The sequence below is a fragment of the Lycium ferocissimum genome, unplaced genomic scaffold (genome assembly GCF_029784015.1).
Source record: "Lycium ferocissimum isolate CSIRO_LF1 unplaced genomic scaffold, AGI_CSIRO_Lferr_CH_V1 ctg258, whole genome shotgun sequence".
Taxonomy (NCBI): Eukaryota; Viridiplantae; Streptophyta; class Magnoliopsida; order Solanales; family Solanaceae; genus Lycium; species Lycium ferocissimum.
Window position 1 is genome coordinate 104491 of NW_026722498.1, and position 109247 is coordinate 213737.

Consider the following 109247-nt stretch of genomic DNA (forward strand, 5'->3'; position numbering starts at 1 on the left):
TAGTGCCTTTGGAGGATAATCGTGAAATTAACCCTACCACTTTTTGCAACAACCTTGATGGCAACGTTACAAAAGAAGCTGGGCCGTGGGCCTCTGGTTGTTAAATGTCGAAGTTAACACGCGTCCACATCTTATAGATTTCCAATGAATTGTAAAATACTAAAATTGACGCAGGGATGACTTCCAATTCTTATGGGCAATTTGCACAGTTGTCCTTATTTGGGGTGCGGTGCGCGTGTGGGGGGGGGGGGGGGGTCTTTAATTTTTTTCCTCTCGAATTGTTGGTCTCTAATTTTTTACCCGTCGCCTAAAATGCCTCGAGATTACAAGTTCGAATCCCATCTCAATAAAAAATCGCAAGGCAGAGTTTCGTAATAAAATTATGCTTATTCAGATAAAAGTTAGACTTTTAACTTTTGTAGAATTCCAGCAGAATAAAAAAAAAATTGCCTTGCAAATTCTGTCATATTAGGTAGACTTTTCACGAAGCTTTGCCTTGAGAAATTGTATTCTTTTACTAAGCGGAGTTCGAACTCAGAACCTCGGGATATTTTCTATTACTTTTTTAAGCGAATGACAAAAATTAAAGACCAGCTATTTGGGGGCAAAAGTTAAAAGACCAGCGCCTTTGAGGGGCAAGTGTAAAAAACTGATTTCTTATGGTGTTAATGAAAGGAAATTTTGCATATTTTATTTCTTTCTCTTTTTCACACAATCGATTTGAGGTTAAAATATTATTACAGACTATGGTAATTTTGGCTCTAAAAGTTTAGACTATATTGGAGCTTTTTAATTTTTGAAAGAGCAAAGGTGTAAATATATCCCTCAATTTTGCGATTTAGAGCAGATATACCCCTCGTTACAAAAGTGGCGTATATATACCCCTGTTGTTACAAAATGGTGCAAATATACCCCTGGCGTTACAAAATGGTGCAAATATACCCTTTTCGCTGACCGTTTTTTTAAAAAAAAAATCATTTAGGTTATTTTTAAATTTTAAAAAATGCCACTTGAGTTTCAAAAAAAGTCTACCCATTTTTTTTAGTAGACATATTTTTCTAAAATCACATAGTAATTTTTTTTTGATGAGTCGGGGGTAGACTTACTTTTTTTTTAAATCACAGAGATATTTTTTTAAATGAACCATACCCGACCCATAAAAAAAAATTACTATGTGGCTTTAGAAAAATATTTCTACTAAAAAAAATGGGTATATTTTTTTTAAAGTAATGTGATATTTTTTAATTAAAAAATAACCTAAATAATTTTTAAAAAAAGCTCTCGTCAGCGAAAAGGGTATATTTGCACCATTTTGTAATGACAGGGGTATATTTGCACCATTTTATAATGACAGAGATATATACACATTACTTTTATAATGAGAGATATATCTGCTCTAAATCTCAAAGTTAAGGATATATTTGCACCTTTGACCTTTTTGAAATTATAACAGCAAGTCCGCGACTGTCACACTCTCTCACGCTTACTCGTTGACTTCGTAGTCTAGAAATTTGTTATATTTAACAGTGAATGGAATATGTTTTTATATTACAACAAGGTTTAATAAAGTTCATTACTCCGGCCCATAATAAGTGGTGTTACCTCAATAAAAAACACGCATATTAAGAAATCAGTAATGCAATATTAAGTTTACTAAATTGCCCCATATAATACAAATAAATTACTTTTTCTCTTGATTAGAGCATGCACAAGTAGTAATCCTTTTGACATTGAGAATCCAATAATACCAAGTTACTATATCGCTTGTCCAATTATCATTTAGATGTTATTTTAATTTGTCATTTTTTATCTAAGGGTAGAGTTGAAAAAAATTAGTCAATTTATGTCTTGATTTGCTAAGTTAACACTTATTATGGGATAAATCTTTTTAGTTAGGGTGACACTTATTATAGGACGCGGGGAGCAGTAGTTACTGAGAAATTTCCAGTGCGACCTGCTTCCGCTTCAAGTCAACATCTATTTGTTTCTTTATTCCATATTATGTTGTCAAGAAAACATTTAAAATGGATATTGAGAGAGAGAGAGAAAAAGGTGGTGCATAAAGGCAAATGGATAAAGAGCAATAATTCAAGTTCAGTTGCAGCAAACAAATGAATACAAGACAGAGACGGATTCAGTATTTAAATTTTGTGGGTTTGATCTTAAGATTTTTAATACTGAATCCATTAGATTTTAAAAGTTAGGGGTTTATATCTGCTATTATTACAATTTTAATTATTTTTTACACATAAATTTATACTCCGGGGTTCAATTAACCCCCACTTAATAGGCTTGATACGCCCCTTATACAAGATATGTATCTTATATATAGATACATTTCTAATTTAAAATTTAACCCAAATCTTAAATGAACTTTATTCAATTCAATTTTGTTTTCCACAATTACGAAACAAAAAGTATATATGGAACAATCTTAATTTCTATACATTGATGAAGTAATAGATATATATAATCAAATCATTTAAAAACTAACTACAAATAAATTTAGGTCACCAATATTGATCGATAAAATTTTTAGGAAATGATAAACATTTTACTATAATAGTCAATGAAGGGGAATGAATTTGTATAAATCAAATTCACTCAGTTAGCAAAATTTTAAGAGAAATTTACATAAATAGCCATTCCATCAAAGTAATAGCCAACTAATGTTATTTTTTTCTTAATAATGTCTTATATAACATAAAATATACATTTATAATACTTACTAATATATATTGACTAGCGAATATAATCATTTTTGCCGACCGGCCAAACGCTCAACTTACCCATACTTAATAAGTGAAAGATTATTATAAAGACTAAAATGAAAGGGCAAGGGATTAATAATTGGAGTCTTAATTGACGAATAGAAAGGCTGCTTTAGCGTGGCCAATCACAGTTAAAACTTTCTGACGCACTATCATATAGTACGTGACGGCACTTCGAATTTTCTCCTCCATTTTCACATTTGATATCAAAATTTGGTCTTGAAATCTCTCACCCGCCACTTTACTCTTTCAATTTTCCAACCCTTCATCCATTTATACAACAAAATTCATGTATGTATTGAGAGGGCAACAATTTTTGTGTCTGGAGAGAGGGTAATTTCAAGATCGCAGAAAAAAAGAAAAAAAAAAAAGGAGAAATGGCACCAATTGTGGGTTCAAAGCAAGCGGAACAACTGAAACAAGATGGTAATACTTATTTTTTAAAGAATCGGTTTGGGGCTGCTATAGATGCTTATACTGAGGTATTTTTTTGTTAATATTAGGTTAAATAAAGTACCCCCTTAATTTCATTTTTCTGATATGTTTTACCATTTTTGTAGGCAATTACATTGTCCCCTAATGTTCCGATATATTGGACAAATCGTGCTTTGTGTCATCGCAAACGGGAGTATGTGCTCCCCCCCCCCCCCCCCCCCCCTCCCCCCTCTTTTTTTTTTTAAATGTTTATTTGTTAATGTGATTTGATGGTTTATAGTGACTGGAAAAGAGTGGAGGAAGATTGTAGAAAGGCTATTCAGCTGGATCATAATTCTGTAAAGGTGCATACTTTTGTGACATTTTAACATGCACATTTCTTTTTTTCAATGTGGGGTTTTCATATAAGTGTTCTATCTATGTTGATATTTATTTTGTTCTTTGGATGGACTTAGGCTTGTTTTGGCATTTCGCTAAATTTAGTTTGTTCTTCTCATGGATGTTAAAAACTCTTATGGTCATAACTAGTATGAAGAGAGAGACATGGAAATGTGAAATCTTAAATGTTCTATCGGAGAGTTCGTTTGCTGAGATAGCAGTTAACTTAATAGGATCACTACAGAAACAACTTAGGGTGTGTTTGGTGTGAAGGAAAATGTTTCCTATGGAAAATGTCTTCTCGGAAAACAAGTGAGTTTCTCACTTATTTTCTAGTGTTTGGTAAGTAAGCAAAAGAATGTTATCCCAAGAGCATTTAATTTGTCAAGGGTGGGGATTAGAGGAGTTGGGCGGTTGGGGAGGAGACAATGAACTTGGAATGTCACTTATAGGAACTTGTTTTCCCTACTTTCATTAGGGAAGTCATTTTCCTCATTTTTAAGGAACTTGTTATCCTAGAGAAATTGTTTTCAAAACACTTTTACCAACCAAATATGACAAAATTGGAAATTTTTTGAAAACGTTTTCCTCCATACCAAACACACCCTAAATGTTGCTAATTCCTTTGTTCTTTGGATGGACTTAGGCGTATTTTAGCGTTTCCTTAAATTGAGTTTATTCTTCTCATGGGATAACTTATCCCACCTTTTATCCTATATAGATGGGATTGGGTACCAAAGGAGTTATACCAATCAAACATGGGATAATTCCTTTCCCATGGGACTAATAATCCCATCCCATCCCTCCTACCAAACGACCCCTGATGGTCATAACTAGTATAAACAACAACAACAACATACCCAGTGAGATGAAGAGAGAAAAATGGATAAATGAGATCTTAAATGTTCTGCAGTTACCTTAATAGAATCACTGCGGAAACAATTAAAACATGGTATTCTTGGTATTTGCATGCAAAGACGTGCTGGAAGTTTTAATGATGTAAATTCTGGAGATTGTTGATTTGTTAACTGCTCCAAAGTATCAGTAAATTCAAAGGTTTTGAAGAAAAATTTAGGTTATCAGAGCATTCAGAAAATCAGAGATGGCTCTATGTTGGATACTTTTACAGAATCTTAGTTTCTTAACTGCTGAATTTATTGTCTTTCTAAGTTGGTGTAGCTAGTAGTTCTTTGTTCTGCAGATAATAACCTAAGTGTATTTCTGGGAGAACAGGCCCACTACTATCTTGGTCTTGCATTGCTACAAAAGGAACAGTATGCTGAAGGTGTGAGAGAATTGGTAAAGGTATAAACATCGTCTCTTACAGATGTTTAAATATTTATCTAGCAAGTGCCCATACATCACGTTGGTACTTAACACTTTTGTGGCTGTGGCCCTCTGGTGTCTTATATTTATCCAAACAGCCTCTGTTTGTTTGTAAGTTTAGGCTGCAGCGCTAATTGTTTATGAAAATGATGACGTGACAAAGTAGGTATTTTCTTTTTTCCTTTTAATTTGGTCATTCTTATATTTTCGTACTTTTGCTATTATAATTTCCTCTTTCACGCTCTTACTAAATTAACACGAATGCAATTCTGTAACTATAGACGTATTGCGGCTGCTATTGTCACTGCTCATTTCTCAATATTTTAAATATATGAAAGTTAGCAAGCCTGATTGTCAGGAAACAAATTTCTGAACCTTTTATTAATTCGTTTGTTTATTTTCTTAATCTGTATTTTCCATAAAAATGCCTTAGGTTCAAATCTTAACTAAAACTGATCTAATATCACCTATATGCTTTGAGCTAAGTAACCATGTGCAGTATCTCCAATGTGCCGTTTCTAGCTTGCTTCTGAGTTCTGAAGAACATCTTGGCCTTGTCCATGTATTCTTCTTCTTTTCTCTTTCAATAAAGTTTCTTTGTTAACCAACAAAGAATCTTACAGTAAACCTCAGGGATTAGCGCCAAAACAGTTTATTAGAAACCAACACTAGCATCTTCCATATGTGTGCATCATCTTAGTGGTGAACTATTCTAAAAGTGGTCTTTGAAGTTTTAGGAAAATAGATTTCAGGTGAGGTGCAAGAGATAAATGAACAGGTATTTATGCTAGGATTATCAGTTTAATGTTCTTAGTTTGTGTTGATAATGATGGTGTCCAACTTGTGCGCACCTAGACTGCTCCACCGGGAACGTGCAACCTCCCACTAGCACAGACATCGAGTAACTCTTGTCCATCAAAGTTTAAGCATATGAAAAGACATCACCCAGTGTTTTTGTTTGTTTTGGCTTTATATTTGTTTTTAACTATGGTAGTTCTCTGATACATATTTTGGTGGGTATGTTGTTGTTGTATAGTTCTCTGGATGACATATTTTGGAATTCACATGGTATGGAAACCCATTGTCAAAATAAATCTTTTAGTTCAATGGAGTAGAGGTGAGCTTACTGGGAAAATGTTCGACTTGGTCCACATTTCTTTTTCAAGGGCGAGATCATCGCAGCTTGAAGAATTGTTGATATTAAGGATGTTGTTTATATTCCTGGTTGAAGTGAAGCTAGTGAATTATTACCTATTACCTACTCTGAATGAATGAATTCCTCGAGAAGTATTATCAGATAATTTTTGTGTAACTGTTGCTTTTGTGTGTGGCGAGATTATATGCTCGTTGTTGGTTGCTCTTACTAGTAGTAACTGGAAAGTGTAGTTCAATACCGGGAGAAATCACGTAAAAGATCAACTGTTACCTTCTTAAAAAAAAAAAAAAAAGAAATCACGTAAAAGATTTCAAGGCTAACACCGTGCTTAAGTGATTTTTTGAGTTCATTCAATCCACCAAATGTACACCAAACTACAACCTGAAGATTCCTCATACGTTGTAAGTATTCTTAAGGAACAACTTTAACCCGTGAAACAACTGAACTCCTGCATTGGAAGCCACTATTGTGTTGAATTCAAACCACTATTATGTTGAATTCAAATCTTGGCATTGGAAGCCCAACCATAATTCATGAACTATTCATGGCCACTGTTATGCTGGAAAAATGATTATCTTAATCTTTATTCTTAAGATTCCAGGGCCCAGGTGACATGATATATTTCGCAAAGGAGTTTTGGATTAATCTTTTTTCTTTTCTTCTTTTTAGTTTGTACAAGTTCTGCAAACAAGTTTTGGATAGATCTATCAACAATCATTTATTTTATGACGAGCGTAGTTGGAACTATGCTTTCAGGGAAGTTTGTTTTGCTGAATTATGATACCGTCCCAATTTATGTGAATGTGTTTGATTGGGCATGGAGTTTAAGAATGAAGGAAAAAACTTTTGAAACTTGTGGTCTAAGATAAGTCATAGATATTTGTGTGGCTATAAATCATTTCAGTAAGGACAAAATGAGAATTTTAAAGTTAAATTGTTGCTAAATATAGAAAGGTGTCATTCTTTATGGGACTGATTAAAAAGGAAGGAGTGTCACATAAATTGGGACAGAGAGAGTAGTTGACATGATGATTTTAGGGAAGATTGTCCTGCTGAATTATGATACAGCTCTCTTTGGTGTATCCTGTTAGGCATTAGACCTTGGAAGAGGTGCGAATCCAGGAAGCTACATTGTTGAAGAGATTTGGGAAGAGCTTGCGAAAGCAAAATACATGGAGTGGGAGCATGAATCTACGAGGCGCTCCTGGGACCTTCAGAGCTTGAAGTAATTATATTTTTGTTACTTTTGTTGGATTGTTGTACCGATTACATAGGTCGTCTCCCCGTTATTTTTCTTGTGTATGTGCCTCAGAGAATCCTGTGAGTTGGCTCTCAAGGAGAAACATGTGCGTGATAGTTCTCAGACAGAAGGGCTCAAAGATGAAAGCTCAACATCTCTTTCGAAGCAACTGGAAGCTGTAGGCGAGGTTTTCATGAAAGCTGCAGAAGATGATACTCCAAGTGAGGTGAGCATTCGAGCATATAATCTTATTCATTTCTACCTTTCGTAAGCAAGTATGTTGTATTACCCTTTGACACTATTGGAAAATTCCTAGGTTCCTGATTACATGTGTTGTCAAATCACTCTTGATATTTTTCGCGACCCTGTCATTGCTCCCAGTGGGTTTACATACGAGCGGGCTGTTATCCTTGACCATTTGCAAAAGGTAACATTTGTTTCTCATCACCTTATGCAATTCATCTTTGTTTTCCATTTTATTTGTTTATTTATATTCCTGAGCGTGGCGATTTAGGTGGGCGAATTTGATCCAATTACGCGAGAACCACTTTATGCGTCCCAGTTGGTGCCAAATCTGGCTATAAAAGAAGCTGTTCGGGCATTTCTGGAAAGGCATGCCTGGGCATACAGGATAGAGTAAATTCTTCATTGGTATGATTGGTATGGTCTAACGCAAATGTCCTTGGCGGTGCTAGTGAAACCAGGAACAGAGCCAGAAGGGTGGGAGGACGCATCTTTCGGTGGAATCATCTGGCTAACAGCTTCCATTCAATATTAACATGATTTCCCGTACAAAATCATGTTAATCGCAGTTGTACAGTGTAGTGCTTTTGTAATTGGCTCCTTGGTCTTCATTGATTGTACAGCAAACCATTACCAGCTTTTTGTAAGATGTTACAGTGACAATGTTGATCAAACGAAACTATAGTTTTTTGATACACGATTCCTGCTGTTGTGTGAAGAAATTGACAAACTTAAACTAGCTAGTGGTCAATGAAGTGGGTTGAGAACCACTATACCTTAGATTCAAACCCCAGCGGAGGAAAAAATAGTTGGTGATTTCTTCTTATCTATCCAAACCTTGGACAGATTTTACCCTGTACTTGTGTTGGTGGAAGTCAGAAGGTAGTAGGTACCTCATGGAATTAATCGATGTGCATGCAGGCTGGTTTGATCATCACGATTACTAAAACAAAAGCTGCATTTTCCCCTATAGTGTCTGTTATTAGCTCAACTTCAGACAGTAGACCCTCCATTCCTCATTTACTGCAGTTTACTGATTGCAATAACGCCCTAAAGTCCCGAGTCTCTCATTTTACTTGACAAATCAAAATCCATGCAACATTGAGCAGACTGCTTGCTCTATCTACCAAGTATCTATAGATGGTTATTAGAAATGTCAGATTCGACCCATGAAAAATATCATCCGCCCAACTCATTCAAGTTTGGGCGAATTAAGAGGAGTATATATTCATGGGCAATTCGCACGAATGTCCTTATTTTGGGGTGGTCTTTAATTTTTGCCCAAATTTGAAATCTTTAACTTTTGCCCTTCGCTAAAAATCCCTTGGTTTCGGATTCGTACCCTTTCTCAATCAAAAAAAAAAAAAAAAAATCGCAAGGCAGAGTTTTGCATGCAAAATTCTGCCTCGCGAATCCAAATCTCTGCCTTGCGAAATTCCTTATTTTTTTTTACTGAGCTGGGGTTCGAACCCATAACCTTGGGATATTAGGTGAAAGGCAAAAATTAAAGACCACCAATTTGAGGGGCAAAAATTAAAGACCAGTGCTTTTGAAGGGCAATCCGTGTAAAAAAAATAGTATATTCATTGATGGGTTGTTTTGGGCATAAAGTCCAGTGAACATGTCTTGTAACAGTTTCTTTTTGATTAAAAAGAAAAAGCCAATTTTGATGCGTAAGCATAAACTGCTACCACAATAAATTGAAGACACAACACGTTTAAAAATGAACCGCAACAAGGAGACAAATGACACTTTTATTCTAGTTTTTTCACACGCAAGGAAATAGCCATATCACAAACTTTTTCAATGTATGAGCTACCACCAATAAATACTAAAAAAAGAAACAACATTATATCCATGAATAGAAAGAACCATACAGCCCATCTCCATTCAAAATTTGAATACTCAAATAGTAGAAGTGTCACTTGTAAATAACAAAAAATAGAGCGTCACTTGTAAATAAACAAAAATTAAAGCGTCATAAAGTCCCAGAATTTTGACCCTTTGCGTAACCCAACCCTCAAATGAGGGGCTATATGAACTTTACTAAGGGCACATTCACTTCCAGAAATACCCTATAGTCAAGTAGGAAAAGCCAGCCAAAGAGCCAACAACTCTCCTCTTGAAAGGGCAAACATAATTAATTAAATATTGCCTTATCGAATCTCTTGAAAAACACATTATCCATTCAACCCCCTTTTATGCCATTTAAATATTTCCTCCAGTTCAGTCAATTCAATGCGGTTATCCGCCACTTGTCTAGTCTCCTCTATCTGTTTTTCTAACTATCAAAGGCCAACCATATAAGCGGATGCAGATCCAAAATTTTAATTTAATAAATTTAATATTTAAGATCTAAACAGCCTCCCTACCAAGGGGTAAGTGTAGCGCTCGTTAGACATTTAACTTCTGCACCCCATGTTTCGTGGGATTATTTGGGTATGTTGTAGTGCTGGAGTCGGTATTTTTCTTTTTTTAAATTATGGGTTCAATTCTATTTTTTCGTTAAAATCTATGCATTTTTACATAAAAATCTATACTCCTTGTAAAAACTACTGAGTTTGAATGAATCTTGTACCAAAACACTAAATATATCCTTGCATATAAGGTGTACAATTATACCATAAAAGAATGTAGTTAATCAATTTTACATATGAACATGTCGAGATTATCTCACTTGGAAGTTATTTTTCAAATTTTGCGATACATTAAAACCTCAACAGGAAGAGGTTCATTTTTGTCTATGTCATCCTCGTCACAAGGAAAAGGTTGATTGTTCTGATTGAATTACGAACATTGTTTCCATGCCAAAGATACAAGAACGTATTAACTAAAATAACATGTATAATAAAACCCTAAAATCGATCTCTCCGAATCCTGCCTCGTCAAACTGCCAATATTTTATTTGTTTTGCAAATTGTGATCAGCAGCCCAATTCGGAATTGGATTTTCCATGTTGTCAACGGAGCTTCTCTGACCACTGAATTAAAATCGAAAAACCCATACTCCCCATATCTAACGGCTGTCCAATCATGAGATGTTGCACGTGAAATCTTAGCTATACAATGCACACAATGTGCATTTTTCGCATTACACTTTGTCAATAAACAATAACTTCACTTTACCCTTTTGATGTGGACATAAAACGCTCTCTCATAATTTTAACTAATTGATTCACTTCTTTCAATTCGATTTTTATGATGCTCTTCTAATTTATTAACTAAAAGGTTTAAACAATAAGCTAAGTTAGTAATTATATATTGATTTCTTGTGTTACAAAAACATGGTCGATGCAGAAGCATTTTCTTTTCTCCTTATAATGGTAAAGATGGCAGGTTGGTAAATCATCCACCTATATAATTGTTCATGTACGAGCAAGACTTGGCAGCTACAATGCCTCTATTTCGTTTCTTTAAACGAAATTTCAATTTAATTTAATTTAATTTCATCGAACTATTTAATTTAAACACATAATTTCTTTTATCGAACTGATTAACTTTTCAATCACTACTTTCATATTTTCATTCACTACCCCGTAACAGGAGAGGAGTCAGAGTATTACTTGCGGGTTTTTCTTAAATCTGTATAAATATTTTAATTACGAACCCAGTAACTAAAATGAATTACAAGTTCGGTGACAATTCAAAACCATAAACTTCAAACACAAGTAATATAAATGAAACTGAAAATAAATAAATAGTAGATGAATCTATTACTGTATACTAAAATTTGTTTTTTTACTTCCAAAAATTTGATTAATTTCTATTTGCTGCTATCTCTTGCCATCATCTAGTACGAGTTATCGCGGGAAACAACACACAGTCGTTAACGGCGGTAGCGTTAAACCCAACAGTTCGGCACTTTACACTATTCATCTCCTTTGACGGCGTTAACCACACCGACGGCATAATGTTAGTTGTCCTTTTATACGAACCAAACCATTTATTCTGCATGAACCTATTTTTCCTCCATGGAGGAAAAGTAAGGCCTCTATTTTTCAACGATCGTCTCGAAGCATCGCTCATTACTCTCAGTATCAGCTTTAGCTCTTCGCTTTTACCAACAAAAATACTCGGTAATGACTGTAATAACCCTTCGTATTGACACGTAGGCCTCGCGATCTCGAATTCGGCACGGAAATCGAGATCGACGAAGTAACGAGTGATGATCCGATTGGTCGAATCTGATTTTACTATATCAATAAACTCGTAATTTCCAGCAGCAAGACCACCTGAACTCTCCCATTTCGTCTTGCAAATCGCGGCATTGTAACCGAAATTCCTAAGGTACGCCATTACATTCCTCTGAAGCATTGATTTGTTCGATTTAATGCAGGAGAACATATCCAATGCTTTAGCAACACTTGATACAATCACATTACGAAACAAATCAATGTCACTGCAAAAAACAAGGCTCGGCATTTCTTCACATATTGATACATCAGGCTCAGAATCTGAATCATTTTTCGGAGTTTCGTCTTGATCATTGTTATCAGTATAACCGAAAACGAGATCGGACAAACTAGGAGAAGCCACGTCATCATCGGCGTGAGCACTGTGTTCGCTACCACTGCTGAAGTAACCGATTTCTCGATGTTTCTCGTCAGTACAACCAATGATTCGAGCCTTCATGCTATCGTCTAAGGGGTCAGTAACTCTCTTCATTCTGCTAAAACCAGACATTTTTTTTTTTTTTGAAGTTTTAGTACTGAAGCTCAGAGAAAAATGTTTGATGGTTTGGGGTTTAATAGAGGCTAACTATTGAATTATTGAAACGAGAATATTCGAATAAAACTGGAATTAGAAACAGGAATTGAGGTGTGAATAATGCTTATAGTCTTGGATTTTGAAATATTTAAAGAAGGCCTTTAAAAAAAAAATAAAAAATCTGGGGATATTCGTAGGGCGTATCCTATAAGATTAGCACGAGAATAGCACGTGACACAAGTTTATTGGGAGGTTGATTGAGTGCTTAGTTAGAAGATAAGGGTAGGGGCCTAGGGGGTACTATACATATGCCTCTTCAAAAATTCGAAAAGGTAAAGACAAAAAGAATAATTGGAATAATTGATTGCTGCATGGAATTGGATAGAGATTGAAAAACGTGTTTTTTAGATAACTAACAGGTCCATTCAGAGCTCATAATTAAAACTAATTGGAAATAACTATTAAGATTACTGGTGTAATAGACGAATTGAAAGAAGAAACGTTTACCATGAATAAACGTGGATGAAATCATAAGGAAATTTTTAAATAAACAAAGAATCCAAAGTTTCTTTTCCTCTCATAATAACAATGTGTCAATAAAAGTAGAATGAGGATCGTATATTATGATTCGAAATAGTGACGATGTCAAAGAATTGAGAAAACATTTGTGGAATAGTTATATGTCATGGGATATGGCTGGTTTAATTTATATTGAATGGAAAGTCGTTATGACTTGGGTTACAAGAAACTGAGCTAGCAAATCTTGAGCTAATTAGGAAATACATTTGCCTTTTGTCCTTTGAATATAAAACTACGAACTAAATCTGGATCCACAATGGTAATGCAATAAAGCGACCATTCGAACCTCGATACCAAACTTTGCACCCAAGCAAGGTTGCACAGTTGCCACATAAGCATTACGTTACAAGTGTAGCCTTAATGACTGAAGTTAAAGTTGGCCTTGGGATAAATCTAAATGTATAATTAATGAAAATTATACCTTATTTAGAGGTGTCATAGTCTCTTCCGCTTAATTGACCAATTAGTTACACTTTTTCTGTTTTTTTTTTTTTTACAAATAAATGTCATAGAGGCCTTCTTTCACTTAATAGTGTATTTGATCTTAATTTACGCAAATTTCCCTTTTTACGTTACTGTTTAAATTTTGACCTTATTTTAAAAAGTTATGCAAGAATAACTCTTAGAAAATTATTTTTTTGGACAAAGTTAGACTTGGGTCTAACTTTTGCTCATATATTGGTAAAACTTACGAACAAACATTAGATTGTAGTTTAATATTTATGCAATGATTAACAAATTTTAGACTGTAATCTAACGTTTTTTTTAAAATTTTCAATTTGTTCAAAAGAAATTTTTAGACCATGATCGAAAAGGTCCATGTGTTATAAGAAGAAAAAAAAAAGAAAATCATTCACTAAATAACTTACTCAAAAGGAGATAACAGGCGAAAATATCACGAATTTGCTGCTTGCTTTTACTCATTACTTCATGCATGTACCGTGATTCCACTAGAACTGGCCCATATAACTAGCTACTAGGCCGTGATTACTTGGGCCCTTTAGGTCGAAGCTATGATTTGCCACTTGGGCCGAAACTCTGCTCAAATCAAACCGGCCTTAAATCATTATTTTGCGCGGATTTGCCTTCAAACGCGTTGGTCTTTAATTTTTGTCCTCAAATTGCTGGTCTTTAATTTTTTCCATTCTCCTAAAAAAGTGGCAGAAAATACTCCGAGGTTTTGGGTTCAAACCCCGGCTCAATAACAAAAAAAAAAAAATCGCAAGGCAAGGTTTCGCGAAAGTTAGGCCTTGTAAGGCATATCTTTTGTAGTTCTAAGTTATATCTAAGGCAAAAGTTATGCCAAACCAGGGATAAACTTTTATATAGAAATTGTGCTTATGATATATTTTTTTTTTTTTACTCTGTTGGGATTCTACAAAAGTTAAAGTCTAACTTTTGCAACTTTTGCTCGAATAGGCATAATTTTATATGAAATTCTGTCTTACGATTTTTTTTTTTAATACTTTGCTGGGGTTTGAACCCAGAATCTCAAGAATATTTTTTAAAACACAGCACCACAAAAATTAAGGACCACCCCTGACTAAGGGCATTTGTGCGGATGACCCGCCTAAATCCGCAGTATGCTAACGTTCAGTTTCATTCGAAGCCCATTAAGGAGATTCCACAATTCTGAGATTGACCCATTAACGTCAGAAAATTGTCAAAAATGAAGTGGACCACCCCAAAACTATGGTCATGGCACACTAGAGTGGATGATTCCGCCTCGCGCTTAAAAAATCCGCACTATGCTAACGTTCAGTTTCATAATCGAAGCCCATTAAGGAGATTCCATAAAAATTGGGGCTTTTCTGAGATTGACTCACTTTTGGTTTTAACGTCAGAAAATTGTCATAAGTGGAATAGGAATGAACGTGTTTAAATGAAGTGCTTTAACAGATAGCGCTAGTTTATCGATGGGTTTAACCATTAACTATTCCTATTTAAGGTACAGCTAAAGTTCATAAGTTTTTGTAAGTTTAGTGGTGTCAAAATTACTTTAGACTGTTAGAAGTTTGCTTTAAACATATGGCAAGCCAAATTTCAAACAAAATGTCTGAAGTTTTTGTTTGAATTCTTTTTTTTTTTTGTCTGAAGTTTTTATTTGAGACTTTTTGCTGAATTTTTGTCTGTAATTGGCTGCTGCTCCTTGTTCGTTTTTCAACTCCACGTTTCGGTTAAATGTACATGACTTACATGGTTTTAAGGAAGGAACGTTACGAAACCGACACAACAATTAAGTATTCATCTTATTACTTTCGCATATGTATTATTTATTTTCCAAGAATGAATTATAGCTCCTTGGTATCACATATTGGAGCACAGAAAAAGTTAAAAGGAAGAAACTTAATTTTGAAAAAAAAAAAAAAGAACTCTCCACCAACACGACTACTTAAAGTTACGAATCTTGTCATCATTAAAATTAAAATGCTTAATTTTGCTTGCTTTGTTCTGTACACGTACTTGACAAGGCATAGGCCCAACATTTTATGACACACACACAAGTATATTCGACAGATACACACACAGAGACCATGAAGGAACATTGTATAATTTTTTACTTCTGATTTCTGTTTCTTTTGCTGGTAGACAATGGCTACACTTGATTTAATATCACATTACTTATTTGCTTTTCAACCACACCTATATTTTCTTTTATGGTGTGTTTCTTTTCTTTTTGTTTATATATATTGGCATAGCAATTAGGTTCCTTATAGACTACAGTAATGCATTGACACCCAATTCTTCTCAAGCCTGTTTGTGATATGTACGGATAATGTGTAAAAATAATGCACAAGTTTGTTTTATATACTGATAATGTACAAGAAAATCTGTTCAATCATATCAATTAAACTAACTACTGATAACTAAAATAATAAGCATTTATTGTTACCGGCCAAAAAAATAAGTTGTTACAATGACTTGAACTACAATAATGATGTAGATTATAGTATACAATTTCGGTCTATATAAATATTTAAATTAATAAGAGCAATTAACTCGCAAGCTCGTGTGATGTACTATTTGGTTACGACAGAAATGAAACGGATTGAAATAAACGAGAAATCAATAATAAGTAAGTAATATCTAATTATATACTACTGGGATTAGATGTGTCAAACTGCAAGATATTCTCAGAACATTGTTCTATTTTTTTTTTTTTTTGACCCCCTTTTTGAAGGATCTATAGTGTTTTTCACACTTCTGCTCTAGGGTGATTTGAACATTGTTCTAGTCTTCGTTTTTGGTTAAAGGAGATTGTACATTATTAATTAGTTTGCTTAGCTGTAAAAATAATTCTATTACCGTATCAATATTTAAATAAGTGTAGCTGTTTCATGATAATAAGAGGAATTTGCCATAATATTGTCGTAATATAAATCTTAAATATAGTGCTCTATAATCATGAATCTTATAAGGGTTTGATAATATTTTTCAAACAAATTGATACAATTCCACACGATTATTCTGAATGGCTCGACAAAACTCGACCTTATTAATTACTAAAATACCAAAAACATGACAAATCAAGATTTTCAGTATGATGAGTACAAAAATATATACTGGAAAAAAAAAGTACAAAAATATATATCAAATAAATACTGGTGGTCCAATACTCCCTTTTTTTGTCATGGTCTAAATTAAAACTCCTATGCTATATAAAAATAATATGGTTGTTCATTCCGGTTCCCACCTTTTCGATCGGTTGATGAATTGAACTTGATTTTTATTTGATGGATTACGTAATTGTCTTTCTTGTTAATTTGTATTTAAGCACAATGTTAGCACTGAACTAGTACTTTTTCATGCATAAATCCACATATAACACACCTAGTCTAGATATATATAAACACAGTTACATAACTAATTAAGATCAAGGAGCGCTTTATACAAATTTGATGTTTATAGCTCACGCAAAAATTTGTATAAGGAAATTCTGAAGCGTCAAAATTACAACACTAGCGGACACTAATGACGATATTAGGCACGACAAGCATGAATCATGCATGATGACTCTAATGGAAGTAGCAAAACCAGGAATTTTGCTAGCACTAAGGATTTAAGATTTAAAGTAGACCTAAAACATAACTTTTAACCTATATATGCAATACTATTTTGTATGTATATAGTACAATTTCTGACAAAGGGTGTTCAATTAATCACCCTTTAGTATATATAGCTACGCCACTGCCTAATGGTGTTTTTAGCATTTTAATCATCATGCACATTGATAATAAATCTCTCGTATAATTTGCTGTAGAAACTTGAAAATGAATTGTTCGCAAGGAACTTGCGCTGGTCAAAGACAATGACTGAGGCTATAAATGAGAAAAATAATACTGCAAGAAAAAGGCTACGAAATAGTTGAGACTAGAGAGTCCTATTAATGACATAAATGCCTGGCAAAATAGATAGTCAAATATTGCTAAAATCAAATGTCTAAGCGATCCAATAATAGCTCAATTATTGACCTTAATTAGAGCATCAAGAGACTAGCAGCAGTTTATAGTGTTAGATATCATCCTATTGCATAGCAATGGAGGTTTCAATGACCAGCTAATTATCGGTATTAATTAGGTCGGGCAGTCGGTGTCATACAGTCGGTGTCATACAGTGTGGAAATTTCATGTATCCACGTTTTCTAGTAGTAATATTTATTATGTCATCAACTACTATAGTAATTATGGCTCACGCAGCTATAAATACTCCCTCCGTCCATGCTTTACTTGTTTATTTTGATTTGGCACACCCAAATAACAAATAAAATGATAATTTTACTAAATCAATCTTAATTATTATATGTTAAAAATGAATTGGAAATAATTATGATATTTAATAATAAGGGTAAAATAGATATAACATGATAAATTGTCTCTTTATTTTTCAAATTGGACAAGTAAAAATAAACATCTATTTTTAGTATAGTGGACAAGTAAAAATAGATAGAGTGAGTACTTTTTAAACTACCGATATAGTTTAACCACTTATAACATGTTATTATCATATTTTAACATTCGATAGTTGTGATGATAGGCCATAGAATTGGGTTTAAACAACGACCTATGTTAATATACGATAATAATTCAGTTAATAGTCACGGAGATGAATTTAGGATTTGAAGTTTACGGGTTTTAGATTCAAGCCCTTTAAGGTTACTCGGTTCAAATCAATAACTTATATATATGATTTTCTTTTTTTAAGAAATTAAATACAGGATTTCGACAAAAGTTACTAAGTTCTGTCGAATCCGTACCTTCTACTCTCCCTCAATGCACTTCTACGCAGTCCAGTACTCCATCCGTCTATTTTTACTTGTCATGTATACTAAATATAGTTGTCTATTTTTACTTGTCCAGTTTGAAAAATCAAGAGATAATTTACCATTTGTTACCTATTTTACCCTTATCATTAAGTATTGGGTTGGAGAGTTCAAGGAATTTTTAGTGGATGCACAACTTTTTAAAGTATGTTTTATTGATTTCAATGATTAGGTTAATTAGCAATAATTAGGGGTGATATATTAAAATTGCCATTCTATTTTTAGCTCTTCAATAGGCGTGCAAGTCAATACATGACAAGTAAAAATGAACGGAGGGAGTGTTTGCAAAATATTAGTGAGAAGCTATTTTTGCTTGAAAAGGATGCCTAACCACATGCATCTATTGCAAATCCATTTACCTTTTTCTTTTTTCTCTTTTTTTTTTTTTGCTTCTAAAATCTTATTCTCCCACTGCATTTGCTAATTGCTAGGCTGGTAGTATGATTGGAAATGACTAGGAGTTGTGAATCTGTGACCAATTTGTTGTTAAAAGATCCCTATAAAGACCTATTTAATTACAGATCATTAATTCATCCCCGCTAGCAATTTTGAAAACCAAGAAGAGAGGAGAAATATTTTTTGGCTTTGAAGAATTTAATTTGCGTCAAATAAGTTAATTAAGGAATAGAACACTACGTGTCAAGAGGTTTTCTATTCTCAAAATTCGAATATTACATGACCTCTAAAAAAAGTTTCTTCAAATTTGGTAGATTCAATTAAGCTACTAAAAGATTAGTCAAACATACGGAAAGGAAAAAAACAACCTCATGCACAACCCATGCTAGAAAGTTGTCAGCCTAAGCATAAGATATTACTATTAAGTATTAACTACTGAAAATAGCGAGCTTTTACTAGCCTATAACCACTTATTAGACTCCCTATTTATATACTACATTTTAAATTAAAAAGGCCGAACCCATCGACAAACACCTGTGATCGTCCATTTCTTTCACTTGAGCACATAAAGTGGCCCTTGTTCCATTTAGAAACTTCAGGTGGGCCATTCCTATTCCACTTAGACATTTTTTGCGCCACATTTGAGTAAAACCAACACCAACCGTATCTCACGCGGATTAAGTGGCCAATTAAATTGGCCACCATTTAAATTGTGCCAACTCAATTAAATTGTGCCAACTCATTTTAATTGTAAATTCACTAATTTGTAAATTCGCTTAGTTTGACCATTAAAAATTGGGACTTTTTGGGTCGGTTGGATGTGCAATGAGGTGACGCCTTTTTGGTGTTGGTTTGCTCCGATAACGGTGCAAAAAGATTCGGAACAGAACGACCCAATTAAGCTTGTTTAAATGCAACAAGGTCACTTGTTGCTGCGAAAGGTTTTACCTAACACAGCACCGTCTACGGGTTTGGCCAATTAAAAAAAAAGGCAACATCATCCAAGTAATGCTTTACCTACTAAATATCTTTACAAATTATATTTTTCTTGGAATCAAAAAATTGTGTAGTCCTCAGATTCACCTTTCATCCAATGAAGTTTTGACATGTGACTTTAGTTTTTTTTCCTTGTTCTCATTTTTGCCCGCATTTATTTTCTAAGACAATCCACTAAGGAGGACGATAGTTTCTATTTTTATACCAACCATGCTTTAAAAAAATTAATTTTGTAAAATTTTGTTTTTAAAAAAAATATTTTTTTTACTTTAAACTACATTTATATACATATTAAGGAGAAATATTTACGAAACGTGACGATAGTTTTCTATTTACAAAACATAACATTACAAACATATACCAACCATGCTTTAAAAAAAAAAATTAATTTTTGTAAAATTATTTGTTTTTTAAAAAAAATTAATTTTTGTAAAATTATTTGTATGAAAGTTGTATGAAATGTGTATATCTCGCTCAAGGCTTAAAAAGTTCGCTCAAAATATATATATATAAATTTTTTTTTAAAAAGTTTAAAATATTTAAAAATATAATATGTATATATCGAAAAAAAATTCAAGGCTAAAAAATCCGCTCAAAATTGTGAGTATGAAAACGGTATGAAATTTGTATCTCTTATGATACCCCACTAAATGGGCCTTCAAGGCTTAAAATTTCTTATTAAATGTCACACATGTTCGAGTATAAAGTTCATGTTAGATTTCAAGGTAAATATATAATACAACTACAATAACATTGTATACAACAATATATGATACAACATTCAACACTTAAAATAATCGCTCAAATTTTTGTGTATGAAATGTATATATCTTGCGAAAATAAATAGATAATCGCGCAATTTAAAAAGTTCGCTCAAATTTTGTGTATAAAAAAACGTATGAAATGTGTACATCTCTATCAAGGCTTAAACATTACGCTCAAAATTTTATGTATGAGAATGGTGTGAAATGTGTATATCTCGCTCAAAGCTTAGAATTTCATTCACATTTTTTGTATATAAAGTCAATCGTGGTATCAAGTAAAACGTTTCCGGAAAATTAATACAACTACAATAACATTATAACAACTTTCATACAATATTCAAGGCTTTGTGTTAAAGTTTTCGTTCATAATTTTGTGTATGAAAATTATATTAAAAATTTCGTTCACACGTACACATTTCATGCATTTTTCATACACAAAAATTGGAGGTAATTTTTTAAACCTTTGAGCATAAAAAAAAATATATATATAATTTTTTTTTTAAAAGTTTAAAATATTTAAAAATATATATATTTCAAAAATAAATATTTTCTGAAAAAAATAAAAAAACGAAAAATATATGAGTAATCCGTCATATTTCGTAAAATATCGTTACCATGTTTTGTCACACTTCCATAATCCCCATTTAAAATTATCATATATATCCATAACTTAAAACACAAGAATCTACTCTTTTTCTGAATTTTCAAAAGAGTCTTAAATAAGTATCCTATGTTATTTTCCCTTCCACATATTCTCACTTTTACCATCATTTTTTTCTTATGATACCCCACTTGGGCCTAATTTTTCCTTTTTTTTTTGTAATTGGTCAATATTATAGTGACTTTTTGTGAATACTTTTTGCTCCTTATTAAATTATTTTTTACTCCTTTATCTCAAAATATTTGTTACATTTCGCTTCTCAGGGTCAAATTACATAAACTTTAACAAATATTTTAAGACTCTTTTCACTATATTGATAGGAGAATTGCAATTTATAGTATTTTCAGTATATTTTTCGAATATCTAAGTTTTAATTTTAAAATATTTTATTAATCTAACTCAATTTAGCTTTGAAATTAGTCAAATTGCCTTTATATTTTGGGATGGAGAGAATATATTATTTGTCCTAATACGTTCTGGTAAAATTGGGCTAATTTTGGAGCCAAATTTTATTTTACAATTGAAGTGTTTATTAGGTATTACAATATCTTATATCCTTAAAACGTCCAATATTTTGCTTCTTTAGTGAGCTCACATACGCTTATTATCCTAAAATTCTTTTTCAATAGAGTTTTAAAATATTTTACTTTATTAATGTACTTTAATTATTATTTATTAATCTTCTTGTAGGATCGCTAGGTTGATTTGTGTAAAGATTCTAAATTAAGGCTATATTATTGCAGTATAGATTTGAAGTTATTGAGATTTTTTTGTTGTGTTAGATGATTCTAGAGAAGAAAACATGAGTTTTGTTAATACATGTGAAAATAAAATACATTATTAATTTCTTAAATGCGTTTAAGTTTAGCGCACAATGAGTTAGACGCAGGGCGGAGCTAGAGTGGCGACGACAGTTTCGATTGGATCCGGTAATTTAGGTTCACAAACTTTGTATTTGTCTATAAATTATTAATTTACTATCAAATAATCTAAAAAATTAGAAATTAGAATTCAGAACTCATAAACTCCAAATCCCGGCTCTGCATCTGAATTGAAATAATTTTATTAACAACGAAAGTTAAAATGTTAAGAGTTTGGCATGGGCCTCACGAAACTAGTGTGTGTGTATATATATATATATATACACACGCACTCTTCAATTTTTTGTTTGGTTCCCTACTAGGTGTCCGGTACTCACATTGAGACCCGCCTGATTTCTGAATATTTTATATACATATAAACCTAAATATTATTATACATTAACTTGAAGTTGTCGTTATAGGAATACATATAAGTTCAAATCCTAGATTTGTCTCTAAACATTACCTTTTTTTTATTTTTCACCTGGAGTCCGATACCTTTAATTGGGTCTGACTAAGTTCGAATTTACGTCGGAAAATCTCACATTAGGAGTAAAAACGCTCATTAACAAAGGAGACTTCATACCCTAAAATCCAATCCACAACCTCCAATTAAAGTTAAAGAAATACTTACCGCTTTGCCACAATCTTCGTTGGTCTTTAAACATTACCATCATTCTTATGGTAAAACGTGGTGTTACTTGTGGTTGGCATCCGAAGACAAGATTTTCAATTATATTACTTGCAAGATTGAATCTGTGGCCAGGACTTGGCAACTATGGCTGGCAGAGCGGAGCTAGCCTTTTGGTTGCAAATTCCACCTAATTTAATAGCTTCAGTTTAAGCTTTATATTTATATTAAAATTTTATTAACTATATATAATTATCAATTTAAAATTCAATAACTTTAAAGAATTATAATTTCAAATTTTGACTTTGATTCTTATTATTGGCCGGCATTGCTGCTGCAATTTTTGAGGCATAACAGTGTCAAATGTCAATCGCCGACCCGTATTCCCAGTACAGCCCAAATGTCTAACAAATAATTTGGTTTGGACATATCACATATCTATGACAATGTATTAATTCGAGGTTTCACCACGTTTGTTAATAAGAGATTCATCGACAAGACTAGATACATTTAGTACTATGTAACATCCTATTCAAAGGGTCAATTGATATTTTGTAGCTTTTATAAATTTATTTTTAATTTTATATTTTTCTTATCATTCTTTTTCAATTTTTTATACATAAGAAATTAGAAAATAATACCTAAGAAATCTTTCAAGGTTATCTTCTTCTATTAATGTATGTAAATGACTATGTTTACATATACTTCCTCCTATTCGAAGAATCGCATACTCATCTCAAGGAGATTTGCTTTTGTAATCCGTTATAGTATCTGTTATTTTAGTTATACACAAGAAATTTTTGTACGATAATTTTTCTCTATTCAAATTATATATAAGCAGACATAGGAGATCATTTCCTTTTCACGAAAACATGCATGTGCTTGTTTGTTTTCTTTTATTAATGGTAATTCAAGACATATTATCTTGGAAGTATTGCATGAATAAAATAGGAGATCCGGTCATCTTTAGTAGCAGCATTAATTCAATTACTTTTTAAACTCTTTAATACATCTCTGATATAATACTGTAGTAATGGAATAGAACAAAATAAAATTGCAGATCCAATAATCTGGCAGAAAGCTTGGAGCTTGGAAATGCAGTTAATGCATAAAAAATTGAGGTAAAAATCATTTACCCTCCCCAACTTTGCTTTAAAAATCAAACTGCCCCCTCAACTTTGAACAATAGACATTCTCCCCTAAGCTGCATAGTTGAGGGGGGAGTTTGATTTTTAAAGCAAAGTTGGGGAGGATAAATGATATTTACCCTAAAAAATGCCCATCTAAACTTCGCAAAGTAATTCATGATCAGGATTGATGTACGTGGATAATCAAAGTTAAGTTATATCACAATGAAAGACCTTTAAATTCAGAATGAATATATCTTATTTACATCACAAACCTAACTAGCAAGGGCGGAGCTAGGGGTGTAGGGGTTTATCCAAATTTCTTCTCTAGAAAATTAAATTATACACACACATATAATTTAGGGAAAAGGGTAAAAAATACCCCTCTACTTTGAGAAAAGGGTTAAAAATATCCTCCATTACAAATTTGGGTCGAAAATATCCCTCCCGTCATTAAAGTTTTCGAATCTACTCATGCCTTAACAGAAATATCCAACATAACCCGATTTCATTTTTAAACCCGCTCCATTTAAACCCGACCTAACTAAATAAAAAACGCATATGAGTTACCCGCTCCTGTGCCTAGTGGCTCTAGATGTAGGACTCGGGAATAAGTTGGTCGCATATGGGTTTTTTATGTAGTTGGGTCGGGTTTAAAATGAAATGGGGTTATTTTGGGGTAGGGGTGGGCATGTAAAACCGAAAAACCGGACCGAACCGAATTAATTCGGTTTTTCGGTTTCGGTTTGATTTCGGTTTTTTTTTAAATAACAATTTCGGTGTTCGGTTCGGGGGTTATTTTGGGGAATTTTTTTTTTTTTTTTTGAGAATTTACTACATGAATACAATTTTTTTTTTTGGGAAAAAAAATAAGTAGACAATAATATTATAATATTTACATACTCTTAGCAACTAAATGAACATTACATGACAAGTTAAATGTTTTATAGTAAATCAAATTGCTATATATAACGGACGTGAATAACTCTAATACCTATTTGTTGTTCATACTTTTATACCAAACTTCCTTTTTAAGATTTTTTTGGGTTTTTTTCTTACCTTTTCTACTTCCTCCTTATTCTCAACTTCTTTCATTGTTCCATAAAAAATAAAATCTCAGTTTTCATTTAACACTAAGGATATTGAATAGTATACTAATAATTTAAGTGTTGATTTTTATTATATATAGTATAATAAAAATGTTATACATAGAATAATATTCATATAATTTGTTTCACCTATTATAATAAATTAGATATAACTCACATAATTTAATTATACACTATATAAAATTTTATATACCTCGTATAATTTTATTGTACGTTGTATAATACATTATATTTTGTATATAGAAGATATTATCTTGTATGTGTGGATGATCACTATGGTTGGATTCTAAAGTCATCAAACCTTCAAACATTTAGTCTAGCGTAAACCTCGTAACTCGAAGCAATCAAGAAGGAAAAATGAAAATAAATGGAGAGATGTGTAATTGCTAAAAAAACCGAATTAAAAAACCAAAACCGAACCGAACCGAACTTCAAAAAACCGAACCGAACCGAACTAATTCGGTGCGGTGTTCGGTGTCCACTTTCAAAAAACCGAAACCGAAAAACCGAACCGAACTTTGAAAAAACCGAACCGAAAAATCGAACGCCCACCCCTATTTTGGGAAATTTGAGAATTTCCGTTAAAATAGGGGTATATTTGAAAACTTTAATGACGGGAGGGGTATTTTTGACCCAAATTTTTGTTGGGTTTACTTGATAGGTAGGGAAAAGAAGTAGAGGGAAAATAAGTTGTTCCATCTTGATTTATAAAATAAGCATTTGTCCCTCATTGATAGTGGAAAGAAAATTTAACACTCCTTCTTGTTGTTAAAGGGTTAAGAAGAGGGTCTCCCCTCGCGTCGTCGTCGTCGCTCGATTCGGATTCGGTCAAATGATTTGATTGATAATCTTTTGAACCAAATTTCGCAAAGGTTTCTTTCCCGGATCAATTTAAAATTTAACTCCGTTTTTTTACACTGTAATTTTTCTGAAAGGTTGCAAGCCTTTTCTGAAAAGTTGCAAACCTTTTACCAAACAGTGCTTCAATGGCTATATATTTTCGTTGATCCTCAGAATTTTTACTTACGAAATTTTCTGATATTCTTCTTCTTCTTCTTTCTCCGCACTTCTTAAAAACTCTCCTGTGATATACTACCTTCGAGTGGTTCGTCGTCATCAGAATTTGTTGTACCGCTATTTTGGTGAGTAAATCGTTCTATCCTGGGAGGAAAGATTCCAATACCTCGGGTACATTGAGGGGAATAATTTCCTTAAGGACACACTGTGAATTCAGTGGGCTCGATTTGATTTTCCATATAATTTAACATACTGTTCATATTATTTTTCAGTTTCTGTTAATTTCGTTTTCTACAGTTTTGCAGACCGGACAAATTTCGTTTTTCGTTTTGAATTATTCTAAGTTCTTTTGTTTCAAAATATTTTTTGCAATACAGAATTAATAACAATTTGTAACGGATGATATTTTTAGCCCCTTTCCCAAAGTAGAGGGGCATTTTTGACCCTTTTCCCAAAAATTTAATTATCTTTTATGTATATTATAGATGTTGAATTCCTTTAATTTCTTCGTGAGTTTAACTTTTTTTATATTTTGTATATCTTATATAATTTATTCGTGTGTTTTAGTTTTTTGTATTTTGTATATTTTTTTATAGTTTAATTTGGAGTTAGACAGAGAATTGATTGATCGACTCTTTCCTTAATCTATTGCACAACGTAAGCCACACTTCTAGGGAATTTGACGCATAATTAGTCTTGGATTGTCAAAGTGACATCAATTAATCCTTATAGTCTTGGATTGTCAAAATGACATGCAAAGTTAAAACGACTCATTGGCCCTTAGTGTACTGAAACTTCTTACATCGTCACATAAAATTCACTATTAACGAAATAAATATCTAGTTATGCCAGAGTGGAAGAGATGTTTGAAGAATACTTGAATTCATGTTTGTCATTGCATTTCGAAGAAATGGAGTTGAGTAATTGGTTAATATTATTACTATTATTATAATTAGTATGAGTATGCAAACCCGACATTAGCCGATTTAACTGGAGAAGTTGGACTTAGCGCAACGATTGACCTGTCCAAAACACGTTTAAGGAAAAAACACGTTTAAGGATTCTTAGAAAATTATAATTCTGGGATGATTTGATAATTTATGTATAAACTTGCTCATGAGCTAAACCAGTGCATTGTAGCAGTCCTCCTTGTACTCTCTCGAATTTTATGGGAAGGTGTTGTTGCGTTTAACCAGTTTAAAGATACTCTTAACATAAAGTAATAGTATTTTTTTAATCAATCTCTTATGATTTTTTTAAAACTCATACCATTAAAAGTATCACTATACTTTATATGTATCGTTTTTTTTTTTCCTTATCGATTTTCACTGTGTTACCCTGTTCACACGCCTTAATTCCTCCGTTGAACGAAGTTTCACATGACCCATCATCACGATTTTAGGATAATTTGGAGATTAGCTATCTGCCACCCGTACCATTCAATTATTTATAGCTATCGAAAATCGAGTCAATTCCACTTTACCCCTTAACATCTAGGGGTTGGGAAACAATACCCCTCCACATGTTGAATGGGAACGATAATCCCCTCTATGAAATAATTTCCAGCGAGCTCTTTCTTTTTTTGAATTAAGATCTTATTTTTAGAATTAAAATACAAAAATATATACCTATTATTTATTAGATATAAGTTCATATATTTGCATAAGCATAAGCACTCAAACAAAATGTGTAGTTATTTCAGGTAACCAAGCATTTTTCATAACTCTCAAAGAATTGCTTATATGAATATAATTAGAAAAACATTCCATATAGGATAAAAATCGGATTGATTTTTTTTTTTTTTTTTTAAATTGTCATCTGCTTGGCTCATCCGAGTGATTTTGAAAATAGTAAAAAATATACGTAAATAATCAATTTTATGTAAAAATTCTTGAAATGTATCTTAGAAGATGGATTACTACTACACAAACTATTAATTACTTTTGTATGTTCTTTGTATACTAACATTATTATGCCACAGTTATTAATGAACTTATCCTAAAAATATCTTTCTTGAACAGAACTCATGGTTCCACGTTAGAAATTCATAATCTGAAAATCATTTAGAAAGTATCCAGTTGAGAATTTGAGGATTATGGAAGAAATTATTGGTTATATGAAATCGATCGGCGTTTTATTTGAGTGCTTATGTTTATGCAAGTATATAAGCAGTTTATATATATAGATAAGAGAGATATTTTCGCATTTAGTTCTAGAAATTAAAAACAGAAAAATTTCACCCGAAAATATTGCATAAAGGGGTTACCCTTCCCATTCAACATATGGAGGGGGTACTATTTCCTAACCCTTAAATGTTAATGGTGTAAAGTGGAATTGACTCCCAAAAATCCACATGCTTCTTTTTTTTGTTAACATCTCCAAGCTATCGGTAATGGCAGTAAATTGACTCGCAAATAGGGGTGCTTATCGGTCGGTTCGGTTCGATTTTGTGAATTACCGGTTTGGTTTATCAGTTTTGGGTTTGTGAATATTCTAAACCAAAACCAAACCGATAAGATATTCATTAACGGTTTTCGGTTTATCGGTTTTTGGTCCTTAACGGTTCGATTTTTGGTTTAACCAATAAAAATGCTCCGCTATTTTTTTTTTTTGCTTTCTCTTGTTTTCATATGTTCATATATACACTGCCTTAATTGATAAAGTCTACACAAATTACAAGACAAGAAACATAAAATGCACTGTAGCAATCTTTCAAAAACAAAACAAGGCCAATTCACATTTCATAAACAAGGCCAACCCCATTTGTTCATTTGAGAAGTGAGAAGAGGCAGAGACAAAAGCATCGCAAGCCATAGTTTCGTATGAGAATTGAGACTTTGAGAGAATGAGCGTGCATGCGGTAAGTAATTTAGAAATAGGTCTTTATTTAAAAATTAAAATTTAAAGCCACTATATATAATTAGGGATAAAAACGTAATTTTAATATAAGCTTATTGGGTTATCGGTTTAACCATTATCTAAATCCTTAAAACCGAACCGATAACCCAATAAAAAATTTACAAAACCGTTTATAAACCGTTAACCCAATAACCCAATATCGTTAAACCAATAACGTTTGTATTGGTTCGATTTATCGATTAAACCGGTTTTTGCACACCCCTACTCGCAAATGGGCAAAAACTGCAAGTGGGCCCCTATGTCATTACCTTGTTATCTCCATACTGTCTCGCCGAACTATTGATTATGATACCGGTTGTCAGGTCAAAATTAACCTAAAATTACTCTTACATACTATGACATTGTCGCTTTTTGGGACAAGTCTGCACAGATTTTCAAAAAGGATCTCACACCATTGAAGTATCACTTCCTATATATGAAGCTTTGTCTTCTAATGAATTCAATGTGGACTTTGTTTGTACACCAACAAATATTTGACTGAGCACAAAATTTAAAACAAGAAGAGCAACAAAATTTGTAACTTATAATATTCTTTCCGGTCCACTTTACTTGTCATCTTTATTAAAAATAGATAGTCCAAAATAGTTGTCATTTTAAAAATCAAGATATAACTACCTACTTCCTCCGTATCAAATTGAGATCAATGAATAAATAAGATTAATTTAGTCAAATTACTCTCTTAGTTAATGTTTTCTTAAGAAACATGCAAATCAAAACATGACAAGTACAATGAACCGGAGCAAGCATATATAAAATTATAAAAATTTAAATTTGAATTTGAATTATATCTAAATTTTTATTTTTTTTTTAAATAAGTTTTTATAGTTGAAGTTTCCGCATTAAACTTCTCCTTCCTACACACTGCCGGTTGAATTCTTCTGAACTAAATAAATAGTTCTACTCCAATAAACAAAAATGTCAGACAAAAACTTTTCCTTTTGGCCTATTTAATACAGTTTCTCCCATACCACCAACAATAATACCAAACACCTTCAAATTCTCTTTCTCCCACTATAAGTACACATTTATAAAATCAGAAGGCAAAAATTAGCCTTAACTGAAGCTCATTCTTGTGAAAATTCATCTTAATTTCTACTTTCATGGATAAAGACTACTTCTCTAATGGTGGAATTCAACCACCCTTACATTTTGAACCCAAAATTCCATTAAATTCCTTACATTCACCTCAGGAACTAAATTCAGATTACTTTATGAACACTCATTGGGACAATAATTCTTCAGATCAATACACCCATTTTGATTCAGCTTTGAGTTCTATGGTCTCATCTCCAGTACCCACCAATTCTTTAAATTCCAACGATAGCCATAGTTCATCACTACGTGAATTGATTGGGAAATTGGGCTCAATTTGTAATTCTCCTTCACCCCAATTCACTTATGATATTAGTAGTATTAATAACTGTGATTCTACTAGAACTTCATGTTATACTACACCCTTAAACTCTCCTCCAAAATTACACATAAAAGATAAATTACCCAATTCAGTTCTTATGAATGCTCCCCCATTTTCTTGTTTTGATACCCGTAGTTTCAATGGCAGGAGTCAAGTTGGGCTAAACAATGAAAAATCGAGTTATGGATCTGTTACTGGGCTTAATGGGAGAGGAAATTTGCATAGAAAATTGAGTAGCCCTTCTCTTGTACAAAACAAAAATGCAGGCAAAACCCAGGTGGAAATTTTGAAGTTGGGCAAAATTTCAGGTCCTAATGCCAATTCTAATGAAGAATGCTCTGTTTCTAAGCAAGTAAAAAGTGTGTTGAATTCTAGGAAAAGAAAAGCAGTTTCAAAAGGGGAAGGAAAAAATTATGAAACTGAGGATGGTAAAAGGGATAAGAGATCAAATTCAACAGAAGGTAATGGGGGCAAAAATGGAAGTGTCAAAATGGAGGAACAAAAGGATAGTGAAAGTGATGAAGCTGAGAAAGGAGCAAAAGCAAATCAAAAGATTTCTGAGCCACAAAAGGATTATATTCATGTTAGAGCAAGAAGGGGTCAAGCTACTGATAGCCATAGTTTAGCTGAACGAGTAAGCCTCTAAACTTCTTGATAATATTTCTGGTTTGTGTTAAGAGTTATGTGATCACTTTTATTTACTTAATTATATTTTTAACACATTTTTAGGGGCAAGTTTGATTCGTTTTCATGGGCCAAGTAGCCTACTCTGATATCATGTTGAATTATGTGACCATCTCACTTTTTTATAATAGTAGTTTAGGGGCCAGCTAGCACGTATCTCGACTAATTTCACGAGATACTTGCAACCTCTCACCAGCAGGTACAAAATTACTTTATCCACCAACATTTGGACAGATAAAAGAAATCACCATAATTTAAACCGGAAATCTCACAAGTGATCCCCTCATCTAAAAATTCAAAGTTAGAGAGAGAGCACGCTTTTATTAACTTGATTATATGTATAACGGTTTGAAGGCCAAATTTTCATCTGTAACAGTGTTTACCTATCGCCTTGTTTGCCACTTGATTAGGTTCGTCGAGAGAAGATCAGTCAAAGAATGAAGTTTCTGCAAGATCTTGTACCAGGCTGTAATAAGGTTTGTCCAGTTGCTACATTAGTTTCTTCAATTTTTTCTTTTAGTTTTATCTTTGGCCACATGGAAGATTAAGTTTTTAGCTGCCATCTCAAGTCCAATTCTAACCTAGATGAACAATTTTTACTAGGTGACTGGAAAAGCACTGATGCTCGATGAAATTATAAACTATGTCCAGTCGCTCCAACGCCAAGTTAAGGTAATTCAAGATTTTGATGAAGCACACTGTGAAAATAGCCCATGACATGTCTCTTGGTTCTTCTTCTAATTGATCTATATTGCAACATTTTGTAGTTCTTGTCCATGAAGTTGGCTTCAGTTAACCCAAGAATGGATTTTCAGATAGATAATCTCCTTCCCAAGAATGTGAGTGATTTGATAATATATCAGTGAATGGCTTCACTGTAACATTTATTGTACATTCTAATGGAATTTCTTGGGGTTATTTTTCTTTCTTCCAGATATGTCAACCAAATGGCTCTTTGCACCAACATGTGTTCCCATTAGATGGATTTGGTGAAAATCTTACTCAGGTAAATAAACCCGTTTAACCACTCGTCAGTTATATGAATCCTTACTGACAATGTCGTTCTATTTCAGCTCATTTCGTTCAATGTCATATAAAAATAAAAAGTACTAGAAGTTCAATATTTTCTACTGGCAATTTCTGATTGAGTTCATTTTTCCAGCTTCCTACAATATGTGAGGAAGACCTCCAAAGCATTGTCCAGATGGGATTTAACCAGAACTCTAACCAGGATCTGATATTGCAGTCACAAACATTCCCTGGTAAGAAAAGGGGAAGCAATTAGTAGTATTTTTTTTTTCTTGGGGAGTGGGTGTGGGGGGGTATGATTTGACTTGGCACAACTATTAAGGAGCCAAAAATAGAATGATAATTTTACTATATCACCCTCTGAATATAATAAAGGCAATGTTTTAGGAAACGCATTGATAAATGGATATAGTAAATAATAAGGGTAAATTAGGAACTAAGTATTAAATTCTGTCTTGGTTTTCTAAATTGGATAGGTAAAAGTGGCCATCTATATTTAGTACAGCGGGCAAGTAAAAATGGATGAAGGGAGTATTATGTGTGCTAAAAACAAGTATAGATAGCGGCCACTTATACTATGAATTTCAACTTGTGATTAATATATTTGTTTCTTCTTATGCAGTGCCTAATTCTGAGTCTCACATGAAAATTGATATGTAATGACCATCCATTTATCCACAGGACCACAATTTAAGGCCCCACAGGAGAAAGAGCCTGCTGTATACAAGCATAGATATTTAGTTTAATCTGATTCAGAAATTGCTAATTAACAAGATTAGGAGTAGGATTAAGGGGTTTATTTCACACTTATTGTAATCTACAATTTGTTTGAACATTCTAATTTTTGCTTTTGTTTCGGTATAGTCTTTACTGTATAATTTAGGAACTAAGTCATCTTGGGTGCATGATGTTACGGCACCTCATGTAAGATATATTTCTCTGTAAAGCAATGAAAGATGGAGATCCTATTACAAGCTTTAATTATTCAAATAATTTTCCCATTAGTGTTCTTTTGGGTAAATCAAATCAGTTGACAAGATATATCCCAAATCTTCCAAAAGATTTTGCTTATGGTTGGTGTCAAATTAAACAGGATTAAATCAGAAATTTTCCAACCATTTATGATTATTAGTTATGTTGTAACCAGCTGTATGAGTGGCCTTCTTAGCTCAAAAGTCTCATAATGAATCATTTAATTAGTTACAACTCTAAGTAATTAGTTTGAGATGGGAGTCAACCATGTTGACACATCTGTTTCTAATAATGGTGGCTCTCGAGTCAGTAGCGAAGTCAAAATTTTCACGTTAAAATATAAAGAAGTAAATGCATGAAAGACATTTAGGAGATTCTTACGTAGTACGTATACCTAAAAATCTTTTCACCTATTTACAAAGTAATTTTTCAGTGAAAGAATGTTAATTGATACCGTTTAAACAAGGGTGGGTCTATCACTAGTCTGAGTCATCTTGCGTGCACTTCAATTATTTCACTGGATATCTGTTGTCTTTCATTGTCATAAATATAAGATAACTTCACTCCATTAATACTTAAATAAGAGAAGAAATCACTTAGCTTTTGTTTTAATTTTTTTTGCTGAAATTTGAACTCTGAAGCGATCGTTCACAATTTTCATTCATTTTATTGACTGCCCCACACCCTTGGGAGCCGTTATAGCACATTCTTAGGGGATAATTCTCAATAGATTAACCAAAACGAGAAGCGTCTGTTATTCTGTTTTATAGTGATAAAAAGTCCAATTAAACAAAAGAAGCCATAAACCCTATTACAAACTTTCTTAATAAAAATATAATTATAGTGTGAGGGACACCAAAAAAACAGGTTGGCAATTGGCCAGATTCTGACGAGACGCAATGAATCAGAGGACTTTAATTTTCCAACTAATTCAAAATAGTTAAATGAACAAGAGAAAGGTTAACTGGAGTAGTGGAGTTCAGGAATGGAAAGATACCATAGGAAAAGATAGATTAAAGATTAATCATTTGATGGAAGAAGGTTAGTAAAAATATTTCTGCTTTGCAGTCTTACCTTATTTTAATAAAAAGATTCTTTCAAAATGATCTTCTTTCTCTTATTCCTCTTTTGTTTTCTATTGTTAAAATAAGTTATAAAATCACACAATATTTTGCTAATTATATATCTTCAAGATATTAAGGCCGACAAACTTGTCCCCAGCCACAAAAAATGGATTTTCTTAAAGTAAAATTGTCAATCTAATGCTCTATTATTAGGGTTATTTGGATCTGTGTTCACACTCTTAACTTTATCAAGCTTAGATTACTATTTTTAAGGTAATATTCATGAAGATTTTCCAGGCAGGACTTGGATGTATTTTTCTTAGTCTAACATAATTTTCCTCAGCTGAATATAAGACAAATGATAACATGTGTGCTTTCTTATTTTCCATTGTTTTTTTTTCAAAATCTAAAATTCAGATGATTTTCATATTCTAGCAGTAAGAACAAATCAGGAATGAATTGAATTGGCCAGTAAAACACATTTGAGGCAGAATTATTGAAGTCATATGTCAAAAAGATTAGTAATGAGTGTATTAGCATTTCGTACCAACTAATTCAAAATCTGAATCCATCTTTGTCAAAATATTTTTCACACATATTATGGAGTGTTCACATATCGGTAAATTTTTTGAATTTACAAAAAAATGAATGAAATTTGTTGACGAGAAGAAAGAGCTAGTTTAAAGCCTAATGTCTCCTCCTGTAACACTCCTTGATAAATATATATAAATTTGAGCTAAAGCTATTAAGTTTCTGTAATTCGCAAACAACACTCTGGAATTTGAATTAGCCACTGCTAGCTAAACATACCAAAAGGTTATTACAAATAGAGTCTAGCATTAATTACCAGTTAGACGGTGTTCGGAAAAGAGATAAAAAGCAAACTCTCATAAGTTATTTCATGAAGATCAAAAAGCAAAAAGAACAAAGTAATTGGTTATTGCCTCAGTAGTTTTTTGCTTCGAGCCAAATCCATCAGCTTACATAAAGATGATCTTTCGTAAATTTGAGGCAGAGTTCTCCGCGAGGACTTTCTTTGTTCGTGCGACTCAGAGGTAGATTTAAGATTTTAAGTTACTATGTTCTGAATTATAATATTTGTATTTAACGGGTATTGAATAGATTTTTTTTATGCAGAGTCTGGTCAAACCAGAGTTTAGTCAAAACCGTAAATCTAACTGTAAATCCGCTCCTAGGTGTGACGGTGCCCATTGACAAGGTATACCATTACTTACTAAAAGATACTTAATTGGCTACCTTACAATGTATACATAGAGTGATAGAGACAAGCGTGTGCTTTGTATGCAGATGAGTTAGATAAGTGAAAATGGAAAGAACTGTGACTAAGATAAAAAAAGGTTGTTTAGAAGAGAAATTCTTTGCTTGCACGTTTCTAACTCTAAACCAATTTGGCAATTGACTTGTTGGTAACTGAAAATGGGTACAGCTATTCTTGAACAAATGTCCAAGCAAATTGCAATATGAACCGAGTCACTAGATTTCAACATGTTGCCTACAAATATGGATTTAAAAAGATTTTTAAGTTAAAAGGTTGGAGTATCACGCATCAACTGTTTTTTCTGTGACAACAGGCGCGAAAAAGTTACAGTTATGCGGCTTATTGTTGGGTAACTAAATAAAGTCTTACATTTGTAGCTTAAAAAAAATAAAAAAAATAAAAACCTACTAATATAAGGTGAAATGATCCTCTTAATAGTGTGAGAATTTTTAGAAAAAACGTGTAGGCTTAACATAAAGTGTACAATATCACATTATGTTAAGAGTAACTTTGAGTCATTTAGCCCAACAATTCTGGTTTTGCAACATACAAAAGCTTCTAAAAGATAAATGAACACATAAAACAACTATTCAATATATGTGTCTAAGGCGATTAAAACAAGAGCGTCCCATTTGCCAGTACACACAATCCACTTTTGATGGGATGATGTGAAGTTTCAACGCAACAATTGAAATAGATAGTCCCTGTGATACCAGATCTATTTTTATCTCCCGATTTTTAATTTATTGACCCATTTCTTGGATTAAAGTCTTGCAATTATATTTGAAAATGAACTAGTTATATAAAGTCAACATAAAAATCAGTGGTTGCTTACTATTGTTTATGTAAAGTGCTAGTAAAGTCCCAAATGATGCATCGGACATACATGTGAATAACCTTGTTATTTATCAGTCCTTCAAAGTGCTTTTTATTTCATTGTCACAATCATATGCCAAACTCTGATAATGGTTTTCATACAAAGCGGAAAAGCTTAGAGCCTCAGCCAAAGATTAAAGTGAAATATGACGAGCAAAAAAGAAGTGAAGTCTTTATCAAGAAAAGAATGTTTAGACAGATTGAGGTGAATAGACACTGACGCAAATTTGATGGCTTTTTGTAGGACATACTTAGGTTAGGATTCAAAACTACAAACTGAATCACCAAATAGTTGGTCTCCCCAATCGCCATTTTGCATCCTATGATATGAAATTCACTTTAAGTTTATGGTCACCTGATCCTTCATACACTTACTGAAGATTCAACCAATCTTGAAAGTAGAGAGGGCAACTAAACTCAGTTTTCGAGGATCCAATAACATAGAAGTTATGGAGTGCATAAGCCCTTTAGAGATAGGGGTGACTTTCTTATTATAGAAATTGTGAATGATCAAGCAAGGGTCGACAACCTGCTTGTTATTGATATTGATCTAGAATGCAAATTATATATGAGAAAACATACTTGAACTTCAAAATCATAGTGTATAAGAAGAAAAGAATTTCCGCATTTTTAGTCACTTTTCAACAATTTTCTGTCTAAATTGTTGACCACCACTTTAAGTGGTGATAGCAACAAGTGCGGTCAAATTGACCGCACTTGATATACATGCATATGTATATACATAAATGTTTACGAGTATAGCCGCACTCATTGATTTTAAATCTTGATCCTGTTGTTGCTTGTTAGTACAAGTTGATACGTGATATTGCCAACTACACATGTAAAAATACATTCTCTACTTTTAGAGTGTGGCGAGCCTACGGTGAAAAGGAAGGGGGTGGGTGATTGATCAAAATTCAAAACTTAGGATCGATTGATTTACCAACCAGTAGCAAAGAGCAATTATAGTGTTCAACTAATAAGATAGTGTAGTTGGAAGCGCATTTGGGTGGAATATTCTTTATATTTGATTGATCTTTAGTTAGGATGTCCTTATCTCTGTCAACATCTGTTCTCTCTTTTTCACAGATAAAGTAGTTAGCATTCGATCATGGTCATGTTTCCTCACTTGATATAGGACAAGTTATACATTACTTACAAGTTTGGCAAAGAGGAACTTGTACCAAAGCTGGTGATTTTGGGCATCTTTAACTCCACTAGTTTATAGTGACAAAAGAATGATACTAATCCAATGCCAAGGGCCACACTAAGGTCTAGCTCTAGTTTAATAAACCAAGTTAGAATATTCTCTTCACAGCCCTTGGAATTGCTTGAAACTGGCACAAAAACCTCTGAAGATAATATCAGTTTTAATCGCAGTTAAGTAGTGTGAACCTTACCCTTTCTTAAAAGGTAAGTAATTGAAAGTAGAACAAAATTTGCAACACATGAACTTCACAACAAAAAAATTGAGAAAGTCAAAGATTTGTGAATAAAAATCAACATATGCTGCTCGGACTAACATTCCACTATATAAAAGGAAATCAAATATTTGCAAAAACCAACGACCAAATAACTAAGCAGAATACATAAATAGGCCCTCAAACTTGGCCTCAGCCGACAAGTAGGGCTGTACAGGGCAAATCGATAAACCGCACCAAACCGACAAACCGAACCAAACCGGAAAAAAAACCCGACTAGTGGTTTGGTTTGATTTGGTTTGGTGTTGGGGAAAAAAAATCCCAGATCATTATAGGGTTGGTTTGGTTTTATCTAAAAAAAAATCAAACCGAACCCAAACCGACCCGATTATAGATATACTACTTTTAAATTATGTTATACATAAAAATATTTATTAAAATGTAATTTATAAATATTTTCTTAAAATTTTTCATAATTTTTTTTTTCTTTCTTACATTTAGATTTGTACTTAAGAAGGCCATCTAAATAATATACAAATAAAGCCCAAAAGGAAATGAACATCAGAAGTCCAAAACATGTTATGTAATGCAAATGTCACTAAAATACCCTATTCGGCTACATACTCCTTCTCCCAAAATCAGATCCCTTTCTCATTTCACAAAAAGCCATTGTTCTCCTTTTCTTATTTCACAAAAAAGCCATTTGATGCTGTTATGAACACCTTTGAGAGTACAAAATATGGCTATTTGACATTTTAGTTATATTATAAAGTTAAAACTTCAAACAGTGTTCTGCCTCCATCTTATATGTTGATATTTTGTACTAGAACTCTTTTTAAGAGGCACTGCTCTGTGCTTTTCATTAGCTACTATGAAAAACCCGAGAAACCCGAAAAAACCCGAAAAACCCGAGAAAAATTGATATCGAAAAACCCGACTTTTATTGGTTTGATTTGGTTTATAGATTTAATAACCCGACACAAATGGTTTGGTTTGGTTTGTAAAAAATCCGAACCAACCCGGTCTATGTACACCCCTACCGACAAGTATGCCCTCCAACTTTTAAGTGTGCACCTCAACATGTATAAAATTGAACAAGTAAAACACGAATGCTCATGTGGCACGGATGTGGCACTGACGTGGCACCTCCAAAATTTATGTGCCACGTCAGTTCCACGTCAACATTTGTGTTTGTTCAACTTTATACAAGTTGAGATGCATACTTGTGCACGCCCAAAATTGGAGGGCGTACTTGCCAAATGAGGCCAAGTTTGAGGGCTTATTTATGTATTATGCCAATAACTAATCTCCAGATATCGGAATAATACTTGTGATGTCCAAACAGGCTACATAAACGATGCTGGAAAATACAAATTTTTATAGTTGAAAAAATATTCCAAAATTTCTTGTGGGTCATTGAAATAAACGCAGCATCAATTCAGCCAGCATAGCATGCTGACTTGGTGTATATGGCCAAAAAGAATCAGAATAAACTGCAAGTAATGAAGGCCAAAAACAAAATCCAGAAATTAATGTCAACTCATGGCAAGATTAAAGAATACTGCATATAGAAAAATATCCTCACAAACCAAGTTGATTAACAGGTAGAAAGAAAACACATAAATTAGTCTCAAAAATTGAAGAGGTACAAATTAAGCAGCTCCACCAGCTCCAGACTTGCCCTTCTTCTTTTGTAGTTTCTTCATATAGAACTCAAGTTCTTTGCCCTCCAAGATATACCTGAAAATTGCAATCAAATATCATGATTTAATTCTAACACATGCAAAAACATATCACACCGGGCTTAGGCCGAGAAGCAGGGCTGTGAATACTGTACTTACCCATCAGCTCTGCCACACTGACCGGGCCGAGATGAGATGCAGGCCAAGAGTCTACCAGAACTAAATTGTTCTTCAAGGTGAGAATCAAGTTTGCGATCCGCCTGGCGCTTCTCAATTTTTCGTAGTACATGGTTGCTCTTCTTAGCTTCCTCAGCAGCAGCAGCACCTTCTCCCTCCTGCCATGTGTCAACCAAAAGTAACCATCAGCATATACGGGAAAGAAGGAAGCCATTGCTATAGGACATTCAAATTCTCAACATATGGAAATGTGGGGATACTTCTATAGTAGTTGAATAAATTAGTTGCTGGAGTTGAATAGTTGTAGGTAAAGCGAATAAGCTGGCTTTTGAAAATTAGGAAAAATAGCTTTATTTAGATATAGCAGAATGTCACTGAGCAGAGATTAAACTATATATAAGACAGTCTTTGCTGCATCATTAGATGTCAAGAGAATCCTCAATCAGACCTAATTATTACTTCACTCATACATTTTTATTTTCTATCTTTATCTATTCTTTCTCAATCTTGGGCAAGTTATTTCTGATCAAAACAGGAAATCATGCCCAAACACCAAAAAATGTCAAAGCAGTCATAGATCATGGTCACCAGTAATAATTCGCATGGCATGATGAATTATGATTGGATAATAAAATAGAAAGAGCTGTGGAAGCCACATAGTAAAGAATCAACAACTACTAGTCAATTGATGTTAACAAAGTATGGAAGAGTAAGATAACAAAATTTGGCTACCTCAGCAGTTTCCTTCTTAGCAGCAGCCCCCTTCTTCTTCCTACCAATGTCAACACCGTAGTGCTGAAGGTACCACTGTTTAAAGGGTGCTGCATCAACCTGAACAATTGCACTCTTGACTAGAGTCTGTGTGCGAACAAGTTCATTGTTCGAGGCATTGTAGACGACATCAAGGATACGGGTCTTACGGGTGGTTGCCTCACTACCCCATGAATAGTTTCCTGTATCTAATCTCAGTGCCCTCCATTTAACATTGCCACCACGAACACGGATTCGTCTGACGGTCTTGTTACTTGAGATTTTAGTATTAGCAGGTTGACGGCCGAGCTCGTACCTTTAACAATAAGAAAAATAGATTCACACAAAATCAGCAGTCCAATCAATCTTTCCATTACAACATCACAAAACATAGTATATTTTCAACAGATTTCTCAACATCGGCAATGCTAACGATATTCTTTTATAGCAGCCATTTTGTTGCAAGTATTTTATGTCCTTTATTTTCACTCCTATCTTAATCATCAATTGAATTTATACAAATGTAGATTAATACTGTTTCATTATCTTAGTTAATCTAATAATTATTCCTGGGATTCAGGGTAGGTCACTTGATGAGCTCCCGAACCTCCACCATGTAGGTGGGGGTTCGATGAGGAAAGAGTGCAACAACAACAATAATAACAACATAACCAGTGTAATCCCACAAAGTGCGGTCTGGGTAGAGTGTACGCAGACCTTACCAAGGTAGGGAGCCTGTTTCCGAAAAACCCTCGGCTCAAGAAAAGTATAACAAAGAAGGTCAGACAAGAATTGATGGAAGTAAAGAAAAGTAAGCAAAGTAAGCATCATGAAGAAAAGTCACAGAAATCGAAGTACTATCGATAGTCCTTATGAAGAAAAGTAACAGTAACTACAGCAAACTAACACGATAATGAAAGCACAACATGAGGAGAAAAAGCAAGTGATATAAATAACAATCACAAATATAATTACAACTTATTCATTTGAAACAATAACTAAGATAACAAAGAATCTGACTCGTTCCCAGAAATGAAGTCATTTTCTAGGAAACTGCTTATTTCATTCCTACCAAACACATCCTAAGCAGATAAAGACGTACATTACATGGACTAATTACGAGAATGTGTGTGTTCATATACAATATGTTTACAAGCAGCATTTTGCTAAGTGTTCTGTGTGTATTTTAAACATACCCAATTAGTATACATAACCATGTCACATACAACTGATCGATATGAGTACAATTAAAGGATAACAAAGGATCCATGTAACATTAGATAGAGACAGATATTTATGCTAAAGAAAAAAAGTAATAGAACTAACTTTCTCTTCTTTCTCCAAGCTTTCTTCTTCCCACCAGTGGCACGTCTTTTGTGCATAGAGTCACGTGAGATACCTTCACATCCATAAATAAACCAGTAAAATTAATATAATCGACTGTTTTTTTTTTTTTTTCCAATCAAACATGAAATTAGTGTAATGAAATAAGGAAGTAGAGGGAAACAGCATTCATACCCATGGTTACTGAAAGCTAAGCCGCAAAGAAACACTCCCTCACACCACTCTAATCTTCCACTTTGAACGGAGAGCGCTAAAACCCTAATAACATTTTGAATGGACAAGACTAGGCCTTAATGATTTGGGTTGGGCTGAAGATGTCACTTTTGGGCTTTTCATTCTTGGGTTGGGATCTTGCATCTCCATTCAATACAATAGTCGTTTATATCATATGTTTTGACTTGGGCGATTCGCACGAATGTCCTATCTTGGGGTGGTCTTTATTTTTGTCCCTCAAATCGCAGTTCTTTAATTTTTGCCATTCAACACTTTAAGTAATAAAAAAGTGGCTGCAAATATTTCTGACATTGGAAAAACAAAAAAAAAACAAAAAAAGAAATTAAAATTCATGACCTAATTTCGCAAGGCAAGGTTTCATCGAAATTTTGGCCGAATTGGCATGGTTTTTATAAACTTATGCCGAGCGAATTAGTTACTACACAACTTATGCCGGATAACTTAATTTCTACAAAAGAATGTCGGACAAGGAATACTTTCTGTGTAACCAAATAGGCATAATTTCTATGGAACCTCACCTTGCAAACTTGGTTTTCTTTTCTTTTTTTCTTTTTTTTTTTTACTCTGCTGGGAATCGAATCTAGAATCTCTAATTTCATAAACAAGCGAATAAGCGTATTTTGACTCACAAATTTTCATTAAATGCAAAGCAGGGCCCAAAATTAAAGACCAGTCCATATGAAGGTCAATCCGCGCAAAAATTGTTTTGACTTTAGCGGCTTAAAGACATTTGCATCACTAATACTACTACACATGTTAATTATTTTCCTCATAGGTGTATTCAACATTGAAACAATTTCAAATCCATGTTTAAAATATTCTTAGTACTAAACTTATTTTGATTTTAGAAGTATGAATTCAATCTAATATTTACTGAAGTTTTAATATACTTTTACGTATACTATCTACATACACTGTATTGAAATTATTGAACTCTAATGAAAGGTAATTGTTACCACTGAATCGACTAGTAAAGACTTTCAAAACAGTTGGAATAAAAGATTCCCAAGCGATCAGTCCAATTTCATGCAATTACCGAGCTTACAGTTTTGTCCAATATGGCTGTTTCCTAAAATCTCCAATTGACTCCAAGATCAACATATTTTACAGGTGCGATTGATTAGCTGTTATTGTGTTTGGTAGGCCAACCTAACTCTATTTAACCTGTAACTTGCAGCCGGCTTTTCATTTATCCACCATAATAGATCCCCCATTATTTTCGCATCAGATTACAACTACTCCATGCTTTTTCTTATCCAGTTGCCAAACAGCCATTAGGGGCTTTAATGCTAACTTTTACAGGTAATTAGGTATCCAGCCGACGCTTTTTATTATCAGAATAAAAATGCATATTTGATCCAACAAGCTGCCAACATATTTGCTTGCAACTCATTGCTCAGCAGTGAAAGTAAACTGGTTCTTTTCTACATCAATTCAAATGACCTTCAATTAATCCACTCAGCAGCAGTGAAAGTAACTGGTTCTTTTCTACGTCAATTCAAATGACCTTCAATTAATCCACTCAGCAGCAGTGAAAGTAACTGGTTCTTTTCTACGTCAATTCAAATGACCTTCAATTAATCCACTCAGCAGCAGTGAAAGTAACTGGTTCTTTTCTACATCAATTCAAATGACCTTCAAATAATCCACTCAGCAGCAGGACATCACACAATAAATGAAGTATGGAACACCTAAGATGCCTGATTTCATCTAGGAAACTCTATTACAGGTGGATCCACTTAACATCCGAAATTACCAATGCAGAATCCGAAATTACAGTCAGGGTACTCAGCAAACACTTTAAAAAAAAAAAAAAAAAAAAAAATATTCCACTATAACGACTCCAAAGCAGATACGACAATTCACCGGAACCTTCAAGAAAATGATGCTGATCCTTTTATGTCATGTCTGAGTTAAGTTATGCCTTGCTATCTACGCTCATTGGTTCTGGTTCCTTAGGAGCTGATTTCTGCATAACACAATGTCACGAGTCAATAACAGAACAATAGGTAAAGCTGCACGAAGTGTCAAGTGGTTATAAATTCTGAAACTTACAGCTGAGTTCGCCGCATCCAGCTTGTTTAACTTCGCGAACATGTTTCCGTAGAACTTTGCATCCTTCTTATTAAATTCCTTGACTTTCTCCTTTAGAGCTTTGTACTCCAGCTTCACATCCCTTGATATCATAAAAGAGAACCAAGTTTCAGCATCATGACTGACAGATATGATAGATTGGACAAAATATGAAGTAGACTTGGTAGTATACCTGTTGTTAGGATCAATCTCAAGAGCTTTCTTAATGTCAAATTCAGCCAGATCAAGATCAGCCATGTTCATATATGCTTGAGCTCTGCGGTAAAGAGCTTTGACATTGGTACTCTCCAGTTCCAACACCTACAGCTCACACAAACCATCAGTGAGAAAAAGTAAACCAAGAATTGGTACTAACAGAATTTTGGAAGGGGGGTGATTTCTAGGTTTCGAGTTCTAAGACCTTGGTACACAGCTTCTCAGCCTGCTTGTAATCTTTCAATTTCAACTTGCAAGCTGCATTATTTAAGTTGCAGCTGATCTTCAACGCTTTAGACTGTTTCTTTTCCTCCTCGCTGAAGGAAGTATCATACTCAATGAATTTAGCAGCCTGCATTTGTTAAACTATGCAGTTAGGCAATCCTGGAACATCACAATAGCTTCTCTCTCTTGACAGACAAAAGACCCCCTAATCTAACTCTGAACAACATTGAAAAAACCAAATATCTACCTTCTCATATCTTTTGGATGCCCTTGCGTATTTACCAGCCTTGAACAGTGCATTTCCTTCTTCTTTCTTTTTGCCAGCAGCCTCAATTTTCTCCTGAGTATTCATGTCCCATGATTCCTTGTCCTACAGACCACCAATGAGAGAATGTGATAAACATAGATCCAGAAACAGTGCCAGATAGCTGAGGATAGAAAATAAAATATAGACAGAACATACCTTGACAAAAGAAACAAGTTCAACCTCATAATGCACGGTTGAATTAGGAGGAACAACAGCTAAATCTTGCTTTGACTCAGATGAACCAAAGGCATATTCAGGTGCAATTATAAGCAGCGCCACTTCACCCTTCTTCATTGTCATAACAGCTCTATCTAGCCCATCTATAACTTGTTCTGTACAGGGTAAATCAGAGCTCAATCAATACTAGTCAAAGGATAAAAGATCAGTACAAGTCACAAGGTAAGATCTCTGTAGTGATAACAATGTATTCAGAGTCATACCCTCATCTGTCTTAAACTCAAAAAGGTTTTCTTCATTTTCCCCATCATGTCCCTTCTTTATGAAGACTGTGCCATCTAACAGCTTGCCCGTCACTTTTACTGCAATATGCAAATTAAGACAACTGTCAGACACCATAGAATTTATGTAGCTTATGAGCACAGACTAATAAAAAATTTCCCACGACTAACATTTAACTACGGCTCCTTCATTGGGTTTCTCATATCCTTCCCCTTCTTTCAAGATCTTCTTTACTACTTTCTTGTCATCAGTAACACTTGAAACAGTTCTCCATGAGACCAACTCTAAGTTGATTTGTAATGTGGCATTAGGTGGAACTGCGGCTCCATCACTCGAGGCTGGTTTTCCTTTCTCTCCAAAGCCATCTGCAGCAAATAAATCAGACATGTTAATGACAGCTCTCTTGTTGGCATACGTATGATTACAAGCAGCAAGCACCACTTACATTGCGGCTTCACTGTCAACTGGACTTTTTCACCTTTCTTCATAGTTTTCACGGCCTTAGCAAGAGCAGGGCAGAAATGACCTGTTCCATTAAGGATGTCAGAGCACAACTATTATTTTTACTCCTCCTAAAACATTGTGAGGCATATGAAGTCAAAAGTTACCATCTTGAACAGTGAACTCCGCTCCATCTGATTTTCCCACCACTGTGCCATTTTCGAGCTGAGCTTCGTACTTGACTAAATTATGTGAAGGCAAAAAGAAAATGCTTAATTTGTGTTCCAAACATATAAGCTGACCCTTATGAATTGAAAATGAGAATACATACCTAATACTTCGTCAAGATCTTTTGGGTTTTCCCATTTCTCCCCCTCTGTGATGATCTTTTTGAAAATTCCGCCATCCTTGCAAATGTCTTTTACACTCACCCATGATAGCAATTCAACATCAAATTGTAGAGTGGCATTTGGAGGGATAGTTGGAGGAGAACCACTCTCTCCATAAGCCAGCTCCGGAGGAATGGTGAAAATAGCATTTTCACCTTTCTTCATTGTCTTTATACCTTGATCCCATCCTTTAATTACTTGTCCTATTAAGAAAATAAGAAAGTATAAGAGTATCATGTTTATCTTGAAGCAAAATCTAATTTATCTAGTGCAAATGCTGATTACATATATATCAAAGACTTCCTAATACTGAAAAATTCTGTATTTCTTGGTTTTAATACAATTCACATAATTTGATTCCAAAACAATTAACTCTCCATTTGCAATCTTCGACAAGCATCATAGTCTCATCCCTTAATCTCTAGGATTGAGGATGAGATCTAATTTGGAATGCCAAAGACCATTAGATTCTTATTATCATAAATTGCTAACGAGATCAGTTTTACCACATCCTCAGATTCTTTTCTTTCCCCTTTTTTTTTTTTTTGGTGTGTGTGTGTGTGGGGGGGGGGGGGGTTGGGGGGGGCGACATGGGAACCCGCAGCACCCTTCGGGTGAACAAGATAAATCCAGACATCCTCAGATTCTTATTATCACAAATTCACTGCTGTAAAGTTCATACCTCCTCGACGAGCTGAAAATCCTACTTTAAATAAAGGACAAGCTTTACGTGTTACCATATATGAACTAAGCCTTTAGAGGCTCTTAAATAGAACAGGATCCCCAATCTCACACTATCTATACTGGTTCTATTGGAGCAGCAATCAAGCTTCATAATACATGAAATGCTCCCCAATCTCACATTATCTATACTGGTTCTATTGGAGCAATCAAGCTTCATAATACATGAAATGCTCAAAATATACTAGTCTTAAAGAGTCCTTGAAGCAGATCAGCCAAAGCAACATAATAATGCCACATCCGCCAAACAAATTTCATTTGTTTTACCAAATAACTGAAGATTATTCACAGACCATTAACCAGCAAATACAAAAAGTTGAAGAACATTCACTAACCTTGACCAAGGGTGAACTTGAACGGGTCTCCTCTATCACGACTGGAATCAAACTTGGTTCCGTCAAGCAGAGTTCCAGTATAATGAACTGGCAATTAATGTTAAAAACAACATTAGCTCAAACAACACAGAAATACAAACAAATTCAGGTTTACCACAAGGTTGATAAAACATTAAATTAATGAATCCAAAAACCATAGCAATGAGCTCAGAATTAATCCAACAAATCCAACATGATCTCAAACAACACAGTAACACGAACAAACTCAGGTTTACTGCAAGGTAGATAAAAACAATCGGAAACTAATTAATCCAAAAACCATAGCAATGAGCTCAGAATTAATCCAACGACCCTAGCAACCGCTAGATAAAAACAATCGCAAACTAATTAATCCAAAAACCATAGCAATGAGCTCAGAGTTAATCCAACGACCTAGCAAGCGCAAAATACTCATTAACATCAGCAATTTAGGCATAGCAGATAATATAACTGCAATTAATTAATCCAGATACCATTGTGCGCACAAAAAACACATTAACATAAACAAAGTCCAAATTTATTGGCAGTACAAATAATAATAGTAAGATACTAATTAACTCAGGTTTACCGCAAGGTTAGATAAAAGAATTGGAAATTAATTAATCAAAAACCATAGCAATGAGCTCAGAATTAATCCAATGACCCTAGCTATTGCAAAATACTCATTAACACCAGTAATTTAGGCATGGCAGATAATATAATTGCAACTAATTAATCCAGATACATTGTGAGCACAAAACACACATTAGCATAAACAAAGTTCTGATTACGGACTGTTTGGAAGTGTAGATGATAACAAGTTAACATCCGTGAGGTGTCAGGTTCAAATCCCAACAGATACAAAAACACTAACACTTGATTGATAGAGTTACGTAGTACACGTTGCCTGTTACAGGTGAGAGGTCACAGATATCTAGAGAAATTAATTGAGGTGCGTGAAAGCTGATCAGGACACTAAGATTATCGAAATAATAATAATAATAATAATAATAATATGCAAACTAATTACCTTCAACTTCATCACCAGGTTCAGGAGTATCCCAACCTTCACCTTCCTTGACAAGTTTCTTCTTCAATCCCTGATTTCCAATTTCCTTTTCCTCGCCTACTTTCATCATCGGACTGTCTTCAGGCAGATCCATATCCTCGTCCATACCATCTACTGGTGGAATACCAAAATCTTCATCCATTGTTACGTCAAAAACAATATGCACTCACGCGAAGAAAATTGATTGAGAGAATCGAGATCAGTGACTGAATCAAATAATGGCGTTGCTTTCGAGATGGAGAAGATGTAGGCTTAAATGGTGTGATTAAAAAAGAAGGGGTTTAGGTTCTAGAGTGTTCTAAGGTTTTAGAGTCAGCTTTAGCGTGACGAAGGGTCAGGATGCTTCCAGAATTGTGGATTTAGTTTAGAAAATTGTGGGGATATGGGACCGCCGTTTCTACATTTCTTATTGATCTAACGGTTGATCTTTAAAGTTACACACGCTAGTTTGGTGGCAAATGAGACGAGCCGAGTTTGGGCTTAACTAAAAAAGGGGTCGAAACATAAGGGGGGACGTGCACATATAGCCCATTTCAGGACCTCCAAAGTTCTTGAAGATTTGCAAATTTAGCTACATAAATCAATTTCAGACGTGCATGTCTAAAGTTTAGACGTGTAGTTTTGCTTGTCAACGACCTAGAGGGTGTTTGGATTGGCTTTTTCAAAGTAGCTTGCTTATAAGCTAAAAGCCATAAGTTGGGAATACCACAAAAAAAAAGTTTAAAATCCAATAAACACTTAAAATAAGTCAATCCAAACACCCTCTTCAAGTTCCAAACTCTCGATATTTTCATATTTGAAGTTTGGTTTGGGCGTTTGGCAGGACAACGCCGAATTTCAGACCCAAGAATAACTTGTACTTACTATTGTAGTAAGTGCAAAGAAGAAGGAGAGATGGAGAAGAAGAAGCGGAACAAAAAATGCTCTTTTATTTTTATTTTTTGTGAAGTCTCAAGCAAGATGGATTCATGAATGAAATATTTTTTGTTATTAAACAAACTTTCTAATAAATAACAATTTTTTTTTATAATCGTAATGTTCAGGCCAATTTGTGCGCAGTTCGATAATTTTTACCCCTCAAATTGTTGGTCTTTGATTTTTGTCCTTCGCCTAAAAATTCCTGAGTTCCGGGTTTGATCACCGTTCAGTCAAAAAAAATTTAAAAAAAATTGCAAGGCAGAGTATCAAATTCTCCCTTAAAGCAGAGTTTGCCTGCAAAACTCTCTCTTAAAGCAGAGTTTGCCTGCAAAACTCTACCTTAAAGCAAAGTTTGCCTGAAATTATAAAGCAGAGTTTGCCATCAGGCACAAGGCAAACTCTGCCTTGCGAATTTTTTTCTAATTTTTTACTGAGCGGGATTCGAACACGGAACCTCAGGGTATTTTTGGTCACTTTTTTAAGTGAAGGACAAAAATTAAAGACCAACAATTTGAGGGACAAAAATTAAAGACCAGTGCCTTTGAAGCACAATCCGAGCTAAAAAATGATTGGTATTTTCCACCGACACAATATTTGCCTGTCGAAATTTGAACTAATGAAAACACTCACTTATTAATAGGAAAAAAAGTTCTTTTAACCCCAAGCTACCATTCTGAACCTCGTCGTAAAATAATGAGTTGTGGGGTTTGTCATGTCAATCAAATTTTAGGAAAAAAATAATTTTAACCATTTTACTTTATTTTTCATAGGATTTGACAACAGATTCAAAGAGAAAAAATGGTAAGTTCTTGGTAATAATCATGATTCATGTTCTCCTTCCCATAAAAAGTTAGTACTATATTCTTTTCACTCGGTTGTAATAAATGTATTGCCATTTATGTGGCTGAAAAGGAAACTTTCTATGTATATCCTCCATCTCTCTCTATAAATATACAGGGACGAAAGCTATTCTACAGTACCCTTCTCGTCTTCGATTTTGATTTTTGTGTGTGCCAAAGAGAAACGCATTGTTTGGTGTAAATATCAGTATTGCATTGGGAAGGCAGTTGGTGCTTGACTCGTTGGAATTGCTGCAACGGTAGCCCTTTAGAGCTTGCAGTTTCTTTGTCATTCTGATTTTCATGGTTGTTTCCCAATGGAACATTGGCGTGTTCAGATTTACTACTGTTTCTGAACGCGCCAATGTTCCATTGGGAAGTAACCATGAAAACCAAGAACATGCCTCGGACCAAGAAACCGCAAGTTCTGAAGTGATTCTTGTTGCTGCAATTCCTACAGTCAAGTTCCAAGCTTACTTCCCATTGCAGTGTTGATCTCTATACCAAACGATGTGATGCTCTTGCATGTCCACTGCAACCACACATAGGAATGACAATGGGGCAAAGGCGCAAAGCAGGGGTGAGACGGGGCAGGGCAATAGTTTAACGAGGCAAAGAGGAACATGTTTAGGCGGGGCAGTGGGAATTGCCAATATAGAGATGCTTGTATTTTCTGATTTACTAAATTCTTGCGAGTGCTCGTAATCTTTCATCAACTATTGGGTGATAAATCTTGAATGAGACAGAATTTTGGATTTCTTTGGATTCTGATCAATTCAGAGGAATAAAGGATGATGTTGGGTAATAGGAACAAGGGTTGCAGATGATCATTAGGGGATCATTAATATTTCCTTGCAGTTTGAACGCAAGTTACCTAGTAATCAGCCTAAATTCCAAACTAGTTGGGATGACAATATAAAACCTCTTATGTATGTTCTTGTCTATTCGTGAATAGGAAGTAATAACTCCAATTCATGTCTCGTGTTAAAAATAAAAGTTGAAATCCAAAACCAAGCAACATATGGAGATGGTATTTGCTTTACTTCAACGTTGTCTTTATTTTGCTTTACTTCAACGTTGTCTTTATTTCACTAAAGCATTGCTGGATGAGCAGTTCTCATGTTTACAGGGTTGAAATCTACCATGTTTCAATAACATCTCCTTGACAATAAGAATGACTACTATAACATAGTAATTCAGAGTCTGAACTTTGTCCGAGAAAAGGAATACCTTTTCAGAATTGCACACAGTCGGCCAGTAGAATAATAAAACAGGCATCCAGCTCCTCGTGTAAGCCTACTATCAACATCTACTTCGTCTCAATCCCAAGTTGAGCTCAGCTATATGAATACTTACTCTCCATGTTGCTCATAAACTATGGGCAGCAATAAACCAGTTTCCAGGCAGATGAAAAGCAATTCATGATTTAGCCAACTGTCTACTGGCATGATGGAGGCACTAAGCAAGAACCAATATAGTATCCAACAAATCAGCCGTTTGGACCAACCTTTCATTGCATTGTTCATTTTAGTCAGCATCATGAGATTTCTGGCTCTTTTTTCCTTGAAACTCTGTCATTCCATGCCCAACAGTATCTTCGTCTTGAATCCATATCAAGAATTCTAAGTGGCCAGACTTTGTCTTCAAGTACTGTCAATCACTGTTCAGTGAAGTGTTTCTCCATTTTAGCATCTGATTCATAGTTCGAAATAGTTCTAAATATACATGACAACCAGAAAAAACCTTGCATCAGTTTCAGAGAATAATCATCTGTACTTGTTATCAACTGAATCAGCAACTTTGTAAAACTTTCCAGTACGGCCAAGTGAAAATGATCCATCTTCACAAGCGCAATGCAGAAAACGATACTCAGTTACCCAAACTTCACGAAATAAAGAAGCATGCTGAAAATACTGTGTTTCGGAAGGAAAATTCACGCTGATTCCTTGAACCAAAAACTCATATTGCAGCCCCCTCGACCAGGTAGTGGGCATGATTCAGCTATGTCATTATCTAGGCATGCAAATTAATTGATAAGGCTTAGTAAAATTTCTTCACCTCATATGTGCTATGGTGGAAAAAGATGACTCTGAACAGAAATCCAACTCTAATTGCTGATAAACAACTTTTTCGTCCATCAGGCGAGCAAAAGATGCACTTACATTCGTCAATTGATCAATACTGAAAACATAAACATATCAAACTAGATACTCAATCCTGATTAGAAAAATATAAAGTATTCAACAGAGACTTGTAAGTCTTCTCATTCATTAAGCTATCCCTCTTCTTAAATTCTTCGAGAAGTTCAAACGCATAATTTCCTCTCCCTTCCCTACTCAATTCTTCCATCACAGTTTTATAAGTAAGCTGATCAGGCGACAACGAATTATCCAACATATCAAACACCACCTCAGTGGCATCCTCAAACCGACGCTCCAAAGCAAGACTACAAACCAATATCATATAAGTAGATCCTTTAGGAACAAACCCTTTATTCCTCATTTCCTTAAAAAACTCAAGCCCTTGATTAACTCTCCCCTTCTCACACAACCCTTTCGCTATATACCCATAAGTATACGCATCAGGCTCACATCCATACAACCCCATTTCACGGAAAACACGAATAGCTTCATCAACCTCAAGACACTTAGAATAAGCTTTAATTATCATATTCAATGCAAATGTATCCGGAATCACCCCGAAAGACTTCATTTGCTTCTGTAACGATCGAACGGAATGTAAATACACGTAACAAACATGTAACTTATTAAATTTACTTAAAAGTGCATTCAGTAACAAATTATAAGTATCTAATGAAGGCTTAGCATCTTCACATTTTGTCATTTTCTTGTAAATATCAAATGCACGATTAAATAAAAATTTACGACCACAACAAAATTTAATCATGGAATTATATAAAGGTAGGCTAGGTGGACAAGCACCAGCAAGAACTTCTTCAACTAGGGTTTCAGCTACGCGATAACGCTTACTTGTAACTGCGATATTAACCATGGTTAAGTAAGTGACGTGGTTGTGTTTGTAGTTACGTTGTTGACCAGTCCAACGGAATATATCTAGGGCTAAATCCGGGTCGGTTTGTTCTTTTAAGGCTTGGTTTACGTCGGTTGGTGTGAATCCGGGTTTGAGATTGTTGATCCATGATTCGAATTGTTTCTCTAATGGAGTTCGGGTTCGGGTTCGGGTTGGGAGTTCATCGGATAATGATGGTGGAGGTGTTAGGGTTTTTGGGTGGTGATCGACGGTGGAGATGGGGCGGAGAGATAGGGATGAGAAGAGAGAGGAGATGATCGGACGGTGTAGGGTGACTCGCATTTTCGGTATCGGAGAGAAGAGACAAGGGTGTGTTTGGTTGAGTTGCTGTAATGTTTTTCGTACTTTGGGTCATTCATACTTTTGGCATGGGCCTATGACAATTAGTTTACATGGGCCGAGAGGTTAGGTTAGGCCCAGAGTTTTCGGCTGAGCTGCCTGGATTTTTTCATTTTTTTGCGCGGATTGTCTTTCTTTTGGAGTGGTCTTTAATTTTTGTCCCTCAAATTGTGGGTCTTTAATTTTAGCCTTCGCTTAAAAAGGTGGCTGAAGATATTCCGAGATTCTGGATTCAAACTCCCGCTCAGTCAAAAAAAAATCGCAAGGAAAGACTTTGAGTTATGCCATAAGGCAAAGTCTGCCGTTTCCGGCATAGGTTCTATGTAGCTTCATCCGATTAGGCATAAGTTCATAGAAACCTATGCCTTGCGAAAATATTACTCCCTCTGTTTCAATTTATGTGAACCCATTTCCTTATTAGTCCGTGCCAAAAAGAATGACCTCTTTCTATATTTGGAAATAAATTACCTTTATGCATTGATTTATAGCCACACAAAATATAGGTGACTCATCTTACACCACAAGTTTAAAAGTCTTTTCTACTTTCTTAAACTCCGTGCCCAGTCTAATGGATTCACATAAATTGAAACTGGGGGAGTATTATTTTTGACTCTACTGGGTTTCGAACCCAGAACTTCGGGATACTTTCGATCAACTTTTTAAGCGAAAGGCCAAAAATTAAAGACCAGCGAATTGAGGGGAAAAAATTAAAGATCTGTATGAAGGGTAATCGTGCAAATTGCCCGGATTATTTTGCTCGGATTGTTTTGCCACTCATATCTATGCTCTTTAATTTTTTCCCCTTCTAATTATTAAATGAAAATATCCAGACCTGTTTCGCAAGACATGATGTGTGTAATATTTTTATATGGAAATTGAATTTTTGCCTCGCTCAGCTTAAATTTTATAGGAATTAAGTTATGCGGAATAAGTTTTTGTAGTATTTTTCAGATTATATGCATAATTTGTGTGGATGTTATGATACATATGCCGAAGTTAAACGTATAAACTATCCCCTTGCGAAATCTAAATTATGTTGTTTTTCAAATTATGCTGAATGTTTGAAGTTTTGCCTTATCCGGCATAATTTGTGTGGATGTTATGATGCATATGGCGAAGTTAAACTTATAAACTATGCCTTACGAAATCTAAATTATGTCGTTTTTCAAATTATATTCAAAGTTAAAAGTTTTGCCTTGTCCAGCATAATTTGTGTGAATGTTGTGATAGATATGCCAACCTTAAACATATATAATACCTTGCGAAATCTAAATTATGTGGCGCCAAAAATGCTGAAGGGCAAAAACTAAAGACCATCCACCCCAAAATAGGGCGTTTGTGCGAATGGCCTTAATGGCCCAACTATCCCATATTTCAAAAAGGAGTTTCTTTAAAACACTCACAAGCTTGAACAAATTAAATTGCAAATAAAGAAACAGCATCGGAAACTAAGGAATCGTTTGGACATGATATGAAATCAGTGATCTAAAATCATTCTGATTTGAAGTTAAAGTTTTGTTTGGACGTGCAATTTGAATTTCTTAAGTTGTATTTTTTTCTCATAGCCATAAAACCCCCACAAGTTGTGAAAACCATCAAAACTTTTCTAATTCTTATACAATCTTAACAAATGAGCAAATTATAGTTCATAACAAAATTAATACGCCACTAGAAGGCCTTTTTAAAAAATACAACATCAATTGATCGAACTTTAGTTCAATAAGAAAGAAAAATTGAACCTGAGTTGTAGTATAACAACTCTTTAATATAATTCTCCCACATGGTATGGACAATCTCTTAATATACTACCAATTTATAGATCTTTTAATATTTGATATAAAGAGTTAGTAAACATGGTTGGTAAATTATATCTATCAACTTATGGATCTATTTTTACAAAATATAAACTTATGGATCAGATTTACATTTAAAGGAATTTGAAATCATGATTTGGAACCCCAAATCACACCGTTTTGGACAATTTGGGATTTGAAATCATAATATGAAGTTGAAGTTGAAATTTTGTGCAAATTGCATAAACAAGCGCTAATTTGAAATCAAAATATGAAATCATGATTTCATATCGCATAGAGTAATTGAGATTCTTTCATTCTTAGTTAAAATTTTCGGGGTCGAGCCATGGGCAAGGCTAAACCTTTAGGCGAACCAAATGTATATTAGCCGGATTAGTGAATACTGGCAATCAAATAATTATTAAAAAACACAATTAATACTTCAAAATGTAAAATTAAGATTATTCTCTAATGTACTTAGACGATCATTCATAGAAATAAAATCTCATCGGTGTAGGTGGTAGTCAGTACAATCATTTCCTGCAGAATTTGTCCCTTTTGCTGAGGTATTTGTTGTGTAATTTATTTTTCTCTATATTAAGAAGTAAACACAATCCAGAAAAAAAATCACAACACAATATAGAGGCCTCCCTTTTCATGTCGATAACACCACCACCACCTGCACGCTGTAGTGCTAGGAATATTCCTTTCCGCCTCCATTTTTTCAGTGGATTGCATTTTTCATGCAAATAAGAGCAAGCCAATGTGAATTTATTTAAACGTAACTAAGGGAAGTTAGCATATGAAGGACATTTGAAGCATTTTAATATTATTTAATTGATATGTTAAAGTGTCTCATTTTCTTCCTTTGACCATGTCATTCACGTTGGTAGCATTAAGAGGCATTGAATGGTACGTTCTTTCGCATTCACATTCTAATCCTTTTTTGTTTGTGGCCATGAAGAAGCAGTGAATGGGCTGTTTCTTACCCTCACGTTCTGGTGGAAAAGTGAGGCCATAAGTTTATTTGTAACTCATTTCTCCATTATCACATTAACTTACCCACATTCTTCTTGTAACTTATGTAATCTCTAAATAATAATTCTTCCATTTATCTACCTACTTTACTACCTTATTCATATCAAATTAATTCAAGGATGATTTTCCTAGCTATAAATAGTTAGTCGTCCTTAACTTGTGGATATAGAGAAAAATATATACTTTGGAGAGTTCTTGAAAAGTGAGCAAACTAAAAGAGAGTTTATTAGTTTAAGGAATGTGTTCTTCTTTCGGTGGAGCTTTGAACTCAACATCTTGTCCAGAGTTTGTTGAGTTGTACGAAGTGATTGGGCTGTTGTATCTTGGAGGGGACAAGTCGTAAAAAGATTATCACATTGGACCGGTAGATTTGTCAAGTTGGCTTGAATCTCCTTAAAGAAAGCGAGATATCCGCGGCTCAGCCGAAGATATTTTTATTTCTTCATTTTATTTTTCAATTGTAATTGTAATATTATTGTATTATCACCAACAATTTTAAGGAGATTCATGGCTACAATTGAAAAATCCGCGGATGTCAAAGCGGGAGATCTTAACAAGTCATTTCGGTTCAACGGGACTCATTTTAAGAGATGGAAGGGTAAAGTACTTTTCTACTTAAGTCTTCTCAATGTTTCTTATGTGTTAACTGAGAAGAATCCAAATAAAGTAGACAACTCTTCCATGAATGATGAAGAACTTATTTCTCTTCAAGAAAAAATTGAAAAGTATGATGAAGATTCATACAAGTGTCGGTATTATTTACTTAATTGTCTATCAGATAATTTTTATGATCATTATGATAGAACTTACTCTACTGCAAAGAAAATTTGGAAAGCGTTGCAGAGTAAATATGATACCGAGGAGGCCGGAGCGAAAAAATATCCGCTAGTAGATTTTTTCTTTTTCCAAATGGTGGACAACAAATCAGTGGTAGATCAAGCTCAAGACTTTATAATGATTGTTGGAGAGCTTAGGTCCGAGGAGATCAAAATTGGAGATAACCTTGTTATTTGTGGCATAATAGATAAACTTCCACCTTCATGGAAGGAATTTCAAAAAACTATACGTCACAAACAAAAGAAAACCTATCTTGAGACGTTGATTATGCGAATCCGCATGGAAGAAGAGGCAAGGGGCCAAGATGCACTTTTGCAAACGGAAGAAAGTAACTTACAACCCGTCACAAACAAGGTAAATTAATTACTTCAAATAATGTTGCTCATAATGCTAACAAAAATACCTCTATGAGCCTAAGAAGAAAATATTCAAGAAAAATAATGGTAGACCTCCCAAGAAAATAATGGTGGTAACAACCAAGCACAAAATCAACAAGCACAAAATGGAGGACCATGCTTTGTCGGCAAAAGTAGGCATATTGCTCGATTTTGCAAGTTTCGAAACGTGGTCCTACACCTCGGTGCGAACGTTACCGAAGAGCCACTGTGGTGGTGATAATGGCATAAATATGGTTGAAAATATTGATGGATGGTGGGGGCGATTCGAAAGGTGCAACCGTCATGTCTCATATGACAAAGATTGGTTCAAAGTGTATATTCCATTCGAGGAGCCCAAAACCATCATGCTTGGTGATTCTCACACTACTCAAGTGCTTGGAAGGAGAGATGTCGAGTTGAGCTTTACCTCGAAGGGTGTTAACTTTAAAAGATGTACTTTTTACTCCTTCCATGAGAAAAAATTTGATGTCTAGCTTTCTTCTTAATAAAGGTGCTTCAAACAAACTATTGAGTCTGATTAATATGTAATAGTGAAAAAAGGTATTTTTGTGGGAAAGGGGTATGCTTGTGATGGGATGTTCAAGTTGAATGTTGAGATGAATAAAGTTACTAGTTCTGTTTACATGCTTTCTTCTACTAATTTTTGGCATGCTCGTTTGTGTTATATTAATAATCGTTATGGGAATCATGAGTAGTCTAGATTAATCCCAATGATTAAAAAGGATTTTGAAAAATGTGAGGCTTGTAGTAAAGCCAAAATCACAAAAAGGCCTCATTTTCAAGTTGAAAGAAGAACCAATTGTTAGAGTTAATTCATACCGATATTTGTGAACTTGGAGGAATTTTAACTCGTGGAGGAAATAGATATTTTATTACTTTTATTGATGATTTTTATAAGTATACATATGTTTTCTTGATGAAAAATAAAAGTGATGCTTTTGAAAATTTTAAAATTTATCTCAATGAAGTTGAAAATCAGTTTGGTAGAAAAATAAAAAGAATTAGAAGTGATAGAGGTCGTGAATATGAGTCTAATGAGTTTAATTCTTTTGTTAGATCATTGGGAATAATTCATGAAACTACTCCACCTTATTCTCCGCGCGTCTAATGGTGTAGCGGAGAGAAAAAAAAGACCTTTAGTTGAGTTGACAAATGCCATGCTTATCGAGTCTAGTGCACCTCTAAATTTTGAGGTGAAGCTATTTTAACTGCTTGTTATGTGTTGAATCATGTGCCTCATAAAAAGACCAAATTAACACCATTTGAGTTGTGGAAAGGTCACAAGCCAAATTTGGAATATCTAAGAGTTTGGGGTTATCTAGCTTATGTAATGCTAATGGATCCCAAAAGAAGTAAATTGGGTAAAAAAGTTACTACTTGTGCTTTTATTGGTTATGCTTCAAATAGACAGCCCTATGATTTTTAGTCTTGAAGATAATATAATAATAGAATCGGGAGATGCTATTTTTCATGAAAATAAATTTCCATTTGATTCTAAAAAAATAGCGGGGGTCATAGGACTAACGAAAATATTTTGTCACTACCTAGTTCTTCTACTGTTTTGAAAAATAAAGAAAGTGATGATTTTGAGTTAAGAAGAAGTAAAAGAGCTAGAGTAGAAAAAGATTTTGGTCATGATTTTTATGTTTTTAATGTTGAAAATGACCCTCTCAATTTACAAGAAGCTTTATCTTCACATGATGCTATTTTTTGGAAAGAGGCTGTAAATGATAAAATGGAATCACTTATTTCCAATAAAACTTGGGAGTTAGTTGATTTACCACCGGGTTGTAAAACAATTGGGTGTAAATGGGTCCTTAGAAAAAAGTTAAAATCGGATGGCTCAGTTGATAAATATAAGGCTAGACTAGTTGCTAAAGGTTTTAAACAACTAGAAGGCCTAGAATTTTTTGATACTTTTTCTCCAGAATAACTAGAATTACATCCATAAGGCTTTTAATTGCTATTCGCAATTTTTGATTTGCATATTCACCAAATGGATGTAAAAAAACTGCTTTTTTTAAATGGGGACCAAATGAGGAAATTTATATGGAACAACCCGAAGGTTTTGTTGAAGCAGGCCAAGAAAGTAAAGTGTGTAAACTTACTAAATCCCTATATGGCTTGAAACAGGCACCAAAGCAATGGCATGAGAAATTTGATTCCTGCATAGTTGAAAATGGTTTTAAAACAAACGAGCGTGATAAGTGCATCTATCATAAGTCTTGGAATAATTCACATGTTATTGTTTGCCTCTATGTTGATGATTTATTGATCTTTGGCTCTAACATGAATGTTATTGGTGAAACTAAAAATATTCTTAAGCCATTTTGACATGAAAGATCTTGGTGAGGCAAATTTAATTCTTGGAATAAAAATTACTAAAACATGTGATGGAATATTCCTTGACCAGTCACATTATGTTGAGAAAATTTTGAAAAAATATAACTTTCTTGATTGCAAGTATGTTGTCACTTCTTTTGATTCAAGTGTTCACTTGTTTCCTGTTCAAAGTGAAAATGATGTGATAAACCAAAAGGAATATGCTAGCTTAATTGGAAGTTTGAGATATGTGATTGATTGCACTAGACCCGATATTGCGTATGCGCTGAGTACTTAGCAGTTTACAAGCAAGCCGTGTAATGAACATTGGCATGCCATAACGAGAGTTATGAAATATTTAGTTGGTACAAAATCTTATGGCTTGTTTTATAAAAAAATATCCTGCTGTACTTGACGGCTTTTCTGATGCAGATTGGAACACTTTATCTGGTGGTTCCTGTTCCACTGGTTATATTTTACGTTGGCGGGTGGTGCTATCTGTTGGAAATCAAAAAAGCAAACTATTATTGCTAACTCTACCATGGAGAGGTCGAACTAATTGCTTTAGCTTCGCCTAGTGAAGTTAAGCGAATTGGTCGAGAGATTTATTATTTCAAATACCTTATTTTGAAAAACCAATTCCTCCAATTTTAATTCATTGTGATAGCACCGCCGCGATTGGTAGAGTTCAAAACCGTTATTATAACGGTAAATCCGTACCTATAAGGAGAAAAACACAAGATCGTGAGATCATATTTGACAAGTGGTACCATTAACGTTGATTATGTCAAATCTTGCAGCATCCACTAACCAAGGCCTTAAAAGAGAAAAGGTGGAGCACATCGAGGGGGATGGGATTGAAGCCCATAAATTCATGAGTCGTATATGAGGAAACCCAACTTGGGGACTAGAGATCCTATAACCAGGTTCAATAGGAAAAACGAATCATATGATGACTTATTGAGAAAATGTATTTTTTTTTATTCCCTCCCTATGGTGTGAGTGCATTATTCTGTAACAGTTTGTGGAGGTTGAGTTTATAAACTCTTAATGAAACTCTGTAGCTCGTATGAGTGGGGTGTTAAGTTACAGAAGCACCCTTGATAGATTTTACCTATGTGAGTGTGGAAGTAGGCCACTTCCTATGAGAATTAGGCTCATTCTCAAAAGCACTCATGAAACCGGGATAGCACAAGGCCATAATGTGCTGGCTGTGAAAGCTCATCTCAACACCTTGATTATTATGTGTGAGAAATTATTTCCCTTAGCAAACCATAGTTAAGTCTGAGACCACTACGGCTTTGGAGTAAAGATTATTGTGGAGGTTTAATGCAGAGCATACCTTCATTAAGCATAATAGTCTACCTTCAACTGATATACTCTCTTATATTAATATTAAAATGAGTGGTGGATTGAAGGACATTTGAAGCATTTTAATATTATTTAATTGATATATTAAACTGTCTCATTTTCTTCCTTTGACCATGTCATTCACGTTGGTAGCATTAAGAGGCATTGAATGGTACGTTCTGTTGCTGCATTCACATTCTAATCCTTTTTTGTTTGTGGTCATTAAGCCATGTATATTGAATGGTCTGTTTCTTACCCTCACGTTCGGTGGAAAACGAGGCCATAAGTTTATTTGTAACTCATTTCTCCATTATCACATTAACTTACCCACATTCTTCTTGTAACTTATGTAACCTCTAAATAATAATTCTTCCATTTATCTACCTACTTTACTACCCTATTCATATCAAATTAATTCAAGGATGATTTTCCTAGCTATAAATAGCTAGTCATCCTTAACTTGTGGATATAGAGAAAAATATATACTTTGGAGAGTTCTTGAAAAGTGAGCAAACTAAAAGAGAGTTTATTAGTTGAAGGAAGGTGTTCTTCTTTTTGGTGGAGCTTTGAACTCAACATCTTGTCCAGAGTTTGTTGAGTTGTACGACATGATCGGGCTGTTGTATCCTGGAGGGGACAAGTCAGAAAGATTTCGCCGGGACCGGTAGATTATGTGCAGTGGGCTTGAATCTCCTTAAAGAGAGCGAGATATCCGCGCCTCGGCCGAAGATATTTTATTTCTTCGTTTTATTTTTCAATTGTAATTGTAATATTATTGTATTATCACCAACAACATATGTCCAGCCGTAGAGGTGGAAAATGCGTGGATTGGACTGAATTTAGGCGGGTCAAAAAGAGTTGAGTTAATAATGGGTGGGTCACTAAGTTGCTTGGGCTGAAATGAGCTAAAAAGCGGGTTAAAACCCAACCCGTCCAATTCTTACTAAGTTCTAATTGCTTTATTTGTTCTTTTATAATTTTTAATTATCTAATAAATTTATTATTCTTCTTTATTACAACTACATATAACATATCAAATTTAAAAAAAAAAAAAATTTGAAAATATTTTGATAAGGTTTCTCATGAATCAATTTGTGCTAGATATCAACCCAAATTTTGATGGATTGAAATGGATTGAGTTGAAAAGAGCCGAGCTAATAAATATGCGGGTCAATAACCCGTCCAAACTTGGCCAGGTTATGATTTCATGATGTTTGGGCGGATTGGACGAGTTATGATTGTCACGCCCCGAACCATGGCCTGGGCGAAACACGGCACTCGGTGCCATACTGCATGTGACCGAGCGAACCACATGGCTTGCTGAATCATCATGAGGCATACATGAGCGGAAATATAGCATGAACGTGATGAGCTTTTATAAAACATGAGATGTCATAATAATTTGATGAAATACTTGTTTAAATCATGACCTTTAAATAACATAAGTTGAGCTAAAGATGGCTAAACACCTTGCATGTCTATCATAACTAAGCCGACTAGTCTATGAAACCTTTAATCGTGAATCGACCGAAAACATACTTCGGGACAAGGCCCACAGATACCTTTAGATGCAAACTAACTAAATAATGACAATGTCTAACCCCGAATGAGATGGGACTCACCAATGTTCGGTACGTGCGCATCCTATGAGCGCGTGAGGCGTCGTCCAGAATTGCACCGCATCGTAAAATGCGAGGGCCCCCGGCAATAAAAAGGGACGTCAAGACGTTGAATGTCTTGGTATGTAAAAAGCAACCGAAAGAAATAACATGGGACATGGGATAATCGTGATAAGAACCGAAACCGAAAACCGGGTATGAGCATACATGAGCATAAGTACATATATATATATATATAATATATATATAACATGATAGTAGGGAGAGCATTCCATAAACCGACCATGTGATATCACCACGTGGGTACGTGGAGTTTGGCCTCGACGGACAATAGAGCTCCCCCATACCTTGCGGGGGTATGAGATGGTAACGTGCACGATGGATCCATTCGGTGTAAAATTAAGGTATCGTCCTAATTGGGCGGAGCGATCCTTTTCTACGGTGGCTACGTAGTTTCGAGGCTATACGAGCCTTCGTAATTCGTGCAACTCCCAAAAACATGAACATGATATAATTGGCTAAGCCCATGATTTTCGTGAATTAACTTGTACTTGTCTTGTAATCATGATTTCACGAAATAACTTGTAAACATGGTTTCATGAAATAACTTGTAAATAGCATGTATGTATCTTGAGTCATGGCATGAACATAGTTATAAAATACAATTGCATGAAAACTTGTAGACGTATAGGATATTCATGAAATAAGCATTTTTATTTAAAAACATGCATGCAAGAACCCATGGAATACAAGATATGGGTTTTCATGGATTACAGATTCTCAATAATCATAAGAAATATTAAGAACTCAATGATGGAATTATAACAATTCATACATAATATAATCATGGACATGGACCTAGGGTTATCATGAGTATGGTATAGAAACCCTAGTTTTAGTAGAGAATCATAATTTATGGATTATGAGGCGTGGGGAAGAAACAATGATGTTCCCACACGTAGATAGTAACTCTACATACCTGTAATGCTCCAAAATCTTGAATTAAAGACTTGAATTTTGGAGAAGATTTCCTAATTCTTGATTCTTGAACCTTGAGATGGGTTTTCTTGAAAACCCTAGTTTATGAACAATGATTTCTTGCTTAGATTATTAGATATATATATTAGAATTGAGTTGGAAGGGTTTGGATTGACTTACCTTGATGTTTTGGATTGTTGCTAGGGCTTGGAATTGTGAATAATGAAATAGAAGAACTCAAGACTTGGATTTATACAAAAATGAGGCGGGAGTTATATGGACGTATTATACGGTCCGTATAAAGTTATACGGTCCGTATAATATGACCATATTTTATCATGGCTGAACAGAACGTCGATTTGGAGCGTCCTGAAGTACGGACGAGTTATACGGTCCGTATAAAATTATATGGGCCGTATAACCGATTCGTATAACATGATCGGTGAAATTGGTGACCGTATCTCTTCAGTAAAATAGTCATAACTCTTTGCCGGATGTCCGTTTGAATTTGACATAATATACCGTTGGAAAGGTATTTCAAAGGGATACAACTTTCATTTAGGAAGTTTTCCCAAATTCCTAATAAATAAAGGGGTTATGGTCATTGGAAGTAAGACTTCTATAAACTCACTCGCATAAACATTACTTAGTAGAGTGGCTTCCAACTTTGCTTTGCCCAAAGACATTTCTTATGACTTGATTAGTTTTCAAAACACTTTCTATAACCCTCATATTGGTTTCATTATATTATCATCTTATGAGTCAAACCTTCGCCTTAAGCTACGAGGTGTTACAATGATTTCATTATCTAATTTTGCCACCTCCATGTCCAAGTATTAAAGACAGAGGAAAGGAAATAAGCAAGCTTATTAAAGGAAACTTCTCAGCAGGAGGAATTGATCCCATAATATATGCTCCAACAATTCAACCATAATATATGGTTCACAAATAAGGACATTTGGATATACCTTTAATTTTCACCCAAAAAAGTACTAACTCATTTCTCGTATTCTTTTATCAAGTTTAACTTTTATCACTCATGAAACTCACAAAAGGTGTATTACTTCTAATAATGTAAGCTTCTCTTTTTATGACTTAAATGTTCGACGTCTAATTGCACGTATAGCTTGTTGGCACGTGATTTACACTTATGTGTATTAACCTTGATCACAAACTTTATACTAATTTATAAGAATTGACGATTAACCGTTTTGTGTATAAGGTAAACTCTACCCACAAAATCATCTACTTTATAAATAAATGGACACAAAAACAAGTCGATAATCTGTCAAATGCAAAACTCTTTTATCAATATAATAATTCAGTAATTTTTAACCAGTGGAATATTTTGCCAATGCTTAAATTCTTGACAGTCGACTTGCATCAAGGAATTAAAGAATATTAGAGTTAAAACATACAAAGAGTTTATTGTCAATTGTCTTATTCAAACATGAAGTACTAATATGTACTGTAATTACTAATATATAGAAATGGGAGTTGGAAAGGACGAATAGGGGCACAACTATAATTTTAACATTTCATTTCAAAATAAATTTGGAACTAAAGTCACTCTACTGGGTATATGAGGTTCTTTTTCTTTCTTCACGTAGATTCTAGAATCTGCCAAGAGATCTATTCTCTCTTTGGCTTCTTCTTCTTTGCTTTGGTTCGGTTTTGTTTTAGTTACAATAATTTTTTCTTTTTCTGACTTTGCTTCGCTCTTTCTTCTTCAATTGTCCAATTTAATGGCAGCTATTTTCATTTTTTTTTTTTTGGGTTTTGGGGCAGACCAATTTTCATATGCATGCCTTTGATCACAATTGAGAGCGCGCTTATACATAACGGGTGCGATGCCGAGTTCAACAGTGATTCCATCGACCTCTCTATCAAGATATATAGCGCCGGCATGCACCATATTGTGAACTCGCCAAGAGGTGTGGGAGGCAACGAGTCCGGTTACGGTTTCCTTACGTAAAACAGTCGCAAGGTTAGTGGTCTAAAGTCATTTTTAGTATAAGATGTTTTTTTCTCATACTTGTTGTTTGTAATGTGGTATCCGTAAAAGACATAAAGCATTTAATTTTACATAGTGCTACTATTATTATTTATATATTGTAAAAATTAATTCAAGTTAATATGATTTAGCCTATCTTGGATATTATTGTAAAAACTTAATTTACTAATATGAAGATTTAAATAGTTTAACTCAAAGAGCCAAAATATTTATGATGTTAGAAAATCTTGGATCTTTCTTTCTTAAAACTAGTTATGTGAGGCCCGTGCTAAGCCCGGGCCCAAACTCAAGATATAAAAGCAGATATTTTAACTAAAGAAATATAATTTGTGTTAGTACAAGTGTACAACAACAACAACAACAACCATATATTGTAGTCCCACAAATGGGTAGTTATATAAAAGCAAAATTTTCATTCCACTCCTTTAATATTTTAACTTCCATTTGATGAAATTATAACTTATGTATCCTAATTTTCTGAAGTTATTTAGTTCTAAATAAATAATCTATACATAGTTAATGAACTTTAAGACAAATACATAATTTAACTTTGCTAGGATGAAATGCTTTCCTCTCTTAATTAGGGATTAGGGGTTCGAACAATGGATATGGAAAAAATCTTTGGAGAAGCGCTCCCCGAATAGGCGCGATGCGGTGTGAATTATCTAAATTAATTGAGAACAATGCGGATATCGAAAGATTAATCGTAAAATCGAAGAACGTGAAAAATGAGGTAGGAGGTTTTGATAGCTTTTGAAAAGTAGACTTTAAAAACAAAAATAAAAAATTGACATAAATAAATAAGATTAGGACCTAAAAGTAATTAATTAAAAAAGTTTTAAAAAAATTTGAAAATTATTTTAAGGACTACAAAAGTCCTCATGCTCTCGATAAACTAAAAGAGGATTTTTTAAAAAAAAAACAAAAAACAAAAAAAATTACTTAAATAAATAAAATTGTGACATAAAAATAATTAAAAATTTTTTTTTAAAAATTTGAGAAATTATTGTGAGGACTACAAAAGTCCTCACATTCCCTCTTATATATAATAGTAATATTTGGGGCCTCAAAATTTTGGAGGCATAACAAAGGGTTTATTAGTCTCCCACTCGAATCATCCCTTTGTTCCCATACTGGCAGAGGCTGGTAATTTTACGAACTATTGGAGGACAGGGTTGTCATAAAGTAACCGACCATGGATAAGTTTGAAAAACAAGCTGGCAGGAAGGGCTTTTATGTAAATTTAGTTTAAATAGGACCACTCCTTTTCCCCACCACCAAGCATCTTTTTGCAATATTTTATCTTTTTCTTTTCCTATTTCTTTTTTTAAGAAATTTCTTCTATTTATCTAAATGATAAATGATATTTTAAACACTTTTTATATATTTCGAAATATATATTGGTTTCTTCTCCGACGCTTCTTCATACTATAATTTTGCTGTTACATTATCGATCAGAACATTTATCTTCTCTCTAAAAATATTCCTTTTTCTTGATCTTTCTCTCTCTAGATGTTTGTAGTTTGACTTTTTCTCCAGCATTAAGCGGTGAGTTTAGTTTTTTTTTTTTTTTTTTTTTTTTTTTTTTTTTTTTTTTTGCAATTCGTCTGTTTTTACTCCTATATTGTGTTTATTATACGTTTTTCTAGTGGCTGAAGAATCTACTTATGTTGTTTTGATCAGAAAATTATGAGTAAATTCAATTGCATTATTCGCCTGTTGCTTCAAATTCAATTTTCTTCCTTTTCAGTTGTATTTTTTGGTTTATGTTATTTTTCAATCAGGACTATAATCTGAAGTGACTTGCTTTTTTCTCGGTATTGATTTGAATTGGTAATTTTTCATCTTTTTTTTTTTTTTTTTTTTTTGTTGTTAAAATTGTTGTCTGATTTATCTATTGTATTTCTTAATATTTGTTTTATTACATGTTTTTCACGAGGTGTTTTGATTTTTGATCATAGCATTGATGTGTATTTGTGTATTTAATTTACTAGTTATCATGTTATATGATTTGCGCTTATGGTGAATTGTTTTTTAATTTGTAATTCTCCTTTTGTTAGCACAGTTCTTTGTCGAAAGTCGCATAAATATGAAGAAAGTAAAACCAGAGACTTTTTGAAATAATTTTTTTTTTTTTTTGATGAAGGAGACTTTTTGAAATAATTGAAGCTGAATCTGTTTGCTATTTAGATTTAGATGTATTATACAAACTCATAATTATGGCGCGAAAAAGGTGAAACTAATTGCTTCATACGTTTATGGATATAAAGCTATAGGTATAGACTAAGTTGAAGTGAATGAGATTGCTCTTCCACATATGTTTTTTGCTATTTTTGTAGTATTATTTTAATCTCACCCTGTGTCTCCTCTCTCTGTGGTTGTTTGAGACATATCTCGGCTTTTCTGCTTTTTATGTTTTTTTCCGTTTCTATTTCCAACATGCTTTCTGTAGTATTTTGCCATGACTTCTTCATTTCCGCTACTTCCTTTTCCGAACTGCTTTGAACTGTTTTTCCTCGAGCCGAGCATCTTTGGGAACAGCCTCTGTACCTCCTAGGTAGGGGTAAGGTCTGCGTACCCTCCCCAGACCCCATTTTGTGGGATTACATTGGGTATGTTATTGTTGTATTTCCAATCCAGATTTTTGAATCGCTTAAAGCACTGAAGGTAGCATGCGTTGTTTTTGTTCTACAGTTGTATCTGATATTTCTGAAACCTTTTGACAGATAAAACATAACTGAAGCTCATGGAAAAGAGACGTTTTCATGGTTTGATAACGTGTTGGCATGGCTGACCTCTTACGTTATCCACAATATAGCAAGTATTTAAGAGAAATCAGTGGCTGCGTTTTAGATGATAACTACTGATTGCAGCTCGTGAAGGCTGCGTTTAAGCATGTTGATAGTCTTTCAGTTGATTTTCAATTTCTTTTGTAATGAGAGGTGGATTTTTTACCATTTACCCTATCGTATGCTGAACATAAAACGTGATATTTGTCAACAACCGCGTGAAGAGCACTGTATTTACAGTGTAGAAACCTCCGCCAAGAGGTTAGAGGTCCATTGAGAAAGTGTTGGTCCGCCAGTCATTGTAATCTAAAAATGGAAAGGTAATTCATATTCATACTCTATTTGGATATTAAGAAGTGGTTTTCCTTTTGATGATCCGAATTGTTTGTGCTTTCTTGTGTGGGACATTTTAATTCCAGATATAGAATATTGAAGGAGCTTGGAGATGGAACATGTGGTAATGTATATAAGGCCATTAATAGAGAAACATCTGAAATTGTAAGTGATTGTCTTTGTTTCCAAATTTGTTAGGTTTTATATATCCACACATGTTTTTCAGATTTTCTCATTTATTAGTTGATATAAGGAGACATATCAGAATCCTGTTTACAAAATGTAAGACTTGAGTAGGAAGCTTGTGTTTGGCAGCACCAGAAAAGATTTTTGATCTATGCATGCCTGAAGGGTTGCATGTCTAAATTAATAAATATTATAGTTATAACTTATAAGTACCAGATTTCAACATGGTAATGCTTGGATTTGCTTCTTGGTTTCTGTTGAGTTCCACAACGGTTGTGGGAGGGGTTACTTGGTCTCTTTATATGGCCTTGGGCAATCCTCACCTCTTGAGCTAGGTTGTAGGGTTGAGTTAGGCCCAATGTCCATTTCTTTACATGGTATCAGGGAAAGGCTCATCTCGATTTAATGTTTACCCAATGTTGGTCCCCATCTTATATTGTCCATGCTCCAAATATCCGGGTCCTAGGCGTGCGGAGGAATATAGAGTCCCACATTGGTTGTGGGAGGGGTTACTTGGTCTCTTAATATGGTCTTGGCAATACTCAGCTAGCTTGTGGGGTAATTTCTTTATCACTTTGTAATGGAAAGTTATTGATGCATCTCTCACACAACAGTAATAACATGTGCCAAATCTCAAGTGGAGTCTGGCTAACCGCAAGTGCCTTTGAGAGTTGACTGGGGGCATGCTGGGTTTAGTCCCATACGTAATAACTTGTGAGAGCCATGTTAAAGTTCCATGCCACATTGAGTCGAGATGTCAGATTAGATTTTAACCTTGCCTATGCTATTTCCAGAAATGAAGAATAATAAAATTTGACCTTTCACTTTCTTCTTTGTTTCCTCTGGAGGGAGTTGACTGGGAGGCTTATGTTGATTGTTTCTCTGTGCTCGGGCATCTCAGGATGTTGATTGTTCTCTGAGATTGTAACTTATGAATTCGTTCATTTATTGCAGGTTGCAGTAAAGAAAATGAAGAGGAAGTTTTATTTTTGGGAAGAATGTATTAATCTACGAGAAATAAAGGTCTGTGGGTTTCCTCTTATTTGGTCTCACATTTGATGGTCTGAAGGCAAAAACTTAAACATATTGATTCAGAAAAGTTACCGTGTTAGAAAAGAGTTTCTTGTACATGTTATACTTGGTGCAAGCTAAGCTTTTCAATCTTCCTCTGCGCAGTCCCTCCGTAAATTGAATCATCCTAACATCATCAAACTGAAGGAGATTGTCAGGGAGAATAATGAGCTTTTCTTCATACTCGAGTACATGGTACCAGTTTAAGACTTTTGTCTAGATTTCTTTGTGTTGCACCTTTCTCGTTGTCTGTGCTGTAGAATCTTTAGTTCAGTTAACACTGTGTACATTTATGTAACTGTGGCAATTAGTGCTTTTAATCAGAATATGGAAATACTATGTCAAGGTGAAACTCTAAATTATCTCCTTTTAAATTGTCTAGGAACGTAACTTGTACCAACTAATGAAAGAACGGCAAAGACCTTTCCTAGAGGAAGAGATTCGAGGATTGATGTCTCAGGTGTTGCAAGGACTAGTCCACATGCATAAAAACGGTTACTTTCATCGGGACTTGAAACCTGGTATTGAAATGTCATGTGTGTTATTTACCATCTTTATTTATGGCAGTGTGAAACTAAAGTTACACTTGTTCTGCCTCAGAGAATTTACTGGTGACAAATGACGTAATTAAAATTGCTGACTTTGGGTTGGCTAGAGAGGTTTCATCATCACCTCCTTTCACTGATTATGTTTCAACTCGTTGGTGAGATGTCTTATCTAGTTTGATGCATCCTTTTCTCCAAGTGCTAGTAAATTTTTGCCTCTGATGGAAGGATATTCTAATTTCTTTAAAAGGTACCGAGCACCAGAAGTTTTGTTGCAATCTTCATCATACACACCTGCTATCGGTATGCACTGTCAGTTCATGCTTGCAATTTCAGACGCTTCTTGGGTGACACACTGGATCTTTTTTAATTTGACACCAATAAGTTTCTGTATGTTTTGAAGCTAGGATTTGCTAATAATTACTTAATCCTGAAGTTTGTTCTTGAATCTAAGTCTTGACTTCAAAATTGCTGGCTTGATTCAATAGTAAAACTGGAATATGAGACGTTTACTGATGTTCTCCTTGTAGAAACTTAATATTTTATTTCCATTTCAAAAAAAAAAAACAAACAAAAAAAACTTGGTGTTTTATTAGGTGTTGTCCATGTGTGTCTAGCATGATATTAGATGTATGTACAAAAGCAAAAACTTGGTTAGTTTTGTAGAACATAGTTATCATATGTTTATTCACTACTTCACATGCTTGGGTTTGTCAATTTGTTTTGAGAAAATACATAAAATCACCCCTAAACTTGTCTCGAAACTCTCTTTAGCAATTAAACTTTTCGGGCAATTCGTTACCCCCCAAACAACTTATAAGTGAATTATGTTCAACCTTACTTTGCCAGACCAGTTGAGAGCTGGGTGTTGTTTCACCACTCGCTTTGTGATTCGTCCACGTCATTTTAATGATTTTTTTTTTTTTTTATAAATTCGGCGAAACTAACTAAAAAATTATTAAATAAATCCCAACCCGCCCCAAATAAAGAACCCGACCCATTCTCAAACAAATACCTAAACTTAGTTTATTACTTCCCAGCATTTATTTATTTTAGCTTTTCCCTTCTTCTTCATTCTTTCCTTACTTTCTCCCCATATCCATGGCTATAAGTTGCACATTCATGGCAAAAAAAAATTTCAGCTATCAAATCCACAACACACACACAGACACACACACACACAGCGCATAATTCAAAGGGCTTTGCAACAAGATAACTTGTAGATGAGATAGATTATCGTACCGAGAGATCTAAGGTCTTTTCCGGTGAAGGTGGGACCGGTTCAGTCTGTGTTTTTAAATCTTGAATTTCGATTTATAAGGGTTAATATCTAAGAACGGTGATTTAACCAGTGTTTTAGAAATAAAACATACTCGTGGTCAACCTCAAAGGAAAAAGATGCCGATTAACAAATTGTCCGGCCTACTAAATCACATCTAATTAAAACCCATCAACTAATTTAATATTTCTTTTGTTTATGTGTAACATCAAATCTATCAATTAAATTTTTTGGATGAAGTAAGTGGTATTAATCAAAGACATCAAGAAGATGCAATAATTACAAGATATAGCATTTGAGCTCACAAAAAGAAGACTGGCTGGCTGTACAACAAATATCTAAGCCAGAACTAATGAGCTAGTAAAATGCAAAAGTTGATCTGCATTACCTACAGGGACCAATTTGGTCCAACTAAAACAAATTGGCAATACACGTTGCTTTCAAAAGACCTAAAGGTGTTGACACCGCCTGAAAACATCTCCTATTCCTTTCTAACCAGATACACTAAAATATACAAGCTGGTACCATGTTCCAGATTTTCTTGATGGCTTTGTCAACTTTCCATAGATTCCAGCTCTCATAAGCTTCCTATATTGAGAGAGGAATGGTCCAATTAAGACCAAAGAGGCAAAAAAACAGATTCCAGATTTCTGAGGCCACTTCACAGTGGAGGAAACAAAGAAGCAAGAGATGGCCTTGGAAATTGTTGGTACAGAAGCAACAAAGAGAAAGAGGAGAGGGAAAAGTGCTGGTGTAGAAGCAAGAAAGAGAGAGGTGGAAATAAGAAAGAAAAAATAAAAAAAGGAAAAAGATAATCTAAAATGGAAAATAATTAATAACTAATTGTATCATCCAATTAGAAAATGACGCGTGTACAGTTGGGACCATTTTGAGTGTTATTTTTTTGTTTCACACACTTTTAGAAAATTGATGACCATTTCTTTGCCACATAAGCGGGTATTAAAATCACTTCAAACTAGAATAAGGGGGTAAATAAACACCTATAAAGTTTAATTGCTAAAGTGAGTTGTCGAGACAAGTGTAGGGGTGATTTTATGTATTTTCTCATTTGTTTTTTTTTTCCTTGCATTTTTAAGATTGCTTTATTTTGGAACTTTATTGGTTGTTCTATGATCTATCCAAAAGAGCATCTCTTTAAACTGCTGTTGTTTAGAAGTTCTCAATCATCCTTAAGTTTGACGGCCTTACATTAGAGATTGTTCAATGCGTGGAACTCTTGGATAGAATTTCATGTTTGTTTTTTTGGTTAAGTAATCTTTTGCTTGACTCATGAGAATAAGGTCTATGACTGATAGAAAAAACAGCCAACCATTGTTATACACAGTTGCTTCTTTTGACCAGTACTTCTTTTAATTTATAATCTTGCATATATCCTCTTTCTCTTTATTATCAGCTGCTTTAATGTACTTATGAATGAACACAGATATGTGGGCAGTTGGTGCGATACTTGCTGAACTTTTCACTGTTTGCCCAATTTTCCCTGGTGAAAGGTGATTTCATATCCCATATTGTCTTACTTGAAACTGATGTCCCAACTTCTTTTAGCTTGGAACCTAGACCGATTTTTCCTCCATGTAACTGACAATTGGATGATGTAGTTAGTTCCCAGAGCTTGTGAAGCATATTGTCCAAATTCTGTGGGAAATTTAAATTTGATTCATATCATTTGGGGAACTATTTCCTTTGAGAGTAATCTTCCTTTTTCTTTGGCCAGTGAAATTGATCAGCTGTATAAGATATGCTGTGTTCTTGGACCGCCAGATTGGACTAGCTTCCCAGAACTGAGAAGTGCTTCACAGTTGTTTGATATAAGTTCTTTTGGTGTAAGTCCAGCATGAACTTCTTGTTAGTTTCCTGCCATTTTCTTTTGACCTTTATCACAGACATGTGAATGATCACGTATTCAGCTCTTTTTATTGTTTTCTTTTGTTTCTGATAGATTACACCAGCCAATCTGTCTGATGTCATTCCAAATGCTAGCTTGGAAGCTATTGATTTGATCAAGGTATTCCTTATAGCTGCTTCTTTACATTGCTGGCATTTTATGCACGAAATATGAAGTGGTCTTTAGCTGATCTATCCCTCCCTTCATGCCGTAGCAACTCTGCTCATGGGACCCATTGAGAAGACCAACTGCTGACCAATGCTTACAGCACCCATTTTTTCATGTAAGCTATTTTATGTTATTTGTCAATTGCTTCAAGTTATTATTGTAACTTGCATCCTTCCACGGAGAGTTGAATAACTTGCCACTTGCTGATGAATAGGTTGATATGCGGATTCCTCGTCCTCTAGGGGATCCACTGCAGATGAATTTAAGTAATGTTGGTAAGCACTCGTAAAATACTTTTAGCCTCTGTCACTATCGCTTTTAGTTCATGAAGCTATCCTGTTGTGCAGGACCGGAGCCTAATCTTGAGTTGAACCTGTGGGATTTTGGGACAGAAAAAGATGACTGCTATCTTGGTTTAACTTTGGCTGTGAACCCAAGTCCTTCTTGCCTGGGTATGAACTTTTAAGTTTCTTATTATTTCAGGTTTATTTCCGTACAACATCCTTCCATGGAGATCTATATGTATCTAAGGTGGGTTCATATATATATATATACCGCTTTAGATACATATAAATGCTTGCAATGCACAATTGTCTATGGCTCAGTTGGTTGCAACAATTACTTTTTGTTCATGTATATCCTGGCTCTGTTAAGAATTGACATTTGTGTTTTTGTGTCTTCCTCAATCTTGTTTCTTAGACACAATACCTACACCGCTGTGTAATACAAAAAAAGGAAATATATATTCTTGATACGGTGGTAATACAAGTTTAAGCACATCTCAAATTTGCCCAGGGAAACATATTTCTAAAGACAGCAGGCCCGACACTATCTTACATATAAAACACCCTTAAAGCAAAAAACTGTATTTGACATAGTATCATTTTTGTTTTAAGAACATGAGGACTGACGTCCGTCCTTAGTATATGTCTTGCTTTAATTTTCAAGTTTTTGTTTTATTGTTGTACGGTCTCCTTTTTTCAGTTGCAGCTTCCTGAAACATTTTACCTTGACCTCATTATGTAGATTTATTTCCTGCAAAGATGGCAAGTAAAAGTCAAGGTACAGGAACGGTGAGTTTCGTATGTTTTCCTTTCTTTTTATATTTGGGTCACTGTTGTCAGGGATTTCTTTTCATAAGACTCCTGATTTTAATCTAAAAGGTTTTTAATAACATTGGCAGGATATGTTGTTCTGTCCTGGTTTCCAAGATCACTCACAACAATCAGGTAGCTCATATACTTTTCCTCCTAGTGTAATATCTTGTTGTATTAACCATTTCTGCAAAATTTTATACGACTTATTTTTCTTTTTGTTCGGGGGTGGGTGGCTTAACAATTGCCTTGTGTAAGACTCTTGAATGAAACCTAGAATGTTGAAAGGTTTGTCAGGCATATTGCTTTCTGGGTATTTAATGTAATTGGTTGAAATCCTCACCTTTTATACTATTACTTAGAGATGTCATGGCTGTGTTGATTGCTTCTTTTCAGTTTTCTGGTCATTGTTTCCTCCTGATCACCATCAAATATCTACTCCGGTGGACTCCTCATTGTCATTATCATTCAGGTCAGTATCCATTTATCGAATTTTCTTTCTGTTCATGGCATAAGTTTTGGTGGGTTTTTGAGTAATGTATTCCCCTATGGAGAACAGAAATGGAATCATCCTGCTACCAAAGTTTCCTTAACAAATTTCTGTTTCCTGAATTTCCTAGATGCATGCACCATTATAATGTCATTACTCGTATTAGTGATTGAAGTAACTTAGCCATTTGGCCCTGAGAATTATTCACTTTTTTCCGCAATAATATTTCACTTTATTTAAAAAAAAGTGTTTGGATTTAAAATTTCCAAATCCAACTTGGAGTTGGATTCCAGATTTGGAAAACTGTTCCAAACCAGTTTTCCAACTTCATCTTCATAAGTTTCAAATAAAATGCCCTCTGCAAATAGTATAACCAAATACAACTTTATCTTCAACTCCAGCTTCATAAATTTCAAATATAGTGAAAAATATTTGGAGTCTATCGCCAAACACCTTAGTCTTCCAACTCTCCACTCCCCCAGCTTAGCAGGTAGCATCAAATACATGCCCTTGAGAAAACCAAAAAAACCCAATTATATCACAACTTCCATGTCAGTAACAGGGAATCTATCTCTATTGGTTAGAAATATTATCATTTTTTTTGCATGGAACTATTAATTGAAGCTGCTTGTGGGGCGACGTCTTATGTTTATTACTACTATTATTGGGCCTAATATATATAAAGCCAGCATTAAACTAAAGTTTTCCCTTTACTTTTGTCTGCAGCACGATTCCACACTCAACTATTGGAGCTCCACAATCAACTGGTTTTGGCATGACATCTTTGCAGCCTAACTGCTTGGAGCGCCCCTTTCTGGCTATGTCATCCTCCTTCCAGCAGGGACGTTGCCTTTGAGCTACTGCTGATTCAATTCTCTGGTTCGACTAAATAAGCAATAGGAATTAGCTGTAATCTGTAAATGTAATTGACAGCGTAATTTAAAACTATTTACTAGAATTTTTTCATTCTCAGAAGATTTTCTTCTAAAGATGTAGCACCCAGCCCCTTTTATGTGGTATAGTTGGTGTCCTTGTGGGAATATCCTATAGAAGATGACTGAAAGATACTGTTGTAATTATTAAGCCATCATAAACGGGGAGAAAGATACAACTCTGATTCTTTATTTAGATTTTTATCTCAAACCTTGTGGAATCGCTTAGTTCCTTTAAGGGTATGCTACTCTTGAAGACAACTTTTTGGAAACTTTGACATCCAACTTGTGTAGTCCTTAAAAGGCGTGGGCATAAGCGAAATTTGATTATATGATTTGTCAAGTAGTAGTACAAAATTCAGAGTTCTCAACCAAAGACCGGAAAGCCAGACTCGAGAGGAGTAAATTGAGAAATGAGACTAAAATATGATAACAATTTTAACATAGTTATTGCATCATGAGGAGTAATCTAGAACTCATTTTTAAGGGGTAAAAACAGGAATCCTTATCTCTAATTTTCTCAGTTGGCTGTTATTGGGATGATGATCTCATAGGATAAGGTTTGAGAGAAGGCCAACATGGTCCTTAATTTTACTCCCAAAGATAAGTAAATAAAATTTCATCTCATCTTTCTATGTTGCATTTTATTCGATCGTTTTCTATTATCAGCTTTGGGTTAATTGCAACAATTGAGTTTAAGGCAAGACTAAATTCGTTATTTCTTTTTATTCGAATTTAATTTTCACAATGAAAAACCTGTGTATCACAAAAAATATAGAAAAATACTCAATCAAGTATTTAAAAGAAAATAGCTGAGGGTTAGTAAAGTTTGATAAAATTGCTAGAAGATCCTCTTGATAGCGTTAGTGACCAAGAGTGACAATTGGTACTACAAAATTATAAGTTTATATCATATTTCTCCTTACTGATATTTCAATTAGACTATTCCTACTTTAGGATGCATTTTTTTTTTTAATTTTATTTATTTATTATTACATAGGGGTAGGGGAAGGGATTTTTTTTTTAATTTTATTTATTTATTATTACATAGGGGTAGAGTAGGGGAAGGAAAAATGAGAAATGAGATTACGGATTCAAACTCGCCCAACAAAATAAAAGTTGATACCAACCAATCGAAATGTTCCTGATAAATTATTGGCATCCAACTGACTGCATTTTCATTTCGTCAACTTGAGGTAAATAAGTTCAATTAAAGAACATCCGAAGAACAGTTCAAAGGGCCAAAGTGTCCAACCCCATTAAATTTCTTGTTTTCCAACTGAGCGTAACCTCCTCAAATAAAGAAAGTCATAATGAAACTGGAGACTCTAATAACCAATCAACTACCGCTGAATCAGATGACACGTGGCAGAAACTCACGATAATCCTCCCAAAAAACACCGTGCACACTCCACTGTGATTAAAAACCCTTTCTTATTTTCGCTTCTTCAACCTTTAACTCTTCTTGGTTAAGTAATTAAACTTCCATCATCATCAGCTCTTTAAAGTCCACTCTTTTCTTCACATTAAAGAGTGGAATTTTTTTTAAAAATAAAAATAAAAAATCACATAAGTATTCACTATAGTTTGCAGGTTCACAGCTATGGGTGGAGATACAAAATCCCTTAATTCCCCTCTCATCTATTCCACTGGTATATTAAATGAATTTTTCCATATAGGTTTCATTTTTTTTGGTGTGTTTTCCCATTTCTTGCATAATTTACATATGTATGTTTGTAATCGATGAATTTAGATAAAGAATGAGGTGTTGCAGTAGTTTGACTGTTAGATAATAAAAGTAGTTTTGCTCATATAACTCATTGGACTAATTTGGAGACCAACAGTAAATTTGATTACAGCAACAACCACAATTGGGGTCTGGGGAGGGTAGGATTTACGCAAACCTGACCTCTACCTTTATGATTCTTGCATAAATTTATTTATTTAAAGATTCTACACTTAATGTATTGATAACACTGAAAAAGATGGAGTTTTTGGTACTTGCAGAAGAATCATCTTTTGAACAAAAGTTCCCTGAAAATCCACTAGGCTCGCCTACTTTTCTCAGGTATTTTCTGTAACTAGTTCCTTTTTTTTTTTTTTGGTATGTGTGTGTGCATACATGTTTGTAATACTAGTGGTTGGAAATTGGAATGTGTGTAGTGGTGGTGATTGTCTTGGTGCAAAAGGGGAGAATGGAGAAGTTGGACTAGGTTCTGTGGATTTGGAGGAATTCGTTCGAGCTTCTTCAAATATGATGGAGGAGGTTCATAAAAAGCGGATAAGGAATGTATATATGGATGTCCTCAAGAGCTATGAGGAACTGCAGTTCCATAAGGACCATTTGGAGGAAGCCAAAAATAAAATCTTAAGGTACAGTAATTTGTCATTCATTTTCTGTTTTCTTTTTCTCTGGAAATAAGTAACTAAATATACTAACTTTTGAAAAACGTTTAAACTGGTTCGGTGGGGGTGAGCCAGGCCCAAGCATAGTGCAATGCAAGGCCGATGCGCGAATCACCTTCCCCTAAAAATGAGTTGATGTCGTATGGGCAGATGCCCCACATATCATATATTGAACTGATAAGAACAGTTACTAATTATACAATGCTCCTCAGAGTTGTTCAACATATTTATTTGTGGGTGCGGTGTGTTTCATGGCCTTGTTTGATTTCTCTTCCTCTGTTCCAAAGATTTTCGGATGAATGTTGCATTTTTGGTTTTATTACTGGACAATTTGCTAAGCTCCAGAAAGTGGGAAATGGCGATAGCTAGTCTCATATTTAAGTTTTGAATTTGAACAAGAAAATAATCCAGAGCCTTTGTCCCAAGTTGTAACTAAATCCTGTTTTAGTGGTTGAGGTAGAGATTTGGGTCTCATCCATCCAAATTTTGTGTTATCTACGACACACCTCCTTAAAAATGTTGGTCCAAAAAATACATGCTTCGTGCTAAAAGAAATTTCTAATAGCTTGCTCCATGACATGTTAAGCGATGCCAATAAAACAACATATCTGGTGTAATCCCACAAGTGGGGTCTCAGATGTTTACATCAGCTTAAATGTAACGAGATGCTTAACACAGCTCTACACACACCGATGCTGTATTTAACCATGGCATTAGGAAAGCTAATCCATTCGAGTTTATCTGAGAGGATAGATACAATTCATCTGGTTATCCAATTATTGTTCATCCACTTGACGGCCTAGAGACAGCTGAATTTGGATAGAGTTCTATTAATTAGCTAGTTTTATTTTTGCATAACTTTATACAACAACAACATACCCAGTATAGTCCCACAAGTGGTGTCTGGGGAGAGCCGGGTGTACCTTATCTTATTATTATTATTTTATTTTTTTGGATAACCGTGTACCTCGACTAATTTCACGGGATACCTGCTACTTCCCACCAGCAACAGGTATCAGGTAACTCTATCCAGCAAGGCTAGGATAGATGGGAAGAAATCACCTAGTGTTTTTGTCTCTGCTGGGATTTGAACCTGAGATCTCATGGTTCTCAACCCACTTCATAACCTTATCTGATTTCATCTCAGCAGTAATTCAGTTTCTTAATTGTACACGGTAGAATCCATTATAGCATGATATAAAGTTATTTGTCTTGTTTTACTTGTAAATATTATACATCTGTTGAGATACATGGGAAATGAACACCTGCAGCTACACTCCTGGATCACGAATTGAGGAGGTGAGTGGCATGAAAGTGAGTGATTACAATATACCAAAAAAGACAACACTCTTGTTGATTGGTCCGAGAGGATCTGGAAAAAGCAGTCTTGTTAACAAGATTTCCAGGCTATTTGATGATGATCCTTTTACACCAGAAAGAGCTCAAGTATCATGTACGTTCTCTTTCTCCTTTTCCCATGTAATAAGACTCTGATAAAAGTTAATCAGAAAGAATGTGATTATCGTGTTTACTATGTTTGTCCTAGATGCCAGTGCAATACAGTTTGTTTTTGTCTTCAAAATATTAGTTGTCAGATAATTAACATGTCATAACAGCTTCGTTGTTCTTGAATCTGCCGGTTACCAGATTCTTCTAATGGAGATGGGACATATTTTCTCCAAGAGTATGCGATACCAAGAGGTTCAAGTTCTTTCTGTTTGTATGACACACGTGGTTTGTCGGCTGATTTGAGTGAAAATAAGAAAATGGTGAAGCGCTGGATGAGAAAGGGGGTTTGTCATGGGAAGCGAATAACAAGGTTTATATGATTATTTGTAAATTTCCTTGAACAAAACCTTGGGGGTACCTCGACTCTCTGAAATGCTCCTTTTGGCAGGGATTCTGATGATGCACATCTGAAGTCTAAAGGACGAAATAGATACCGTGCCACTGAGACCAATGTGGTTAATTTTCTCATATTTGTTGTTAGTGGGGTCCAAATTCTGCAATTGATGGACACTGATGATGAAACAAAGAGGCAACAAACTCAAGCTATTGCTACAACTTTCAACAACCCTCTCTTGTCATTCAAAGGTATTAAGTCACTTTATTATATGCATTTTGTGAGTACTAAAAAATGTGTAGACAGAAACGAAGTGCACTTCTTCTATTAGATAACAATTGATGTTAATTGAAGCTCCCCTGATCAGAATATGAGGGAGTTCATTATGGATTCAAAAAATAATGTTGAAAATAATAAGGAAAAAAAAGTGTTAGCCCATTCAAAAATAAGTGTTAGATTGATACTAAGTTTATAACATATCTCAGTATTTATCATCCCATTTTCTTTCTCTTGTTGTTGGAGCACATTACGGCTCTTTTAATTTGCTTATTCTCGCCATCTCAGATGAAAAGCCAGTTGTTGTGCTAACGCATGGTGATTTACTTTCACTTTCGGATCGTACTCGCATCCGCATGTATTTGGGACAGCTGCTGGGTATCCATCCGAAGAAACAAATTTTTGACATCCCAGGTGGCATCAAGATAAGTTAGCCTGCTATTACATGAATTTATTTAAGTTGAACAAAACTCTAACCCCCTTTTATTTTTCTCTTTTTGGTCTTGTGTTTTCAGAAAGTGATGATTTAGGAACTAGGTTCACTATACTCAACATGCTTTGCTATTGTCTTGAGCACGCAGATAAAAACCTACCCTTCAAAAGAAACCTACCTTACAAAAGCCCATCTAGCAGCAAGGTGAGATTAGAAATCACTTCTACGGTTTTTGCTTTGTTTTTATTTTTCTCTCTGTAGCTTTACAGTTGAGTTGCTAAAAATCGTTCACTCCGCAACAGAGTAAAACTACTGTAGGTTAAAAAAATTTGACTGTCATTTTCTTTTTTCGAGTCATCTACTATTTACCGACCCCAACTTTTTGGGATTGAAACATAGTTGTAATCCTCGATTATTCAACAAAATTTCGTAGTGGTTAGCAATGTGGCCTAGTCTGCTGGACCATTGATTTAGGCTGTTCCTATTTTCCCACTTAGATGAATGTCTCCCGCCTTAAACATGTTGAAATTGGATGGCTTACACTTTATGGCTCAATATTGACACCCCTACTAAGATCCAATTATTATATTGCTATTTCTAGTTCGTAGGGCTATATTTGCGTGCACAATACATTTTAGGTTATACCGTTCAATGGTATAACGACATAGATGGAAAAAGTACAATGCAAGTATTCTTAGTTTTATAGATGATAATTGACTAGTGCTTGTTGTAAACTGTACCATACACTGCATCCACATGTGCACTTCAGTTTAAATTACTGCTTATCGTGCAATTTCAAACATGTAGTACCGTTTTCTCGTTTAGGGTGTCTTGAAGTTGCTTGTATCATCTCTACTGATACATGCGGTTCTAGTAATAATTTTCGGAATGGGGATGATCTTCATGAATACTCTCCAAGCCAAGGTTGCTTCTGTTCCCAATTTACACGTATCACAATCACATGGAGACATAGATTGCAATGCAACTACTGTTGATTCTGTGCCCGATCTTCAGCCTGAGGAATTGCAACCACATGTAAACGTAGATTGCCATGCAAGTGGGGTTGATTCTGTTCGCGATCTCCAACCCGAGACCCCCCAATCAGATGTAAATGTAGATTGGCGTACAATCCGACACTTATGGTCAGATGACTAAGTATATTGATGAAGCTCGGATGTATCGAGGTTTATGCATTTTATCTGTAGCTGTTATGTTTCGGAAATGCATGCTTTTTATGTGTATAAACAGCATAAGCTGTCTTACTCTCCTTATATATAAGAACTTTCAGCAATAATTCTCCTGGAGAAGAATGACATTCTGTAGAGAATCTTTGTAAAGCATTACGAGCGTTAAGTAACTGCGCTGTTCTACTACTGTTGCATAAGTGACTGTTCAGCATTAGTTCTCTTGCTGAGAGAAGCGACATTCTTTGTGGCATTATATGTGTTTGACTTAATATTCGGTCGGATGAGTAAATACAAGAATTAGACCTGTCAGCTTTTTTAATATGCGAGGAGGGTAATAGTATTGAGACATTTTGAAATTTCAGTTGCTTGGACTAAAAAAGAGTTTTTGAAAATATAGGAGAAACTTATTCGAAAAAGAAAAAAAAGGCTGCTAAAGTTTCTCGAGTAACTTTTGTGCATTTTTTTTGGATAAAAATATCTTCACGTTCGGAATTCTATCACAACTGTATGAGTCCAAGTTCTACCACGATTTACTTGGACCTCATAAATTCGGGGAAGCTAATGTTTCATATGTGTTATATCCTTTCGATCGAGGGTCAGAAAAGGTCTTCATTCAGTCATTGGCATATTGCCCTTTGAAAAAGGCAAAAAAAATTACTGTGTTAGAAAAATCAATTATTTGTACTTAATGAAGTAGATACCGCAAGTATTAGATGCTTCAAAGAAAGTTTTAGCTCGGAACACTGAGGAAAAACTCCGATTCAAATCGTACTGAAATGAATTCAATCAGGACTTCAATAACGTTAATATCGCAGAAAAAGTTGGAAAACACCATGTATATGCTATATGGCACAAATGTGCCAAGTATGACACTTCAAATCAATGGCAACTGCATTAGGGTAAAAAAAATAAATCAAGGGCAACTTCAAAAGATTGCTGGTATGGACGCTTGCTCATGCTACAGAATATAAGGATGGAAAAAAAAAATGGATAAAATTTCATCACCTCATTTATCACTATGCTTTAGAAGTAAAAAAGAGGACCTTGCGCTCCGAGCAAATGACCTATGATCTCCAATTCAGAGCGAATATGCTTCTCAATTCCTCCAGTTTAGAGTCACTTGAAGTAGCTACAACCTGTATATTTCCTTGAAAAAAGCCTCATTTTCCTGCAGAACAAGAGTCTGGGAGGCTCTGCAAAAATTTTGCTCTTGCAGCGGGGTCTGTGGAAAATCGACCCAACACAGCAAATGTGGCTGTGTTGCTTCCAAACTTCTCGATTCCTCTAGATATCATACAGGTGTGATTTGCTTCCACAACCACCATTATGTCTTCGCCTAAGAACGATGAAACAGTTTCGGCTATCTGCCTGGTAAGCCTCTCCTGTACTTGGAGTTTAAAGCCATAAAAATGTACTACTGATTGCACTAGCGGTCTTCCAACAGGGTTCACTCCATCCAAAGAGTGATAACCAATGTGCACAACGCCTTGAAAAGGAAGTAGATGATGTTCGCACTGGGACCAGAATGACAAATTCAGCTCGGAGCAGATATTAAAATTACCAACCTGATCAGAAGGACTACGAGTATCTATTCTATTTCGAACAAAGCCATTCAGTTTCATCTCCAAATTAGAGTTTCTAAAATTCATGAACCATTTCACGAAGCGTGAAGGGGTTCCTACAAGCTCTTCTCTCAATGGATCTTCGCCCAGAGACTTAAGTATCGAAAGCACTGCATTTGCCATAGCTGAATTTGCTTGTCCCGACCTGCCAGAAATTTGAGAAGGGCACCATGTTTGGTCGGAGGTCCTAGGACATGCATTGTCTATGCTTATACCTCGGAATTTCAGAAGACTCAAAAAATCAGTCCAAACATCAGCGTCCCGGTCCTCAAAAACACCGGAACCCGAGGTAGCTACTATCTTTACCCATCCTTGGGAAGTCGAGTCGAGAAATGCTGATTCAAAATTTGGCAAATGAATATGCATACACTGTAGAACCACAGCGACACCTGTCGGCTTGATTCCGTGCTGCAAAGCAGTGCAAACTTCATCAGCGAGGCGTTGTGGACTTTGGAGCCGTTTTGCAAAAATATCAGCAACCCGGGAGAGCTTGCTTAGTCCTACTACCCTTTTTCCAGATGGAACATAACCTACATGACACTTAACCTGGAACGGAAGCAAGCAAGACTCACAGTATGAGAAGAGATCAAGATCTCGAACAATCACGAGCCCACCAACTCCTCCAGCCTGACCACTTCCAGCTTCCAATCCAGCTTCAGGGAATAAAGCGCCATGAACGATGTCATTCACTTTTTGTTTGTAACCTTCATACAAGATAAAATATGTAAGACTAGATTCAAACAGTCGTTTAAAAATCAATTCACCAACCCAGGTGCAATTGAAAATATCAACATGTTTTATGCTATTAGAAGATGTAGATTTCCTTTGCACACAGCATGTTGAGTTCCAAAGTTAACTAGCATAAGATAGAAAGCTACTAATGACATGCAACGCTTTGTGATGATGTTATCAAGTTCTTTGAGTTTAAAAAAATCACTAGAGAAGCTGCTCTGCAAATCCTCTGTGAGGCACAATTTTAACTTATGAGACAATTTTTAGTTGTTTCAACCAAGAACACAAATCCAGCACTAACTAGCAACCAAAATAGAAAGGAACAAGTGCTAGAAATAACAGACAAGATGAAATTCCCAAGTGCAGTTGAAGAAAAGTTGTTTCTAGAGATGCTTTTCTTGAATGCAAATAAGCCACCTGATATCATACTTTCGCTTATGATACCCTTCCCACGTTAAAATATAAACTACAAGACAGTAATGCATATTTTTTTTGATAGGTGCAAGACAGTAAAGCATATGTTCCATGTGCAAGATGGAAAACTTTTATCTTTCATGTTTACTTCCTCTCACGTCTGTTGAAGAGACATACACGCGTGAGTTCAATTAACTGTGCACAAGGATGCATTTCCAAATCAACTACATGGATGAAACTACTTGGCATTTCATGGTCGTCTGAAAGCTCCTTTCAACATTCATGACTTCCCCATTCCCCCAACTATATATAGGCTCACTCCAATAGCTTCATACAAAACAGTTTTTCAGCCTCCAACCTCCACCTAAGTGGACACACCAGAATGGCCAAAAATAGCCTCTACGATGGAAAATTGAGCCACTTTTGGGAAACTTCAAAAAGTACAGCGCCGAATCCATCTAGAAAATATGAAATAGAGAAAGCTCCTGTCCTACATTCAAAGACCACTTTTTTCCTGGAAGATTTGATGACTCCTGCTTCACTGACTAACAGGTGCATGAGGAGATTACTGAACTTTTTAAAGGGGACAGTGGAAAGCTGGAAAGTCCGTCGATCAGGAGGACATGGCAAACCATCCAAGGCAACATGTTTGGACGATTTGGAGGGAAAGAAACTTGAGATGTTTTGAGGGGTTGGAAACCACCAGCCCTAACCCAAAAAACTTTTCCTTTTGAAGTGTGAGGCAATCATTGCTTCAATTCTCTGGAATAAATATATTATAGTTACAAAGTGAATATAATTATTTGGTGTAATGAAAGAAACCAGACCTGCAAGTACTATTAAAACTTAGTAGGCGTTTGGCCATGCCATGGTTTGAAACCAGCGTTTGGACATGCGTTTGAAACCATGGTTTCAACTTTTTAAAATATAAAATTTAACCCATAAGTTGGTAGATATTTTTAACAATTACTCCCATCAATCATTTACCAATCTCATTAACTTTCACCAAATTTTATTTATGTCTGCCAACCTTTTAATTTTGTAAAAAAAGACCCATAGTTTAATTTTATTTATTGAACTAAACTTGATCAATTGATGTAGTATTTTTAGAAAGGTCTTCTAGTATTAATTTTGAGCCGGTTGTTATGAATTAGCATATTAATTTTGTTATGAACTATGACTGCTCATTTGGTAAGATTGTATAACAATTGAGAATGTTTTGATGGTTTTCACAACTTGTAGGGTTTTTTGTGTCTATAAGAGAAAATACTCCTTAAAATATCCAAATTGCATGTCCAAACGGGGCCTTAATGCATCTCTCTTCCGCTAGTGTCCATCTGCATAACTTTTATGGAAGTATCTAATGGTATAAAAGGTGTCTACTCCTAGAAAATGACAAAGTTTGTTTGACTGGTTAATTCCACCACCCTACACCTTCTCTGTACCTTTTTATACATAGAGGGACAAAGCCCCCATGGTTGCAGAATCTACACAATGGAAAAAAAAAAAAAAAAAAAACCAATTGCGTAAATTCTAGGTAACCCCTGAAATTTAAGTCTATTTGTATTCAGCTAAAAATTGCATCTTTGGGCATTTTCCAAAAAGCACAGCAAAGAAACTAAGAGTATGAGACAAAATGTTGAACACTTACTCTATGCATTCATACTATTTCAGTAGTTATTACTAATAATACTTTGAAGACACAAATCCACACTGACAAGCTTGATGCACATGCTGCACTTTCCCCAGATCTCAAGCAGATCCATTGATGCAGCACAAATAAAAACTATTCCTATAAAGCATATCAAAATAACATCCAAAAGGGTGTAAGAATTCACCTCTAGTTCCTTCACGAAGAGCTTTAGCAACACGAAAAGGAGTTTTCTTGATGCCTTCCCTATTGATATCTTCACCCAAACCCTGCAAAAGGACTCTTACAGCATCCTTTATTGCCACTGTTTCAGGTTGACCCTCAAAGCCAAGTTCAAGATTCACTTCATTCTCTATTTCTGCATGATAGTGCCCCTCATCTAATGCGCCCATTGAACAGACACAACCAAATAATTTAACAGATCTTACCACCCAACCACCTGAATCACACAGGTGATGAAGAAATAAATAGCAAAAAAAAAAATTGAATCTCTTAGTCTGAAAAAAAAAAAGAGAAATATTTTAGCCAAAGATTCCAAATTTGAGACACCCAATGACCCAAATGAGGAAAATTTGACCAAAAATCAATTGAAGAAATGGAGGAATGGGAATTGTAAGGCTGTTATTGATGAACATATACTATAGGGATCTGGGAACGAGATGTGTGAGCATTACTACAACAACTTCGCAGCATTTTTATTTGTAATAAAAAAAGGTAAGAAAATATATATTAAAAAGGAAAAAAAAAAAAAACAACGTAAGGTTGCAGTTTGGTATATTGGAATGTGTGGAAGGGTTTTACCAACTTTTGTCGGGGGCTAGTCAAGATCCAAGATCTGAGTCGGTCTATTTGATTCCCTTCATTGGCTGTATAAGATGCGAATCAACAACAACAACTTAGCCAATTAATGAGGTCTGGAAAGGATGGAATGTATGCATATATTTACGGGGTAGTATAAGATGCTAATTCAAATTAATTAATCTGTTTTAGGTATCAAATAACTTTTTTTTAAGAAAAACTTGCTGTGTTAGGGAGAATCGTTGTGAAAAAAATTAGGTGAATCATCTTACTTAAAACTTCAAATGACTACTATAACAACAATCATAACTTCTCGCAAATAATTGAAGTCGATTATTAAATTTTAAACTATTAGAGAGTAAAAAATTCAAATAATTTTATAGCTATAATGCGCTCTGTCATATATAATTTTCTAGTTCGTATTTCAACTATAATGCCTGGTGTGTGTCTGACAACTATTACGGTCTAAATGAGTGAGAAACAAAATTATCTTTGATAACCTTTGTGTTTGTAAATTAAACGAATTATCAATCTAATCGGTTAATTGACGTAAGCACAAAATATTTTAGACGTCATAGTAGAAAAAACTAATTGTAATCATGTTCTACTCCACCTATTGCTCAAAGTTTTGACTTTAATAAGGGGGTTAGATTTTTCCACATGCCCTAGTTGGTTGGTAGACATAAAAACAACCATCTATCCAATGCGCCGTCGCACTGTAGCCGTCAGATGAGCTTTCCAGTACTCATCGTGTGGCTGTGATCGCTCAGCTCCTCCACCAATAAGCTTCTAAATTTCGTTTTAATTTTACCCCGCAGCTTTTTAAGGAGTGGCGGGACGAGTTGGCTGTTGGTGATGATAGAATTCAAGATTTTAAGTTTATAAATTTTTATAATAATCTCAATTAATGTATAATAATAATTGAATTCACAATCAAATATTTAAAATATATACAAAAGTTACTAAATTTTTGTAAACCTGCATGTTCTCTGGATCCGGCCCAGCATTTGTCATAGTTGAATTTGGTCCTGGTAGGTCCCTTTGTTATCTACAACAACAAAGTGGGTGGCAGGAAATGAGATGCCAATAGCCAGTGACCACTAACTAACTCATCATTTTGCCTTTTGCTTTAACTTGTAAAATTCATAACACAACCATTCAATTTCAACTATGTGGGACCAAACTAGGAATTTCTCAAAGCATGATCACATTATAAATAGGGGAGATACTGTTTCAAATTATGTCGTTTGTGGAGATACTGTTTGAATTTATATCGTTTGTTAGACGTTTGATCTATTACTAATATTCTTTATTTCAAATAAATTACTCTCAGACTGGAGCAATATTAGAGGTCAACAGTAAAATGAGACTTTTCCTGACAATAGGGGTGCTTAGATTAAAAATTTAACGGATGACAGAGTTGCTTAATTTCGTATAAAAATTTAACAATTGGCAAAATCTGCTTTATTTGTATAAAATTTTTACAAAAGGCAAACTTACGAAATTTTGTTCGAATGTTAATCCCTTTTTTGCCTAAAATATAGCACAGTATAAAATTTCAACCTTCAGTGGGAGTTGGTGGACTTTGAAAATGTCACTATAGCATGGTTCTCTCCCGTCAACGTACGATATTGGTTTGGTTTTAGTTAGTAAAGTCAATCGGTTAGGTTAAGACCAAACATAATTAGACTAACAACAACTAATATTTGGTTTAAACTTCGTTAATGGGAGTCAAATGCTCTTTCAAGGAATCTATATTTTTTTTTTCGCAATAACTAGGAAATTATTATGACAAACTCATAATAAAAACACACACAATCAATCATATAGACAAAGGACAACACAAATATCGTGAACTGTAAACATCATCATGGTATTAAAATTAACCCGTACCCCTCACTAGCAACACAATATATTCAGTATTCACTTGAATTGCATGACTAGTCAAACTATGTCACATAAATTGAAACGACGGAATTAGAATGGCTTGTGTTGTACAAGAAGAAATTGCATGGTTTGCCTTTCAAATGGGCTGGTCTTTAATTTTTGTCGTTCAGCTGGTCTGATCTTTAATTTTTACCTTTCAAAATCGAACTTATGCCTAGCAGGTCATAACTTTTTTAAGGCGCTGGAAATAAGTTGTGGGATATTATGATGCGAAAATATAAACTCATGCCCTGTGAAAAAGTTATTTGCTATGAAGGGCAAAAATTAAAGACCAACACAAAATAGGGATGGATGGTGCAGTACAATCATTTTTTCGCGCGGATTGTCTTTCTTTTGGGGTGGACTTTAACTTTGACTTATCAAATTGCTGGTCTTTAAAGTTTTTGACTTGACTTAAAAAAGGTGAAAATAAAATTCGAGATTTTGGGTTCGTACCCCCGCACAGTAAAATAAAAAAGAAAATAGCCAGGCAAGACTTTTGCCAAAAGTCTATCTTATGCGGCAGACTTTACCTTTAAGGCATAACTCAAAGTTTGCCTTACAAGGCAAAGTCTGCCGTTTCCGGCATAAATTCTATGTAACTTCCTCCGAATAGGCATAGGTTCATAGAAACCTATGCCTTGCGAAAATATTATTATTTTTGACTCTACTCGGTTTCGAACCCAGAATCTCAGGGTATTTTCGGCCACTTTTTTATGCAAAGGCCAAAAATTAAAGACCAGCGAATTGAGGGGAAAAAATTAAAGACCAACGAATTGAGGGACCAAAGTTAAAGACCAATCTGTATGAGGAACAATCGTGCAAATTGCCCCTATTTCTCATGTGGGCCGAACCACTGAATGGTAAGTCCAGGCGGGAAAGAGACCAGTATATATGGGCTTTATTGTGTAGCCCATCTGCCAATATACATTGGGCAATTTGCAGGATTGGCCTTGGGGGTGGTCTTTAATTTTTAGCCCTCAAAATGATGGTCTTTAAATTTTATCCTTCAGGCAGAATTTACATGGCTCAGGCAGAAATTCTGCGCGTACCTGCCAAATTCTGCCTTCAGACAAAATTTTGCAAAGTTTGCCTTGCGATTTTTTTTTTTTTATTAAGCTGGAGTTTGAATCCACTCCTAGTGTTAGGCGAGGGATAAAACTTAAAGATCACTAATTTGAAGGACAAAATTTAAAGAGCACCCCAAATGAAGGACAATCCGCGCAAAGAAAAAAGATATACATTCACAGCCCAATACCTTGACCCGAAATAAGAAAGAAGCAAGTGCACTCCTCTGTACAGCTCCAAGCCATCGATGGAGAAAAATTCCTCAGTCGGTGCCAAGCCATGGAGTCATCATCATCATCATTTTCAGATATTACATAATTGTCCACTTCACAGCTACATGTTGCAGTGCAACAATCATGTACCAACATGCCCACTTTTCAGTCCTTCTCCAGTGCCGCAAAACCCTGAACAACACATTACACCTGTTTTATTGCCTGACGATTTGAATATACATATTTCTGAGCCTAATGATAATTTTACCGACTCAAGGTACCATTTTTGTTCTTCAATGACGAATCAATGCTTCCTTTTGCTTTGATTGAAATTGGTGTTAATTTAAAGATTGAATTTTCTGGATAGTATGAAATTAGTTGTGATATGTGTTTCTAATGGTGCTTGTACTTGCTACACATTGCGTTTGGATTTTGTGATTATATAAAAATGTCATTCGTATTTGTTGATAATATAATTATATTTCCTAGTAGTATTTTACCTCCTTTTTTTTTATCATGGTTTTCTGTATAAGACAAGTGAGAAGTACTGGATAGCTGATGTTGTTTAGAGGCTAGAAGTTGGTATATTCCGTGCCTCCTTTTAACCCCCTGTTTGAATGGTGGTTTCCTGTGGTTCATTAATGTATGGTTTTGTATGAAACCATGTTTGTTTTCATTATGTGGTATGGTGTTATAAACCCGTGATTCATTCCATGGTTATATAACCATGAAAAGTCCCAATTTTTGAAATCACGGATTTGGTGATTTTTCCGTGGTTACGTATTTCATTTCTCCATTATACCCCACCCTCCACCATCCACCCCACCCCCACCATACCACTCACTCCCACCCCACCCCTGCCCCTACCACTCAACTCCACCCCACCCCCCGCCACTCACCCCCACCTCACCCCTTCCCTACCATCCACCCCCACCCCAACTACCCCACTCCTCTGCCACCCACACCCACCACCCCAACCACCCCCCACTACCCCACCCCACAACAACTCACCCCCACCCTCATCCCACACCACCCACCCCTCCATCACCCCCACCCACTATCCCTCACCACCACCCAACCCCAACCCTGCAACCACTCACTCCCACCTTACCACCCACTCTCATCCCACAACCACCCACCTCACACCACCTACCCCTCCACCACCCCCACCCACTACTTACTTATTTTTAAAGTTCCTATTTTATTCTTTATCTGAGTTTTATTAATATATATAAATTAATTTCTAATTAAGAGTTAAGGGTATTTTAGTAAACTTACAAGTTATTATACAGTACCATACAATCAAACCAAACAATACAAATGTTATTAAACCACAACAAACGATACAGTCTAGCCAAACATTGTGTTAATTAATACAGTACAATACAATACAACACCATACTGTACCATACCATATTGTACATTAATGAACCACGGGAAACAACCATCCAAACAGAGGGTCAATGAAGAGTCTGAAATCGTGGAATTCACTTTTTCCAAACTTGGAGTTCTCTTCTACTAGTGTATGGGAAGTACCTATTCCTTTGGTGCTCCGTTTTGTATCTTTTCTTCCCCTGAATACTTGGAGTTCTCAGTTTCTGGATATGTTAAATAAAATTCAGTGTGCAATTTGCCTTATGCTGCTGATTCCTATTCCTTTGGTGCTCCGTTTTGTATCTTTTCTTCCCCTGAATAGCTAATGTAAGTCACTGCAGTTAGATGCGAAAATGGTTGGACATGTTAAATAAAATTCAGTGTGCAATTTGCCTTATGCTGCTGATTGTGACCGGCCATCCCTGAATGTCGTGGTACTGTTTGCTTCCGTCTCATTCTTGTAACTGTCACCTGTAATCTGCGAATGTGCTTTTATACCCTTGAGTGGATGAGAAAGAAAGGATTTCCATTATCAACTTGAGAAAATATGTGACAAAACAGTTTCTGTTCAGCCATATACACCTCATCTCTGCCTTCACACTCTCCTCCTTGTGCTTCGGCACCTCTCCGTTCCTTTTCCTTGCCCTTGCCAGTTTTCCCATCAGTCCCTTTCCACTCCCAGAGCCCATTTTTTAATAGCTCAGCCCCTCCTTACTCTGTGTATAACATCTCCTGGAATCCTACATCTTCTTACTGAATGCAGCCATCTCCAAGTAAACCTAATTCTCTCCATCCCTCAACAGATCCATTCCACATGTTCAGAACTTCTTGCAGTTTCAGAGCACATGTGCAGTGGTAATATTGAGTTAATTGGGGCTGAATTTGGATGTCAAGAACTATGTTACTCGGACTCTTCAAAAATGTCGACGGGTATGTGTCGGATCCTCCAAAAGTAGTGCATTTTTGGAGGGTCCTACACGGGTACGGTAGCCATTTTGGAGAGTCCGAGTAACTTAGGTCAAGAAGTAGGCGCACAGAAAATAGTGATTTCTGTGCATGTTCTGTTAATAGAAGAAATTGAAAGAGGAGGGAGTTTGTCCATTCTCCATGTTGGAGTCGATCCAACATTTCTTCGCGTTAGCTTTTTCTTGGAAAGGTGATGATGGTTGGTTTGGCCTCACCTCTTCCCCTCCCCTTCCCCCTCCCCCCACAAAAAGAAAAACGAACTTTGAAGAGCTGAGTGTCAGTGGTTGATACTTGAACGGTAGATTTTGTGTATTTGTTGTAATGCTACTTCAGTGGGAAATAACTATTTTGGTTTCCGATAAACTTGCAGAAAAGTATAAATGATCTTGGAAATGTAAGGAGTTTCTATAACCACTTCATATAGAATGCGGAGGAAAAGGATATGAAACCCCGGACTTGAACATAAAGTCCTGGGAATGAAGTAGGTGTTGTAAGCGAAATTGAACGTAGAACCTCACAGGCTTGATCCCTTTCTGGCACACATGTGAAGCTTTACATTTGAGATGTTATCGTTGTGATAGAGTTGTCAATTTTTAGGCTCTTTCACCCTGTAGATTTTGGCTCTTTCACCCGGTTTATGTCTTATAAGTCAAAAAGGAATAAGTTTTTTTTTTTTTTTTTTGCTTATAAGCTGCTTTTTAGGCTAAGCCTCTCTGTATTAATTTTTTGGGCTTATTTTAAGCACAAATTCACCCTGTAAGCCAATCCAAACGGGCTCTTTAACTAATTCTGTGCGTCTTCATCTGAAGAATGAAGCAAGACGAAGATCTGGACTTAGAAGATGAAGAGGAAGAGCCTATTTTTGTCCTTACAGATGAATGGAGAGATTTCTTTGCCAAATCTGAAGCTAAAAGGAGAAAAGGTACTCATCGTTCACCTTCTCTTTTAACTATAAAACTTTTGCTAGAGGCGTAGTGGACTAATGTATTTGATTGGTCTGCAGCAAAAAAGCATGCTAAGAAGAAAGGGAAGAGTAAGGTCAAAGATGAGAACGCACCAGCATTGGAGAGTGATTGCGACGTGAAGAATGAATCTGCTATATGTCCAGAGGTCTAATTCGCGAATGAGCAACAAAAAAGTTACATTATGATGCACATAGGACAGGACCGGGACAAGCCCCTTTTGTTAATTCTGAGATAAAATGTCAAATATTGTAATTCTAAAAGCTCAAGAAGTGTGTCTTGGCTTGAGGAAATGTTTGATTTTGACAATCACGTGGGAGGAAGCCTGAAGCTGATGCAATATGCATTTCTCAATTGCTATTAATCCTTGTAATCGTTTGTGCCTTCTAGGGAATATTTTCACGACACCTTTGGTTCTATTCATAAGTCTTGTTAGTTGCAGTTGCTTTGATCCCAGAGCTATTTGCAGATTTCTGTCTAGTTTTAATTATCGACAACATTAACACAAGATTGGGCAAGGAAGCCACCATTTTTTCCAAGTATTTTTTTCACTTCATATCATAAAACAAGACTATGATCTTTGCTGACTAGCAATTGGAGAATAACTGAAGATATCATAATGCTCAAATATCCAGTATTTGAACCTACATCAATGTCAAGTTAATATATAATGTTGACATACAATAATATTTATAGATATTTAATGGCTTTTTTAAATACATATATTGAGGGTCTGGGCAAAGCTACTGGATTCATGTAAATACATAAGTTACAATCTAGATCCAGCCTGGATGGCGGTACATCAAATTCGACTCAATCCTATGACATGTTGCCACACCTCCTCTCCTTACCCTTGAATCTCTTACTTGGAAGTTGCACTGGAATCTGTTCGTCACTCAGCAATCATTCAAGAGATCTAGAGAGTAGAGACAACTAAGTGACATAACCTACGTCACTGCCCTGGTATCAACTACCTTCCAGCTAGCTTGCTCATGGCAGCGTTTACCCTCTCGTCAGAGATCGATTTATGGCCGTCATAAAAATCTAGTATCTCCATTGCTATATTTTTCACCTGTCAACCAACATTGAGAACTTGGGTTAAAAGATTATGCTTAAAGTCAAAAACTTCATCTAAGTATAGTCAAATGCTCCAGCTGTTTAAAACTCGGACGAACATGGCTGGTTGTTTTGAACAACAATCTAATTATCATTCTTGAATCAATGCCATGGTGGAACCTTCTGCATCATATTTACCTAAACAGCTGTGTAAATCATTTTGCCCAAAAGTGTGATTGATCAATTTTTTATTTTTTATTTTCCCAAGCATAGACAACTTGTTTCACCACCCACAATTGACATAACAAAGAACAGATGACATCAAGTAAATTTTAGAGTTCACAGAAATCCTAAACCAATATAGACCAAAATCAATCTTCTCTATCTTCTTTATGGTGACTTACATACATCTCTACTTGCCGATAAATCATGAAATACTTGGATAAATATAAAATCAAGTCGCATATCAGAAAAGAAAAAGAAAAAAAAGTCAAGTCAAGCTAAAGGTTCCATGTGGCGACTTTGTACTAAGGACTAGTCTACGATGGTCATATTATATTTCAAAGTCATCAATTAAGAGTTAAGCTTGCATACATACCACATTCATATCAACTCGAAGCTCCTCAAACCAGGCAGTAGCTTCTTTATCCTTCAGCACACTTGCAATATATATGCAGGCTAAAGTAATCAAATGTGGCGGATGAATGAGAATTAGGTCCATCTTATAGGTATCATTTATAAGTCCCCTGAAAGAAAGTAGAATTCAGTAGTTATCAAAAAGAATTCAGAAGTTATCAAGACAAAACAAAACAAATGTAGAATTTCGGAAAGACATATTATGGACATAATACTTTATAGTAATCTGATAAATTCAACTGGAGGTCAAAGATATGAAAGCCTCTGAAAGTTTCTTACCAAGTCAATTGAGTTACATCATTCATGCCGGCATCCTGAAGGAACCTGCCAATTGAGTTAAGAATCAAGTTGTTTACTGAGAGAAATTGATCAGATACACAAGGAAGATCATAATTTGATTGTTTGGAGAGGGTAGGCCAGATAATAGACAGATGATAATATAGTTGCTTAAAAGGACAAGATTATATAAAACTCTGTATTATTGCAGTGCAAGCTCTGAAAGACATTGGAGACGTTAAGCTCCTTAGAAACTGTCCAGCAATTGAAAACAATATTGCAACTGGATTAATGAGGCATCAACTGTAAAAACTTTGAACCACCACCTGAGGAATTTCATTTATACTTGAATCAATATGCCTCACCTCTTAAAGGTACATTCAGTATGTGACAATACTCGAATCAAATGCCTCACTATACGTTCATGCTTAAAGAACTCCTGAAGACTGCAAAAACCATAGTTTGAGCTAGTTAACAGATGCTACATGTGTCACAATAGTTTGGACTTTGGAGACAGTGAATCATTTGTTCCTACACTGTCCAGAGGCAGCAGCTCTATGGAATATGTTCATCTCAATCTCTGGTATCAACTGGTCTATTCCTCAGAATGTCAAAGAAGCAATGGAAAGTTGGAACGTAAAAGAAGTTGATAGTTCCATCAAGAAGACGTGGCAGATGATTCCTGCAGGTATCTTTTGGAGTATTTGGAAGGAAGGAATCTCAACTCCAAGCAGTAGTCTAAAATCTTTTTTTTTTTTTTTTTTTAATCTTTTCAGTTGGAGCAATCTATCCCCTGTAAATGACATATTACCCCTTTTAGACTTCATTAGCTCCATCAATATGGCTTAGAGACCATATTTTTGCTTTCTGGTCAACTCCCTGATTTAGATTTGAAGTTTTTGTTCTCAGGACTTAACCATGATAGTTTTTGTTCTCAGGACTTAACCATGATTCTCTTGTGTATGTAACATGCATCTACTTGATGCCTTCCTAATATAACATCTTATTTCATCCAAAAAAAAAAAAAAAAAAAAAAAAACATAAACACTCGACTATCTACTCTGGTCTTATCATTCACATTCAGAACTCCACCATTAAAATAGATATACATGAACTAAGATTCTATAGTTTCTGCTGCATAGGGATGCAACCTGGGGGCCTGACAAAGCATACTTCACCTGCGGAAACCAATAACTATTATGGAAGTACGGAAACCCTATGTTGCTCGGACTCAGGTGTGGGTATCTAATCCGGGTGCGTATCTAGAGGTCGGATTCTTATCACATAAATTTTAGGATTCAGGGGTATGGATCCGAGGGTGGATACGGGTGCTGGAATACGGCCAATAAATGTATACTACGACACATAAAGTATCTATTTCAGTTAGTTAAAGTTATTGACCTAAAGCTAATAAAATTTCATTCTTTATAAACACTGATATTTTATTCTTATCTCGCGTAATAGAAAAGCATTCTCATACTTTAAATAACTATATATGTATATATATACAGACACACACATGACATAATCCCAAAACTCAAACCAAATACCCGATTAATCTATAATTCTCGGTCATAGAATGTGGTCAAGGTACACAAGGTAAGTTGACCAAACCCAGTTTGGATCCTACATCCACATGTCGTGTCAACACGGGTGCAGTAGGGATTTTGAAGAGTCCGCACAACATAGTGGAAACCTACAGCGATAGTTTGCTTTGGGCATAAGGAGAATCAATAACAATCTTCTTCTCAAGGGGAGGGGGACAGGGCGTAATTGGAAATCATTTAGCAGCAATAAAACTTTTTCTTCTTTTGAATACTAAGAATATCTAGAAGATACTTACTGTGATAATGAACGATATGGATGATATACGACTAAGTAATAGTTTAGGGCTTCCAAAACTTTCATCTCCATGTCAAGTATGTCTTTTATTTCATATTTATACTTCTCGTCCGAATCTGCATAAGCAAATCAGAAAAATCAAAATCTTGCATTAGAAATTAACTAAATTAGGTATTCCATAATAAGTATTCCGTCATTGTAATCAAAGAAGTACTTACACATTTTCTTGATGTAAAATACAAGAAGTCGGGCCTGCACAGTGCTTTCTTCTGCTTTTGATGCCAAATACAAGCAAGTTGGAGCAACCAGACGAGGATCATACTCAGTCATACTTCTCCTACGGACAAGAAAAAAGATTATTAGAGAGAATGGTTCAAGGTGAAGCAATATAGGCCCCTAGAACATAATTGTGATTTTAAAGGGTTCAATTTTGAAACGGAAAGTATACACAGTTAAAGAATTCTCCTTCGATTAGAAATAATTTTTCCAGAATCTATTCCAGAAAATAGCTAACACGTGGATTCCAATTACAAATATACAACTGGTCCGAACAACCAGAATAGAGGGTGCTTTTTTTAAGGAAAAAAACTTTTTTAAGATAACTTTATTTGTAACATATGGAAGCATATGACATATTCATAGTTTGTCATTTATGTATGCATGTGTGATTTCTTGTACATATATTTCCATTTTTTGTAAGAATAGCTAACTTGGTCCATCTAATATCCTCCCTGAATCAGCTGATTTATATTTTTGCTTAATTTGCTTTGGGCTGGCTGGTGGTTGCGCATATCTGTGAGGAAATCATTGGAGAAGAGACTCTTCAGACTCTCTCCCTCAATGCATTAAATTTACCCGACCAGTTCTGCATCGGAACTTTACAGCAAGTAATACCAATCTTCTTTTCTCGTAAGTTCTACATTTTGTTCACAGCACTTATTCGCTTTTCCTCTTGTATGATCCATTTAAGCAAGCTAAAGAATTTATGCAATGGCTTTATACCATTACTCCATTAGTGGATCACAATCTCATTGGCTTTAAGCAATATGGATTTATGGCTTGGGGTGGCTTGTAGGGTTAAAAGTTAAAGTAATGTACCCTTCACACCAACAAGCTGAAGGTACATTGAATAGTTAACTTTTCTGATTAGGTAAATAACTTATAATGAATAGTGTACTGTCCTCCTAGTATCAAAGATAGCATGATATACCTGACATATACGCGTCTCATGTACGTAATTGCGGTAGCAACAACCCTGGAAAAATAACTTTTTTTCTGTCAGTGCCCACTGTGAAAGTTAAGGAGAAACACATAATAAACACTCATGTCCAAAGAGCAATCTTGAAAAGTTTGTGACGGAAAAAAAAAAAAAAAAACTATGCCGATAGGTAATCTACATCTATGATCCACATAGTCAGCAGAAGACACACTAATGTAGCAGCAGCGAATTGATTTTCCTCCATCATCAAGTGAATCCTCTAACTTTTTTTCGATGAAGAGTGAATCCTCTTACTTTTAAAGAGCTATAACTAGTAGATTCTTCCACCTTATTCAAATCCAAGTAATAAAACAGATAAATGAACACATACATGTCGAGCAGTATATGTCTTCCTTCAGGAAAATAATAGGTCTAAACAAAAATTGATGATATTTACAGTAACAACATTGAATAAGCATGTTTACTCGTAAAAAATAATCGAATAAAGCATGTTTTGTTCAGACCGAATAGCACTCCAGTTTCTAGGCTAAAGGTTATGATCCTCAGAGGAGAAGTTATGCTCTTAAAGAGACAACTATGCAGATGAAAGAACATAAGAAATGTTTATTATTTATAAAGAAAAGGCTTTATAAGTAAATGGGAAGAGAAAACAGACCTTTGTCTCACTTTCACATTTTGAGCCAATCTCGCAACATCTGCGAGGGAGCAGAAAAATTAACAAATCAATTTTGAAGGCATGCAAAATGTGTTCAAGAAAGGATAAGTGGCGCTCTAGAGGTACATTGAAGGTTTCAATTATTTCTGAAATGTGTGCATATGCCAGACAATTGAATTTAACTGCAATCACCAGCATCTACATCAGCAAAATTGGTCATACAATGTAAAGAGATGCATATTTTGATGTTGTCACAAGTTTGATATAGAAATTAAGTGCCAAAAGAACAGTATTTTGTGTATGTTACATACTTTTGACAAATATTTTTGTTATGTTGGGTTTTTATTACAAATGTTTCATTGTATATTACAAAAGATAAGGTGAATCAGAGCTTTTTCCGTTTCTGTCTACTAAAATTTCCATAGCCACCAGACAGTCTCTAAGCAAGCGATAAATCTTAAATAACAGTTTTTTGAATAGCTTGGGGTAATCAACGAAAATTCTAAACTAAAAGGCAATGACAACATAGAAATTTTCCATTTTAGGTCTTCGGATCTTGAGTAATGACACTAATTTCCTTCAAGATAGGAAATTATTGGATACCAATAGAAATAGCTGAAAGGAAAAGAGATTCTTAATTTTGGGACAATGGAAACTACTTATTATGCGAGCCGAGGGCAAGGTCCATAGTGCACATCAGGAAAATAGACATGTATGGCTATTATTATTATTATTAAAGAAATTTTGGAACAAATATATCCAATGACAGCAATAATAGCTCTTTAGCCACCTCTTTGTACTTAGATGCACTTGCTGGCGCTCTTTTCATGATCACTAAAATTTACTAATCCTACTAAAAAGAAAAAAGAAAACAACAGCTCTTCATCAAATATGGTAGGAAAATGATGGAGTTTCAGTGCTCTTCTATATGATCGAGCAAAAGAAAATACTTGATATGGTAATTACTAAGCAAATCAGACTAAAGCTACCATTTTGAAAAGGGGTATTTCAGGAATGGTATGAAGAAGAGAAAAAAAAAAAAAACATGCAGCTAACAAGCTACGAGGTCACAAAACAAAATCAAGAAAAAAGTAAACGCCATTAGCTTAAAACATAATGTAATATAAACTGCAAACTCCAGCAAGTGATTAACACCCTTGAAAATTCAAATTAACCAAAAAAGCTAGTATATACTTTACGTCGATTTCCATAAGTAAAATCTAAGTTGAGAACACCCACACAAAACCAAGGGCAGATGTAGCCATATGGCTACAATTCATCTGAACCTATGGCTTTTGATACGGTGTATAAATACATATGTAAAAACCTACTAAATTCTCAATAAATATTAGCTCTGAAACCATAATTTCAACAATATAATAAGTTCAATACTAAAAATATTATTAATACCTTGCAAATTCAAATTAACCTAAAAAGATATATACTTTACGTCGATTCCCATAAGTAAAATCTACATTGAGAACGCCCTACACACAAGGGAAGATGTAGCGTTTTGGCTACGGTTTCATCTGAACCCATAACTTTCGACATAGATATATACATAGTAAAATCTCAATAAATATTAGTCTCAAGCCATATTTTTGAACAATATAATAAGTTGGATGCTAAGAATCTTAAAGTTTAAATGGTGGATACAGAGAGATAATGGGAATTACAAATGGACATATGCAATTTGATGAGCTTGAAATCATCGAGAGTGATGCCTCTCTCTTTATCCAACTGATGCACAACGTCAACCTCTTCAGGATCCAAAAGTTCTTTGCTGATAAAATGTCAAAACAAACAAAGAATAAGAAGAAAGATTGAAGACCAAATAATTAAGGATTTTTTTTTAAACATACTTACTATTGAGAAGAAATCCAGAAATTGGCAGCCATATGATGAACTGAGCAACACCCAGAATCAGATATTGGGTTTGAGGCACAATTTGACAAAGTTATCAGTTATCAATTCACGTTAACTACTAAGGTTCTTCTTCGTCTAGTTTCTTTTCCCTGTTTTTGAGAGACGAAAAAATAATTAAGGAAAAAAGAATCAAAGCTCTCTGTTTTGTTGGGCTGAATAACTATCAGTTTTATTGGGCCCATTATGGAAAATCTTCTTGGGAAATAGGAGGGAGGAGTCGGCCCAACCCAAAATCTCGAATTAATGCTCTTGTGATAATAGCAATATCAGGCCCAAGTGCACAAATATCCAATTTTGGAATCACCATTTAAATCTGTAAAAAATTGCAAGTCTACATAGCAACTTCAGAAATGCAGTGTCATGGCTGAAGTTCAGTCATTTTTACTTGAACTCTAGACAGAAAGGCTTGAACTAGTCATATGTAACTTTAAACACCTTATGTTTGAAGTTGTTTCGAAATGGATAAAATGTGTAAATAATTTTCAAAAATGGGTAAATATTGAATAGCAGTATCCAAGAATACCTTGTGAATTTTTTTACGCTATATCAATTGTCTATTATTCGGCTTTTTACTCTATCTATTCCATGTACTATATAAATACCCTTTCCTTTTAAATATTTTATAAAAGCATTAAAATATTTTTATATTTGATTTTTTTTTAACTTTAAATTTCGTATTTGATCTTCGATGACATATAGTCGTAAAAATGTAATAAGATGTTTAGGAACACAAGTTTTAGTTATACTTTAGGTATGCCAAATAACTTCATTTCTACAAAATTTGTGCCGGACAAGACAAAGTTTCTATGTAACTTTGCTCGAAAATAGAAACTTTGTCTTGCGATTTTTTTTTCTCCGACTCCGCTGAGGATCGAACCCAGAATCTCTAGTTTTATAGACCAGCGAATAAGGGTATTTTGGCCCACAAATTTTCATTAAATAAGAAGTAGGGATAAAAATGAGTTCTTTGCATTTTGCACCCCTAATATATGCACTTATTTGTGATTTGCTCCCTATCCTATTATTTTTTACAAGATGCACTCTAATCTCTTTGTTTTCTTACAAAACCATAAAGAATTTCTTATTTCTAATTTATTTAAGAGGGTAAAGTAGGAATAACACAATTAAAAAATATAACAAACTCTTAATACTTCTTTTGGTGTTGATGTTGCTCGTCCTTCATTACAAACAAGACTACATTGCCAACGTGTAAAGCTAAACTCAAGCTCATTCTTTGAATTAGTTTGGAGGACTTCAATATTATTATTTTGTTGGTTCTTTTCTTTTTTTGCTTGGGGTTGAATTCAAATTTTTTCAAAAATGAAAAGTTAATGATAATTTCTGTTTTGATATTTGTGTTACTGGCTTTATTAGTGTATATTGCGATAGAAGTTGTAATGCATATTAATAGTAGTATAATTTATTTTAGAAAAAATGTCATGCTATAAGAAACTTTTGAGAGTTACAACTTACAACCTCTAAAAAAATAGAAATAAAATAACTAGAAACTCTTGCATTGTCTCAATTAATTGATTAAGGACCGATTTTGTAACATGTAAAGGTAGAAGTCAGAAAGGTCAACATATATTGATGAAGCCAGTAAAAGAAAGGTCAACACAATTTATCATTTACTTTCATCTTTGACAAATGGATTCATCTCCAATTGGAAAGAAAAGAAAAACCAAAAAATCGTTAAGCCCTCCAGACCTAACTCCTGATTAAGTTATGAGTATGACTTTAATGAATTTTGGATGTGTAGTCTTGCTAGTAATTGGTTGAAGGGGGAGTAATTTTGGATGTGTAGTCTTGCTAGTAATTGGTTGAAGGGGGAGTAAAAATAATCTTATAATTGCCAGGTGAAGTTATTTTTATTAGTTGTGTTTTCCTGATTCACCCTCTTAATAATTTTAAAAATAAGATATTTGTGGTTTTGTCAGAAAATAAAGAGACTAGGGTGCATATTGTAAAAACTAATAAGATAGTGAGCAAATCACAAAAATATGCAAACGTTAGGGGTGCAAAATGCAACGAACTCGACAAAAATTAAAGACCAACTATGGGCCGTTGCTCACGCAAGTGAAAGAATGTTTTGGAGCACTAAAGGCGATAAGCCGATAACTAAATGGATATTCAATCAATAATGAGATTTGACTAGAATTTGGATCAATCGAATTACTAGATAAGAGGAAAAAAAGTTTTGGTGAACAAACGCATATACTTGGTTCAACTACAATATTATTTGTTGCTGATTATTCTCTAATCATTTCCGGGTCAAAGACTTTATCGAACACATAAAATAATCAAAGGAAAGGCATTTGTTTGTTTTAGACAAGTGTGCTATTGTACAGTCAACTAGTATTTTCTATTATATATAAATGTGGAAGAGGGACTAACACAGCTGTAATTGTTTGTACCAAAAGCTTTATAAATTGTACACGCAGTGAATGCTTGTATCAAAAGCTATATAACTTGTACATTTTAACCAACTACTTTTTATCCCACATGGACATATGTCATAGTACTTAATATTTATTCTCTTCTCATGTTTTCTGTTGTTTGAATAGAATAAAAAAAAAATTAAAGAACAAAAGTTTTACTATCTACTGAATGAGTTTTTTCTATTATACATAAATGTGGTAGAGGGACTAACACAGCTGTAACTGTTTGTACCAAAAGCTTTATAAATTGTACACGCAATGAATGCTTGTACCAAAAGCTATATAACTTGTACACTTTAATCAACTACTTTTTTATCCCACGTGGACATATGTCATAGTACTTAATATTTATTCTTTTCTCATATATAGACGTATGCACTTCAATTTTAATTCTCATACATATGCACTTCAATTTTAATTCTCATACACATATTTATTCCCGCCGTGCACTTTTACTTATTCACTTTTAACTTTTCAAGTTCTTGCTGAATATTTATTCTTTTCTTATGTATAGACGTATGCAGTTCAATTTTAATTCTCCTACACAAATCTATTTCCTCCATGCACTTTTACTTGTTCACTTTTGACTTTTCACGTTATTTGAGAATTAATAAATCCCACGTGGACATATGTCATGGTACTGAATATTTATTCTCTTCTCATGTATACATGTATACGCTTCAATTTTAATTCTCCGATACATATTTATTTCCTCCGTGCATTTTTACTTGTTCGCTTTTGACTTTTCACATTCTTGCTGAATATTTATTCTCTTCTCATGTATACATGTATGTACTTCAATTTTAATTCTTCGACACATATTTATTTCCTCCGTGTACTTTTACTTGTTCACTTTTAACTTTTCACGTTCTTTAAGAATTAATAAATGAAGTACTCCCTTCATCCCATATTACTTTATCACATTAATATAATTGACTTTTCACATTCTTTAAGAATTAATAAATGAAGTACTCCATTCGTCTCCTATTACTTGGCCACATTACTAAAAATATATGTCTATTTTTCTATTATATATTTTTCTTATTGTATATAAACGGTTGACGAACACAACAGCTTATGTACAAAAAGCAACTGAAATTGTATTCTAAGCAGGAACTTGTCACGACCCAAATCTGACACTGTGTCGTGACCGGGCCCCTGTCGAGCTTCTACCCATAAGGCGAACCGTCTAAGCTAATCATGCGAAAATTAACGAATAAAATGAATAATACGCAAAGTCTCATAATATAAAGAAAAGTGCGGAAGCGAAATATAAATACTGAGTCTTACACATAAACCCCATAAAATGTCTAAGTCATGAAACTACTAGTCTGAATATAAAAGTATGAGACGTAGCTCGAAATACTACTAAGTCAACTAAAGAAGAAGAGTCTGTCATGATCTAATGGTGGCTCACCTCGACTGAACTGGACTGAATGAAGCTAGAATGAATCAAGTATCGGCTACCTGATCACCGTTAACCACACCTGCACACATACAACATCAACAAGCGCGAGTCTAAAAGACCCAGCAAGATCATCGACACTCTCGGCTTACCAGTGGCAAGTCTTTGAAATCCCTGATAATACATAAAAGCAATTACACAGTACAAGTATATTAAATATATACAAACACTGAAACTAAAGCTGAAATCATGAAGCATAAACAAGCAAAACATGAAATACTCTAAATCTAAATTTATGCTCACGGGACATAGTACGTATTTATCTATGTCTTACCCCGTTTTCCGGAGAGGGCATTATTTACCCCCATCTTACCCAGATAAGCAATAGATGCAATACACTGAATCTAAATCTATGCTCACGGGACATAGTACGCATTTGTCTATGTTCTACCCCGTCTTCCGGAGAGGGCATTGTTTACCCCCATCTTACCCGGACGAGCAATACATGAAATACACTAAATCTGAATCTATTCTCACGGGACACGGTACGTATTTGTCCATGTCTTACCCCGTCTTCCGGAGTGGGGATTATTTACCCACATCTTACCCTAGTCACTTATAAATCTGGCATCTACCTCCGACTGAACCCAATAGGGCTTGCCGGAGTATGCTTCTCTGAGGATATGATACATCGAAATAAACATCCAATCAATACCAAGTCAAGAGTGTATATATATATATATAGCAAATATCTATTTAAGAGAATTTACGCTAAAGGACTCGTATGGTCGTTGCTTTAGACTCTTGGAAATTATCCAATTTAGATCATGTCTGCCCACTCACACAAACTAAATGGTTTAAATGCACACATACAACACAAACCATATGCTTTTTATGAAAAGCAAGTAAACTAAGAGTTTAAGCCTCACTCGCCTTATAACCGGAATGCAAACCTCTCTTGAAACGCCAAATAGTCTTCAAACGATCTCCAATAACCTCAATCTATTCAATAACATAAATAATGGGTCCAAATTAATCTATGAAGGTCCAAATTAATCTATGAAAAATGATCTCATAATTTTAGGACACCTCGAGTCCTAAGTCTGTTAATTGTCCTGCTATTAGTCTCCCTTAATCACTGATGTATTCAAAAACTAAGAAAAGAACGTTTCTTGGCAACATACTGTTACATTCATCTTCATGTACTAACACGCATTATAAAGTCCAAATCTTATAATTCTAATCCCAAAATATGTGCTAATGCCAAATGAATTCCCTGTAAAGAAAAATTGTAATTCAGAGAGATATTGCCTCTTAATAAATACCATTTCAATTCCCAAGGCCTAAGAAACACAATCATGACTCCATAATCAATTTGTCTCTCAAAGATAGGTTCTTGGCATTATTCAGTATGAATTACTTATACTAGTCATCCTATTTCAGTTCATCAAACATAACTAAGGAATGGAATTAAGTACAATACCTGGACACAACAAATGAAATTTCCACTCTTTCCAACTCTCCACGCCACTTTGGCACTTTCTGTCGTCCGATATTCCCTCGTTTCTCTCGTCATACAAGAAATATTTTAATGCCCTAATAACCTTTTTAAGACGTGGACTGCAATTGCAGTTATTCGGCCCGTTTCTTTCCTTTTAAAAATAAATCCAAATCCTTGATAATTCGGTCTATCTAGAGTGACAATGGCCCATTAGCCACAAGTTAATTTACTATCTCAGACTTTACATACATACTAATAATATTTTAACAAAATAAATATAAGCATATAATGTGAATATATTTCATACTTACCCGCTTCGATGTGAAATTCATTAAAATTAAATAGACTATAAAGAAGGAAGTAATTCAAAACACCTGAAAAAAAATATTGGGTTGTTATAGAACTAACATGTGTACATTTCAGAAGTTGAACATTAATTCTACATCTTGTGTGTTTACTTTTTAAGTCCCCACGCTTAAGTCGACTCAAGTGGAAATAATCAGACTGCCTTAGGTACTCTTTGTTGTCCGTGTAAGGCAGGTTCGCCGCGGTTCATTGCTGTGCTTACACACAAGGCTACCCTTTTCCGAAAGCTCCGCAGGACCACCTACCACTAGTCTTCGGCCGGATTGGAGGGCAATGGTTAAGTCCATTGGAGATAGCGGGCCAGACGACATTGATAGCGGAGTTTCCGTGGTAAGGTACAAAGCTTTTTGTCTGGGTCTTGGGCAGACGTACTCAATTGGTACAAATAGAAAGGTTCCCTCTTGCCAATAAACTTTCCCCGGCCTTCGATTAACCTTACTCATAAAGGGTCTTACGATCGGGAGAACGATATTCAACACTTTATGGGTGTTGACCCAAGTAGGCCTAGGCCAAGACAAGACGCCTTCCTTTACTCTGCAAATAGCCCGATGACTCTTCACAAGTAGGCTTCGCGACGTCGATTTGAAAAGCAAGCTTCATGCTTATTATCTTATCTTTATCTAGAACTTCACTCTCTGTACAGTCGAGTCTTAAGTGATTCCGGTCGGGATCACGAACGGAGGTTCGCTCCTTCTACCCGAAAAGTATCCACCCTTTTCTTTCTCTCTTAAGCCCTGATCGCTCTCGCTTATTCTTTCGTTCTTGCCAGCTTGCGGTCACTCCTCTCTTTCTTGCTCGACGTGCTTTTCCTTCGCTCATCTCGCTTGGCCGGTCCCTCTTTCTCTCGTCGATTTAGAACTCGAGGAGAGAGGCTCTTCCGACTAAAGCGAAAAAAGGGTGAGAGTTGACCTTCTTTAACCGAGAGAGATGCTAGCATTGAATGAAGACCGATGGGGAATAAAGAACCTTCGTCAATCTATAATTAGAATCAAGAGTAGAATGTGAGGGAAAGCGGTCTAGTCGACTAAGAATCGAAAGAGAAATGTACCTACCAATCCAATAAGGAGATAGAGTGGAAGAGAAGGAACCTTATTCGAGGAAAATTCTATTCTATATACCCCAAAGTCTAGTGGTTAGGACACCTCTCTTTCGGAGGGCGGGGATTCGAATTCCCCACTGGGGTAGAGTACTATGAAAGGATGTTGATGCGGAGAGAAGGGCCTTTTTCGGTTCGGTTCACTCCTTCAAATGTCCTTTTATCTTCCTATTCCATTCTTCCTATCCTACGAAAGAAAGCTCAACGCGCACAAAGGTAGCCTTCTTTCTTTCAATACTAGCAAGTAGTGAAGACTTTTCTTGCTCACCTTCTCGGGGAGAGTTTCCATCATCATCCTTAGTTAGCCGACGCCTCTCTCTTCTCCTTTCTTTACAGAAGCGGATTCGAAAGCGCAAACAAAGCAGCAAGAAGAAAGCCTAAAGGCACAATCAAGGGAAGGCTCGGACAGCTGCGTTGGAACAGCTCGCAAAATCCAACTACTTCACCTACTTCATTGCCCCCAACCGTTTCTCGTACTTCTATTGAAACAGAATGGTTTCATGTTCTTTCATCGATTGGTTATTCCTTGTGAACGAAAGAGATGTGTAGCAGAGGGCAGGTGAGGCATTATGTCGTCGAACAGAAAGAAATTGGCTCTTCCATGGCACTAAAAGTTGTAGGGCTGGTCGTCTTTCATATCGAGCGATTGAAGCAGCGCGTCGTGCTATAATCGGACACTTCCATCGTGCTATGAGCGGACAATTCCGTACTCATTAGCGAGCGTCTGGTGACCAACGATTCCGGATTCCCCTGCCTTGATGCCATAGTCTACACTTGTCCGTCCAAATGGTCGACCTTGCCATCAAGTTGGGTCACTCGATCCTTGAGTCTTTCCTTAA

The 109247-nt window shown here is 34.9% G+C and overlaps 11 protein-coding genes across 13 annotated transcripts; 5 read left to right on the forward strand and 6 right to left on the reverse strand.

The window, feature by feature from the left end:
* The first annotated feature begins 2879 nt into the window (after nt 1–2879).
* On the forward strand, nt 2880–8246 carry LOC132043560 (E3 ubiquitin-protein ligase CHIP-like). Its single transcript, XM_059434040.1, has 8 exons — nt 2880–3253; nt 3332–3399; nt 3487–3550; nt 4818–4889; nt 7158–7291; nt 7379–7532; nt 7623–7733; nt 7821–8246. Exons 1-8 carry the CDS (start codon nt 3149–3151, stop codon nt 7944–7946), a joined length of 834 nt encoding a protein of 277 aa, XP_059290023.1. The 5' UTR covers nt 2880–3148; the 3' UTR covers nt 7947–8246.
* Nucleotides 8247–11212: 2966 nt separating this feature from the next.
* Nucleotides 11213–12420, reverse strand: LOC132043522 (uncharacterized). Its single transcript, XM_059434001.1, has one exon. The coding sequence runs from the start codon at nt 12229–12231 to the stop codon at nt 11335–11337; it is 897 nt and encodes a 298-aa protein (XP_059289984.1). The 5' UTR covers nt 12232–12420; the 3' UTR covers nt 11213–11334.
* Nucleotides 12421–29516: 17096 nt separating this feature from the next.
* On the forward strand, nt 29517–32735 carry LOC132043537 (transcription factor bHLH78-like). Its single transcript, XM_059434017.1, has 7 exons — nt 29517–30682; nt 31143–31208; nt 31336–31404; nt 31500–31571; nt 31667–31738; nt 31895–31994; nt 32384–32735. Exons 1-7 carry the CDS (start codon nt 29735–29737, stop codon nt 32419–32421), a joined length of 1365 nt encoding a protein of 454 aa, XP_059290000.1. The 5' UTR covers nt 29517–29734; the 3' UTR covers nt 32422–32735.
* A 6167-nt stretch (nt 32736–38902) lies between these two features.
* Nucleotides 38903–41646, reverse strand: LOC132043530 (small ribosomal subunit protein eS8). The gene is made up of 5 exons (XM_059434008.1): nt 41501–41646; nt 41309–41381; nt 39965–40298; nt 39215–39390; nt 38903–39113 (listed from the first exon to the last, which is right to left on the reverse strand). The coding sequence occupies exons 1-5, from the start codon at nt 41502–41504 to the stop codon at nt 39026–39028; spliced, it is 675 nt and encodes a 224-aa protein (XP_059289991.1). The 5' UTR covers nt 41505–41646; the 3' UTR covers nt 38903–39025.
* A 1446-nt stretch (nt 41647–43092) lies between these two features.
* On the reverse strand, nt 43093–48163 carry LOC132043529 (peptidyl-prolyl cis-trans isomerase FKBP62-like). Its single transcript, XM_059434007.1, has 13 exons — nt 47795–48163; nt 46747–46833; nt 45613–45873; nt 45449–45523; nt 45286–45366; nt 45011–45205; nt 44822–44920; nt 44538–44713; nt 44322–44444; nt 44055–44201; nt 43827–43954; nt 43616–43736; nt 43093–43529 (listed from the first exon to the last, which is right to left on the reverse strand). Exons 1-13 carry the CDS (start codon nt 47973–47975, stop codon nt 43479–43481), a joined length of 1725 nt encoding a protein of 574 aa, XP_059289990.1. The 5' UTR covers nt 47976–48163; the 3' UTR covers nt 43093–43478.
* Nucleotides 48164–50645: 2482 nt separating this feature from the next.
* Nucleotides 50646–52984, reverse strand: LOC132043519 (pentatricopeptide repeat-containing protein At3g25210, mitochondrial). The gene has a single exon (XM_059433998.1). It carries the CDS (start codon nt 52921–52923, stop codon nt 51802–51804), a length of 1122 nt encoding a protein of 373 aa, XP_059289981.1. The 5' UTR covers nt 52924–52984; the 3' UTR covers nt 50646–51801.
* Nucleotides 52985–66719: 13735 nt separating this feature from the next.
* Nucleotides 66720–76318, forward strand: LOC132043558 (serine/threonine-protein kinase MHK). 2 transcript variants are annotated; one of them, XM_059434038.1, is made up of 18 exons: nt 66720–66877; nt 68056–68438; nt 68538–68616; nt 69592–69660; nt 69814–69903; nt 70091–70229; nt 70309–70411; nt 70504–70556; nt 72977–73043; nt 73268–73376; nt 73493–73558; nt 73653–73721; nt 73821–73881; nt 73954–74058; nt 74633–74679; nt 74790–74835; nt 75097–75172; nt 75917–76318. In XM_059434038.1, exons 2-18 carry the CDS (start codon nt 68431–68433, stop codon nt 76044–76046), a joined length of 1317 nt encoding a protein of 438 aa, XP_059290021.1. In that variant the 5' UTR covers nt 66720–66877; nt 68056–68430; the 3' UTR covers nt 76047–76318. The 2 variants fall into 2 exon arrangements, with proteins under 2 accessions (XP_059290021.1, XP_059290022.1); XM_059434039.1 differs by lacking the exon at nt 66720–66877 and adding an exon at nt 67248–67941.
* A 1136-nt stretch (nt 76319–77454) lies between these two features.
* LOC132043518 (uncharacterized) lies at nt 77455–82453 on the forward strand. Of its 2 annotated transcripts, none has more exons than XM_059433996.1 (9): nt 77455–77774; nt 78130–78190; nt 78286–78495; nt 79800–79981; nt 80176–80347; nt 80426–80622; nt 80936–81061; nt 81163–81284; nt 81906–82453. In XM_059433996.1, the coding sequence occupies exons 1-9, from the start codon at nt 77726–77728 to the stop codon at nt 82233–82235; spliced, it is 1449 nt and encodes a 482-aa protein (XP_059289979.1). In that variant the 5' UTR covers nt 77455–77725; the 3' UTR covers nt 82236–82453. The 2 variants fall into 2 exon arrangements, with proteins under 2 accessions (XP_059289979.1, XP_059289980.1); XM_059433997.1 differs by lacking the exon at nt 77455–77774 and adding an exon at nt 77870–78009.
* A 591-nt stretch (nt 82454–83044) lies between these two features.
* Nucleotides 83045–87397, reverse strand: LOC132043520 (GTP cyclohydrolase 1). The gene is made up of 2 exons (XM_059433999.1): nt 86874–87397; nt 83045–84593 (listed from the first exon to the last, which is right to left on the reverse strand). The coding sequence occupies exons 1-2, from the start codon at nt 87076–87078 to the stop codon at nt 83428–83430; spliced, it is 1371 nt and encodes a 456-aa protein (XP_059289982.1). The 5' UTR covers nt 87079–87397; the 3' UTR covers nt 83045–83427.
* Nucleotides 87398–90669: 3272 nt separating this feature from the next.
* LOC132043512 (uncharacterized) lies at nt 90670–94436 on the forward strand. Its single transcript, XM_059433990.1, has 3 exons — nt 90670–90967; nt 93840–93952; nt 94034–94436. The coding sequence occupies exons 1-3, from the start codon at nt 90726–90728 to the stop codon at nt 94144–94146; spliced, it is 468 nt and encodes a 155-aa protein (XP_059289973.1). The 5' UTR covers nt 90670–90725; the 3' UTR covers nt 94147–94436.
* A 168-nt stretch (nt 94437–94604) lies between these two features.
* Nucleotides 94605–101720, reverse strand: LOC132043510 (cyclin-C1-2-like). The gene is made up of 9 exons (XM_059433989.1): nt 101543–101720; nt 101353–101459; nt 99677–99716; nt 99013–99057; nt 98021–98139; nt 97804–97918; nt 95964–96008; nt 95647–95794; nt 94605–95064 (listed from the first exon to the last, which is right to left on the reverse strand). Exons 1-9 carry the CDS (start codon nt 101572–101574, stop codon nt 94963–94965), a joined length of 753 nt encoding a protein of 250 aa, XP_059289972.1. The 5' UTR covers nt 101575–101720; the 3' UTR covers nt 94605–94962.
* Between the last annotated feature and the right edge of the window lie 7527 nt (nt 101721–109247).

What these genes read in the sequence shown, in the direction of transcription:
- LOC132043560 (XM_059434040.1), top strand. Translation starts at nt 3,149, where the DNA reads ATGGCACCAATTGTGGGTTCAAAGCAAGCGGAACAACTGAAACAAGAT. An exon ending in TGGATCATAATTCTGTAAAG is followed by an intron (nt 3,551 to 4,817) that starts GTGCATACTTTT and finishes CTGGGAGAACAG; the next exon opens with GCCCACTACTATCTTGGTCT. An exon ending in AAGATGATACTCCAAGTGAG is followed by an intron (nt 7,533 to 7,622) that starts GTGAGCATTCGA and finishes GAAAATTCCTAG; the next exon opens with GTTCCTGATTACATGTGTTG.
- LOC132043522 (XM_059434001.1), bottom strand. Translation starts at nt 12,231, where the DNA reads ATGTCTGGTTTTAGCAGAATGAAGAGAGTTACTGACCCCTTAGACGAT.
- LOC132043537 (XM_059434017.1), top strand. Translation starts at nt 29,735, where the DNA reads ATGGATAAAGACTACTTCTCTAATGGTGGAATTCAACCACCCTTACAT. An exon ending in CGCTCCAACGCCAAGTTAAG is followed by an intron (nt 31,405 to 31,499) that starts GTAATTCAAGAT and finishes AACATTTTGTAG; the next exon opens with TTCTTGTCCATGAAGTTGGC. An exon ending in TTGGTGAAAATCTTACTCAG is followed by an intron (nt 31,739 to 31,894) that starts GTAAATAAACCC and finishes TCATTTTTCCAG; the next exon opens with CTTCCTACAATATGTGAGGA.
- LOC132043530 (XM_059434008.1), bottom strand. An exon ending in GCTTGGAGAAAGAAGAGAAA is followed by an intron (nt 40,299 to 41,308) that starts GTTAGTTCTATT and finishes TTATTGTTAAAG; the next exon opens with GTACGAGCTCGGCCGTCAAC. An exon ending in CAGTGTGGCAGAGCTGATGG is followed by an intron (nt 39,114 to 39,214) that starts GTAAGTACAGTA and finishes TGCAATTTTCAG; the next exon opens with GTATATCTTGGAGGGCAAAG.
- LOC132043529 (XM_059434007.1), bottom strand. Translation starts at nt 47,975, where the DNA reads ATGGATGAAGATTTTGGTATTCCACCAGTAGATGGTATGGACGAGGAT. An exon ending in TGAGTTTAAGACAGATGAGG is followed by an intron (nt 44,714 to 44,821) that starts GTATGACTCTGA and finishes TACCCTGTACAG; the next exon opens with AACAAGTTATAGATGGGCTA. An exon ending in AACTTGTTTCTTTTGTCAAG is followed by an intron (nt 44,445 to 44,537) that starts GTATGTTCTGTC and finishes GGTGGTCTGTAG; the next exon opens with GACAAGGAATCATGGGACAT.
- LOC132043519 (XM_059433998.1), bottom strand. Translation starts at nt 52,923, where the DNA reads ATGCGAGTCACCCTACACCGTCCGATCATCTCCTCTCTCTTCTCATCC.
- LOC132043558 (XM_059434038.1), top strand. An exon ending in ATAGAGAAACATCTGAAATT is followed by an intron (nt 68,617 to 69,591) that starts GTAAGTGATTGT and finishes CATTTATTGCAG; the next exon opens with GTTGCAGTAAAGAAAATGAA. An exon ending in TCTTCATACTCGAGTACATG is followed by an intron (nt 69,904 to 70,090) that starts GTACCAGTTTAA and finishes TAAATTGTCTAG; the next exon opens with GAACGTAACTTGTACCAACT.
- LOC132043518 (XM_059433996.1), top strand. Translation starts at nt 77,726, where the DNA reads ATGGGTGGAGATACAAAATCCCTTAATTCCCCTCTCATCTATTCCACT. An exon ending in GCCAAAAATAAAATCTTAAG is followed by an intron (nt 78,496 to 79,799) that starts GTACAGTAATTT and finishes GAACACCTGCAG; the next exon opens with CTACACTCCTGGATCACGAA. An exon ending in AAAGCCCATCTAGCAGCAAG is followed by an intron (nt 81,285 to 81,905) that starts GTGAGATTAGAA and finishes TTTCTCGTTTAG; the next exon opens with GGTGTCTTGAAGTTGCTTGT.
- LOC132043520 (XM_059433999.1), bottom strand. Translation starts at nt 87,078, where the DNA reads ATGGGCGCATTAGATGAGGGGCACTATCATGCAGAAATAGAGAATGAA. An exon ending in TCTTCGTGAAGGAACTAGAG is followed by an intron (nt 84,594 to 86,873) that starts GTGAATTCTTAC and finishes TCTTGTATGAAG; the next exon opens with GTTACAAACAAAAAGTGAAT.
- LOC132043512 (XM_059433990.1), top strand. Translation starts at nt 90,726, where the DNA reads ATGGAGAAAAATTCCTCAGTCGGTGCCAAGCCATGGAGTCATCATCAT. An exon ending in GATAATTTTACCGACTCAAG is followed by an intron (nt 90,968 to 93,839) that starts GTACCATTTTTG and finishes CTTCATCTGAAG; the next exon opens with AATGAAGCAAGACGAAGATC. An exon ending in TGAAGCTAAAAGGAGAAAAG is followed by an intron (nt 93,953 to 94,033) that starts GTACTCATCGTT and finishes ATTGGTCTGCAG; the next exon opens with CAAAAAAGCATGCTAAGAAG.
- LOC132043510 (XM_059433989.1), bottom strand. Translation starts at nt 101,574, where the DNA reads ATGGCTGCCAATTTCTGGATTTCTTCTCAATA. An exon ending in ATTTTACATCAAGAAAATGT is followed by an intron (nt 97,919 to 98,020) that starts GTAAGTACTTCT and finishes TTGCTTATGCAG; the next exon opens with ATTCGGACGAGAAGTATAAA. An exon ending in GATGTAACTCAATTGACTTG is followed by an intron (nt 95,795 to 95,963) that starts GTAAGAAACTTT and finishes ACTTTCTTTCAG; the next exon opens with GGGACTTATAAATGATACCT.